Source organism: Ananas comosus, linkage group 13, assembly GCF_001540865.1.
Source record: "Ananas comosus cultivar F153 linkage group 13, ASM154086v1, whole genome shotgun sequence".
Lineage (NCBI taxonomy): Eukaryota > Viridiplantae > Streptophyta > Magnoliopsida > Poales > Bromeliaceae > Ananas > Ananas comosus.
Genome location: NC_033633.1, coordinates 2914234 through 3037993, shown reverse-complemented (window position 1 = coordinate 3037993; position 123760 = coordinate 2914234). Strand labels below are relative to the sequence as shown.

Below are 123760 nucleotides of genomic sequence, written 5' to 3'. Positions count from 1 at the left end.
AAAATTCTTTATACTATCTACAACAAGATCAATATTTCTGATCGAAAATTTTAGTACTATATCACCACTTTTTATAGGATTTTTATTTTTCAGCCGTTAAAAATTATTAATTTTGAATCCTTTCGATTGCTAGGTAAATGATATCGAAAAATCGCAAAAATTATTTTCTAAAAACTTCAAATACGCTAGATCAAGTTTAATTACGGAGCCGATCGTCGATTCGGAAGCTCCATCATCGAAAGCGGCTTAGGAGCACGGAGGCCTCCGTGCTCCTAATAGCATACAAAACCTATTCATATATATATATATATATATATATAATTGAGCTAAAATACTATTAATAATAGCTCTTTTACTATCGAGTTTTTAATTATTAGATAAAAAATTATAAGGTTAGGATGATAGTAATCCCTAGGGCTTAGTGGTGATTCCTTTAGGGTTGAGTGGCTGATTGGTTAAATAATATGATCTAAAAAGTAAAATTGATTAGAGTGCAGATCTAACGGCTAAAAAATCGGCAGTAAAAAAACCCCAATACTATTAATAATATTCTAGCTCAACTCTCTCTCCTCTATATTTGATGTTATTTTTAAATTTATATTTTGAAAATTTAGGTTTAATGTAATTATGCTAGTAAAGACCTGAGTGATGATGCAAATATAAAAATATTTCAATAATAAATTTTAATTTATATTTTTTATTTTTTATATTGTTTTATAAGTCTGATTATCGATTAAATAAAAGTTATACAAAAATAATTTAATATTTATTATATTTATTTAATAAAAATGATTAAAATTGCTATATGCACAACATACGTAAATTTATATAACAGCTTATTAAATAAAGATTTAAGATAAATCTATTAAAATAATATAAATAAAGTAATAAATTTAAAAAATAAAGTAGTAGAAGAAATTTTTTAATAAAATTAATTAATTATATATACACACACTATATTTCTGAAATCCTATTTCAGAAACTTAAATTATGTATTTTTTTTTATACACCGACATTTTATATGATTTAGATCGTATCAATCGGATTAGATTTTATAATGCAATTTATTACATATATTATGAATAAAATTAATTAATTATATAATATAATTAATTAATTAATTTTATAGGGTTTAAGGTTTAGAGTTTTGGGTTTAGGGATTTAAAATTTTAAAATTTAAAATTTAAAAATTAAAAATAAATATTATAAATTTTCAAATTCTATATTGTTTTAAAAATTAAAATTTGAAATTTGAAAAATTTATAATATTTATTTTTAAATTCAAAATTTTTTTAAATCTATAAATAAAAAAATCTTGTATAGCTGCTGCACAGAAGACTTCCTCGCATGGAAAAAATTGAAATGTGGTTCACAATGTTGCTGGTGTGGTGTCTCTAACTAATCATATATATTTTTTTCTAATTCTCACCCCTCTGATCATAATTTTTAGAAAAATATTTTTATTATATTTTTATCTTAAAATGAGTGATATGATTTGCTTGGACATAATAAATAATATGATGTAACTGTCACATATAAGACTTCCTCGTATATAAAAACACCTATCCAATTATAGTTTTTAATTTTGATTGTATTTTTATCTCAAAAGAAAATATAATTGACTGTGAATATAAATAATACGGTGTAGCTGCAATATAAAAAATTTTCTCCTATATAGAAGGTATATGCATTAGACCGTGGCTGACTAACAGCGTGCCTATAGAGTGAAATACACCAAATAATCTAAACTTTTGCAGATTAGAAAAAATTTTTGGGTCTGGTAGGTTGATGTTATCGCTCAAAATTAATTTTTCAAAAATCTATACTAAAGATAAAATTTTTCATAAATATCCTCATTACATACTGTAATATCACTAATACCTCCCTAAATATAATAATACACGTGGCTTTATAAATGTTCACAAATACCATGAATACTTCTCAGTGATTTGTCTACATCCAAAATACTCATCATAGTTATAAAATACTCATTTTATCCGTATCTATTATGTTATTTCTCTCAAAAAAAAATGTTTCTTAAATTTTTTATCTGCTGATATTCAAAACTTTTAAAAAATATTTGTAAATTCTTTAATGATAATTTTCATTGTCACGCCTACATCACATGAATAATTTGAATTTAAAATTTTAAATGGAAAATCTGAGTTTGAATTTAAAAACAAATTTAAGATCTGAATTTAAATTTTAAATTTGAATTCAAAATTGCAAGTTGATTTCAAATTTAAATTTAAATTTGAATTTTTAAATTTTAATTTCAAAATAAAAGTTTGAAATAGAATCTAAAACTTATTCAAAATTTAGATTCAAAAGTTTAATTAAGCGCTACTTCTTAATTTGAATTTGTACTTAAAAATTTAAATTCAAAATTAGAATTTAAATTTAAAATTCAAATTCAAAATTAGAATTTAAATTTAAAAATTTAAATCCGAAATTAATTTAAATTTAAAATTCAAAATCCGAAAGTATATTTGAATTAAAAAAATCTAACTGTAAAATTTGAAACTATTTAGGGGCAAAATTGACCTAGCATTGTCAATTGGTTTCGGTCAACGTAGTGGTCTCAGGCTAAATGAGCGAGTCCAATAGTTAGATGGTTCAACCAAGTCATGTATCATAATTGTACTCGGACCCGACCATATCCAAACCCGAACCTAAACCATATCCCACATGTATACACCCACTTCCTCTGCCCTAGCTCCTCTCTTTCCCTCTCTCTCTCCCCCCTCGCCCACCCCGCTCCACACTCTCTCTCCTCGCCGCGCCCGAATCTATCTCCGGCGAGTCCTCCGCCGCCGCCGGAGACGAATCCTCCGTCACCGGTGACCAATCCTCGTTCGGAGACCCCTCTGACCCATGAAAGGAGATAGCATATAGAGGTAAGTAGCAATTTTTTCCTTTTTTTTTTTTTTTTTTTTTCTCTTTTTGATGATATGATGCGTTGTTCATGTTTTCATTTTACTCTAGCTTTAGGTTGATAGTAGTTAGTGTGAGTTAATTGAGAAAAATGTGTATAAAACATTGATATTGAGAGACTAGGTGGAAAAAGCTTCCTTTTTGTTTAACCTATATCTTTACAGAAACAAAAGCAATGGTGTAATTCATTATATAAGACGTATGATACAAGGTGTTTCAAATTTGTTGAATTGTGCGGTAGTATGAAGTGATAAGCTGCACCTTAGTTGGGGTTTATACCATTTGAAAAGAGGCTGGGAATACCATGAAACATCGATTTTTTTGAGAAGCATGACGAGGTCGACACTGCGGCGGTGCTCAGTAAGTAGCGACCTTTAAGGTTGTCAAAGGCGTCACGAAAGCAATGGTGGCTACCTAAGATCACTACTTGCTCTTTGATAGTATAAAAGACTGCTTTTTTATCATATATACAGGTTTTAGCATGTTCCCACATAGTACACAACTCGTAACAAATACCATTTCTTTTGCCATATATTTTGTTGAAACTGTTAAAAGACCCTTATACCAATTTTGTCAATTTGATATGTGGTCACTAATTGGTGCAATGACACAGTTCATTAGTGCCTAATGAGTTTATCTCCCTAGGGTTGTTTTATAATCTTGAATTCACAACGTATAGATGTTAGCTTCATATATATTTCATTATTTTGTGGAACAAGTAATATCTAGCAGCTGTCATGTTCAAAATGCAAAGCTGAAATTCAAAAGTTTGTGCTACCTAGTTACTAATATGAGATTTCTGGAGGATCAAATGTTGTAATATTGTGTTATGCCTAATAGTATGCTTTTACTGTGCATAATACCATTTTGGCAAACACCATTTTTGCAAATTTGCCTTGATGTTTACTCGTAAGGAACTCCTTTATGCAGCATATGCAATGCAGGCTCTTTAGCTTGAAACCTTCACCAATGAGCCTAAAAGTACGTTAAGAAAACCTCACCTCTAGGTTTGAGGTGAAATCGTCCTCAAATAAGTTTTCTTAATCTTATAACTTGTCATTCTTCTTGAAACCTGCTGGAATGCTCCTTGAAATAATTCTAAAAATTAAACCCCTCTTGAGAAAAGTTACGGTTATTGAGTTACCACATGCACAATACAAGTTAGGAGGTTTGATCTATGAATACATTTTATATTCTGTCTTATTTTTTTATCCTCTCTTTTTTTTTTGGCAAATTTGTAGAATTTGGTATATGAGCATATATATGACTGTGTTCTCTATACTAGCCTTGTAGCTTTATTTTCATATGAGCCTTTTTCTGTGAAAATCTCGTTGTAGCAGAAATAACAAAATTTTCTGGTTGCCTATGTTTCTGGAGAACCTGTTTTGTTTTTCTATTTTTGCTTATAAATAGTTATTAACTTTGTTTTAATTTTTTGGAACAGGATTCTGAGATTTGCATAGCAATGACCAATACAAAAGCTGAAATGAACAGTGCTTTTAGTGATCAAGTATTAGCTGAGAAGCTTTCGAAGCTCAACAGTTCACAACAGAGCATTGAATGTATCCTCTATTTGTGTGGATCTAATGTTAATGGCAATTATTTGTTTTTCATGCTTTAGTAGTTTATAACTATTTGGCTTTCTTTCGTTTATAACTGTATATGAACCAAGTGAAACAAGTTTAATAATCAATATAAATAACACAGTATATAGCTTGTAGTATGTTGTACTCAGTTCACTGCAATTTATATTGTTTTATTCAGCAAGAATAATACCATCTGACTTTCCTCATCTTATATTCAAGCATATTTGGTGCTTTATGTCATTCCTGCTGTTCGGTTTACAAATGTCAGATTGTCTATAGTGTTTTGCTCCAATTATGTAAGTGAACATTGGATAAAGTTGTGCTTCATGAGGGGCATGAATCATGATTTCTGTTGCCAGAACCTCATGTATGTCAAGAAACAGAAGAGTTTTAAGTGTTGTTTTTATTCGGTCGGTTCAAAGAAGGCCTACCAATGTTTCCATAAAAATTTCCCTGCAGCTTCTCACTGAAACTTGAAACAGAACATGCCAACTGGAAGTTAAGCTTCTGGTGCCTAAAAGCTTGTTGCTACTTCCTGCTGCAGACAGTTTGTTTGCGGAACAACTAATTTCTGCTTCTTGAGTAGAGAAACTGCTCCAGAAGCTAGGTTTAACGGGCTATTGCATGTGAAGACAATATGTTATTCTAATAGAGAAAACTACAGATCTTATCTTGTTGCTTGGAAGAAGCAGATACATTCATGTAATTGTTGTCCTATCTAATGAGATTAACTTGATACCTCCAATTGTCTTCTGTATTTAAATATACACGCCAAGAAACAAATGGTGATAGTGCAAATCATAGTTATAATTGAGTCAATTGACAACTTTATGCCTTTTGACCTTAAGAAGTTTACATTTATTTCGAAGGCCATTTTGTTGGAGGAGAAAAGAACACTGACTATATAAGTAGACAAATGGGCAAATTTGTCTCAAAAGATTAAAAAAAAGAAAACCGAACCATACAATCTAGTTTGGCATGGGGGAAGCATCAAGCAATCATTCATGGCAATTATTTCCTTTCTGTTCGTAGAATTGAAACTGAAGCTACGAGCAGTATCTGGGAAAAATATTACCATCTTTATTTGCCCAGAACAATATCTAAGGTACATATGCAATTAAATTGTAACAAAAGCAAATAGTTGTTAGAATTTTGTGATGGCGCCTACAATATATATGACTTTTTGAAGTTCATATATGTCCAGGAAAATGGGGCCACTATCAAAAAATTATTTAAACAAATTACATTGGGAAAATTATATCAAAGCATTCAACTCCAAAGCTCTGAACTTGTCATTTCTTTCCTTACTTAATTTCAATCTACTAGTTGTATTTGATCATTTTTAGTTTCAATCTTTGTTTGTTGATCCTTTTCCTCAATGGTTGGCTCTTTTTTAGAGTCATTAGTATCCCTTTTATCTGTCTCATGCTCCGGATTAATATTCTGTCAGAATGCTGTCTTTTTCAACACTTCTCCCTTGTTTAGTTTTTACATACATAATTGATTACTAATATTAGCCTTTTAATTGCTCCAATAGCTTTGTCTACATTATCTGATGTATCCTCATTGTCAAAGAATGGATCTTTGTCTAGATTCAATCTAGCAATGGCACATATTGATTTTGATGAAAGCAAGGATATCTATGCTGTTTCTTTGTTGCCGTTTGTTGCATTAGATTAGATTGAAGAAGATGTCCTTCTACATTAGAATACGACAGAAGAATCTATTAAATCTGTATCTAGTTGAAATAAAATATTGTTGTAGAAAACTATTTGAAATGATCAACCAATCATCAAAGATACTTTGAAGTAAAAAAGAAAGTATTAAATAATGATGCCACTAGTCTAGGAATTCATAAAATTATGACAAAGAAAGAGTGCAGTTAATCATCACTCAGCTAGAAAAAGAAATTAGTAGTTAGAAACAAAAGGCACATGAAAGGAAAAATAAAGAAAAGAGGAGAAAAGTGGAAACAGAGAACAAATAAGAATGGATTCAGGAAAGGAAAAAAAAGTGAATAGCAAGTTCCTACATTGGAAGAAAAAGATAGATCCTTTGGCTGGACCATCTCGTTTCTTGGGCTTTTGGACATTCTTAATTATCTATCATATAAAATTTCCTCTCTTTGGGGAAGTTTGTTAAAATAAACCACATTATTATAACAAAAGCATCAAAACGCCAGTCTTTATCATGTAGATGTGGTGTAAAGTTTAATTAGAGCTTGTTTTAGTGCATTTTTTTGAAATTCCAAATGTGTAAGGGTTGTCTACATCTTTCTAGAATTTGACTGAACTCTAGTTAGGGTTTGTCTGGATTGCTTAGGGTTTGATCAGTTGATGGTTCTGTTATGTGACTTCTTAACTGCTTGGGTTCTTAATTGAGAAAGAAGATTAATTGGTCATTGCCTTAGGGTTGTGAACCTAAACAAGTGCCTAGGTGATTTAGATAAATACGGGTTTGCTTGCTAAGAAATTTATTTTGCATTTACCACATCTTGATGCTATTCTACATGGCCAACGTTTTAATGGTCTTATTATTCAAATTATTTCTTGCAAATACAGTTATTATTATTATTTCTTCTTTACAATCCATATATATATATATATTCCTTTTTCTTTAAAGCCATGAAATTTGTCTTTCATGTTTGAGGTAACTTGTTATCCATGTTATGCCCTATGTCATGTTGCAAATGTATCTAGGTTTCTAATTTTTTTACATTTTTTTTAGGTGCTTCAAGAGTTAATTCACATCATACTTGTTAGTACTAGCAACTTGTTGAGTCCAAACCACTGATTTAAGCCCAAGTTATTAGTACTAGAGCGCTTAGTCTTTATATACCCACACAATCTTTCTCCCATCCAATATGGGACTATTGTAGCATCACAAAAACTCTCTTAATGTACAAAATGCTTCCTTTATGACTTTTAGTTGTTATATAGAGTGAAGTCACAGTTATGATTCTTTTTTAAGATTTGCAATCGTGAGTATTCATCATTTTGTATTTATTTATTCCTAACAATCTAGTATTGTTTTATTCATTTGAGGCTATATAATAGGCTAGATATGGGTTAAATATTAGGAATAAGTATATCATCATTGTTGAGCTTTTTTCTTTGTAACCTGAGCCAAAGGCTTGGGATCATTAGTTGGAAGCTCTGACTTACCCTTTCAGATTCTTGCCCTTTCTTAGTAGCATGTTTAGTTATTTGCATATATTGCATAAAAGAATGAGTTAGTTGGATTAAAAATATGTATCAACATGATATATTGGCATAAAAGATTTTCTATGGGAGCTAGAGATTCTATTTCCCTCTGAGCGAATGTATTACCTTTTCAATTCTTTTGTCTGATATCACTAGCATTAATATTTCATTGAGATATATAGCCAATGTTGTGTTTTGTTGTTTCTTAATGCTTAATCAGCATTGTCACACTGGTGCATTTCTCATCGGAAGAAAGCCAAACCAGTTGTTGAGACATGGGAGAAACAGTTCAATAGCTCTTCAAAAGAACAAAAAGTATCTTTCCTCTATCTAGCAAACGACATCTTGCAGAACAGTAAACGCAAGGGAAGCGAGTTTGTAAATGAGTTTTGGAAGGTCCTCCCTGGCTCATTGAAACATGTGTACGAGAATGGGGAAGAAAATGGAAAGAAAGTTGTTATGAGATTAGTAAGTTCTTGGCTTTTCCTTTTCTAAAGACATTATTTGATACTGTATGCTGATTTTGCTAATGCTTTTTTGCTTTTGTTTATCAGCTTGTTCTACTTTTTTGTTCTGCAAATGTATGTTGTTCTTATCAACTAATGATTTTATCAATAGACTATTCTGGAAGTATTTATTCTATTATAGTACTTTGTTTTCTTAATGTTACTGGCTTGGCAACAGCTATAACTTTTTTCTAAAGAAGAAAGGACCTGTATTCTGTTTTGTTGGTTGACCTTTGTAAAACAAAGCTATTGGATCTTAACAATTGTCTGATATGATGTTACCGTATTCCTTCTTACAGCTACTACTAGAAGTTATGGATGTTACTGTCCCTCCTTACACCACTGTAAATTGCTTGATGCACGCACATTCACATACTTTTGTGCTTTTTATATGTTCTTTAATTCCATCTTCACATGTATGGAATTTTTAAGTTAGGCTGCATACCTAAATCTTTTTATGAACCTACCAAGCGTCTTCAATAGTGTTTGAGCTATGATTTTCTTATATTAGGATTCCAAACTTCTGATTTCCTAGTATGAATTATCATTTGCAATTTTGATGTTTTTGAAATTTTATTTCATGATTGGTAATGTCATAGAGTCAATAAATGTGGTATAGTGCATTTTTGTGATTAATGATGTTGAGAGAAAGCAGTCCTTTCGAACTTCATGATTGATAACGTCTTATTTTCTTGAATAGTCTTCCTGTATTGTAGCTTCTGGCAAAATCTGTTTGCGCCTAAGGTAGGAAGGATGAAGAATGCTATGTATTTGTATGTTTTTAGGAAGTATTATCCTGATTCGACGACCGTTTATTCTGTTACTTCACGAGCTATTACTGAACATAAAATGTTAGAACTACACTTGTTTTAATGTGTGAAAATCCATACTCCATTTGGTCACTGTGCAGGTAATATAGCTAAAATCTGTTTTGTATGGATGAAAATGCATATGTCATTTGGTCATTGTGCACTTAGTATTACCAACACCTGTTTACGAATTTGTGATTGGTGCACCTAAAACCTTGTGAGAAGTGATAATGCTACTATTGCCTTTACTAGTGTGGCGAGATATTGGAGGAGATTGCTTACCAAGAAGGTAAAATGTATGGATAGTCTCTAACTATCTTGATATTTGGACTCTGTCCCTGAACTTTTTTTCTAGTCCCTGAACTTTCAGATATAGCAGTTCAGTCCCTGATCCTTAAGAACAATCTAAGATCCATTGATTTTTGTTGTCTTCTATGGTATAATAACCATTTAGCGTGTTTGAATTAAAATAAGTCATTGCAAAGTGGTCTTTTTATAAGAAAATTTGGTTTTTTTGGTTAACAGTGAGGGACCGAAGTGCAGTATCTGTGCAAGTTCAGGGACTGAAATATTTAAATGAAAAATACAGGGTCCAAGGCGCGATATCAGGATATTACCGTGAATATCCATATATTTTACCCTAATGGAAATAATCTCTGCTATTCATGACTGATGGAAATTCCCAAATTATTTAGCTTCCTTTTTTCTTTTGGTTCACAGATAGAGATTTGGGAGGAAAGAAGAGTCTTTGGATCTCGTGGGCAAGGCCTTAAAGATGCTGTTCTTGGTGATGCCCCTCCTGCATTAGACAACAATGGGAAGAGCTCAAATCCCATAAAAATAGTTCGGAAAGATGCCAATACAATAAGAATAGTGAGTACCAGAGTGTCATATTGTATATTTTTATCCTTGCTTCTTTTCACTGGCTCAAGCCATTTGTAAGTCAGAGATGAATATTTTTTCACTGCCGTTCTATCTATAAACAGAAACTGGCTGTTGGGGGGATGCCTGAAAAGATAGTGACGGCGTACCAATCTGTACTGGATGAGCATTTCAACGAAGATACTGCCTTAAACAAATGCAAGGATTCTATTCAACTTCTAGGGAAGATGGAGAAAGATGTTAATGATGCTTGTTTTCAGGGTAAGCACTTGTCTTTGACCATTTTGTTCTAGAGGTTGTGTTGATGTCATGGATGAGAAATGCCATTTGGTTATCCAGTAATCTTTGCCGTATTCATCTCCAGAATTTTTTTGTTGACTTATTTTATGTCTTTTGTGCTGGCTTTGGTTTCATAAATCCTACAATTTATGCATATGTGAGATAACAAACAACACATACATTTTGGAGTTGTTGGCCACGAAGAAGTTAGTTATTCGACGATTTGACCCAACCCATTAGCATTAGCAACCTGTTGGGCCCGAACAGCCAGGCCAGACTTCTTAAACCTGGGTTATTGTTAGTAATGTGCTAGTCGCTTATATGGCCCTCAAACTCTGCCACATTATTTGGTGTGGGACTGTATATTGAGGTGTCACAATTAATTAATGTGTATGGAAGTAGAACTCCGAAAAAGAAAGAAATATTGCTTATTAGCACTTAATTCTCTTGAAATTTCTTTTGGCTAATTACACCTATACTGATGAGCAGGATATGTACTACATTTCAATTTGAATGTGATTTTTCACTATCATCACGAAACTTTAAAACTTATTTAGGTATTGCTATCACTGGTTCTGCATGCTCTTTTGTTCCATGCTAGATCTTAAGGCTCCATTTGGTTCGGGTATAAGTAAGAACTGTTTATTCTAGGGATAGGTATAAATTTGGGTACAAGCAGGAACTAGAGTAATTTTTCGTTTGGATGATAATTTAGGAATAGATAGGAATAAAGAAAAAGTGTTTGGATGATTAAAGAGAATAAGAGTAATAATGAGTCGTTATATTTTTAAAATACCAAAAATACCCCTCATCTCAATCTCTATTTTCAAAAAAAACCATTCACCCGCACATACAAAATAAAAAAAGAAAAAAATTAAAAAAAACTCCATCCTCTTCCTCTGCTCTCTCCCTCCTCTCCTCTCCCTACAGCAACTCCTTCGCCTCCACTGCGGCCCACGGCGGGGGCGCCACGCGGAGCTCCGCTGCGAAGATCCCCGTACGACGGCAGAGGGGTGGCTCTCCGGTGGCCATGGCGGAGGGAGGCGAAGGAAAGTTTCGAAACGCGTCCCTCGGCTGGTGCGCCCCATGGAGCTCTGCCGCTCGTCGCGAGAAGATCTCTCTCTCTCTCTCTCTCAAGGGCAAGTTGGAACAAGCTTGTTCCAAGCCCTCGGTGGAAACTGTAGTTCCCACCCATAGCAATTTATGTTTGGGTACAAGAAGGGGGATAAGGGCCTTATCCCCCCTCTTGTACCCAATCCAAACAATGTGTAACAGTCAAGTTGACGTGAGGAGGATTACATGAAGATAGAAGAATTAAACTGCGTATGTTATAAATTTGTTTTGAGATGTGACTTATGAACTCAGCGATGCATTATACCAGATTGACTATTTTTTCATATCCTCAAGTTTTTTGTTTTATTACTCTATGCTTTCTTCCCTGTAGGGCTAATTTTCAGTATATGGTAATGGACTAACGGTCCAGACCTGGTATTTTGTTCTAAATGTTCAGAAATTCCTGCCTCCGAAAGAAATATCTGCCTTGAAGAAATTCCTACCTTCAGAAGAACGTGGAATCATGTTTTGATGCCTATGCTAATTTTGTGTTTTGTTGTACATCTTGCAGAATGTCTTCTAATGCTTTCCATTGGCTTATTTTATATTAGGCAATCAGCAAGGATCACCATTAATTGCTGACGTCCAAGATCAGGAAACCATTCTGAAGCAGTGCATTCAGCAACTTGAGACTGTTGAAGCCACTAGAGCAGCGCTAGTTGATCAGCTAAAAGAAGCTCTTAAAGAACAGGTCACCTTTGTATTTATTAAGCTTGAACATTTAGATTCACCAAATATCATACTGATGTTGCACAAATTGTTTTCTTATAATATGTTTAGGAATCAAAACTGGAACTTGTTCGAACTCAGTTACAAGTAAGAATTTATCCCTTCTGCCGAACTCTTTTCATGTGCCAAAGTTTTCCAGTTTTGCTATCTTGATTTTGCCACTTGAAGCAACTCTATTTCTTTCATGAGTATCCTTTTCTTCTTTTCTGGTCGAATGTAGTGAGTTATAATCTTGGCTCTTTCATTTGGAAGAATGAACATGCTGTGCTAATTTACGTTGTGCTGAATATATGCTTGTCAATGGACAGTGTTCAACTTTTGTGAAAGTGTCCAATATTAACATTCACTACCTATTGATTTATGGGCCCCCCACTATTTTCTGTTTTTCTTACATAGCGTTATTTTTCATGCATTTTGTAAGTTTAAAACATGAATCTACTGTTTGTTTCTGTTTTTCCTACATAGCTTTTTAATACTTTATGACTAGGTCATTGCATTGAACATTGGTTGACCATTATAGCACTACCAAGAAAATTTCTAAGTTGCATCTGGTAGATGGAGTGTTTGAAGTGTTGGAGCAGTTATTTCAGCTTGGGAAGTTAGATTGTGGAAAAAAAAAAAGTTTTAAAGACCTCAAAATTGGTAGGCAACATATGTAACTCTTATTAAAGATACGGTTATGTTGATGGCAATTACCCATGGTGAATTCTAAAATTGTTCGTCCGTATAGGCAGCTGCATATATTGAATTCAATCCACCTGAACTTGCCGTGTGGGCCATACTCTTATAGAGCATAGTTGCTGCATAGTGAGTGCATGTGCTAGCTGCTAAGTACTACGCGTTTTAGACAAGATTTCTTTAGTTTTAGACTTTTAGTTTTATCATTCATTATCTAAGTGCATGTGCTAGCTGCTAAGTACTACGCATTTTAGACAAGATTTCTTTAGTTTTAGACTTTTAGTTTTATCATTCATTATCTATGCATTTGTTTTTGGTGAAATATATGGAGACCCCTTAACTGTAAGCCTTTAAAAAATAGAACCCTGAACTTTATTTTTACACCCTCGACTTTCATTTCTTTCAATTTGACTATTTCAATTGATATGGGGATTTTGTTCTATTACTCGGTGATTCCGTCAAATTTCATGGTTCTTAAGAATCTTAACTACTTTTTAGCTGAAAGAAACAAGAACTTCATTGATAATTAGCAACCAATAGCTAACAAATTTGTTAATTTTAACAAAGTCTCCTATTCAATTGACTAAAATAACTTATATCAGAGCGACCTACAGTTGGGGGGCGGGGGGGTCCCCATACAATCTGTCCTATTTTTGTTTATTATATATTTCTTCTGTTTTAAATTATTCTATTAGTATTATATATTGATTGTGTTTGCACTCTTCAATGGCCTAGGCATTCTGCAGTATCTTGTCTTTGTGCATTAGGCAGTAGCCCAGTTTAATGATATTTTGTTCAGCAGATATCCTTCTTGATCTCCTTTGGTATCGATGCTAACAGAAAGCTTAACGTTTTATGTTTTGATTACTATTTATAATCTTCTATTATAGTTTGTTGACTACTTTATTGTCTCACACAAGTTTAGTATTTTGCTGCATCATTAGCGGCAGTAGCCATGGCATCGAAAATTTCGATACAGAACTTAATCTTTCACGCCTTGAACCAGAGAAGGTGAACTAAGTATTAATGCAGAATAAAGGAGATCTTGTTGGTGGGAGTTATTCCTATACTATATGGATGTAGAAGATAAATATTGAAGCCACAGCAGTTTCTTATCTATATTTGTGCAGGACTCATTGAAGAAGGTTTTTATTACAGTTGAGAAACCTTATCAGGAAGAATTAACCTATATTATGCTGCTTTCAACAAACCAATAAAACATCAATATTTAAGAGATCATTTAGCGTGGTTTCAGTACAGATGTTAGGGATTCAACACTCTGTTGAAAATACAATGGCTTGTGAATTTTTTTCCCCTAATGATTGTATGAATTATCTTATAATCTTAAATGGATAACAAAAGAAAAGATAAAAAAAAGATTGACTAGATGAACAATTGAAGTAGTGCTGCCAGAACACTAATCTCTGGCTCCAGTAGTCAAGTCATGGCCTTTAGCTGTTAATTTCGTGTTGCAACCTTTCAAAGAGATTCAAATAGAAGTTGAGATTGAAGGAGTTTTTGTATTATGACGTGCCAGAGAGAGTGAAGGCCAGTTGAGATTCATGTCGCGGACTGGACCACTTTATTAGGAATCTAGAAATGTGTGCTAATTGTTCCTCCAGAACACTAATCCATGGCACCGGTATTCAAGTCATTCATATAACCATTAATGTTCTGTTATGGCCTTTCAAGAGATTCAGGTACAAGTTGAGATTGAAGGAGCTTTAGTGTTATGACTTATAACCTGTCAAAGAGCGTGAAGGCTAGTGGAGATTCATGTTGCGAGTGGACCACTTTATTAGGAATCTAGAATTGTGTGCTCATTGTTGACATCATAAAAACAAAACTTATAATTTAAGCTCATTAAGACTCGCATAAAAGTTTCTGAAAATATAATTTAATACTAAGGGCTATTGAAGCTAAGAAGGATTTTGCAGCTTGAAATGATGCAACTTTGACACTTCTCTCGCCTTTCGGCATTTCCTCCAATCGTTATTTATAATTGTTCTCAGTTTATGTGTTTTAGACTTGCAATAGTTTGCCATTTTTAATAAGATCATTGGCACTTAGCTCAATTATAGTCCATTTCGAAATTGGCGACCAAACTATTGAGGCCTCTTTTGGTATTTTTGCCATTTTTATTTTATAATAAAAAATTCTATGTGGTTGGATGTGTCAAGTGGTCGACTTTCCTATTCTTGTCATTGTTGTCTAGCTTGTGATTAACCTGGTTGGATGTTGAAAGGCATCGCCTTTGAAAAAACAAAGAAGCGAATAAACAGTCTAAGTTTTTGTATTTTGTTATCAAACAAATCCTATAGGTGTATGAGTGGTGAGCACTCTGCTATCTGTCTATTCACTCATAGAATGTGTTGAAACAAAGAACGAAAGACAGAAGAAAAAGAAAACAGCAATAACAGGCTATTTGGTGTTGTTATCTGTTTTTTTGTCATTTTAAACGAGAATTCCTTGTGATAGAGGGTGCAGGCAGATGGTGGTGTCCTTCCAAGCAATACATTTACAGATTTTATTTGACAATAAAAACTGAAAACTTAGGCTTTACTTTTGGTATCCGACCAGGGCGCACTTGAAGTCAGCGGACGATGACAAGAACTGGGAATACTATTTACCAGCATCTTCAACCACAGAAAAATTTTCATTTGTAAATAGAAAAACAACAATACCTAAGAGAGCCAATGATACCAAAGCGAGGCCGGAAAGTTTTAATTTCAACACCTGACTTCTCATTATTTTTTATCTCGCTACCTCTCTATCACTTTTTCTGACAGAATATACTCTTGATGAAACATTTTATGATCTTTTTGACAGAAGCTGTTTAGTTTCAACACCACCTGATGCAGAGGTAGTAAAATAAGAAATATTGAATGGTTTGGTACTAAATTTAGTAGTTTACATTTCAAAATGAAGGATTAGTTCGAGTACTGTTGTTTATTTTAACAAGTTTATTTGGTTAAATTGAACTTGCGCGTTGTTTTGTTTAAGATCATGACTAATTTCTGACATCTGATTCTGCACCTTTCCTTGCAGGCAGCTCGAGCAGAGACTGACCATACTAGCAAAATGAGGCAAAGACTTGACCCAAGCCAGCCCTCTAATGGTCTTAACCCTAGCCCAGGTATTCTTTCCCGCCCATCAGAAACTGCACTTATACGAGAACAGAACCTACCGTTCTTAACACCTGTCGCCCCTCAACCGCAACCACCGCCTCAACCCATAACTTCTTTCGCAAGCACGTTAACTAGCGCAGAGGAAGAACACAAGAAAGCCGCAGCCGCCGTTGCTGCTAGGCTCGCGGCCTCATCCTCATCAGCACAAGTGCTCTCGTCCATCCTTTCCTCTCTGGCTGCCGAAGAAGCCGCCTCCATGAACAGCTTCTCCGCAAGCCCGCCGCTCTTCCAGGCCGAAAAAAAGCCACGGCTTGAGAAACCTATTTCAGTCTCCGATATGAGCACCGGCCCCTACTTTGGGCCACAGCCACCGGCTCAGACTAACCAAGCATCGTCGTCGGCTTTTCCTCCGCTGCCGCCACCTCCGCTGCCGCCACTGCCGCCACTATCGATGCAGCAATTCGCGAAGACCGGAGGATTAATGGCTGGCTTACTACCTCAGGGCTTTTTGGGTAATTCCTTACCCCCTCCACCTCCGTTGCCTTCACATGTAGGATTAGCAAGGCCGAGCGGCCCCCCACCACCGCCACCGCTCCCACCACCACCTCAGCAACAGCAGCAGCTGCAATCAGCCTCTACTGGGTTTTACCCTCCACCAGGGTTAGGGTTTTACGGGCAAGTTCAGCCGACTCCTCCAGCCCAACGACAGTGATAGTATTTTACTTGTACTGTGGGGTTTTGAGATGGCCCTTTTGACTTGATGTGTATATTTCTTCTTTTAAAAACATGCAATGAATTAGATGCAGATCCGAGCAAAGCAGGATCAACACTGATGAATTGTAGCGTGAATTGGCCGAGGATTGTAGCATAGGCTTAATCATGTATGACTCAGTTGTTTTTGTACTGATGAGGTCATTTGTACTGTGAAATAGATTTACCGCATTGGTTGTAAACTCACCCAATTTAAAATGAGGATTTTTGTTTAGTCGGAGAGTAATCGGAAACCGGCATCGGGGTAGGCACGAAGATTCAGTTCGAAGTTAAATTTCTGTGGTTGGCTGTGTGATTTGCTGCTAAGAAGTTCGCATTCAATGATTAGGGTTACTCCACTGACTTCATTATTCCTGTAGTGGAATTCTAAGCAACACAAGGAATTTTGAGGTTCTGATAGTAAAATCAGGCTAGTTTTCCACTCAGATCAGAGCAAGAGATGAGTTGCAGGAAACACACTGCATAGTGCATATAGTTTCTTACACTGGATTAAATTTATCGTACCGTATCATGCGTTGTGAGACGTGAAGTTTAACTCATTAGTTGTTTGTTTTTGCAATAAAGGTTCTTAGTCGTGGCGGCGGCAGCGGCGCCGGCAGAGGTGACAGTAGAAATTTGTTGTAGGATATGATGGTGTTGGATGGAAGAAGCTGAGGGTGGTGTGGTGGTGATGACAGTAATATATCTTGGTTTTCTTTTCCTTTTAATCTGTTATTAGATCTGACTTGGATAAGTTGAAATTTTCTTGAGCTTTATTTGTTTTGTAATCCATTTTCTACCCCCTTACACATCTGAAGAGTACATTCAACATTCATGATAAAAGATATAACAGCATATCATACAGTTTAGATCATATTTAATAGTTGTATAGCATATCTTAAATGCATTAGTACCAGGAAAGGGATCTTAAATGTCAATACTAGTAGTTTCCACTAGGAAGTATCAAATATCATTAATTGTCTTGAAACCCCTTAACTACTAGCAGATATTCTTGCAAAACAATGTTTAGCATTTTTTTCATCTTTCTAAATAATTCAACTTGCTTGTTACTCCACAAGTTCTCTCATGCATGCAGTAATTAAATTACAAAAGGAAACAAATTTATGTCCACAATCTCTTAGTCCAGAAACTACCAACTAGTTTCTACATCATATACTTTTCACAGGATAAAACTAAGTTAATCAACACTACAAACTGGAAATTAACCAGGGACATCCCTGTCCCCCCCTACCTACTCTCCCACTACACACAAAAAAAACTAACTAAAGAAGCCAAAAAAAGATAAGGCTAAATTACAGAAAACCCCCTATCAAAACATAATTTTTTACTTTCCTTCTTTGTCATTTAAAAACTTATAGTTTGCCCCCCTAAAAAATAAAAAATATTCACTTTGGACCCCGCCGTCAGTGTTTTGTTAGGGTTCTCTCTATATCCCATTATTACATATTTTTTTATACCGAAAATATCCTTCTATAGAAAAAGGAGGGTTGAGGGAGGATAGGAAGAAGGAGAGGGCATTTTGGTCATTTTATTAATATTATTAACACCGTACCCTTCGGTGAACATTTTTTATTTTTTAGGGAGGCAAAATATAGGTTTTTAAATGCCAAAGAGGGAAAGTGAAAAATCGGATTTTGATAGGATGGTTTTCTGTAATTTAGTAACAAATATAAAAGATCTCTACAGGAGAACAAAAGAGAACCCAACAAGAGAGATCTCCTCTTCTCTTCTCCTCTTGTTAAAGATCTCCTTGGCTTATTAATTCTGTGTAGGGTTTGACTTGCTTGGTGGGAGCTTCCTCAAGCTTGCATTTACCTCTATCTGAGGTTTCTTATTTGCTGCAGCATGAAGCACTTTTGGATCAACAGCATTTGTGGCCAAAGGTTGTTGCAACACCCTTCTTGGTTGAAACCTTACTCTATAAATCTCTTCATCAAAGGAGGGAGGTGATGGAAATCCCACAAAGAAATGGAGGAGGAGAATGGAAGATGTTGTGAGGAGGATACTACAAATGGCCTTCATTTTCATGTTGGTTTCTGTTTGGTGAAACCAATAGCCATATGGGGAGTACTGGTTAAAAGATTAGGTGGTGGTGCCCATTTATACACACACATTTATGTGCCTACCCAGTTTCTATATTTTTCTCATGCATGTCACACATGACAATTTTGTGGTCAAACCAGTGCAGTGCACACATGAAGAATTAACACTTCCAAGTATTAAAAACAAAAAGGCAAGTGAGAACATGTGACCTAGAATAGGAGGATTTTCATTCAATCCACAGCACTAATCAACTAAATTAGACTTCAGTATAGGACTGAGGAGTGGCTCATCATGTGATGCTGATTTTTTATTCTATTCTAAGTTCCCTAACTTGGTATCTTCTTTAAAATAAATCCCAGAGTTTCAAGTTTTGAAGGTCCTCATTGATCATATTTCTGTAGAATATACGAATATGCGATCATAGTTTTTAAGTTTTATCTTTCTATTATAGTTTACTTTTTCGAACTCGATAAGTATCTAAAATATGTAAGGATAGAGTATCAGGTGAGAAGTAAGATTGTTATGAAGGGATGTGTATATGATGATTACATGAAGTATGCACAAAAAAAGGAATGAAGTTAAAATTGTAAAGGATAATAAGTTAAAACTTCTTTGTAATTATCCGAAAAGTAAGCAATGTGTATTTATCAATTACACTATTCTCTGAAGCACCCCCACAATCCTTGAGATGTTAATTTATTTTAGTCATGTGATCATACCACAGATTTCGTGTACTAGAGACGAATTAGTGTACTATTACCACTGTAATTTAAATACCTAATATATCAAGATTCAGATCAGCTTAGCTGGAAGAGTTTGCAAATCACAGCATATAATAAAACTGAAAGCAGAAGAAGTACAATGTCCTGGACTACTTTTTCTGTCTGAAATTTCCAGAATTGAAAATGCCATGAATGTGGTGAGAAACCTACAGAATTATATTCCCACATGCAGTTAGGATAAATCAGTAGAATGGATTGTGGCCTACAGATTGGAGCCGCAAAAGCCCAAACTTAAGAGGTATTAAAATTTTCAATATATGCCATTAAATAGATCTACAAAACTTAGTAGTTCTATGCTACAAATTATAAAATTTGATAGCCTTTTAATTATAGAACGAACAATAAATTCCTTAACAACGTTGATTTGCAACTATCTGATGCCTAGGTAACAGGTTTAAAAAATTGTGATGTTTCTTTGTGACCTATCAGGATCTGTTCAACCCTGCTGTATGGTATAATGCAATTGGATGAAGTGTTGACGGGCAGTAAAAAAGTGTTCTACTTTTGGGTCTCAGAATCTTATTCTATATTCTGCTACAGCAGAAGCACTAGGCTTTTTCTGTTTACCAAACACTCTACTAAAAGTGACTGTTACTGAAAGCAAAAGCTAAACGGGGGCATCATAGGCACTTAGAGATTGTAGATCACTTCTAACAATTTACATCTAGATTTAGAGGAACTCCAGATTTGAGTTCTAGATACTCCGGTCTACAGAACGCAATCCACGCAATAGTTTATCTGCAATTAGACCTTCTTTGCTCCCACTGGTCTGACTGGCTATGCCCACCACTCTACTTGCTTTCTTATTAAGATCCCCAAAGCATTTGCCAATTAATCTTGACTGTTACTGAAAGATTCCAGAGAGTAGTGGATAGCATATGGAACATGGAGTTAAGCAACTGGGAGGCTTTTTAATAAGATGCCACATGCCTCAGCTTGTGCATACCTATGTCTAGGGAAATTTCTATGCAATGGCTCCCTAAGATCACTTATGGTCTTTACTTTTGCAATGTTTCTTCACTTGTTCACTCTTTGAGCATGTGGTATCTGATATTAATATGTGGCACAAAATGAGGGATATTTGTCTTGTGACATTCTTTTATGGGGTGAGATGAAAAGGAGTGTGAAAGGAATGCCCAACTAATCTTGATCTGTCTATTTGTCCAGTCTCCAAGGAAATGGAGATAGAGAGGTAATATGAACATTTTTAAAAATAACACTAGAGGGGAATGTTTTTAAACCATGCATAACATTTGGGATGTAAAAGCTCAATTTGCTTCTTCTGTCGAGCCGTTGTATTCTGGAGGGAGCAAGTAGTGGCGGATGCACTTCTTTGTCAGTGGGGTTCATTGACCACAGACAAAGGTGCAAGAAAGTTCATTTAATTGACCCCGCTTGCAAAATTGGTCATTTAGTTGGCCTTTCTTGCATAGTTGATCACACTTTGGGGTCCAAGTTGATTCCAAATTCCAAGTAGAATCTAATAAAATTTTGAGTCCTATTAGACAAAAGAATTATAGCAGGTTCAATGACCTACTAACTCTTAATTATTATTTTTTTTCTTAGCAGTTGTAAAAAGTTAAAAAGATTCTAATAAAAAAAGGTCCTATCCTTTTTTATCCCGTATAATCTTCCTTTTTACACTCTTTCAATCATATTGAATCTAATTAATATATTGATTAATATTTGAAAGGCCAAATCTAATCCTACTTAGGTGTCAGTAAATTTTTTTTTCTTCTAATTTTTAATTAGATGCAAAATATAAGGTATGTGTATGAATTTTTATTTGCTTTTCTTTAATTGTGAATGTATTCTTTTTATCTATGAAATGAATACTAGTTGTTTTATAGTGTTATGGTATATAAAACTTTTTTTTTTTCAATTCCCCCCTTACTTGCAGTCACCACTGTCATTGCTGAATCTTCATCTTCAAACTACATTAAAGGAGGGTTTGGGGGACTAAAGGGTGACATGTGTCCCTCCAAACCCTCCTTTATTCTCTGTCTCTCTCTCCCTCTATATATATATATATATATATATATATATATATATATTGGATATCAAAATTTAAAATTTGAATACTTTCAAATTTCATATTTTAAATTATAAATTTAACTTATAATATTTATTTTTAAATTTTAGACTTCAAAATTTAAAATTTTAAATCTCTAAACTCTATTAAATTAATTAATTAATTTTATTAATAATCCATTATATATAATATAATTAATTAATTTTATTAATAATGCGCATAATAAATCGCGTAATAAAATCTAACCTGATAGATGCAATTTAAATCACGTAAAATATCGCTGTATAAAAAAATTACAGTATTTAAATTTCAAGAGTAAAATTTTAGAAATATAGTGTATTTCTATGTATATATAATTAATTTTATTAAAAAATTTCTTTTACAATTTTATTTTCCTTCTATTTATTGATTTTTAAAAATTATTTTGATAGATTTATCTCAAATTCTTTTCATACAAATCTTTATAAAATAAATTGCTGTATAAATTTACTTTGCACATATACCAATTTTAATGACTTTTATTTGAATAGATTTAACTATTAAATTATTTTTATATAACTTTTATTTAATTAATAATTAGACTTATAAAAATATTAAAAAAATAAAATTTATTATAAAAATATTTTATATCCACAACATCGTGCGGGTATTTCACTAGTGAAAAATTATCATGGAGTGTTGCCACCTAGCTTTAAAGATATCATGGGATTTGCATTCCAGGTTCTGTGATATTACACAATATGAACATCATTATATGAAGAGATTCTTAAAGAAGTGCACATGCCAAGAAGCTCATCTGCTGCATCAAATATATACATGAGTTTTCATGTGACTAGAGTTTTCATAGTAATGACATGAGTGTTGCAATATGAGTTCTACAAAGTTGAGAAGCATACGCTTCGAAATACAGTAATGAAATCCAGTTTCGTGCGCTAGTAGATGTAAAGAAAGCCTTATATTTCTTCAAAAAGGGCGCATCAAACCTCACAATGTCCGACATTTCCTTTCCTTTTTAACTTATTTAAGAGGAACTTGTGCTTTTACGCTGATACTTCTTCGTGAGTGTGTTGTCAGCCAGGAGGCCAATTCATCTGCCGGCCCCCAAGAAGATGAATGTGAAGATGATACACAGATTGGCCTAAGAAAAACGAGATCAAATTAGGGGGTGATAAAATAAATAGGGACAGAACAAAAGATCACAACAGAGAGATGGTTTTGATGCTTACATCCTTTGGGTCCATCGTTGATGATGACCCTAAAGCCATCATCGAGACCTTCCTGCTTTGCAACAAGCTTGGCGACGTAAAGGAGATAGCCAAGAATCTCTACATGCCGTTCTTCTGCCTGTCAACAAGGATATGGATGATACTAAGCGGCTATTTAAGCCCTAGAATAGCTTCTCACTCCAGAAAATACTTCGCTACTCAGGTGAGCTTCTAAGCTTCAAATGCAAAAGCTTCCGCTTCTGCCACAGAGAAATTATATAGCTTTCAATGAATGAAAACTTTTAGTTTTTCTTAAAGCTTTACTCAAATAACACTTCTGTAGAAGTTTCAATCCGGTCAAACAGGCCCTCATCCGTTGTCACTTCATGGTTTACAAAGATGTGGCACACGACCCACCGCCTGATCTTTCTACTTCCAAAGGTAATAATGAGAATGACAAAAACTTAACGAATCTTTAGCAAATAATAGCAAATTACCTTTGATAGTCCAGTCAATCCATCTTTAACTTTTGGGATGATAATAATATGAGTTGGAGCTTGAGGAGAGATATCTCTAAATGCAAGAACCTGCCGTAATGAACGCTCGGCAAAAGTTGACCATTAGCCAGTCACTCAGTACAATGTAAAAGAACTTCATAAAGAATGCTAGGAAGTACTAGTTACGGACCAAGCTTTCAATGAAGATTGTGGAATGAAGAACATCGTAAAGAAACAAATGGGAACTAGACACTTATCCGTTACACTATCCGAAAGAAAAAGTATGAGAAACAGTTCCAGCAGACGGTGATAGTGTTTATGACAATGTAGATTCAGTCGAGAAATTTTATGTTTTGCTTTTCCTTTAAATTTTATGCAATTAAGCAAGTTTGAAATAATTGAAGCCACCTGGTGATGGCCTACTTAATTTGGTTTTTGAGGATTGCTTGCAAATCTATATTTATGACAACAAAAAACAAAAATGTAATAGCAACGCGTAATTTAGTGTCAGTTATGTTTTTCCTTTCATTTCTTTTTCGAATTCAAGCTCTAATTTTGAGAAATTGTCATTTTCCGAGAAATAGGGTGAAACAATCTACCACTATTTTTTTTTTTTTATGTTTTGTTGCCAAAAACACCCAAATAGATGCATATATGGCAACATCGACCATCTGCTGGTGCATTCAAGCTCAAAGAATTTGAGCTATTTATTAAAAAAAACCCCAATAAGTGTAACCAAATGTGGCCTAACTTGCTTGTTATATTAACAAAAAAAACAAACAGAAAAAACATAATTCATGTAAATTAGCCCAACACTTGTAAAAACAAATAAGCCCCTCCAAAGTGCCTTCAATATCCTAGAATACGGACAACCGATAACAGAAAATGAGCAAGATTGTTGCCCATAATTTCAAACTTCGTATGGTCATTCACAAATCAATGATGGCAAGAAAATAACAGTAGATACTGCAGGAGATCATGTTTGAACAGAAAATGCCAACTTCTCCCCACTCAACATTCTCCAACATAACAGTCCACTATACTACTAACCCAATAAAATTATGCAAGAAAGAAGATGAGCGGAAGAATGAACAACTAGGAAATCTAACACAAACAGCTTTAAAGATTTATAAATGCATCAATAAGAACTTGTTTATGTTCATATTCATCAAGTGATACAACTTCAGAGAAAGAATAGACCAAAACTTGGATAGCTTTTCTCACAATGAAAACAGTGAAGTACCTTGTCATCCTCGTAAACCACTTTGGAAGGTATCTCCTTGCTTATAATTTTGTCAAAACTGCAGTGAAAAACACGGCATCAATATCACATTCCAAAGAAAAGAGATTTTAGCAGCATTAGTGCAGAACTAAGGAGAAAGTATGCAGCTGTCCTTCAGCAAACAAAGTTAAAAGACTTTTCCAGCAGGTAAATACAAATTTGATTAATTATTAAATATATAAAAGAAGCTCAAATAAAAATAAGAAAAATTCAAAGATCCCTAAGAAACTAAACAGATGAAGCAAAATTACTATAAAATCAGGTAACACAAACTAACCTCCTATAGGTAACACAAAGTATTGGATCTACAGGAAAAAGTGCTGAGGGATGTGGTGTTTTCACTTTCCACACTTTTTTTTTAAAATATTGCTACCCTGTCAATTGGACTCTAGGTTCTAGAATAATCCTACACTCCTTCAACATAGGATAGATTTTAACCGAAGCTAAGCAACTCCATTAGTTATAGTTGTCCTAATCCCCATTCCAATCGTATGGTTTCGTTAATTAGGGAAAATGATGAGAAGCAGCTGCGAAAGCGAGCACAAGGAGTTCAATATTCAAACTTCCTTCCATCAATAACTCTCCAATGTGAGGTTTGCCACCAAGATTAGCCATAAAGAGTTTGAATCCCTAATTTTTGTTGGGAATCCGGTACTCGCCCCGGTACCGGATCTCGTGAATCCGCAACCCGCTCTGATACCGACTGCTGTGGATCCTGTATCGATTGTTGGGATTCCGCAACGGAAACGTCAAATCGGGTTTTTACCATAAACCCGTCTTCTCAACAAAAGCTGATACAATCATAAAAGAGAAAAATATGCAGGTAAAATAAGATTCATTAAATAAGAGAAGATTATACCCGACTCCTCTTCTCCACAAAGTAGCTACAACCCGAACCCTCTTTCTGAATCTCTTCTACCCTTCTCTCGTCTTCTATAAACCCATAAAGAAGACAATCCTTCACATGCACCCGTGCACTAGGTGCACTCAAAGCATAATTAAATAACTCTCTCTCTCTTTTTCTCTCTCTGGTACGGCAACCTAAGAGACTCTCTCTCTCTCTCCCGTACTTCACATCAAAAACAAACCCACAAAGAGCTATTTATAAGGCTCCACTAAAACGTACCCCAATCCTAATATATTTAGGATTTCTACTCCAATTAATATCTAAATCTATCTTAATCAATCTCTAATAGATTTAAATATTAATCCTAATCTAGTTAGGTTTATCCTCTAATTAATATTTAAATCTTAATTTACTTCAACAGATTTAAATATTAATTCTTATCTAAATAGGATTCAACTACAAATCTAACCAAATCCTAACATTCTCCACCTTGGTTTGATTTGTAATTTTCAACCACTACGTCGAGCTCACCATGCAAACTCCACCTTGAGCTTGTCTCCTCCGCTCGATGTCGCCGCATTCGTCGCTCCGTCTCGAGCAACTGCACATCCGCGAACTTTTGGAACCCAAACCGTTTTCGCTCCCATTCTGACTGTGCTTCCGTTCAGAACGTATAAGTTCCCACGCTTGTTCGCCTCGCACACGATCCGATCTCGTTTTCGGACCCTCATAGCTCCACCTGAAGCTGAAATATCGCAACCCACGCCCCTAACGAGATCAAATTTCGCTTCAATCCAGGAACATGCCGCACACCTGTCAGCGTCCTCACGACCCCATCGTGCATTCGGATTTTCACCGTGCCGACTCCCAAAACTTTGCACGCTGTCCCGTTCCCCATCAGCGCCTTTCCACCTTTGATCGCCTTATAGGTGGCAAAAGACTCCTTCTCCGGGCAAACGTGAAAAGAACACGCCGAATCGAGCATCCACGCATCGTCCGAAATTTTCGCACCTCCGGTCGCAGCATACAGCACATCAGAATCGATCATCTCCGACTCTGCTGTCTGGGCCGTCGCTGATACCGTCTCGTCCTGGTTCACGACTGTTTGCTCCTTCTGTCGCTTTAACTCCTTCAGATCATCCTGAAGTTTTCGACAATTGCGCTTGATATGCCCCTTCCTGTGACAGTAAAAGCATTCTACCTCAAATAGCGGTTTTTTCTGTTGATATCCGATCGCCGATATTCTCGCCTCCTTCTTCGCAGTCACCACCAGTCCTACATCCTGACTTTGCGTGCCGGACTCCTGAGTCATCTTCCGCATCTCGTTCGAGAGAAGCGCCGCCGTGACCGCCTCCACGCTTATGGACTCTTTGCCATAAAGCAACGTGGTCACCAGATGCTCATATATCGTCAGTAGCGAAGATAATAAAATCAGCGCCTTATCTTCATCATCTAGATTGACTCCGATGCTAGTCAACTGGGCCACCACCTTGTTGAACTAGTTCAGATGATCATGTAGGCTCGCCGCTTCCTGCATCCGCAGCGTAAACAATCACTGCTTCAAATATAACCTGTTCGTCAAAGACTTGGTCATATATAGATCTTCTAGTTTCTTCCACAACTTCGCTGGTGTCGTCTCACTGGCTACGTTGTAAAGAACCTCATCTGCTAATAATAGATGAAGCGTACTCAGCGCCTTCCGCTCCATCTTCGTCCATGCCGTATCCGTGACCTCCGCCGGCTTCGCCTCTTTTCCGTTCAACGTTTCATCTAACTCTTGCTGTACGAGGATCGCCCGTACTTTAATTTGCCACAATCCGAAATTGTTCTTGCCGTCGAACTTCTCGATTTCGAATTTCGTGGCCATCTTCGTCGATCTCTCCCTCAGATCGGTAACCTTCGGCTCTGATACCACTTGTTGGGAATCCGGTACTCGCCCCGGTACCGGATCTCGTGAATCCGCAACCCGCTCTGATACCGACTGCTGTGGATCCTGTATCGATTGTTGGGATTCCGCAACGGAAACGTCAAATCGGGTTTTTACCATAAACCCGTCTTCTCAACAAAAGCTGATACAATCATAAAAGAGGAAAATATGCAGGTAAAATAAGATTCATTAAATAAGAGAAGATTATACCCGACTCCTCTTCTCCACAAAGTAGCTACAACCCGAGCCCTCTTTCTGAATCTCTTCTACCCTTCTCTCATCTTCTATAAACCCATAAAGAAGACAATCCTTCACATGCACCCGTGCACTAGGTGCACTCAAAGCATAATTAAATAACTCTCTCTCTCTGGTACGGCAACCCAAGAGACTCTCTCTCTCTCTCCCGTACTTCACATCAAAAGCAAACCTACAAAGAGCTATTTATAAGGCTCCACTAAAACGTACCCCAATCCTAATATATTTAGGATTTCTACTCCAATTAATATCTAAATTTATCTTAATCAATCTCTAATAGATTTAAATATTAATCCTAATCTAGTTAGGTTTATCCTCTAATTAATATTTAAATCTTAATTTACTTCAACAGATTTAAATATTAATTCTTATCTAAATAGGATTCAACTACAAATCTAACCAAATCCTAACAATTTTTCCAATTCAAATTGACAACTTTCCAATCTTCTCACTCAAGCAAACACTAAATAAAATTCAATGATATTTGTCGTCTAAGAAAACGATTATTGAATAAATGGACAGAAATTCAAAACGATGATAATCGTACAATTGAGACTATGCCAAACAGAAAAGTGTAGTGTATTAAGTGAAAGCATCCATAGTAAAGTGAGATCAAGCCTTATTTTCACTTCCTACTACGGAAAGTGGGGCAATTTGACATGTTATAGGGATAACACATGAAATTAAACCCTAACCCTGATAAGTGAAAAGTACGTGTAGATTTGAATCGCCTCATATTTTTCTTTTTGTGAATCGCAAGTTCTCTTCTCCTCCAAACACGATCACAAGCCTTAATTTTCGCTTCCTACTACGTAAAGAGCGGCAATTTGACATCTATAATTATAGGGATACACACGGAACTAACCCTAACCTTAATAAGTAAAAAGTACACGGAGATTCCAATCGCCTCATAGTTTTTTTTTTTGTTTTTTGAGGATCGCGAGTTCTCTTCTTCTCTCCCAAAACCACCAAGAGCGCATTCCAAACACGATCGATCGAAAGAACACGAAAGCAGATCAAACAATCAAGTCCCCTAAAAGTAGAGAGAGGGAGAGGGAGAGAGAGAGAGAGAGGGAGAGAGGGGGAGGTCTCACATGGTGGGAGCGTCGGAGGGGGCGGCGGCGAGAGCGGCTTCCACCTCGGAGGAGGAGGAAGACGACGACGACGACGACGCCGCCATGGGAGGGCGGAGATGAGAGCTTAGCACGGCGATGCGACCGCCGCTCGCGTTTATTACCGACTCCGCCCCACCACCCGCGATGCTCATGCTCGGGCGCACCCCCCACCCGGCGCACCCACTTACTTAAAAGGGCCCGTTTGATTCATTTTCGCTTTTGCGGTCCAAAGTTATATTCATTTCAAAATATCGAAATTGACTTCGCTGAGCATGGGTGTCACCAAGCTGAATACGAGCGAGTTAGGGTCGGAATACGAGCTGGCTTATTAAAATATCGAGCCGAAAAAATTCGGCTCGTGTTTGGCTCGTTTATTAACAAGTCGAATACAATCCGAATACGAGCTCGCTTATTTTGGAACCGTATGTATATTTTGGAATAACGACATAACATATGAGAAAAATATTAAAAGGAAAAAAAAAAAATACAAGTAAATAAAATATTTTCGTAGTTTTGAGGTATATATAGGTAATTATTTCAAACAAAAATATAATTAGCTATGCATAATTTTCAAATTCTTGTCCATTTCCCAATACTTGTATATTTTGGTTGTCAAAATTTTCGATTCTCAGAAGTCAACTTTACACATGAGCTGGTCAGTAAAGTATGCCAAAGTCCTTGAACGCCAGCTTAATTCACAAATTAAAAAACTAACTGCACAATCTTACAATTTTAATCAACCCTGTAATCCCTGTTTCTACCAAAAGGTTTCTTCCAATTTTGGTAAATTATTGCGAGTCGCATCCAAAACTAAATGACTCAAATTTCCTTGAATCATAACTATGCATACAAAATATGCGAGAGAGATCCGACTTTCGGAGAGTTTCCATAGAAATCATAAAATGAACATCCTATGGAATTAACACATGCAAAGTGTTGATGAAACTCAGATGACATGCTTTTATTGTCGGCGCAATAGAATTCTCTCTGCAACTTTTGCAAGATCTACAGTAAGAAAGCCACACAATAATATACAAAATTTTACATAAGCACGGTCAGAAGGAGGCCGAACTTGTCCTTCGGAGTCGATATCTCGGCTCTGGAGGTGGTTCGGAGTACAGTACCTTGTCCAACTCCTGCACACAAAAAAAAAAAAAGAAGAGGGAAAGATGGATTACTCCCTTTAATCTTAATATGAACTACATACAGTTGATATTCTTTACAGAACAGATAACTGCAGATGTGTAGCACAACATTAAACATCAAAAGTTTCTTATTAAGAGACTGCATACAAGCAGTGTATAATCCTGTGAATATTCTCGCATAATATGACAAAATAAGTGTAAACATGTCAGAAGAGTATATAATCTTCGTGGTATCTGCAGAATCACAAGTTTCAAAGAAATTTATTACCTTAGCGGCAAGATAAGCAACTTTCATAACTTAGTAGGTGCTACAATCGCTTAATGCAATGATTATTAGATGCAAGAATCGCTACTAATCAGATCCACACTAATTTTGAATTCTGTTGGTTACGGTGAATCACGCTCGATGCTCATTTTCTTTCATTTGCCATTCAAAACTAACAGCAGGTGGTGCTCATCAGTATTGACTGTTTCGTAGTTTTGTTTCATTTCGTCATTAGTTTAGTAATCTCGACTTCCATATTTACAGAAAAAAGACTGCCACTAGTAATAGTGTCCGATTTCTCGGAGCACAGGTTTCAAAAATCAAAACTATATATGTCGGCCAACCGGACCTCAACAGTTTGGAGAAAGAAATAGGAGACCCAGCAACAAAAGATTAGCAATATACACTGCAATAGGGTGAGACCAAGAACTGGAGAGATCACTAAGACATCTAAGAACGTTGTCTAATGAATTCAAAAAAAGTTGATACTCGGCCGCCACAATCTCTTAAAATAATACCCAGTAAAAGAATACACAGCCTTTTTTAGGAACCAAAGTGCTATGGAAAGAAACATCGAGACATTATAAGGTGGCAGCATTTTCGGAAGACAAATTACTGAGAGGAAGTTTGAGGACAAGCATTTAAAGCCTCGTCCAAGCTGGGAAATTCTTCGTGGAATTTTTAGAGTCCTGATGGATTGATTTGATTCGCAACCACAGGTTAAATACGCTATTTCCTGTAAAATTGCTATACAAGTTTCACTTTTATAACATATATCTATAGAGGGCCACTTCTATGAGTCAAAAAAATTTCCACCAAACAAACACATGACCTCTAAATTAATAAAAGCTAGCTATTCAAACAGAAATGAGAAAAAGAAGCTTCTGGGGCCGAAAAAGGGACGGAAATCTAACATACTGGATAGAAAGAGGATGCAAATTCGCTCAGAACCTAAGATATGGGATTGGTTTTTAAACCTGTATATATATTGGGATATAAAACTTGGATCATTCTTGAAAGCCGGTAAAAAGTTTCAGATCCAATTTGAAATCACTCTGATGGAGATGCGTAAAGTCACGTATTTAGTGCTAATGTCATCTTCTCCATCCATTTCGACAAAGAGTTTTAATGTAAGGACTGACGATGCAATGACTTACGGAGATTATGGAGCCAATTGCAACAAATAAGATGTTCAAGACACAAATGGAACTGCAATAATAGGTTGATGACAACTAGTTCATTTTAGCAGACTAATAGATAAATTCCTGCAATGAACATAACAAATTAATTCTAATAAGATCAGTTAAATATCTGATGGCAACTTTAATCTATGAGTAGGATCATCTAACACGGATAGAACTTTAGCATAGCAAACTCTTCAGTTATAAGTAAATTATTTAATGAAAAATTAGAGAAGAAAGAAGCCAACGTAGTTCTTATCCAGCTCGAAGAAAAAAGAAAAAAAATACTTCAATTTGATTTCTCAAGAGAAAATAATTTCTCACATGACTACTTTGAAACTTACTCAGAACAGAACACAGAAATACGTAAGCGAGCTTCTAGTCATAGTGGATCATACAAGAAACAATGTTGATAATCCTATGTCAACTAAACTACCAACACAAACAAGGCGGAACAAAGGCAGTGAGACTGTGCGCTAGATTAAGGCAAATAGTTCTCAAAAAAAAAAAAGATATATTTGTATTCATGTTTGAGGAATGCACTTACCGAAACTTTAGCTGCTTCGAAGCAAATTAAAAAGGAAGCCTCCGAACAATAAACTTTTCCTTGTTAATGACGAATCATCATACATAGGCTGGAAAAAATCTGCCCACTACCAGTACTAGAGGTTTCCAGCCAAAACGGTCACATCTGACCAATGTGAGCGCATTTGAATGAAATTTTTTGCCTTTATGAGCCAAATTAAATGCTCACAAAGATGCAACATATACTAGTCTAAATGACTGTTATCTCATAGATGGAAGCTACTGGCAAGACTCGATCGTATCACTTAATGAAGTTTGAGCTATCATTCAGGTGGATTGAAGTGCTGGAAATTACAAATTTCCGCACCTAATTTCGCAACGTCCTGCATAATTTACCCCTTGCATAAGTTAGAAAAAAAAAAGGGGAAGATACAGGCCTAGATTGCTTGGCTAAACAATCATGACATACAAGTAGCTCGACAAAGCTAAGTACAGTATTCACTTCGTCCCACAAACATCACAAATTCACAATATGCTATCAACATAGTGTTTAAAAAAGGAAATTATATTGTCTATCAACTAAAAAGCTTACTCTATGGTGTAAATACAATATGTTACAAATAATAACCTACGATTAAGAAAGACAAAAGAACGACAGAAACAAGAAACATCCTAATTGATAATAAGGAAAGGTCAACTTCAACAAATCCAAATAGCGACATCTAAAATACATCTACCTTCTGTTTCTTCAACCTCTCATTCTCTTCCTCCAATCGAGAAACCTTGTTTTCAAGCTCATTTGTGTAGGCCTGCCATCACAACATGGCATGAAATTAAACCAACAGCCGTGAAGGAAAACACCTACAACTATGTGCTCATTTTACAAGCTTGTCGTGAGCATAAACTTCTCAGTAACATCAAACTATCAAAGAACCTCGATGACGACGATAAGGAGGACCAAGTCTCAAAGCGCTTGCAGCCGAGCAAAAGCAAACAGAAAGCAGCACTAGACATATACATATATGCATACACGCATGCGTGCACGCGCATGCGAGCAGGCACGCGAGAACATGCATACACTAAACACATGGCGACACACGCACATGCACGTAAACACACACAAAATCAGAAAGAGGAAGAGTTCCACCTGCTTCCTGGCTCTCGAACGTGCAGCTGACTCCCGGTTCTTTATCATCCTCTTTTGTCTCCGCTCAACCAACTTATCTTCTACATCCTCCGAAGGAGCTGCCGCCCGCTTGCGGCCAGGCATCTGAGAATCAGAAAGCGCTCCCATCATCTGCGATGAGATACTCATCTGCCCCCCCTCAGAGTAACTGGCATTCAAAACAGGATAACCCCCCATCACACCCTGCTGATACCAATGGCCCCCTTGCGTGAAATCCTGCTGCCCGGCCATCGGATCGGCGCTTCCCCCTTGACCGACATTTGCAATCAGTTCATTAGTCACCACACCGGCCTTTACTAAGAAATCCTCGAGGGTCATCTCTCCGAGGGTCGTCTGCCTCTCCCGGCGTCCTTTATGCCCCTCCTCGCTCCCCTTCTTCCCGCCTTGTTGGATGTCCCTCCATACTTCGTCCACTGTCTTCTTGCTTAGCCCCTGCGGCATAGTTATGCTCCCCTGGCGGAGCAGGCCGGGGCCCAATGGGTGTTCACTGGTGGAACTCTCATCCATTGCTGGTAGAGATTGGTTCATTTCTATCGGAAGTACACTCTTTAGGAGCTCATCAAGGTTCATACTGTGAAGAGGTTCACCCAAGTGACTCTCGACCTCATTTAGTGTAAGATTATAGAGCGAACCTTGTCGAGCCAAGCTCTCAATCTGGGATGGGCCCCCGCCACCCCCGCCACCGCCACCTTGCAACGCCATAAATTGTTGTGCTTACTGTTGATCGCTTAGAAGCTTATCCAAGTGTTAAATCTCACATTCAGAATGATGTTAAAGCCGAATAGAGCTGATCTTTACTTTCCTCAGTTTAGTATTGAAATAGCCATAGATGCCTTCTTAAATTGAAAACTCCCATCTGCAAAACAAAAGGCACAACATAGAAAGAAGTAAATAATGGATCAAACACAATGATCAAGAAAAAATTAGTGTGAAAGGTTTCATCTTTCCTGCACAAGAAGGACTCAAGATGTTCCTAAAGAAGAAGATATCAACATTTCCAATACCTAAAGAAATTCCAAATCCATCGAGAATTTGATACAAAAAAAAATCTCAAACTGGGACAAAGGGGAAAAAAAAACATTTTGCAATGAATAACAGGGAAAATAACAAGACCCATCAATCAAAATGTAGCCTTTGCCCCTCCCATAAAAAGATTTTAGCAAATAAGAACTTTCTCTTGATGGAAAAACAAACCAGATGCTAAATTGCTAACCCAGCATTTTGCATCGAAAAATAGGAAAAATACCACGACCCATCAATCAAAATGTGATCTTCGACACTCCCAGGGAAGGGTTTTAACAAAGAAGAACATTTACATCCAAATTTCTCTCCCCAAACTCCTTAACCAAAAAAAACCAGATGCTAAAGCTACAAAGAACAAATTAAAACAAACACAGAATTTTATGCCAAAAATTAGGGAACTAACAGGACCTATCAATCAAAATGCGATCTTTTCGCCTCCCAGAAAAGGGTTTTAGCAAATAAGTACTTTTACACCCAAATTTCCACCCCCAAACTCAACAAAAAAGAAAGAAAAAAAAAACATCCAGATGCTATATTGCTATAAAGAACAAATTAAAACTGATGCAGTATACCAAAAAAAAAGGGAAAATAACAGGACCCATCATCAAAATGTGATCTTTGCCCCTCCCAAAGAAGGGTTTCAGCAAATAAGAGCCTTTACATCCAAATTTCTCCCCCCAAACTCCTTAACCAGGAAAAACCCAGATACTAAATTGCTCCAAAGAACAAATTAAAACTAACCCAGCATTTTACACCAAAAATGTAGAGAAAACAACAGGACCTATCAACCAAAATGCGATCTTTGCCCCTCCCAAAAAAGTTTTTTTAGCAAATAAGAACCTTTACAACCAAATTTCTTACCCAAACTCCATAATAAAAAAAACACAGATGCTCAATTGCTCCAAAGAACAAATTAAAACAAGCCCAGCATTTTATACCGAAAGATAGAGAAATCGATCGATCAAAATCCGATCTTTGCCCCTCCCAACAAAGGGTTTTAGCAAATAAGAACCTTTACACCAACATTTCCTTCCTCAATCTCAACCCAAAAAACCCAGATGCTAAATTGCTACAAACAGCAAATCGAAACTATACCCCCTTGGCATTAACACTTACAAAGAGATGGATTGGGGCTTTTGAACCCCTGCGCTTCGCAATCCATTGCCTCGATCATACGAGCAAGAGAGAGAGAGAGAGAGAGAGAGAGAGAGAGAGAGAGGGGCCCCGCGAAGTGGGTTGAGTAATCCCTCCCGGGAGAAGCACGAGAAAGCAACTAACCCTTTTTTTTAAGAATAAAAAATCCACTTTTAATGGTTAGTTGCACGATTAGTCCTAAACCTTTTTCTCTTTTGTATTTGAAAAAACTTCAAATACCACCCCTGTAGTTTTACACTTTCTTACTTTACTACTCTGTAATTTAAATTGTATCAATTTAGTGCCATATGATTTTATTTTTATCTTTTTATTATCAATTTTATTATTTTTTTTCATTAAATCGGTGACAAAATTAAAACTGAAAGGTACTAAAGTGAATATTCGATAACCCTAGGTGGGTATCTAAAGTTTATTGTATATAGTTTAACGAAATATTAACGGAGAAGCTAACGAAAAGATAAAAATGAAACTACATGACACTAAATATACTTTAAACTACAGGGTACCAAAGTCAGAAAGGGGTGGTATTTGAAGTTTACCCCTTTTTTTTTATTTTGAGGGCAATTGCTTATATATCCCTAAAAAATTCTCCATTTTTTTATTTATCCCTCTTGAAAGGTCACTATTAAAAATACTATTTTAAGATTCGAAAGTCTTTCAAATATATCCGAGAGTTAAATTCTATTAACAAACTGTTAGGAACCGTCATTGTGTCTATAAAATTATCATTTTGTCCTTTCAAATATGCTTTTTTGTTGTCACCAATTTTTTTTATTTGCTCTTATAAGTTAGGGGCAAAAAAAATGTTTTGACCTTTTGCCCTTTCAAATATATTCTTTACTGTCATCATTTTCTTTTATTTGCTCTTAAATTAGAGACAAAATAGATATTTTTATTATTTTTTAACTATAATAGAAATTTAACTCATATTTAACCTGAGATAATTTAACGGACACTAACAACAGAGATATTTTTAAATAACAAAAAAATATATATAAAAATATTTGAAATAAAAAATATGAATAAATAAGGTATTTCAAAGATTTTGAGACATATGTAGACAATTATCTCTTTTATTTTTCATTCTCAATTTTCTTATAATTAGAGGTAAAAACGTATGAAACTTAGTTGGACTATAAAATATTTAAATATGGCTATCTAATTTTCAAAATTTTAATTTTACGATCCGATTTTTCATTTTGTTTGATTTGATGCAATAGATGACACTTTGACTTTAAATTTAAGCTAATTACTTATTTTAATTAATTTATAGTTGTGAGAATTGTATAAAATATAGTAAGTAAATCTGTAAAGATGAACGATATATTTAAATTTTATAGTCAAAGTATCGTTGACTGATTTAAATTAAATAAATTAAAAAGTTAGATAGTAAAATTAAAATTTTTAAAAATTAGATACTCACATTCAAATAGTTGATAGTTTAAATTAGTTTCATAGTTTCTATCTTAATTTTATTCTCAATTGTAATTATTCATTTTAATTTAATCATAGTTAAGAATTATTGTTAATTCCAATAAAACTGTCCTTTCAGCATTAACTAATATTTGCTACATTATTATGAGTCCGGCTACTTTACTTTTATGAGTACAAGTATTTTTTGTATTCGTAAATTTTCGGTCGTTAGATCTACTTTTTTGATCATTTTTATCTGTTATATCATATTATTCAACCAACCACCCACTCAACCCTAACGGATCACTATTATTTTAATCGGAGACCGCTATCATCCTAACCATACATCTTTCATCCAATGATCGAAAACTTATGAGTGTAAAGGGGCTCATACTCATAAGAATATAGTAGCCCTAGTCCATTATTATCAGGCGCAAGATAATTTTTTTAGGCTAAATTATACTTTTGGTTCTAAAACTCTGAGACTCACGATATTTTGGTGCTTAAATTTTAATTTGCTATAATTTATAACTCAAACTTAGTAAATTATCATAATCAAATTTCACAATCTTATATAGATGACTAAATATTAATTAGAATTTTAAAAATTCTAATTAAAAATTATAATAAATTAAATTTTAAAAATTAAAGTGTCATAAATCTCACCTTTGAGGATCACAAGTGTAATTTAGCCTTTTTATTAAAATTAATAATTTTAATAAATACTAGGAAAAAAAAAATAGGGACTAATTAAAACCAAAAAGTCTAATTAAAATTAGGGACTAGAATGAAAGTCTCATTTAGGAAAGTACTATAAGAAATGAAAAAGTACTAAAAATAAAAAGAAAACTTGAATGGCTTATTAAAGCACTCTATTTTTAGGTTCAACTAACTATTTATCATTATTATTATTATAAAATATATAAATAAATATAAATAGGTACATAATATGTACTTTTAAACCAATTTATTTTGGTGATTGTGGGCAATAAAATATGGCCTGTATTTGTAATGATTTATTTTTAAAAAAAATTAATATTATTTACAAACAATTTTAATATTTGTACTTTAATTCTTTTGTTTTATTATTAAAAAAAAATACTACATAAAACAGAAAACAATTATTGATTGTATCCCTTTCAATTATAATCTAACAAAAGTAGTAATAATAAATAAATAATTAGTTTGTTGATTTTATAAAGTTCACCTTGCTCGTTTGTGGTTTAGCATATTTTTCACTCTCTCACCTGTTGTTTTTTTTTAAAAAAAAATTTACTTTATCATCCTAGTTCATATAGAATTTATTGGTGAAAAAAATTTGAACCTCGGAGGTGCAAATTGAAACTTTTTAAATCAGTGGGTAGCAAAATGAAAGAAGCTAAACTATAAGGGGCAATTTGAAGTTTGCCCTATATTATATGCATCTTTTTGCTATGTGTTTCTGTTTAATAAAGCAAATTATTAGGCTTATTCTACTACTTAGTCAATGTATTAATAAGACCTGTTTCTAAATATTTTCTTGATATATGCTATGTTTATTTAGAGTGAGGCTACTATGCTATCCGAAGCATAGAGCCTTCCGTGCTTTCAGTTCGTTTTCGATATTGCGACTTTTGAATCGTTGATCGGCTTAAACTTGATCTAGAGTATTTGGAGTACCTAGAAAATAAATTTTATTATTTTTCGATATCATTTGTCTAGTAATCGAATGGGCTCAAAATCAACAAATTTCAATGGCCGTAGTGAGCCGTTTGCAAGTTTAACGGTGTAGAAATATTCAAATCATGTGAAATTTTGATAGAAAATTCTTTATACTATATAAAACAAGATCAATATCTTTGATTTAAAATTTTAATGTCATATTATTATATTTTGTAAGATTTTTATTTTCAGTTGTTGATTTTGAACCCCTTCGTTCACTAGGCAAATGATATCGTAAAATCATAAAATTTATTTTCTAGGTATTTCAAATACTCTAGATCAAGTTTAACGGAGCCGATTGACGATTCGAAAGTCGCAACATCGAAAACGAGCTGGAAGCACGGAAGGCTCCGTGCTTCCGATAGCATAGTAGCCTCACTCTGTTTATTTATGGTAATATTTTTTAGAAAAAACTTTAAATACCCCTCTACTTTAATGCTTTCAAACGTTACTACTTTGAAGCTTAAATTATATCCCTTTAACATCATCTGGTTTTATTTTTCTTTTTTCATTAATCCGTCTATTAATTTTTCCTTTAAAGCACATTAAAAAAAAAAAAAAACTTCGAACACCCATTTTGTGGTTTACCGATTTTTTATTTTAGTATCATATGATTTTAACTTTACCATTAGTTTAACAGAAAAGTTAACATAGGGGGTAACAAAATGATAAAAACAAAACTAGCTATGTGATATACTTTAAACCACATATTACTAAATTATTCTTTTGGTCCCCAAATTATAAAGTGCATAACACTTAGTCCTCAAATTTTAATTTGCAATAATTTTTAGTTTGAACTTCGTAAATTGTTATAATTAAATCTTACAGCATTTTTAGTTGGCTAAATATTAATTTCTCGCTATGGTAGAACTGTAGAAGTGATACAGCAGTATTGTGATTAATGACAAAATAATAATTAAGATGCCATATCGATTCTACGTAAGTAAAATATTAATTTTTAGTCAAACTAAATTAGGCTGTCAGAATTGATTACAATAATTTGCAAAGTTCAAGTCAAAGAATTATTATTGATTTAAAAATCGAGTCAAATCTGCCTGATCATTTCGTTTGACTATAATCCAGTCTATAAAGCGGTTAAGTTCAAATCTTTAAACTGGCTAAGTCAAAAAATCACTTTAAATTGTTTAAAAACTAATGATTCAACCATCAAACTAGTAAACTTGAATATTTTTAATCAAACCGGCCAAACTTTTTTGATCAGGTTATATTAAAATCTAACTGACTTAAATCAATTACCTGATTTTAATTTCTATTAGTGCAGATTAGTCTTATAAAAGGTGAAACGTAAAAACTTATATCTATTTAACTTGGTCAAAAAATCAGTATTTTATAATTAAATATAAAATTAAAATAATAATGAATACATATTTCTATATAATATAATTAAAAATAATAATTAAATATTTATGACATTAATATTTTCGAATCACTATTTAATCCAAACTTTCAAGCATTAAAAATTATACTAAATTAAAATTTGAGAATCAAAATATCACGCACAAATATAGAATTTCATATGCATAGAATAATTACACCATTAATCAACAGCTATTATTAATTTGAGGCATCTAATTTAAGCACAAAACAGTTTTGTTGGTTATTAATGATGATGAAATAAATAAATAATTTTGAGTCATGTAATTTGGACGGTTTAGAAGCACTAATCACAAATGTGGGTGTGATTTTGACCACAACACTTCCATTTTCTTTTTTTTCTTTTTTTTTAAATTGAGAATTTTCCTTTTAATCCCCATATTTTTCTCATTGTTCTTTTTGTTAGCTTTATGCGGACGTGCGCATGCACTTTTTGTCACCATCCATCGCACAAGCGCAATTTACAAAGCGCACCCAAAAACTCCCCCATCCCCTCCATTATATTATCCCGCGTTGCTTCTACCCCCTCCCCTTCCCCATTCCCTCTCACGTTCCCCTCAATTTCCACGAAACCCTAGCTTTGAACCCCTTCTCCTGCTTCATTGCTTCCTCCGCCGCGCACCCAGGAGCCCGATCCCACTCTTCCTGCTCAATTTGATCCGAAAATGGCGGTTTCGGCGTTTCGATCGACCTCGAAGAGAGGATCCAACGCTTCTCCTTCTCGCAGCGCGTTTTCTCCCTCAAAGGAGCCAGTTTTAGCCGATTCGAGGGAGAGGATCCCTCCCCGGAGGTCCCGGAGCGTCAGCGCGGCGCCGAGAAGGTGCCCCGACTCGTCCCCGACCCCGCCCGCCGTGTCGGAGTACTCGAACACCCGGAACAATCCCCTTTTCGGGTGCCCGAGCTCCTCCTCGTCGTCGTCGCCGGAGTCGGAGAGCAGGGTGGGGACTGCTAATGGGGGAATTGAAGCTTCTAGCAGTAGCAGTAGAAGGGGGAGGCCAGTGTCGAAAGAGGAATCGGGGAATCGGAGAATTCGCTCGGTTTCGAGAGGACATTATGGGTATTCTGAGGTGCTGATCATGTTTTAGTTTCAAATTTTCAATTTTTGGTTCATTGGTTATGTATTAGTTGGTAGTTTTATATTCATTTTAGCCGAATTATTAAATTTAGCAGAGTGGGGTAGAACATGGGTACAGGTCATCTTCAAGTGTAAGAGACAAAGAGATTGATCAAAAGGCCAATAATGGATTTAGTTTATCGGAGCCGAACAGGAAATTGGAGACATGGACTAGTCGGCATCTGGTATCCGATTCGTCGGATGCATCTAGTGTAAGCTTGTTGCAGATCATTAATGGTTGTATTGAATTGGATGCATATAGTGTTTTTTTATGATTTTTTGTTTTTGAGCTCTTTAGTCGTGCACGCGAGGTCGGCATTGGGAGGATGGGGTGTCTACAAGTTGTTCGTCAGAAGAAGCAACAAACAGAAATGTGTGTCAGTGGGTTCTTGTGTGAATTCTCTTTCAGATTCTTTTATGATGTACAAGATGTCGGATTGCCGGTGCTTTTATTTTACTTGGTAACTATGTTTGTTCTTTCAGAATGGCCATTACTTTCATGATGCTGAATCAGGAGATATATATGAAATTATCCGACCAGAAGTACCGCATGCTATTTCTGAGATTAGAGACGACTTTGAAAATGTAAGCTGAAGTCACTTTACTGAGAAGCCATTCTATCTATTCTTCCTTTCCATTTGTTCCGTAAATGGAAATAAGTTTAACCAAAGTGGTAGAGATGACCTTAGCTATGACACGATGACAAAAAATTTAAACGAAAAAGGAAAGCAAAGAAAACTAAGGAAGTGTACATTTTTTATTGTGTTTTATTCTGCTTTTGACTTAGATTGTATGTATGTACTCTTGCCATATCAAAAAAAATATATATATATATATATATATCCTCCTTGTTGTAAGATCTCCTTGAATGTATAAATATACTCTTAAGTGTGATTTATACCTTTTGGTCATATTTATTGGTGGCCCTAATGAAATCGCCATACGTAATTAACAGGGAAGACTATCTTGCATGAAGTTTTGTACTTTCATTTGCTCTAGTTAGAGAAGAAGCATATTTGTGCCAATTCCCATGCACAAAGTTTGAGTGCTTAATAAATCCGGGTTGTGTCGAAAACAAAGCATATCATGCCACACGTATTAACTCTTGTTTGGACGTCGTAATGAGTTATCCAAAGATAACTTACTTGATGTTGGGACTTTCTTGTGTGATTAGAAGGAAGGAGTTTGATTTTTGTTCTTTAAAAGATCTTGCCATTCACAATTTGGCAGGATAGCATATTTCACATACAAGGTGATTTATCTTATTCTAAAAAAATGACTTGAAGTTGAATATGATATTCCATTTAGACAGTAATCTCACTTTTCATCTATTAAATGCTACAAACAACATGAGAAAATCAAATAGTTATGACGAACAAGAAGTTTTTGCATCCAAACAGGGCAAAAACGTTTTCAGGGTCGTACATAGTGTCTTTTAAATGAATATCAGTGTTTTACCAGCAAAACATATTAAAATATCTTTTTTTTCCTCTTGTTTTAAGCTCATAAAAGTGTTGGTCTGTGTTGTGTTCTGAGTAGGCAATCCAGAGAACAAGTCCTGCGACAACAGCTGCCAAAAATATCATTGATATACCTCTTGAATTGAACCATGGAGAAATTGAGCTAGTCTCCAACATCAGAAGGGAGTATGCTACAAAGCTTGAACAGGTTTTCACATTTTGTTTTCTATCTTAAGTAATGGCATGTCCTGACGTTTTCGTGAGCCTGCTAGCTAATAAACATTTGGCCCATTGAATATTCAGACTCAGGAACGTGCGCGGAAATTGAGGGCTGATCTGGCTGTTGAAGAGCAGAGAGAGCAGGAACTTAGTAGAATACTGAAGGACATTCTACCGGTTCAGAAAAGTTCTGAGACATGTAGAGGTCGGCCAAAAAGAAAGGTACCTTGTTTCTGCTTGCTGTTCACATGGCTTACATTTCTCTGTGGCTAAAATGCATGGGTAGCCCCTGAACACTCTATGAATTATGATTTGTTCATTGATCTTTCACTTAGACATATTATTCCCTACATTTACTCAGTTTCTTGCTATACCAACCCCAGCCAGATACATTTAGTGTTTAGGATCTCTAATATCTCTTAGGATCTCAGTATATGAGCTGATGGACTTGATAGACTCTGCACGCAAAATAAGCCCAAGGATGGTAATTCTGACTCTTATTTAAATTCTAAGACTACTCAGCTCAAGCGAAATATCATGGACCAAATTGCATGTTTGCAGTGACTACCCACGCAAACATGCAATTGATTTTCTTTTGTTTTCTTTAAAAATGTGGCAATTGATTTTTTTTTTTCTGGGTATTACTTCCTTTGAATGATCTATGGTTGCAGGCAAGTGTAGAACGAGTTAAGATGTCTAGGCGCTTGGCAGAGGAAGCGATGAATTATTTCGAGGAATGTGTTTCAATTTCGACTTTTGATAGTTCTGACCTCTCGTCTTTAGAGGATCCACAACCGTGTTCAGTTGATGGCATCCAACCTATGGGCAACAGTAGATTCTTCCACAGTGAAGGCTCTACTATTTCGGCATCCCACTTCCCCGGCAATCAACCTAATCCGCATGAGGTAATCGTCTTCACAATGTGCAGCTATTCTGAGTTATCTAAGATATATGTGCATTTTAGAACGTACTTTCTACTTTTAGGTTCCAATGATTCTGTCTCCAAAGTGACATCGCCTGAATTTAAAATGTACGAAGAGTAGTAGTTGTTACCATGAGAATTGTTTCCGAACAAAATTTTTCTTTACAGTATATGATTTATTAGACATTGTGTTGTTTTGAAGAGCCCAAAATAGTTAAATTGTAAGTTCGAGTCAAGTTGAGTTACTTTAGGTCTGTAATGCGTCTATATATTTTGTGTTTGTGATATTAGGATCTAAGCTTTGAAGATCTAGGTGTTCTGTCATATTGGTTTATGGGAAAACCTTGCTCCGTATATTTCTTTTTTGAATTTAAGACTCTGAATGCCTCAGAGTTCCTGTATAAGTTATGTACGGTAATCATAAACAAGGGAACAAGTTAATGGAGAGTTGATGCATGCAACAACTTAATAGGTAGTTTTCCTATTGATGTTTTGGGCATTTCTTCCTCCCCTTTCCTTTTTATTTGCCTATTTCTTCCTCCCCCAACTATTCATGTTTACTATATTTTCTTCTATTTTGTGTTTTCATTCCTTTTCTCCTTTATTCACCTGTTTTAATACAGGAAACAATATTTTCAGCAGTAATTTTCAGAATATTGTGATTTCCCTCAATTTCTCTTCCCTGCTGAAATGAATGCTATGAATTCTATCATATTTTATGAACATTGATAGTTTCATTTTAAGAGCATTTGTTATATATGTAGATTTTGTGAAATTTATCCTCTTCAAGCGTGATATGTTTTTTCTCATTAGGATTCTGACAATCAAACACAGTGCTCAATTACGGTCACGGACTTGGATACACCACGAAGCGGAAAGTCTCGCTTCTCGTTCTCGCATCAATCAGATCAAGATTTCGAAGTTCATGACATAAGAAACTATATAAAGAAGTTCGAGAAAGACATCAGCAAAGAACACAAAGAGAATGTTAAAGTAAGATCAAGCTACAATTCAGATGATTATGTTTCTACAAACTCGGCGGAAAGCTTGCTGTCTGACGTAGTGATCCTGAAGAACAGAATAGAATCTGGAGGTCTACTTCTTTGCAATATTAGAATTTTCTGACCATATTTATACAATGTGATGTTTATACATAGCAACTCTTTGTCGCTCAAATTTTCGTGGAGTCTGAATATTTTCATGGTGCGATTTTAAGTGAATTCTGAACCATAGATATGAAAACTTACAAGAAATGCTTTGCTCATGTACTTAAATAGATAATAGTTTTTCTTTTTGTTTATGTAATATACTTTTCTGCTTCTCTTACTTGTCGAATCTAATTATCTCTAGTGATATCATAGAAATCTTTGATTACAGATCTACCTTTTGTCTGTCACTCTTATTACTAAACAATCAGTTGTGGTTTTTGTTCTGCTTACGGCAGAACTTAGTTATCTAATTGGTTAATTTGTATGGTTGTTGGGAGACCAAGTTACATTGGGTACCAGTGTTCTCCAGTTTACTGTTGTAATTGTGATGCGACACACAGGTTATGTATCTTATATTACTAATTAGGGAAAACTTAAAATACCCCCTTATGGTTTCACTTTTTCTCACTTTAGTATCCTGTGGTTTAAAGTGTATCAAGTTAGTACCCTGTGGTTTCGCACTTTCTCACTTTAGTACCCTGTGGTTTAAAGTATATCAAGTTAGTACCCTGTGGTTTAATATTTCATTAAGAGAAAAATAAAACCACGGGGTACTAACTTGATACAAAAATAAAACCACAGGGTACTAACTTGATACAAAAATAAAACCACAGAGTACTAACTTGATACACTTTAAACTACAGGGTACTAAAGTGAGAAAGTGCGAAACTACAGGGTACTAACTTGATACACTTTAAACCACAGGGTACTAAAATGAAAAAGTGCGTAACTACAAGAGTTTTTTTAAAGTTTTGCTTACTAATTAAGCACGGAAAGACACAACTTGTTTATCTTGAAACTTTTGCCAGAAGCTTTCATTTCTGTCCGTGTTTATGTGTTTTGCTTGGTGATTAGAAATTTTGTACCTTGGACTTTTAATGTAAGTTCATTAATGCATAAAGGTTCAATGTTTTGATTTTTTTTTTTTTTTTTTTTGAAGAAAGATTGCAGGCTACCTGCTTCGTTTATTTCTAAAAAGAAATAAACTTACCTGAAAATATGAATCAACTAGGATTCGAATTTAGGATCTCGGGTACCAATCACCAAACTCTTTGCTATTTGTGCTTGCTATTTGTGCTAAGGACGATCGGTAATGTTTTGACTTAATTTCATGGTTTTTATGTATTTGGCTAGGTTTATGTGTAAAGTTGGACTAATATTTCCCTGCTACAATTTGTGTCATTTTTGGGGATCAGACTTCTTGTTTTATTAGGAAGGTTGGAAACAAGAAGGTGCTTCTTGTTTACTGTTCTCATAAAATGCTATGGTTGCATTTCCCAGAAACTAAGTTGGTGGTAAATTTTGATCCTTTCCTCTGAATCACTGATCTATTGCTGATATAACTTAAATCATCATGAACAATGTGAGTAATACCGATCATATCTAGCGTAGTTGGCTAACGACTTAATGGTTGGTATTCGAGGCTCTAAGTTCAAAATGTAGTTGCTTCACATTTCTCGTTGATTTTTTTTTTTTTTTAAAGGAAGAAAGAAATGAGTAGCTTGCTACCTCTCTCTGAGACCAAAAAAAAAAAAATGTTGGTAATTAAACAAGCCCTAAAATCCGTCACTTATTTGTTTTCCTTTTTTTTCCTATGCTATTTGTTGTGCTTCTGCAGAGTTATTGACAAAACAGAGAAAATCACCAGGATATTCCTCCTTTCCTCAATCTTTGTGGATTCTTGCAGGGAATATGTGAACTTATGCTCTGAAATGAAAATTGCACAGGTCTGACTACATTCACAATTCATGCATAGGATATTGGTTTGATGTGCAATTTCTTGGAAACTTGCAAGAAACCACTCTGAAGCATGGATGAGTTGGTTTGGATGGAATTAGAAGGGTTTGAAAAGATGGATGGTTTCTGAGATCTAATTCTGTAATCTGATGACCTAAAAGAGGAATTGGTGGAAATTTATAACAAGAGGCAAAAGTAGATGAGAAAGGGAGATTTAACTAACCTAAACATACCCATCCCCTTCTTGCTTCCTTCCTAAGTAAACATGTTAGATTGGCAAATTATGCAGATGAGCATGCACAACTTCTACAGCAGGAAACATTCTTCTTCAGGTTCCAGTTCTCTTTGCATGTCATGTAATGAAATTTAGGAGTGTTGATCAGGGGCTGTAAAAATGTAAGCAATTTTATTTCTGGCATCACTGAGGATATTAATCTTAAACCTGAAGAATTAATTTCTATAATTAATTCTATAGACTTTGTACAATTGGATTTGTTCAGTTTGCTGAGCTTCGGATAAAGAAACTCAAATTAATCTTTTATTGAAAGTTTGTTCGGACTCTGCTTAAGGACGGAGATTTAAGCTGCTTAGAAATTTGAAATCGAACAATCACCAAACTGTGATTAGCAAGTTGCTAGATACTAATTATTTATATCAATTGAGAGGGTTTTAAGATAATACAAAGATTAGTCATTAATTAATGGCCACCTCATCCTTGTTTGACCAATGATGTTGGAGCTTGAGACAAAGATATGATACCAGAAAATGCTTCAAAATCCTTCCGGCTTGCTTTGTCTGCCAGCCCATGCTGTTTCTTGTGTATCCCAGAAAGATTTGAAATAGTCTTATTATTACTTATTTGTTCAGCAACAAATAGTAAAAACTTAGAAGCTTTTTTTTTTCATTTGAAAAATTGTTTGAACAAGTTATCATTCACCACTTAGCTCAGATGCAGTGCGAGATAATCGCTTATATATCAAATTATATAAAATTAGTGTTTAAAAATTGAATTGAAATAGCAAGGAATGCTGAGCAATTCCCAAATGTCTTATTCCAAGAAACGAAAAAAAAGGAAAAGAAATAATCTTAATGTGGGTGTAGTTATTACTTTGGAAAGAGTCATTTGAGATACTTTTAGGATCTTATCATTGTTATCTAGTTCATAACATTGCATGTTTATTTTCTAAAAAAAAAAAAAACAAGCATTCCATATGTATTCAGTCTCTATTTTGTATTTTTTTTTCTTTCTTCAGCTTTTATATCATTTTTTTAGCTTTGAATCAAATAAGATAAAAATGTACAACATCATAATTTAAAATAAATACAATAAATATAATGTACTGTAGTTTGTGAACTTTAACATATATTGCATTATAATACAGTCGATAAACAATTCATGAATTTTATCTAATTAATTAATCAGTCGATCAATAGTTCTCCAAAAGAACATAGAGTTTTATTTATCATTCATGCTGCTTTAAAATTTCGACCACGTTAATAACAAAACAAATAAATAAGAGACAAAAGTAAAAAGCTAATACCAAAACCATCCTCACCACCTCTCTTTCCCTCTCCTCTCCCAACTCATGGAACAGTGGTTTAATTATTTTGTTAACTGGATACTGCATTCTATACTTGAGTATTTAGAGAGAGAGAGAGAGAGAGCAATACAACAGTGAACACATACACACACATAGAGAGAGAGAGAGAGAGAGAGAGAGAGAGAGAGAGATGCAGGAGCCAGTTGAGGGTGATTGGGAGCATGGCTAAGGCTTTTAGGCCAAGTGTTTGAGGCTCCTCTCTCTCTCTCTCTCTCTCTCTCTCTCTCATACACACACACACACACACACACAAACCCCCATGCATTCACCCTAACCTTGACCCACCCATTTGGATTTGGACCCATCTCATCTGACACTATACACACCTCTCTAACCCTGGTTTAAACTAAGTTGAAAGAGAAAACCCCTGCTCCACTGCAGTTACATGCAAATCTATTCTCTGGACCTGGTCCACCATGTCAGCTGTGGACCCCCTAAGTTGATTCATTCTCCATCCATCTCATCTCTTAACTTAGCTCCGCTTAAAAATAGGTTTAAGTCGTAATTATCCTTACAGCTGAAGTATAGGTCTTTGATTTGAATTGGATAAGATTTTTTGGGTGCGGTCTCCACTCAATTTGAGATCATCTTATTAACCATTTGCACTATTTTAACGTGCATGCTTATTATTTTATAGCTGATGAAATTTGATAGTCTTATCCTGTGTAGACTATTTTCAATAAATTTTTGGCAGTTCAAATCTTGTCTAGTGTAGATTTAACGAGTATGTGACTTGTTGATATTAGAAAAAAAAAAAAGAAAGTAAATTTATAATCTAACTAACTGCTACTCAATAAATCACATATTTTGTTAAAAAAATTAAGAGCCTATTTTAATCTTATTATAAAGTATATTGCTATTTAATGAGGTGCTATCTGAAAAGTACTATAAGAAAAAACCAAATATTTAAATTCTTTACAGCAAATTCAAAACATCAAAATTGAAACTTCTGCTTCTAAATTATTAGTTTTTCTATTTTACCTTTCTATAACAGTAGAAGCTCCAAAGTTGTGTTTTAAAAATGCTCTACTCGAAATAACTTCAGACACTACTAAAAATTAGAGCAATAGTACTTGTACACCTATTGAGTAAGTATAAGATTTTGCGTCCCATCCTTCTAAAGACTTGCACTCTCTCACTAAAAATTCGAAAGAATTTTTTAAACTCTAGAAAAAAAAAGGTGTAATATATATATATATATATATATATATATATAGTATTTTTTTAGAAAAAAAAAAACAACAGCAAACAAAGAGATCTAGAAAGATATACACCTGAGCTCATAGACCAGGGTCTAGGGAACAACAACTCCCCCTAGTTAAAACCAGCTATACAAAACCACTCGTTAGCCCACCACTTAAGCACACCCTTAATTAACTAACCATGGTTAATTTCAGTAACCACTCACCCTCACTCAAGGTTAAAACCTCAACAGCCCCCCCTATTCTTCTGCACCCTTTTACTCTCTCTCTCTCTCTCTCTCTCTCTCTCTCTCTCTATATACCCCTTCCTCCTTTTCCTCTATAAAATCCTCCTCCCCTTTTGGTGAACCACTGTACATGTTAGGCAACCCAATAGTGGAAAAATGACTAAGTAAACAAAAAAAAAAAAGAAAAAGAAAAAAAGAGAAGGGCCCTCACCCTTTCTAGTAGGAGATTCTCTACAAAACCCACCACCTCTCTCTCCACTTCTTGTGCATCTTTTAACACACACACACACACACACACACAAATGAGCAAATCTCTCCTCTCTCCTCCCCCTTCTTCTCCCTCCTCCTCTTCTTCATCCTCTAACTCCTCTTCTACACAATCCACCACCTACATTGTTCTCAACAAGCCCAAGAACAAGCCCAAGCGCCTCAAGAGATCCCCTCCTAACCAAGATAAGCCCCTCTCCCCCACCACCACCACCACCACCACCAATGGCAATGCCAAGAGGAGCTCCATCTATAGAGGAGTCACAAGGTAAATTTTATTATCAATTGTAATCGCCACAAACACTCCTGTCTCATTTCCTATCAGATCGATCTTCTGGGTACCGGAGCCAATTCTGAACCCCTTCGTTTCGTTTCGGCGAACCGCCGATCTTTCTCGGCATTTTGTGATGTTACCTCTCAATCAATGCATGTGCATGTTTCCAGGCATAGGTGGACAGGGAGATATGAGGCTCATCTTTGGGACAAGCATTGTTGGAACCCAATCCAAAACAAGAAAGGGAGACAAGGTAATCCAATCCAATCCAATTCAATTCAATCCAATTCAATTTCATTTCATTTTAAGTCTAAATCAGCCCAAAATTAACCCTGTGGTTAATCCTCTCATCTCCTTCTTTTTTTTTTTTTCTTAATTAAACAAGATTGATTTGCTCTAACATTCTGTTTTTATTTCCTTTTTCTTTTTTCTTTTTTTTTGTTAATCTGCCTTGGGATTTGCTTGGATCCACTGATGCTTCATGTCCCTCATTAGTTTATTTGGGTGAGTCACAAAAGAGTACTCCACTAATTTTTTTTAACATCTTTCTTTTTTTTTTCCCTATTTTCTAATAATTTAGTGATCATTTCAATTTATATATTTATGTGCATATATAAATGATCTTGATCTTGTTTTTTCTCATTGATTTTTTTAAAAAAAATAAAATTAATGACTAATAATAATGATGTGCAGGAGCTTATGATAGTGAAGAGGCTGCAGCACACACCTATGATCTTGCAGCACTTAAATACTGGGGCCCAGAAACCATACTTAATTTCCCAGTAATGTTTTTTCCTTTTTTTTTTTTAAACCTAATCATGATTGTCACATATATTTTCCTCAAGATTCGTGCAAGTTTATATATATATATTAGTATAATATATATATATATATATATATATATATATATATATATATACATTATTTGATTTAATTAAAAATATTTTGATAAAATTTGTAGCTGGAGACATATAGAAAAGAGGTTGAGGAGATGCAGAGCATGTCCAAGGAAGAGTACTTGGTTTCTCTGAGGAGGAGGAGCAGTGGCTTCTCCAGAGGTGTCTCTAAGTACAGAGGAGTTGCCAGGTTAATTTAAATTACCAATTTATTTATTTATTTTGTATCAGTATTATTATTATTATTATTATTATTATTATTCGTCGGTAAAAACATATCGAATTTACTGGAACTATGAATCATTTCGAATATCGGTTATCCAATCTTTTAAAATTTTAATTTGCCTGATTTGAGTCAATCATTCAATAGTATTTTGATTTTAAAAATTAATTCAAAATAGTAGTCGATAGTTCAGATAAACTTACGATATTTTATCTTAGTACTATTAGTAAAAGCTCTTTTTGATCTATATATTTATATATATATATTAACTTTAATATAGTTTGAGATGATTAAATGAAAACTTTGAATTACTTGTACATGGTATCTGATTTTGAGCACTTTATTTCGGAATATAAAAAAAAAAATCTAATTTTTGATAAAATGGTTATGATTAGATGTTGGTTTATGATAAAAATTCGATACGTAAATAACCAGGAATTGAAAGTGCAAAACATGCACAAAATTTATGAACTAAATAATGTGAATTATATTATTTAGATGAGTTTTATGTAGGCCTTAATAATAATTTATTATTGAGCTTGGTCTAAATCTACACCGTTGATTTTGGTAGGCATCACCACAATGGACGGTGGGAAGCGAGGATTGGCCGAGTATTTGGCAACAAATATCTCTACTTGGGAACATTTAGTAAATAATTCCTTTTCCTTATTAATTTTAATTTTTCACCCCTTTTTTTTTGCATCTTACTACATAAATTAAAAGTGAGGGGGTTTTTTGCAAAGTGGCTCCTCACAAAGTGGGTTTTTGGAATGGTCAAAAATAGCCTCTTTTTTTGCGCAAACTGGATCTTTTATGCATTGGTAAAAAATAAAAATAATAATAATAATAATAACCCCTTAAAACAAAATCTCAAAAACCATAATTATATAATTTTTAATAAAAAATTCTTTGAGTTTTTTTTTTTTCTTTTTTTTTTTTGGCTGGGTTCTCATGCATGCATTGATTTGAATTGGTCGTTCATGAATTAAAAAAAAAAACCAATTAAGAAGTAATTTTTTAAAAAATTTTATATTTATATATAATATATATAATTTTTTTACGTTACAAAATGTTGTAGTAATTAATTAATTAGGGTTTGGCACGTGATGTACACGTGGATGGTGTTTTAACATGAAGTGGCTCCCACGTGGACTCGCGCCCTTTATTTTCTCCGCCAAGTGTGCGCCTATCACGTGCCTCGGAGCAGTTTTTTTAAAAAAAAAACTTTTATTATTTACCAAATAAATTATTTTTCCAAAAAAAAAATTCATACCTTTTACTTTTTCTTTCATTATTTTTGTAAATTTATTGAGAACCATTTCATGCATGAGAGATATTTCATTAGCAAATAGCATGATTTTATTACTGCAAAGTTCCTAGAATATTTGAAGGTTATCAAAAAGCTCTACATAATAATAACTATGAATTAATCAAATAGTTTAGGTGTTTTATATGTTATCTACTCCAAATAAGCTACTCACGCTTATTTTTATGATCAAATTTCATATATCAATGTTGAGTTTTTTATAGTATTCTAAAGGATTAAACTTTAAATACCATCCTATACCACCATGTGGTTTCGCACTTTCTTACTTTAATATTCTGTAGTTTAAAATATATCAAGTTAGTAATCGTCAACTTCTCTGTTAATATTTTGTTAAATTATATACAAAAAACTCCAGATATCTCATCTAGATTTATCGAATATTCACTTTAGTGTCCTTTAGTTTTAATTTTGTTATTGATTTAATGAAAAAAACTTTAGTGAAATGAATAACAAAAAGAGAAAAATAAAATCATAGGGTATTAAATTGATACATTTTAAATCATATGGTACTAAAGTAAGAAAGTGCGAAACTACGGGGTGGTATTTTTTCATTTGAAGGTGAAATTTGAAACTCGTGATTATGATCTGCATGCAGGTACGCAAGAGGAGGCGGCACAGGCATATGATCTTGCTGCTCTGGAATACAGAGGGCCGAATGCCGTGACAAACTTTGACATCAGCTGCTACGTAAAGTCGGCGCCGCAGCCCGTATCGGAGGCCCGACAAGCGGCCCAGCCAGTGCCGCCGCAAGAGCATTTGAAAGCCCCGCCGCCGCTGCCGCCGCTGTTCGAAGAGCCCGAGCCCGGCCCGACGGTCGACGACCACTTGGCGGCAGCTGGCGACGTCGCCGACATGCCGTGGAGCCTCTGCCTGGACCACGGCGGGTTCGACATGTACCACCACCACCACTCGATCTGCGGCGACGAGTCCGTCGCCGGCCGGTCGAACGACCTGCACGACTTTCTGAGCTGCGTGGCCTTCGAGGACGACATCGAGTGCCTGTTCGAGGGCTGTGAGGCCGACGAAGGCAATGCAGGCACCGACGGTAGTAGCAGAGACGGCGGAAGTGCAGGAACGAGTAATGCGGTCGCGGTCACGGAAGAAGAAGAAGTTGGTTTGGTGGGCGAAAAAGATGCTCTGAAGGGTGAAGACGAAATGGCTTCTCAAGTGAAAGCAGTTTCCTACCCTCCTGCAATTAGTATATGCTCATAAAAGTTTTTCTCTTTCTCTCTCTCTCTCTCTCTCTTTGATGTTTCTGGGTCTGCTTTGTTTGAGGAAGTTTTGGTGAGGCTCTGTTTTGACTTTAAAGGTTAGTAGTAGTAGTAGTAGTAGTAGTAGTTGTTGTTGTTGTTAATGTTATGTGTCTCAGGATCAGGAAAAAAAAAAGAGGAAAAAAAAAAAAAAAAGGAGCTAACTAGCTAGGTTAAATTTTTCCTTAGTTTTATCTTTTTGAGTTTGAAGGGCTAACTGTTCAAAAAGAATTAAATCTATGCTAATCTCTTTTTGTGGTCTCCCTTTCTCTATTTAAGATTCCTAATAAATGTGCTTAGATGTTCTTTACTATTTTATTTAATTCATTAAAATTAGAGGTTTTTTACTCTGTTTGCGATCATGGATTTTTTTTTTTAATACAATCATAAAATAAAAGTATTTTAAGTCTATTTTTTTTTTTATGTGATTTAGAAAAAGATGCTGCTTTATGTCTGACTAAATTTGATGTTTATTGAAATTGAAATTACGTGAGCTCTTTGGAATGAGATTTATTGGATTTACTAAAACGTTAGCTTATTTCACAATATACATGTTAGGCCTTTTTGGTATCAAGGGGTTATCTACCTCTCTTCGGCTAAAAGTTAAAAAATAAATATAAATATATAGAGAAAGAGTTAAACTAGAATACCAATCAATAATAAATGGGCTATATTGTTACTGATTTATTTTTTATGATACAGTTTTTGAATCGATGATCAACACTATTAAATATAATCTAGACTATTTAAAGTAAAATTTATTTTGACATTAGCGACTTAATAATTAAATGATTGTAATACTTGATACGAAATATTTTCTCACTTAACGATGTAAAAAAATTCAAATCAATTAATTTTTTATTAAAATATTCTTTAGAGTACTCAAATTAAGAATTACACTCTTGATCTTAATTACAAAAAATCCTATCATCAGAACGATATTTATTTCCAACCATTCACTTTCGTACCCACCTGATGCATAAAAAAATAATTTCAAAAAAATCATGAAATTTAATGTTTTTGTTTAACGGTGCCAATCGTAGATTCGAAGGCTTCATTATCGAAAACAAATAGATAACAACAGAGCTCTATATTATAACTCAAACTCAATATATTCTTCACGGTACCTCAGAAATTATATGGTATCTGAATTGTTGCAATTTATAGATGGGCTTTTTTTACAAATAGCCCCCTGACAAAATTTTATTTTAAAATTAACCCTATCAAAAATTTATTTGCAAAAATAACACTGCCCCTACCACGCAAGCACCACATTAGCGCCACGCGGGTGGGACTGGGACCAGGTGTTTAAGTTGAACACGGTGAATGGTTCACCGTGTCCAATACAAATATCCCCACTTAGCCAAAAAAGTTAGTTGTATTGGACACGGTGAATCATTCACCGTGTCCAATACAACTACCTAGGACTTAGCTATTTTTTGGCTAAGGCTGTATTAGTATTGGACACGGTGAATGGTTCACCGTGTCCAATACAACTAACTCGACTTAGCCATTTTTTGATTAAGTGGGAATATTTGTATTGAACACGGTGAACCATTCACCGTGTTCAAACACGGTGAATGGTTCACCGTGTTCAAACACGGTGAATGGTTCACCGTGTTCAACTTAAACTCTTGCCCCGCCCGCGTAGCGCTGACGTGACGCTTGCGTGGCAGGGGTAGGACCATTTTTGCAAATAAATTTTTGACAGGCCCAATTTTTTTAAAAAAATTTATTAGGGGGCTATTTGCAAAAAAAGCCCTTTATAGATGGTTTATAGACTTTCTGACCTTCGCAAAGCTCAGATTCCATCCTGCGACAGTGAAGCTTTGAAAGCATAAAGAAAATAGAATTGTGTAAGCATGGAATATTTATTTATTTATTTATGTTATTTATTTATAATAAGAAGTTAATAAGTAGTTGAGACCAAGGAAAGCACCAAACTGAACAACAAGAAGTGAATAATGCATGCAGAGAAAAATTGCTTCCATTATGTGTGATTAAAACAATCAAGATAATGCCGAGGAAACATGATACTCCTACAAAATACCCATAAAATAATAATAATCTTATTAATAATAGTATTTATTTCCTGCACTCAATAAAGTTGGTGGTCATATAATCACAACGAAATGTAAAATCAATTTCAGTTCCGAATCAACTTTTTTAGATCTGAAGTATTTTAAGACAGCAGAATTGTTAACAGTTCTCTATTAGTATGTACTGAAGAATCCTCTCCTCCAAAATTCGCAATGAAGTGTGCCGAGAACATTTACGATAAGAATCTGACGGCTTTTTGCAAACCTTATTTCAGAGTCCCTAAATAGGGTGGACTAACAAGCGAGGTGGACCTGGTAAAACCTTTCACAATGCAAACAGCGAGAGACAAAACAAACTATTTATGTGGGCATTCATCGATGTCTAAGCCTGGCACAAATCGAACATAAATTGATTGATTCATGAATGGAACAAGGATAGCGAGCAAGGAGCAGAAAAATATACAATGAAGAACAGTAAACAGAACTGTACGCAGAACAACGATTAAAATTTTTCTGAAAGAGCTACCTACTTAACATTCTGTACGCCGGCATGTCTCGTACGCACGAAATGCCTTCCAATGAAAGTTCTTGCTCCAGTTGCATTCTTGTGGACTTGAGAACCTCCTGAATGAAGGGGAAAAAATAAGGGGGGGGGAAAGCAGCAGCGAAATGAATGGGGAGAAGCCAAGTTCAATAAACTCGCAAACAAGAAACATGAAGCAGGGAATATAATTCACATTGAATTCCATGTAAGTTGCTCGTTTCGCAAGCCACTGCCTATCCAGCATCTGAAAGGCTACACAATAGAGGTTATCGAACGCCAGATCATCACCTCCAAGTAGTTCAACAAAGCGAGCTCCAGCTTTAGAAGTTAACTTTCCTTTTTTAAAAGAAAATTGCAACATAAATTAGTTATAATGATCTCGCTTCTCTCCCTGTGAAAGTTTGTGTTGCTCGCTAAATTGCTACCTGACTGAAGATCTAACATTTGTATCAGCATATAAGATATATTAATTCCACCTGCGGCAAACGGGTATTCCCATTCAGATCTAACACCATCTTCCTTGTGTAGTAGTCTATGGAAAGAGTCCTGGAAAGAAAAAAGACCAGCTCAGGTTAATGATCTATTATATCTTGCTTATTGAGGGAATTGAAAGGTTAGAAATTATCGACAATAGAAAGGAAATAACTGGGTAGTGTTTGGCGAAGTAGATTAGGTTCTCCAATGATATAAACCCGCCACCCCTGAAAAATCAACGAAATATGGAAGTCATATCATGGTACACGTGGAACTGACAAAATATTGGTTATCAAAAGGGCACAGTTAGCAAGGAAGACAATAGTGAAATACCTAAAATCTGTAGATGGGTCAGAACCTTGCCAGCCCATCTCCTTCCACAGTTCTGACTTAAGAGGAGGGAGTTCACGGTTAGGATAAGCCAACATCCAAAGCTGTTTCAGGGCATCCTGGAATGCAAAAATATCAGCCCCATAGGCTTTAATTGCATTATAAATCATCTTGCTTAGTTTTAAACCACTAAACTAAAAAAATGAATCATACATAGATAATGTGACAATGCAAACAATCAGCGGCACTCGATGAATAAAGGACTTTGTAATTAGGTCCAGAATAAGGGAGTACCTGATGATCAACAGAAGAGCCATCAAATGGGACCTCCACTCTCTGCCTTAGGTGTCTTAATCTTTCTTCCTAGAAGGTGAAAAGTTGAAAAGTAAAAAAAGAAAAAACAGTTCTAACAGCCATTTAACAACAGAAGTAATGGGAGATACTGACATTGAAACAAAAGATAATATTTAGTTATCTGTATATACATGTGTTAAGGTATCCCTAAAATATTTTTTAGTTACGAAATCATTCTCTCATACCATATGATGAACAATAACAATTGTCAAAGCTTGCACCTCTTTTGTACTCCAAAGAATGAAAGGGCCTTTATGATGGTGATACTAGGTAGCTTTTTACATATGGGTAAAAACAAAACCCCGTGCAAATATCACATTTTCTGGTGAAATTCCTAATGTTTCAAAAGAACGCTTTTGAGTTCTTCCGCTGATAAAGGAAGCCCAAGAATCTCTCACTCCCTAAGTTCTACCGCCGTGATGTAAGCAAAGGATGCAGTATAGAGGAAATGCAGATGCCTAAATGGTTTGATGGGGGAAAGCAATCAAGGTGAGTAATGAAGGTTATAGAAGACATAACTAAGAGACATAAGATAATAGTCTAATAGATGAGTGTGTTATACTATTACAAATGAGGACACAGATGTTAATCATTGAATGTCAAGGCATGTACTATATTATATAGAATGTAAGAGTGCGTGGAAAAACACAAGTTCTGTGTAGCATATCAGTCATGAAATTACTACGCTAAAAGAGAGCCTCATAATAAAGAACTACCAGCTGCTATTCTTCTATAGCAAATATAAATAGATACAAGAGGTGGTGTCATGAGATAGTGGTATAACCAAAATCTTGCCATTTGGTTGCATAAATACAGTCGGAAATGAGAAAACTATCTTTCTCCAAGCATTGTCCAAAGAAACTATGAGAAATATAGATTTCCAAAGCAATTTTCACATGGCATATGTAGTCCCAGTTCTTCTGGCCATTACTTAATCAAAATTGCGATTCACCAAACAGAGTAAGAAGAGCGAAATAGACCATAAATAGAGAATAATATATCAAGTGTCACAACTTTCTAACCAATACAATAAGACATATGTACAAGTAAATGTAGACAGTTTCCAAAAGAAGACTTAAAAGAGAGAGGCTTGACCTTGTCCAAACAGAAATTCTACATAAACGTTGTTTCTGTGGCCAGTCACACATACAAAAGAGGATTGCAATCAAAATAAAGTGTTCAATAATAACAGCTACCTGTAACGGACTAAGATATATCGAAAATTTCTTATCACTCTGTGCTTGTTGGTTTGCGGAAGAGCGAGAGAAAAGTTTTCCTATAAATGTCCCAAAACTACTGACAAAATTTGCTGCAAAGAAAAGAAGGTGATTAATATAGTTGCAAACTCTAAACAGCATAAAAGCTTGCATTAGTAAGAAATTGTTCTTGTAGAAGCTTAATTACGTAGTGAACAAGAAAGAACCAGCGAATAAATTTAGTCCTTAGAACATAGATAAATGGTTGTAACAACTGAACACAAAAAAAATATCACATTATTGGCCAGAATAATGCCTTGGCACCAGTATACGCAAATTTCAGAAGCAACTCACATTAAAGTGGAATATCAACCTCTGTAGGAAATTATAAGGAAGCTCTCAAATAAAAAATATCTATTCCTATTAATAGTATATAATACATAAATATCAAATAAGTACTTTGGAGAATCGAAGTTGCAATTGAACCAAAAATGTTCGAGCCATGTCGATCCTCTAAGTCATATTTTTGTTCACATTCACAAATAGGCATGTTACATCTTCAGGACTTCGAAAGACCAAACATTGACTTGAAACAACTCGTAAGGAAAAAAGAAAATCATGACAATCACCTATTCTTCTAGCTGATTGAGCGAAAAAATGTGATATAAGATTCGCCCAGTGAAGGCACTCCCACCTCTTGCTTTCCCAGAAATCTGAACATCTTTTAGGATCATGTATCTGTAAAAGAAATACAGCAAAGACAACATAACAACAATGAAAATTTGCACGCTAGAAAGAAATTACTATCATTCGTTGAAGGTCAGTATCTTAAACCTTTGACTGTTTTCTGGCAGTATCATTCCCAAGAAGAGGTTCACTTTGAGCATCTGAGATAGATGTCTCCATTTGCTCTTCTTTTCCTTTGTCAGCGTCACTGTTATTAGGCCTTCTTTTGATAGCTCTAGCAGCCATGGTCAGATCTACTGGACTTCAGTATCCATTCCTGTAGCAGAGTAATAAGCAATATAAGCCACCAAAATCAAGTGACTTCCATACACTAAGATCCACAGCCAACAGCCATGTACAGATCAAATATCCTGATAGCAATCATTTTCTCAAAAAGGGATTGATCTTGAACTGAGTTCTCATATTTCTGGGGAAACGACAGACTCAAAGGCACATTATTCCAAAGTGCTATAATATGTACTTGGACCTAGTCATCTACGGAACCTAATAAAAGTAAGTTCCGGTTTATACAGCAAGGATTAAACTGCCATGGCTCGGGGGCATGCCTTTGTTTGCCTTGCACGGTACGGCACAGGCACGTTTCCGTGCCGACACAAGCATGCCGATTAATATGTGTGACCTCCTAATGACACGCTTTGGTACTGACTTATTTTATTTTTTTTCATCCCAATAAATTCTTATAATATTATTTTGAAAGGTTTAATCAAATAATTAAGAATATTTGCTATATATAGCTTACTATACTCACCAATTAACATACTGATAAATTTTTTTACATATAAACTATACCTTATAGAGAACAGAAATTGAAATACTATAATAAAAGAGTCCGGCTACTATACTCTTATAAGTACGATCGCCTTCGTACTCATAAGTCGTTTTCGATGATAGAGCTTCTGAATCGACGATCCATACCGTTAAACATTTTCTAGAGCATTTAAAACTTCTAGAAATCAAATGTTATAATTTTTCGACATCATTTACCTTACGATCAAAAGCTCACAAAATTGACAATTTTTGTGAGCTGACAATTTTTAACGGCCAGTATGGAATACTTGCTAGTTTAACGGTACAAAAGAATCCGAATAGGTTAAATTTTTGATAGAAAATTCTATTCACTACCTAGATAAAGATCAATAACTCCAATCTTAAATTGAAGGATCCGATCATCCATTTTTAAGACGTCTTTCGATTTTGACCATTCATTTTATGCCCACTTGATGGACTTTATTATGATTTCGAAAAATTACGAAATTTATTTTCTATCAGTTTCAAATACTGTAGATCATATTTAACGGAGTAGATCGTCGATTCGGAAGCTCCATCATCGAAAACAACTTATGAGTACGAAGGGCCTAATACTCATAAGAGTATAGTAGCCCTACTTATAATAAAATTCACAGGAACAATAATCATATAAATTTACATATTTACAGAGAGATGACTGCTTAATTCCACATAGATCATCGCGGTGGGTCATAAAAATTTGTTAAATCTATCCATAAAAATTTAGCAATAAATTATATAACATATAAATGAAATAAATTTAAGTATCAATTAATTTAATTTAGCTTTTAATTTTATCATTATTTTCAATCTTATAACTCTAAAAATAGAATTTTATATTAGATGTGTCTCGAAATTTGATTATCAAGTTCGATTTTGTGCCCCGATTCGCCGAAAGCTTCGTGGTGCCACAAAATTTGGAAAAACTATTTGTGAAGAAAAAATTGATGTCTATGATGGAAGCAAAGGGCTCGGGCCACCCGCAGTATGGAGCAAAGTCCCCCGCAGGGTGGGGAGTGCAAAAAAAGAAGAAAAAAAACAGAAAAGAAAAAAGAACAACCGACACAATACTGTGCCGCGATATCCGCTAGGGTATACCGCTGTCTCGCACGATACCCCAGCGGGAATCGCAGCACGGGGTGTCTTGCGAGACCCCACTGTACCATGCCGTACAGCACGAGGCGACACTTTAATCCTTGTTATACAACCACAATCCCTTGCAGCATTTTGCATCCCAAAACAATAAAATATTTGTACAAATGCAATACAACAGTTGCTGCACTGAATCTGTGCAAAAGGAAAACTACAAGAATACAATGTATCAATAGATTCCACTACACAGAAGAGCACATATGTAGCATCCTTTATTACTCTTAATAAAGCAAGAATTAAAGTGCCGCGTCACGGGGCTATGTAGAGAACTTGTATGGCACCGTGTATGGCATGGTGTGTGCCGATTACAAAAAAAAAAATTGTGCCGACATACTATGATATGAAATATTTATTTTTTTTTAACACAAATAAATTCTAATTGATTATTGTATATCTTTACCAAATCCTTTGCACTTTATTAAGATAACTACTTGATAATTTTCAAGAAAAGAAGATGTCAAGCCATGCCATCGGCACGGAGGGTCGTAAAGTGCCGACATTTTGTCGGCACGGTACAGTACAGTACAACACGATGGGCATGACTTGTGTGGATAGGCACTTAAAACCATGCACTATAGTACCTCTCAACTAGGCTATCTCTCTTTGTATCACTCTTGCTTATAAAATTATAATCAAAGCCTCCAAAAGGGGGGGGAAGAAGAGATTCCGACTATGAACTCCCAGTGGTCCTTGTAAAGCGCTTACGAATCCCTACAGAATTGACTCTCAAAGTTTCACACAAAATACGACTAATCTAGCTTTTGGAATTCGCATTTGAACAACCATCTGAAGTTAAGCTGGATTTGAACTAAGCATAAAGATGCCATCATTATTATCAATAGAATATATTCACTTACGCATACATCTCTGCCGATCGACATTTGAGTGAAGTTGTTTACAAATACTTGAGAATTTGATATGAGAAAATTCCAACATAACTGACTCCTACCCATCACCATCAAGTTCGACACCAACATTTTTGACAGAAATTTCCATCTATTCTAAGACTAGTCCTTCTAAAGTTAACTAAATAGTACCAATTTCAAACATTCAAGAATAAGGACAAAAAAAAGAGTGAAAATGTAGAGGAAGCCCTCAATTATTGGCCACGTTCAAAAAGACCCCTCAATGAGTTTTCTTTTAATTGACACCCCTTCAACTCTTGATTCTTTAAGTTTAGGTTACTTTCCTCAGTAAAATCGGGGATTTGGTCAAATTAACAAGAATTCTATCATATGGAATAACAGATGATAATAACGGAGCCATTGAACAAATCCCTATTTCAATTCAGGAGAATAATTTAAAACAAAACAATTAAAAATTAATGGGGTGCCAATCTTTTTCAAAAAACAAATGGAGGATCTGATATCAAAATTGACTGCAGTTTAGGGGTTCTCCTTGCATTATTTTTCAAAAGTCAAAAACAAAAAAGTGATGTTTTTTACTAGAACTTTTTTAAAAAAATAATCTTTAAAAAATTTCTAATTGGTCAAATGACCCTTCAAAAATTTTATTTTGCCAATTAGATTCTCTTCTTGCCAACTCAGTGCCATACGGAAAAAAATGAAAAAGGTGGTAAATCATTCACCATTTTTGAAATTCAGTGAATCATTTTTCATTTTCATATTTTTATCTGGTTGTTAGGATTCTACATAGGAAATAGAAAGAATCAGTAAGGTAAATTTTTTTCCAAAGGACAAAAAAGGTAAATGATTCACCGTCTTTTAAATTTTATTAATAGAGTTATTTGGTAAATAAAATTATGATAGAATTATTTTGCAAATTAAAAATTTTTTTAAGGGTTTATTTGAAAAAAGAAAAAAAAATCTTACAACAAGAACTTCCCAAGCAACTCTTCCTCATGATTCCTAAATCGAAACAACAATATCTCCAAATCAGCTTCTAAATCCACGAACTCGAATCCTCCATATCCGATCGCGAATGAAGCACATAGCTTATCCAGTAAAAAAAGATTCTCCTAATTTACCATTTAATTCACGCTCAACAACTAAGATCAAACGCCCAAGTGGTAAAAATTTCATGAAGAATTTACGCCAGAGCCCTAAATTTCTCAAACATTCAACCCTAATCCCCAAAGCAACTCGATCAAATTGGAATCAAATCCAACCACCAAAAAAAAAAAAAACAAAAAAAAACAATTCGCAGCAAAACCCCCTATTTGTACAATAAAAGAATCATGAAATTGCTCGGGAATTGACAAAAATCTTCGATAAAACTCTTGAAATTAGAAGATTCAAAGAGAAGATTTGTGAGAGGAGAGAGAGAGAGATGAAACCCGAAGAAGAGATTCGAAGCTTCAGATGCTGCGGCGTTGAGTGGAGGGTCTCGGATCCAAACACTTCGAGCGCTCGTTTTTTGGGTCGCAAACTATTAAGAGCACGTCACGAATCACGACGCTTTTTTTTTATTTTTTAGGGTTAATTGCACAGAGCTCCCTTTACAAAGGAACAAATAGCAAACTTATCCCTATAAAGTTTAATTTTTAATTCTTATCCCTATAAAAGTCCAGTAAAATTCATATTTATTCCTTTGAATTTGGATTGTTGCTGTTAGACCGTTGTTTATTTTTTAATAACAAATAAATAAAAAATTATTTTGCACTTATAATACAAATATATTCCTTCAAAAGTCCAATTGTTAGAATTATACAAAAATGTTCTCCCGAAAAGTATTTTATCCAATAATATAAAAGGGATAAAAAGTTTTATCTATCTCGTTTACTAACCAGGGTTAAGTATTTTAATTATGATTAACTATATTTTTTTAGCGGATCCTAACAATAGGAAAATATTGAAAACGTTAGAACTTTTATAAAGATAAAAATAAAAAGCTGAAGTTTGTAGGGATATATCTGCTATTTAATTATTTACAGAGAGTTGTATGCAATTAAATTTTTTTTTAAGATAAAATGTACAATTTTCCTTGCAATTAACCCTTTTTTAAGGTAAATTGTACAATTGGCCCTCAAACTATGAGATACTGATATTTTTGTCCTTAAATTTTAACCTGTTATCATTTTTGGTTCGAACTTTTAAAATTATTATAATCAAACTCAATATTCTAATTTAATTAACTAAATATTGATGTATTACTGACTAGAAATTATATGGTAATATTGCGATTGGAATGCATAAATAATTAATTAAGATAATTACATTAGTTTTATATAAATAATGTGTCAATACTATATAACTAAATTAACTTGTGCGACATAATTATAAGCCGGGTAATAGTTTTTTGTCCTCAAACTTTAGTTTATTTTATTTAATTTTTAAACATTATAATTATATCTTAAATGAAATAAGAAATTGCATAAAGATGTACTTCCCTGTTTTTAAGTAAAACATTAAAAATTATATTGTAATTAAATTAATGACACGTAGACAACATGTACTTTTAATAAAAAAAATAATTTAACACTATTTTTTATATTATATAACACACTTCCAACAATCTCCAAAGAAACTTTACTAGGAATTATAAAGATATATACTTTTGTAATTTTCCATAAAATTATAAAAAAATATATCAATTAATTTATTATAAAAAACGAGATATTATATGCAGAAATAAACATAATATTTTTCTACCACTTATACCAGATAGGGCAACAAGTGGGACCCTCCATTATATAACACACATTCTATTTGAAAGGGTAAGAGTATTAAGATAAACTCTGTTGAATATGACATCGAATACGACATATCCGAATATAAATATCAAAATTTAGCACTCCACACATATTTGTATCCAAATTCGCATAAAAAATAAAGAAAAAATATGAATACGAATATGATTGCTTAAAAAATCTGATTGTATTCGACTATTTTCATCCCTAAGAAATAAGAGAGATGATAATATCTATTATAGGAGGACAAAGTGATTTACGATATTCTTCATTTATTTTACCAAAAAAATTATATTAAAATTGCCTTTATATTTGTTAAAATATTATATTTTATTAAATAAAATATAAGTATACGAAGTTTGAACACGAGTCTGAATCTTTAATTGCACTATGTGCTTTATTCAAGTTAATTTTAGTTCATATTTATATATTAGCTTTTTTTTTTTAAAGAGAAAGGTAAGAATGATACTCACTTCATTTTATTTCTTGTAGAAATAAACTTAGTTAGAAATGTGAATCAATTAGGATTCGAACTTAGGACCCCAAATACCAACCACCAAGCCCTCTGCCACTTGTGCTGGAAACAATCGGTAACATATTAGCATATAATATTATTCGAATAATATTTAAATACAAATTCGACTCATATCTGAATCCGAATCCGTTTTTAGCATATACGAATGCGGATATGGTTTTGGCAAAAACCCAACCGAATTTATCCGTTTTCACCACTATTTATTTGAGTCACTTCATAATTCTTGCACCCTTCCAATGATTTGGTCGGGCCTTAATTTGTGGTCCAATAGGAAATAAAATTGGTCTAAATTAAATATATGGACCATGGTATTTATAAAAACATAGTTTGAAGGATTAAAGGCCCATTATTTGTTCCGTAAAAAACCGATGTTTAAAATGAAGTGTGCATTTATGGTTAAAAACTATTTCACCCTCTACTTTCGATGAAACAAATACATCCCAACCGGAAGTGTGAGATAGGTCTCGTATCTGCCCAGTGGTTTTAGGCTCTGTGTGATTGTGTCGACAAGAATGTCAGCGTCTAAACAGGAAGAGTTTGTAACATCCTAATATTTGAGCCCATATTTTAGACCTAATGAGTTATTAATGTTGGTGGGCTTGATCGTTACAGATAATTTCTCTGAAGACCCTTTTATAACTCATAGGTTGGACGTCAACTTAGCCCAACATATCTCTGAAGCGAAAGAGTGCTCATTGCGAGTCAACTTTTGCTTCTAATTTTAGCTGCAATCGCCTCGCATAGAGCTTTCGCTATGCAAGGGAATTGGTGGCCCAGAACAGCCCATCGATCCATGTTGCGCTGGGCTTTTAGATTGACATAGCACGGCCATACAGCTTGCTGAACAGGACAGATTTATCTGATACTAAACGGATATGATTCCGGAAATGGGTATAAGGAACGAAAACTCGACAAATTTGAATTTGGATATGAATTCTGTCCCTACCTGACCCAAATCCGAACTAGACCGGAACCCAAATTAATTTTAGAGAGAGAGAGAGAGAGAGAGAGAGAGAGAGGCTACTATACTCATATGAGTAGAGAATCCTTTGTACTTATAAAAATATTTATTTTTTATAATGGAACTTTTGAATTGACGATACATACCGTTAAATATGATCTAGCGCATTTAAAACTTTTAGAAAATAAATTTCGTAATTTTTTAAAATTATATATAAAGTCCATCAAGGGGGCATAAAATGAATAGTCAAAATTGAACGATCTCATAAGAATAGATGTATCAGATTTATCAAAATTGAACGATCTCATAAGAATAGATGTACGGATTCTTCAATTTAAGATCAAAGTCATTGATCTTTTATTTAGATAGTGAATAAAATTTTCTATCAAAAACTCAATCAATTCCTATTTTTTTATACCGTTAAATTAGCAAATATTTCATATCGGCCATTAAAAATTGTCAATTTTAAGATCTTTTGATCGTAAGATAAATAATGTCAAACAATTATAAAATTTTACTTTTAGAAGTTTAAATATGTTAAATCATATTTAACGGTATAGATCGTCGATTTAAAAGCTTTATCATTGAAAATGACTTATGAGTACGAATATCATCAATTCGGAAGCTTTATCATTCAGAAGCTTTGTTTTTAAAAGTATTAAGTCATTGGTGCTTGTAGGGTTCCGGCCCTTTGATTAAGGGATGTGCGGTTAGGATGATAATAGTATTTTAGGGTTGAGTGGATGGTTGGTTTAATAGTATGATCTAATAGATGAAAATAGTCAATGATGTAAATCTATCGGCGAAATAACAAGCACTAAGTGTTTGGTGCTTTTAAAAGCACCATAGCCCGACTCTACAGAAGTATATAATACCCAAATTAATTTTATATTATATATAGAGAGAGATGAATGTTTGACATTATATTTATACTTGTATTTTAAAATTTTAGATTTTAATATAATATATTTTGAATATAGTAAAGAGAAATACTTATTTTGGTTTTCGGCTTTGAAATTTTAGTCAAGTTCGGATTTTGGATATGAATTTTCAAAATCCGTCGTGTTCGAATTTAGATCCAAATTTTGGATTCGAATTTCAAATTTGAATTCGATTTTTAAAAAAACCTACCCTTGTGGGATCAACCCATGCAACCTTTTTACACCTCAACTTATAACTGCACTATGATATACTAGAATTTACTAAACAAGCAAGGCTGCAGTATCTACTGTTTTTGGATTTCAGTAAACTTTTTTAAACTAATTTAGCTGACGTTTCGTATGTATAAAATGTATTCCTATATAGACAGTGGATTTATTTATATAATTCGGACTTTTGCTGTAATTCGAAGCGTGACAAGCCCTTTGCGCGACCGTCCGACCCATTTTATACCCCTACGGGTACACATTATTATTAAATAAATTTGTATTTAATGTGTCCAACAAATTGAGCACGACCCACTACCGTATTCAATGTGTCAACAAATTGTTACGGTTTATGTCGCCGCAACTACGTTCACTCTTTTAGCTTCAGAGATTTATTATTCTCATCACTTTGTGTCGTACACGTACATCTACATCTGTTTAGAGAAAAATATCACCTAGACCTGGCTCGCCACGTCATGTTTAGACCATAAAATTTATTTATTAACTTTCTTAATTTCATCCATTTCGAATATATAACACACTACAAAGTCAAATAAAGAAAGTTGATGACAATGTGGAAAAATGAAAATTAAACAATCAAATAATTGGGTGGTTCATGGCGGATGTGGTGCACCTGGCCCAGGCTCAAGGCAAACTATTAGGGCTTATTTGGTTCATCCATTTTGGGTATGGAATGGGAATCGGTTTGATCAAATCCGGTTAATTTTGTTTGGTTCGCATGAATCGGTTTGGGATTCCTATTCCGGACTGGAATGGGAATGGCCTATTAGCCTTCAACTTGATTCCGGTCTTCTAGTCCGGATTGAAATTTCATTCCGGAAGCCCACTAAATTCTCGAAGCCTATGTGATCATCTCACCCTCCTTCTCTTCACCCCTTTCTCATCAAAAAAAAAAAAAAACCTATCCTCTCTCAAAACCCTATTCCTAACCCACATCAATAAAAGTTTTTAAAAATAAATTTGATATTTTTTTTTGGAAAACTTATTAGAGAATAATATTATATTTTTCATAAATTTTAAATAATATAAATTTGTATTTGAGAGTAAAATTAGTATTATAGTATCCTATAATTTTTTTAGTTTATACGAACCAAACAATGAAATATGAATAACACATTCTAATTCCCAACCCACAAATAAACAAAACGTTTTGGGGGAGTGGGCCATTCCAATTACCATTCCAATTTATTCCCATTCCATTATCCATTCTAATTCCACCCTTGAACAAAACAAGCCCTTAATTGATGGCGGGTCCTACACTAGTGAAATATCTTAAATATAGTATAGTCAAATTTTATTTTTTGAGATAAACATCATGAGGTAGTGATGGTGAATTTATATGCTTTGTTTATCATTTTTGAAGTCCGTGCAATGGACGGTCAGTATTTTTTTTTACGAACAATTGTCTATATACTCCCGAAAAGTTTCCGGTTTTCTTATTTACAAGGCTAATATTGAAAATACCCTTCTTATATTCCAAGTCTTTCTAATATACCTCTGGAGTTAAGTTCCGTTAGTGAGCTGCCGTTATCTCTTAAAAATTACCATTTTGCCCATTCCAATATACCCTTCTACCGTAACTAACTTTTCTTATATACCCTTCATATAGCAAATACTTTTCTTATTTGCCCTTCAAATATTAATTAATTAATTAACACAGTCGGGAGCGAGCAGATGAACGGATGAGATCGATCACAGCTAAACCAACCTTGGTGGCTGAGGCATAGTTAGTTAAATTCGGATTTGGCAAAATTCGGTAACGGATATAATTCGGATAAAATTCGTCTTTTAATTTTTAAATTCGTTGAAAAATACGGTAATAAAAAACGGATTCGGTAGTTATTCGGATACGTGATTTATATGGGTATTATACGTTCACCACTTAAAAATTCGGGATCAAAATATAATTTTTATAAATTCGGTATTATACTATATATATTATTATAATATTTAATATATAAATTAAATATATAAATTATTATATACTAATAATATATAAGAGTTTATATATTATAAAATATTAATAATAATTATAAATTTATAAATAAAATATTATATATAATATTTCTAAATATAATAAATAAATATAATATGTATATATCTTTTAAATAAAATTATATATATAAATATATAATATATAATATATATATATATATATATATATATATATTATATATATAGTTTATATATATATAGAGGAGGTCCACGGTGAGGCCTTCCTCGCTCGTTCGTCCACGAGGCCGAAACTATGGGCCTCTGACCGGGCACGACCCAAGGGCGAGGGCGCGTCGCGGTCGGGCGTCCGCGAAGGCGAGAGCGCGCCACGCTCCGGCGTCCGCAAGGGCGTGGGCGTGGTGCGGTCGGGCGTGGTGGGGGAGGGGTGCTGGTTGCGGGCGACCCACAGGACCATGATCTTGCAGGCGGCGTCAGTGCTCTCGTGCATGAGGCTGGTGACCACGGCCTTGGGCCGGCCAAGGCGGCGGCGGAGGAGCCGGTGCCGGCCAAGGCGGCGGCGGAGGTGGAGGACGACGAGAGCGGCGAGAGGGGTGGTGGTCTGGGAGGTGGTGGTGATCTGGGAGGAGATGAGGCGAGGTGGAAGCGGAGGAGCCGGTGATCACGTTGGGAAAGAAAGAGGATAACTTAAGGAATTAACATAATAAGATAAGGGTAAAATAGATATTTTATATAGATTTTAACTCTAGTATATATTTAAATCATGTTTAACTCGAATTAAGCTAACAGGGAATAACTGCGGGAGTATTTTGGAATAACGGTGGACCATATGAGGGGCATTTTAGAATGAAAAAAAAAGTAGGGTAGATCGGATATTTTTAGACGCATGAGGGGTACATAGGCAATTATCCCTTTTTTTTGAGTTTTTTTTTTCTTTTTTCAAAGAAAAGAACAAACAAATAGATCACAATAAAAAAAAAAAGATTAAATTACAGAAAATTTTTCTATCAAATATCAATATCCGTTGTTTCACTTTTCTTCTATATCATTCAAAAACCTACACTTTGTCTTTTTAAAAATAAAAAATATTTACGGGTGAATGTACTATGACAAAATAATCAAATTGTCCTTTATCCTCTTCGTCTCCTTTTCCATCCGAAGCTTCTCCGCCGTAACCGCAGCCTCTCCTCCTCCGTTCTTTGCGCCTCCCTCGACCCTAACTCCGACTTCATTTCCTCCACCTACTCCCCGGTTCCTCCAGCACCCTCGTTGCTCCTTATTTTGGTGACTATAGGAAGAAGATCGGGGTGGGTGTGGACGGAAAGGTGGGCGAGTGTGAGGGTGAGGCAGCTGAGGAGGGCAAGGGCATGCGTGTGGGTATGGACAGAAAGGTGAGCGAGGGCGAGGCGGCGGCCGACGGCATATGTGTGGTCATGGATGAAAGTTTCAGGAGTATTTTAAGTATAAAAATTAAGATATAAACGAAATCTTAACGAAATGCTGACGACGAAAATCGAAATAAATATTTTTTGTTTTTTAAAAGGATAAAATGTAGATTTGTAAATAGCAGAATAAAAAAAATAAAAAACAGATATTGATAAAATTTTTTTTTTTTCTAATTTAGCCTACAAATAAATGGTACTAGCTGGGTATATATACATATTAGGCGGCTTATAGGTCACAGAACATGTGACGTGGCAGTATATTATCCTGGCATTGCATCGAGCCAATCAACGCCGTCCATCTCAATTTATCTTAATTAATGAATGGCTAATCCAAGAAGAAAATACTTATCATGAGAGTGACATATCAAGAGCAAAAAGATGAGAAGTACAGGGAGAGGGTCTATTTCAGTTCCCATTTCTATACATGAGTAAAATATTATACTTTGTATATTCTTTTTCTGTGCATTAAATGAATCTGTCGTTCATCAGCAAACTTTAAATAATATAAATGAATCCTGCGATTGACGAGTAGATTGACGAGTAGATCATGCTCTATATATATATAGGTAAACTAGTCCAAGAAGAAAATACTTATCATGAGAGTGACTAATCAAGAGCAAAAATGTGAGAAGCACAGGAATGACAATGGAGCGAGATGAGGAAGAGGGTCTGTTTCAGTCCCCATTGCCATAAATGTGTGAAATTATATTTTTTGGCTATGTTTGGTTCGAATATAAGTAAGAACTGTTTATTTCAAACATAGGTACAAGCTCAGATATAAGTAAAAACTAAACTAATTTTGCATTTAAATGAAAATTGGGTCCTTCTTAGAAATACAGTAAATAGTGTTTGGATGATTAGACTAAAATAAGAAGAATAAGAGTTATAATTTTAAATTAAAATTATTTTATCTAATAAATTAACATCTGAATATTACTTAAAAATTATTTAATAAATTAATAAATTTATTAGTTATGAATATTGTATAAGATAATAAAATTATAGTAATGAATTAATTAATTATAAAAAATAATTTAAATTTTAATTAGTTAGTAAATTATTTTAGCGAGGTAACTAGAAAGAAAATAATTAGAATAATAGAAACATTAATGGTTGATCAATATAAATACTAGTATATAAATAAATATATTAAATTATTAATAATTAATTAATTAATAATAAATTAATTAATTATTTTATTATTTAAGTAATAAATAATGATTTAAATATATTAATTAATTAGATTAATTAATAATTTAATATTATAATTAGACTTTAATTAGCCTTATTTTCATATGGGAACAAGCATATTCCAGAAAAATGAGTGGAATAGCAGTTGCAGTATTATTCCATCTTATTTCAAAAATTCGAGAACTATTATTCTCGAATACTAAACATGACGTAAATGAGAGAACAAGGACTTATTTCTTTTCTTGTTTCCGAATCAAACACTGTCTCCATATTCTATTTGTTTGTACAGAATAAATCTGTCGTTTCTTAGCAGATTTTGAATAGTGTAAATGAATCTTACCATTTACGAGCAGATCATGCTTATATCGATTATAGGCAAACTAGCATCGCATGAAATTTTCCATCCCATGAAAAACTCACAAGTTTTTTAAAAAATATTTGTAATCAATTCATTAGTGATTTAGAATTTAGGATTTAAAGTCTGCCACGACAAGCGAATTGAATGGTGCGTATACTGCACACGTCAGACGTCACGTGGCTTCTGCTGCGCCTAATTATTTGGATTTGGAATTGAAAAATGCACATCCTATATATTCTAAATAAAATAAAAGAAAAACTTAAAAAAAAATTCATGTGGTTTCATAATTTTTCATTTTAGTATTCTATAGTTTAAAGTTTATCAAGTTAGTATCCTGTGATTTTTCACTTTATTACTTTAATACCCTGTGGTTTAAAGTTTATCAAGTTAGTACCTTGTGGTTTTGCATTTTATCACTTTAGTACCCTGTGATTTCACACTTTATCACTTTAGTATCCTGTGATTTAAAAAACCACAGGGTACTAACTTGATACAAAATTAAAACCACAGAGTACTAAAGTGATAAAGTGCAAAACCACAGGTACTAACTTGATACACTTTAAACCACAGGGTACTAAAGTGATAAAGTGAGAAACCACATGATACTAACTTGATACATATTAAAATATAGGGTACTAAAGTGAAAAAAATTGAAACCACAAGAAAGGCTTTTAAAGTTTTTCCTAAAATAAAATAAAATGAAAATAAAAAAATAAAAAAATTTGTGGTCTCTTCTCGGTAAAGACTCTTCGTACAGCAGAGCATCATCGCTGACCATTTGGTGGGAAGTTTCATCACAGCATGTGTGTTTATTAATATTGAAAAAAATTAAATTGAACATTAACTTAGGCTTGGATTGCTATACTTTCATGAATATAAATTATTTTATTCATAAATTTTCGACCGTTAGATAAAGAGATGTATGGTTAGGATAATAATGATCCTTATCGAATGAAAATTATTAAAGGAATAGATCTAATAGTCAAAACTTATGAGTACAAAATTGTCTATATTTATAAAAGTATAGTAACCACAATCCCGATGACTCTTTGTCCTTTTTTGGACCAATTAGTAACCATAATCCCGATGACTCTTTGTCCTCTTCTGTTAGAGAATTTTTTCTTTTTTTGTCTTATGTATCAATTCCGCACAATAATCTTACTTGTGTTAGTGTTCATGACCCACACTGGTGGGTCACTTCACTCCCTTTCGAGAGTGATGAACTTCGAAAATAATTTGTTCTGTCGGTTTTCACATGTTAATAATAATAGAGGAAGGTGCAGATGGCTTGGCTGGAACTGCATTGACGGGTCGGTCTATCTGAACATGTTTAGGATTGACCAAACCATATTACGAAGTGACTCCAGTGACTTTTAAATAGTGTTAGATTATGATTTATTGGTTCAAGCATCACATTGTAAATATTTAATTATTATTTTTAATTTTATTATATATATATATATATTATTTTAATATCATATTTAATTATAAAATAATAATTTTTAGACTAAATTTAGTAGATATAAATTTTCAAGTTTTACATTTTATAAAACTAATCCGTGCTAACAGAAAATAAAATCAGTTAAATTAATTTTAAGCCGTTGGATTTTAATATTACTTGATAAAAAATCTGGCTAGTTTGATTAAAATCGAACCAGTTAACTGGTTTGATTGTTGAATCGTTGGCTCGAATAGGTTGAAACGATTTTTTGACTTATCCAATTCATAGAATCGAATTGAATTGCTTTATAGGTAGGATAATGGTTGGATCGGTTGAATCGGTTGGTTCGATCTGATTTTCAAATCAATTGTTTTTACTATGAAAGCAATTTAGCAGCTGAATTTTTTTTAAAAAAATATATTTTTAATTGTTATATATGGCAAGGTTACTGTACTATTAGAAACACAACAGTCTTTGTGTTCCTAACTTTCTAATAATCCATTCAATTATGATTAGTGGTCTCTTCTCCGTAACGACCCTTCGTACAGCAGAGCACCATCGTTGACCATTAGATAGGAAATTTCATCCCATGTTACTTAATTCGCGAATTATTCGTGAATTATTGAAAATTCGAATTAAACGATCCATTTACAAAATTTTTTCAAAGATAGAAAATTATTCGTGAATTTTTGGACCAACCGAATAATTCGCGAATTATTTCCGAATTATTAAAAATATGAATAAAAAATATATAATTTTTATATTTAAATATAGATTATTTTATATTTTATATTTTATACCGAATCCATTTTTTACGCCGAATTTTTCAACGAATTTAAAAATTAGAAACCGAATTTTATGCGTATTATACTTGTACCGAATTTTTGCCGAATCCGAATTAACTAACTATGGTTTCATCCCAGCACAGCACGTGTGTTCATTAATATTTAAAAAAATCAAATTGAGCTTGGACTTAGGCTAAGGTTACTATACTTTTATGAATATAAATTTTTTTACTCATAAATTTTCGACCGCTAGATGAAGAGATATACAGTTAGGATGATATTGGTCCATAACGGATGGAAATTATCAAATGAATAGATCTAACAGTCGAAACTTATCAGTACAAAGTGGTCTATATTTATAAAAGTATAGTAGCCATAATCCCGATGACTCTTTGCCCTCTTCTGGACCAATTAGAAACTATAATCCCGATGACTCTTTGTCCTCTTCTGTTAGAGGATTTTTTTCCTTCTTTGTCTTCTGTATCTATTCCGCACAATAATCTTACTTGTGTTAGTGTTCGTGACCCGCACTGGTGGGTCACTTCACTCCCTTTCGAGAAGGATGAACTCCGAAAATAATGCGTTTTGTCGGTTTTCACACGTTAATAATAATAATAGAGGAAGGTGCAGATGGCTTGGCTGGAACTGTATTGACGGGTCGGTCTACCTGAACATGTTTAGGACCGATCAAACCATATTACGAAGTGACTCGAGTGACTTATAAATATTGTTAGATTATGATTTATTGGTTCAAGCATCACATTATAAATATTTAATTANTATTATTTTAAACTTTATTATATATATATATATATATATATATATATATATTTGTTGAGCCAATTAGACGCGGACAGATGGTACACCCGTATTCCCTTCAAGAGCATCAATCTTGCTGTACACCAGGAGCACCGGAAGAGAAACCATTGCGCCAATTAAAGGAGGTTACAGTAACCGCAAGCAATTGCGAGCAGTTCCGATCGGCTGAAAGTGGGCTGAAAGTGGTTTGGAGAATTAGGAGTAGTGGCCGATCATGCACAGATAATAACTGATCACAAAGGGCGATCTATAAATAGGTCAATAACGCCTAAAAATGGGTTTTTTTCCTGCGAACAAAAGACCGCCCTTATTTCCTCACAATTTTCTGTATTTTCTAGTAGTAGTCTACTTGTAATTTTCTCTTTCCCGTATTTACTGTTCTTCCTAGGAGTAGTTTAAGTAGATTGACTTAGTCTGCATGCCATCCGGCACACTCGACCCCTGTACTTCTCATCAGTGAATATAGAGACATTCGGCTCTTCAAGCTGATCGATCCCTATGTTCTTTAGCCATTCGGCTCATCAGCCGCCGTACATTCGGCTCATTCGGCCGAACCGAATTTACTGTAGAGTTTTCGAACCCGGCTGATCCGATCCCTCATCAGCCGAATCGCTTGATCGATCGAATGGCGCAAACTTCGAGGGTCAGTATCATAAGCCGTTTCCATCCCGACACGCTCTACGAGGAGGACCTTTGACCCGGTCGAGGATCGGAGATTTTCGGCCCGAACAATATTATTTTAATATCATATATAATTATAAAATAATAATTTTTAGACTAAATTTAGTAGATATAAATTTTTAAGTTTTACTTTTTTTAAAACTAATCCATACTAACAGAAATAAAATTAGCTAAATTAATTTTAAGTCGTTGGATTTTAATATTACTTGATAAAAAATCTGGCTAGTTTGATGCGTAGAGGCGGTTTAAACCAACTCTATAAAATAATAAAAATAAAGGCGGTTTAAACCGTCTCTATGATACGACATTAATAGGGGCAGTTTAAACCGCCTCTACGTTATTAGGAAATAAAAATAACATTATAAAAAAATAAATAAATAACTATATTGATGTGGTTCAAACCGCCCCTACCGGACCGCATCTGTCATTCCCCGGCGGTCGGTCAAACCGTCTCTACGTCTGTAGAGACGCTGTCTACGCCGGCGGTTTAGAGACGGTCGCTGGAACCGCCTCTACAATTCTTGGAGGCGGTTTAGACCGCCTCTACAAGCGTGTTTTCTTGTTCACCCTAACCCTCTATAACGACTCAACTCTGTTATATATAACAATTTTTGGTCTTTGGATTAAGATACGTATTCATAAATTTTCTGTCGTTGGATGAAAGGATGTGCGGTTAGAATGATAGTGGTCTCCAATTAGGATAATAGTAGTCCTCGAGAATTGAGTGGGTGGTTAATTGAATAGTATGATTTAACGGATGGAAATAGTCCAAAGGGTAGATTTATCTGCTGAAAATTTATGACTAGATAGTGCGTACGTAGTCAATACTATGCAATTATACTTTTTTNTGAATAGTATGATTTAACGGATGGAAATAGTCCAAAGGGTAGATTTATCTGCTGAAAATTTATGACTAGATAGTGCGTACGTAGTCAATACTATGAATCTATACTATTTATTATAATATTACTGTGAATTTCTATATATCGTTATTTCGTGGAATAGTGAGATTATCGTAAATGATAAAAGTTTGATTTTTTCTTTTTTATTTTTAAAGAGTTTTCCATCGCCACTTGATGCAGTTAAAAGTACGTATAGCTTTTCAAAAAAATATTTTATTAAATTTTGACTAGTAATCTTATAATAAATAGTATAGATTGTAAACTCGAATGATCTAGTGATCATGATTGTAGCGTTAACCAAAAAATCAAAGCCGTAATTAATTTAGAGTTTGAACAATTAAATTTGTGCATGGATGTGAACCCCTACACTCACAGATTGAAAAGAGGGGTCTTGGACTAAAACACCACGCATGTTACCTGAAAATGTTAATTCCATTATTGAAATCCAAGAACAGTTATAATAGCAGAGACAGCTAAATAATATCTCCCAGGGTCACAAACACAATCATCACAGTACAAGAGTTTTCCTTCATCCAAGAAGCCATCATTATTGTAACAAGAGTTGCAGTGAAGATGGTGCAGGTATGCAGATAATAACTAACGACGTTTTAAAGTATCGACAAAACTAATCCCGATGCTTGTAAAAATATCGAGCAACGAATCATTAAGTAAACTTGTCGAGATAAATGTACCGACTCTTTAATATAGCGTCGAACACTATAACAAAATTAGGTTATAGCGATACATTTTTGAAAATTTTTGTGTAAATATTTTATTTATGTCAAAATTTTTAAAAAATTCTACTAAAACCTAAATATAAAATTCAATCCAACCAAAAATAAAATATTACTCTACTCAACCCACTCCACCCAGTCCATTCGTCCCGATTACAAACAGAAAAGAAAAAAAAAAAGAAAAATAGATCCCATCTTTCTTTCTTCCCTCACTCAATCTGTTGAAACCCTAGACGAAGAGCCCCCCGCTCTCCTCCTCCTCTGTGCCGCAGCCAACGAGGTAGGGTTCCGACGGTTGCTAAATACTTAAATAAGTGTTGGTAAATTAGCAGTATTTTTTTAAAATTATACCGACACTCTTAAAGTGTCACTATATACCTAGCGATCCCACATATAGCAACACTTTTAAAAAGTGTCTGTAATTTAGTCAGCAGCACATTTTTTTACTTGTACCCATATTTAAAAATGTTGCTATATAGCGTTTTTGTTGTAGTGGAAAAATTTTTATCAGTATTTCATAAAAATATGTTTATTGGCGACGCTTAATTACGGTGTTGGCGTATGTCAAATATTGAAGACGCTACAGAATAAAGTGTCGTCTGAAACATATTTTGTTCAAGAGATTATTTTATTATTTTTTCTATTACCTCTTAAATTAGTGCAAGTAGTATTATTATTCACCTGATATCCATCATGCACCTAAATTCATCTTTTTGTTATAATAGTGAATCAGTGATAAGCTACTCTTAACCCGGAGTTCCGGAGTTCAAATTGCTCCTTAGCGTGAGTCTGACTTTTCATTTGAATTTGGACTCTAATCACCGGCTTGATTCGATCATGTTTAATAAATCTGATCTATTTATGAATACTAATAAAAAGAAAGGAAAAAAAAAAAGGTTGATGCTTTGGGCACTGTATATGTGTCTCCTGTATCGCAGCTAATTTGTTGGCTCTCCGATGTAAATCAATCTGTGTGGCCAGACTTACATACCATCACATCAGCAGCTTTTCACTATTGAACCTTTTCAATAGTGAAAACTCAATTATCATAAAATAAATGATTCGACAAGGTTAATTTCATAGCTAAGGTCTTATTTGGCTACTAAAGATGGTGTTTTAGATTACACTAATTTAACTGACTCGTCCAATTTGATCTTAAATATATGAGCAAATCATACAACTGGCCATTGTTTTCTTTTTTCTTTTTCTTTTTTTTTGAGAGATAGATAGCACGCTACCCGCTTCGTTTATTTCATTTAGAAATAAACTTAACTGGAAATGTGAATCAATTAAAATTCGAACTTGGGTTTCCGGTACTCACTACCAAACCCTTTGCCACTTGCTCTAGAAACATTCGGTAAAATTAGCCATTGTTAATCGGTGATTACCAACCATGAACCAAATTATATATGAACCTAGTGTGGAAATGCGGTAGCTAAATGCATTCATTAAAGACCACTATTAAAAGTGTTGCAATTTCTTTCTTTCTTTTGAGTTGGCTACTCAACTTTTTAAAAATTTGATTTTGTTATCCAAACTTTCAAGTCATTTGATTTGAACCAGTTAATTAATGACATCTTGACTTTAAAATTTTTTATTATTTATCTTTATAGATTTAGTTAATGCATTTCATACAATTCTCACAACCGTAAATTTACTATAGTAATCAATAAACCTAAATTTTAAATCAAAATATCATTGACTAATTCAAATCAAACAAATTGAAAATGCTGGATAAAAAAATCAAAATTTGAAAAGATTGGACAACCGACTCAAAATGATTCATAGTTCAGATAAATCCTGTACGCTTTCACCTTCATAATATAAATTTACCAACAAATCACCTTAGCATTTCTTAATTAGATTCTCAAGAGGAACAATGAAAAGTGGATTAAGTATAGTTTTGTCTCAAATGGGAACCGGTGATGTGACAAGTGCCTTTTTATTATGATGCCTTTTATATATGACTAGTTAGATGTTAGTTAATAAACAGTTATATTATATTTTTAAAAAAATTTATTTCATTTAAATAGGATATAAATATTTTTAAATTAATTAGCACTAGATCCGAGAATTTGTGTAGTTAACTTCTTCAGACGACACGCATAATATCTATACCTATACATTAATCTTCATGACTAAATCCTATATATACCCACCTCCTTAATTTGGAAAAGAGTAGGGACTACTCTTTTTTTTCTCATTTAATTATTGTCTTATAGAAATAATTTTAATCATCTATTTGCATGACATGCGACTTCTTTTGAATAAAGTTAAATAGTTTTGTTGAAATGATTAAATTTTTTTTCATTATAGTTTTATTTTTTAAAATTATTTGTTTATAATGTAGACTATATTTACTATTGTTTGTACTAAATTGATATTTTATTTTTTACAAATTTTCATTTTAACAGAGTATTTATCCGCCGTAACGAGCGGGTCACTACACTAGTTAAATATTAAAAGTAAGAGATGCGAGTAAAATGGTGGGGTTTAAAATTAACCAAAGTGGAAGCAAAGGACAAAGCAGTGGAGTTATAAAATTCAAGGGTAAAAGTTACCAAACTGCTCCCCTAGTTTCATTTTATTTCTTAATCTTTCGAAGTTAGATACTTGATGTTCTAAAATTTTAAAAAATTTTACTTTAGTCCTTTTATGCATTACTATTTAGAGAGTAAATTATTGCTTAATCTTGTGTATCAGTATATTCGTAGCTTTTTGACCCTTTTATCATATCTTATATATTTTACATTTNTTAATCTTGTGTATCAGTATATTCGTAGCTTTTTGACCCTTTTATCATATCTTATATATTTTACATTCCATCATTCGATGACTTAGATATATATTTTTTATTTAAAATAGATCATTTAATTGAAAGTATCATACAATGGATTAAAAATTGATGGATTTATGGCGTTTCAACTTTTACTATGATAAGCAATAAAATAAAATATTTAAAGTTTTAACTTTTACAATTATTTTTTTCTAAATTTTATTTATACTTTATAAAGCTCTATCTTTAAACAGAATTGCTAAATAGATAACAGGTTTCGTTATCGGTCGAAAATGAATTACTCTATTTTTTAATTCTGATACATGCGGGTGATAGTGTGAAACGCGAATTTGGACCAATTAAATTGGATTAAAAAAGTCCAAGTAAAAAAAATAAAGGGTTAGAGTTACATAATTAGAGAAAGAAGCCAATTAGATTTCAAATTCTCCAAATTTGGTAAAACTAAAGGTCTCTTTTGTGTCACATTCAATTAATGGAATATAATAATGGGGAAAAAAAAAACTAATTAAGTGTCGGTTTAGGATAAGAAACATCCCAATCACAGGCCTAATTTCATACAAAATAATCCACTAAAGCAGTAAAGCATATGATGAGGACATTAATAAGCAAATAAGCATACAACAAAGCGCTTGTTTAATATCGATAGTCACCTAATGCTATAAGCCAAAATAGAGTAGGATAAAAGTAAACAGAAAGGTGCTTTTTCATATTTCAGTAGGATCGCAGAAAATATATTATTATCGATTCACCGGAAGATACATAATATGATATTTCTTATGATTCTCTTTTACTAACTGTACCTAGCACAACTAGCGAAAAATTTATCGGTTGGTATCTATGATTCCAAGCTCGAAGTTTAGTCGCTTCTGAACTAACCTAACTAGTTCGATCAGTTCAATCGTGACCCACCATCAAAATTATTTGATTCAAACCATAAATTCAGATTGGCTTTTAATTCTACTTTTTCATATTTTAGTAGGATCGTAGAAGATATATTATTATCAATTCACCGGAAGATGCGTAATATGATATTTCTTATGATTCTTTTTTACTAACCATACCTAGCACAGCTAGCGAAAAATTTGTTGGTTGGTATCTATGATTTCAAGTTCGAAGTTTAGTCGCTTCTGATTTAACTCAACTAGTTCGATCAGTTCAATCGTGACCCGCCATCAAAATTATTTGATTCAAATCATAAATTCAGATTGGCTTTTAATTCTACTTTCTCATATTTCAATAGAATAGCAGAAAATATATTATTATCAATTCACCGGAAGATGCGTAATATGATATTTTGTATTTCGTATGATTCTTTTTGACTAATCATACCTAGCACAGCTAGCGAAAAATTTGTTGATTGGTATCTATGATTCCAAGTTCGAAGTTTAGTCGCTTCTGAATTAACCTAACTAGTTCGATCAGTTCAATCGAGACCCGCCATCAAAATTATTTGATTCAAACCACAAAACCAGATTGGCTTTTGATTCTGCTTAGACCAAGTTGAAAATTTTTATCCTCTAACTTTGGTCTAAAGAATGATAGTATAGTATTTTATAACCAAACAGGCTACTAAGATTATGAGATTTCTATACAATATAATTAAATTTAATTATTAATAAATTATTGTACTAATGATGATATTACTAGTTGAACCTAGCTAGTGGTTTAACCACTAACCCAATGAGTTAACTTAGACACATACCTATGAATGGACCCTAACTAGGAATGTCAAAATGTATGAATATCCGAGGTTTTATCTCTACATGATCAGAATCCAAACTCGAATCTGAATCAACCTAAAACTGTATTTATTATATAATATGTAGAAATTTAAATTTATGCTTTAAAAATTTAGATCTGAGCTCGAGTTCAATTTCGGGATGTCATTTTTTTGTTAGTTATGGATGTTTAGAATCAAAGATTTCGGATTTAAGTTTGGGTTTTGATTTTGGTAGTCGAGTTTGGATTAGAATTTTCGAAGATTTGCCCCCAAACTGATTCTTTGACATCCCTAACTCTGACAAAACAGTGATCAATCATTGACTAGATTCTAAATACATGTTTAACTAAAGGCTAAAATATAAAAAAAAAAATTCTGTAAATACCTATGTTTTCACTTTTTTTTTTCTGCCTTTTAAAAACTTGTATTTCTCAAAATTTTAGAAATAATTTTAGAAGGTTACGGCGATAATGTAGAGGGTGAAATGATCAAATAATTCTTTCATATTTTATAAGAAAAAAAAAGTTTTTTACTGTTTTCTGTCATTTTAAAAAATATTTTTAATATAAATTAGAAGAAAGAAAAAACGACGATGAAATTCTCAAGAAGAGAATGCATCAATTTAAAATTGTAAGAAATAATATATAGATATTTAAAAGTCAAAAAAAAATTAATAAAATTAATATTTATAAAACAAATTTCTTTACTTTAGCCATAAGTAAAAGAAGAATCCAACTTTGCTATCAAAGAATTAAAATAGGCTTGAAAATGACTTATTTGTGGGTTCCAACTAGGAAGGGAATTTATTAGACAATAGAATTAGATAGAAGAGCAATTTACTTTTTAACCCTTGTCATCATAGCACCCAAAAAAGGTGCTTCTCTTATTAATTACATGGTACCTTTATGTGTGCAAAATTACACAAGGACACCTTTAAGATTGAAATTTGCATGTATATCCTTTGAAATAAATGCTAACATTATTTTTATATCATTTATTTTTTAATTTATTGAATAACATGGTATTCTAGTTAATTCTGCCCTTTCATCATTACTCAAAGCCCCAAAGTTTTTTTTTTTTTGTTTATCCCCTCTTTAATATCCAACTCTCTATTTTACCTATTTTATATAACTTTTTTTTATCAGTGATATGGATAGATATGTTGACAGCAAAAGTTCATGGGGTTTACTTAAGCTGTATCATTTTTTGAAATAAAAAATCTAACTTTTAAAATTCTGTACTAATTAATTAATCTTATAGTGTTTTGAAATAGAGACCTAATTTTTGAAAGTTTCAATTTTATTATTTAACTTTTGAATATTGGAAAGATTTTTGAGAGAGCAATAATATTCTATAAAAATTTTGCAAGTACTCAAAGAGTAGATAGTGAAATCAAAACACTAAATATTCATATTTTAGATATTACTGCAAAAATATTACAATCTTCAATAATAAAATTAAAACTTTTTTAGTTTATGTACCTACCCTATCATAAGATAAGTTATAGTTCAGATGTGTTCTATACAGTTTTATCTATACGAAAATAAAAGAATAATGCTACTCATACTATGGATAGCTGCAAAACTTATATCCATAATTTTTTTTGTACCATATTAGCTCACTTGTCTTTTTTTTTTCTTTTTTTTTCCAATTAAAACCTCACAATTATTGGATTAAAGGTGTAAAATGTATGTTCCTTGGAAGGGCTCTACAGGTAGCATTTTCCAAAACAAAAACCTTTTTTTTTTTTTTTTTTTTTTTTTTTGCATTGAACACCATGTTGAGAGAGCAGGGGCCCAAATTGAGCTGGGAGAAGTTGGGGGACTTATTTGTAAATGACCTTTTAAAAGTCACAAGTTTTACTGTTTAATTTGGTCAAAGTAAGTTGTTGCTTAGAGGATGACACTGTTTGCTAAATTATCACCTTTTTTCAGTAAAATAAAAATCCTAATAAATTGAATCTTTATTTTGAGTGCTCGGAATTTTTGCTGATCAAAAGCTTCGAGTCATATGACTCATATTTTATCTTTTGGATGGTTTATGCAAATATAGTGAATTATAAATATATTTTTATACAAGAATTTAATTTTTAAATATTGTTTCTATAAAAATTCTAATATTTTTAAGTATATTCTTCTGATTTGTTACCGTTAGAGAACAGTTTATATTTTAACAATTAATAAGTAAAAAATATCAATTTATCATCACAAATATGTACCTAAAAAAGTCACAATAGTGTAATATAAGAGGGATAAAAATATCAAGTTATCTCATAAAATAATTAGAATTAAGTATTTAACATATGATTGAATATATCTTTATAACAGATTCTAACGACAACAACATATTTGAAAATATTAAAACTTTTATAGAAATAATATATGAAAGTTGAACTTTATAAAAATATATTTATAATTTATTATATTTACAGATATCCGTATGCAATTAATCCTTATCCTTTTATGCTCCACTTTGTTGCGACTTAAAGTAGAAGTTAAAGACGCAGGCGTAATAGAATTTGAGTCCCACCTCTTTAATTAAGGGAGATTTATTTCCAGATATCTATGATAACAATTGAATTTTAAATTCTTTTGGGGGACTTTTAAAGGCAAATAACTGGCTTGTAATCAATTTTATTATAATCACTTTTGTTGAATAACGCCTACCTCTAATTATATTTTAAGAAAAGAGTCAATGAGATAAAAGGGGCTGTTAATAACAATCATCAATAATCACTAGGCTAATCCGATGGTTGTCACTTCGATCTACAAATAAAAAATGCGACGATTTGATCGCTTTAGTACACTTTTAACAAAATAAGACGTTAGAATCACCGATATCTTGTCTTAATTCGAAAAAAAAGTGAAATAGTGCTATCTTTGTATCTAAAAGTGAATATAAATTTTATATTTTCTTCGTCCAAGAGCTAACCTTTTTACACTGATCTTATATATCAATCTTTTTTATTAATATTAAGAGTTCGGAAAAAAATATTTGAACTTTTGAATGAGAGGATATAAGATTTACATCCAATCTTTAAAAAGATAAAAATGAAACCACAAAACACTAAACTGATACATATTAAACTATAGAAATAATATTTATAGTTTTTCTTAAAAAAGAAAGAAAGAAAGAAAGAAAGAAAGATTGAGACACCAATGGCCAATTTGTTGATCATTTAAGCAGCTTTTCAGAAATTAAGCTTTTTGTTGTACGATGATGCATTGTGTAGAATCATTTCAACCTAAAGGCACTTTTTAAATGTGAGGCCAAACAACTTTACTCACAAGCGTTACAAGGATATGCAAAGAACAAATATTATATAATTTTTAGTTAAAAATTGACAAAATTCATCAGATTAATGGACTATTTTAAAATAAAACAACTATCTAGTTTTTAAAAATTTAATCTTTTAATTAGTTTAATTTGCATACTTTGACTTGAAAAATTAGATTAATTATCTTTTTAATAAATTTATCTTTGTGAGAATTATAGAAAGTGCACTAATTAAATCAGTAAATAAAACTATGCATTTAAATACTGAAGTTAAAATATTGTCAACCGACTCAAATGAAACAAATGGAAAAATTTGATTGTAAAATAAGAATTTTAAAAATTTAAATAGTCAAATTAAAATAATTCATATTTTAAATAAATTTTGTATATTTTTTTTCTAATTTTTACTCTTTTTAATTCGTACTTATGTTCAAGAGGAGGAATTCTACACTGTCACACTTGCACCACGTCATCAATAACAAGCCAATCACATTCCTTCTTTTCAAATAAAAGTACAATAAAAATACTTTTTTACAATCATGATGGGACATATATTTTTAAAAAAATTAATTTGATTGGTTTGTTACGCCACGTCACTAATATATCCGTTGCATTCTAGAATTTTTCGTTCAAGAGACCTTCTCAAACCTTCTTTTTTAAAAAAAAAAAAAAAAAATTGGGCTCCCTGAGTGCCAGCTATACATGTTCTACACCCGGTTCACGCATAACGTGGTACACGAATATCAACGCAGAGGGTTGCAATTCCGTGCGCCGGGCGCAGCAGAACCCGCACAGTTCAAACCAATGAACGCCGTGCTCCCGCGCCCCTCAACAGTGGCCTCTCATCTCCCCCGCCCACTCCCCTTCCTCCACGTGTACACGTTAATACACCAGTTAGAAGTTTTTATTTATTTATTTAATAATAAAAATTTGGAAATTTTGTACTCCCATTGACACGTCAATTTCTGGGGAAACCCAATCCCACCTCTGTTTGTTGAAACCCCATTTTGCCCCTTGGGTTTTCCCTGCGGTGGTAGGTACTGCAAGGTCATTTCCGTCATTTAACATCCCTGCTCCTCCATACAAAACCCCATCACGCCTCTTTTACTCGCATCCCTCACACCCCTCACAAGAGAGAGGGTTAGAGAGAGAGAGAGAGAGAGAGAGGGTGAGAGAGAGAGATCGGGGGGCGATGGAGAGCGATTTGAGGGAGAAGCTCCTGAGGGAGGAGGAGGGGTTGGATCGTCCGGCGCCGGAGGGGCCGGCCCCGGCGCCGGAGGCGAAGGAGGAGGAGGAGGAGGTGGCGGAGGGGGAGGAGGAGGAGGGGATCAAGAGGAAGCTGGTGGAGGAGAACAAGAAGCTGTGGGTGGTGGCGGGGCCGTCGATCTGCACGAGGTTCTCGACGTTCGGGGTGACGGTGATCACCCAGGCGTTCATCGGCCACATCGGCGCCACCGAGCTCGCCGCGTACGCCCTCGTCTCCACCGTGCTCATGCGCTTCGCCAACGGGATCCTGGTACGCCTCCGATCGCCTCAAATCTCCTCCGATCCTTCCCATCCTTCGATCGATCGTTCCCCTCCGCGCACTACTAGCGATCGATCGATCGATCCATCCCTAGTCCCCTTCGTCTTCCTCTCCTTCTCTCTTGCCTCGTCCCAAACCCGATCGACCCTCGGAGGAGCGATTCTGAGTGAAAAGTGTGCTCACGTAGCCCCTGCAATATTCCTATTTCACGATTTAGTCCTTAGGCTTTTAAAACTTACTGCCTGACCAAAAAAGACTACGGATTAATGAAACGTATAAGTAAAAAAAAAAGGGCCTAAATCGCAAATTGTGAACATACGGTGTCGGTTCGTGCATTTCACCGGAGAATATACGAGGGCTCTCTAGAATAGTTATCACTTACCAGCCATTTTTATATTTTATTAGGAAATTTATTTATAAGGGCACCGTCGAAAGCGTTAACTCAGCTAATTTTTTTTTTTCTGTAATAAATAAATAAATGAATAAACGGTTTGGATGAGTAGAAGTCGTCGACGTGTTTAGTTTCCATATCCCAACGCATAAAGAAGTCGGCGACGACTCTACTTTCCAACGCGAGAGTCGCGAGAGCTTTTGAACTACTTTGGTGCAAATTTTCATTGCGTGGACCGGTCGTACCACGTGGTCCGTCGACCGGTCTGGTACTTATGCAACACGTAGTCGTTATTAGCGATTGTCCTATTTCTCTTACATTATCTTTTCCAACAACTGTAGCCACGTGTTGGGTTTTCATTGGCCCGGTCTAATAAGTGAGCAAGGGAAAATTGCACGACACGATGGAGTTATTAAAATATTAATTGTGTGACACGGTGCAGTAGTTAGAGTATGCAATAACTTTAACTAAGTGGTTATCTACATGATAAGATCCAAATTTATTAGTTACCCTAAAAACGGTATTTTTGTCTTTCTCTTATATGATTGGAGTCTCACGGAGATGTATTTTTTGTTCTCGTTTTCATGGGTCGGTTGCAAACTTTTTTTGAAAAAAAAAATAAAAATAGAAAAATTAGTTACTGCACTAAACAATACAGTTTTGATTAAACCTAGGGCTATATGTCTCATGTCTTCAATTACGTAAAATTAAGTGAAAAAACAAATTACGAAATACGCAACTAAATATGCTTGACTAAAATATTCCAACAAATTTATATGTGCGTATATAATTTACTCTTTGCTATGGGAAAGTTATCGTTGGTATTTTGAAGTTTAAAATGGTGATTAAATTACTCTGTTCATATTTATATTCTATTTTTTTTAAAACTTATAAATGATTAAAATATAAAAATTAATTTAATATCTTGTTCAACTTACAAATGATACATAAATACTCACATGGCAAGAAAAGAATTATTTATTTAATATAAATTTATTAAAAGTAATTGTATTTTATTTTTTGAACTAAATTTATTTCTAAATGAAATAAAACGAAGCGGGTAGTGTGCTACATATCTCTCTCTCAAAAAAAAAAAAAAANCATTGCGTTTCGTGTGGTGAGAAAGTATGATGAAAAATATCATGTTTAGTATATCGCAATGAATTGGCTACGATATATTTTTTATGTGCTTGTCGAAAAACGTAGAAGTATATTTTTACATATTTTTATTTTAAGTTTATTTTATCTCAAAGTGCTACAGTTTTAATACCAAAGTAGGTCTAAATATAAAAAAATCGCTCAAATTTGTATTTTAAAAAAAATTATTTTTAGTAATTTAAATTTTCTAAAAGATGTAGCTGTTTTCACAAAAAATGTGTAGCTCTGTTTGTTATCACATTATTTTAATGTGTTCTTTTCTTCTCTTTTTGGCTGGGTGGGTCATAACGGTGACTCGTGAGTGCCAGCTATAACGGTGGGTACGGGGCAATGGTCGCTGCTCCGGAAAAATAAATGCCTAGAAACTAGGGTTTCATGTACCGCGTCAGTGCGATATAGCCAGGGGTTGGACCCGTGATTACGTGAATGATGATTGCAGCCTGTGGACTATGGAGTAAGGAAGCCAAGCTTTCATAATCTTTTTATTCTTTGGCCTCTACTCTCTACCACTATTCCCATATAGGCGGCTTTTTGTTTCATAGCTAGTGGGGTCGTTGTTGTTGTTTTAGAGCATATATATATATATATATATATATATATATATATATAGAATTGAGCTAGAATATTATCAAACGAATTTTTTTTGCCATCTATCTGTTTTCAATAATGGAGCCTGCAAATTGGCGATCGGCACAATTGAACATGATCTATACCACTTGAAATGTTTAGAAATTAAATTTCATACATTTTCGATATTATTCTCTTACCCATCGAATGGACACAAAAATGAACGGCTGAAAATAAATATTCTTTAAAAAATAATGATAGGAGTCTTGTAGTCAAGATCAAGAGTATAGATCTTATTTTAAATAGTTTAAAAAATTTTCTAACAAAAATTCAATTGATTTTGATATCTTTACACCGTTAAACGAGAAAACACCTCATATCGACCATTAAAATTACAAATTTTGAAACCCTTTGATCATTAGGCAAATGATGTCGAAAAGATTTCAAATTTGATTTCTAAACACTTCAAGTGGTATAGATCATGTTCAACGGTGCCGATCGTCAATTTGGAGGCTCTATCATAGAAAACAAATGGGTGGCAACGGAGCCCGCTATCGATAGTATTCTAGCTCAACTCTCTCTCTCTCTCTATATATACATATATATATATATATATATATATATATACACACACACTTATGAATTGATAATTGGAAATTTTCTGACCCGCCACGTAGCGGCGGGCGCAAGGGAGCGGGCGGAACGGGCGGGGACAACTTTAAATAACAATATTTAATTCTATATGTCGGCCCACAATCCATCAATATAAAAGAGATTCGATTTAAAATTTTAATTTAAATTTAATAAATTTGATTTAAAATTTTATTTTTTGTATGTGATAAGAACATACAAAATAAGAAAGTTAGAAAAAGAAAAAAAGCAAGAGGAGAGAGAGAGAAGAGGAGTGGGTTCACAGGAAAAAAAAAAGTCAAAAAAAAAGCCTGCTCCGCGCCGGCTCAAGCTCGCGTGCTATCCGCGCCCGCTCTCCTCCGTCCCCGCCCGCCCGCTCACGTCCGCCCTTCATGTGGCGGGTCAGGGAACTTCCGATTTCCAATTCATAAGTATAGAATTAGAAGTTTCCTAACCCGCCACGTGGCGGGTGGACGCGAGGGGCGCAAGGGGTCGGGCGCGAGCGAGCGGAGGAAGCGTGGGCGGCGCCGCAGGTGCGGCAGTGGCGCAGGGGGTGGGTGGGTGCTCGGGCAGTGGCGCGTCGCGTGCGCGGGCGCGGACTCGATCTCGCGCGGGCTTTTTTTTTTCGCTTTTTTTTTTTTTTTTCTATGGACCCACTCCTATCTTTCTCTTTTTTGATTTTTTTTTCCTATTCTAGCTCTTCTTATTTTAGAGTATTATGACCACATACCAAAAAATAAATTTTAATTTTAATTTAAAATGAAAATGAAAATGAAAATTATTATTAATGATTTTTGAATATATTGCTTAACTTTGTATATTTAGTTAGTATATTTTATATAATTATTATAATTAAATGTATTTAAAAAAAATTAATTATAGTGTTTTTTATGAAAATAGATTATTTATATCTAAATAATTATAAAATTAAAATTAATATTTAATACATATAATCTAAAATATTTAAAAATTAGGCATAAATAATTATATATTTTAAAGTTTAATTATAATTAAAATACAAATTTATGAGTTTACAATCTGAATCCAAACGGAATGTTAAGATCACTATTATTGTTTGTAATCAAAATTTGCATATCTGATACAATTGATCGTATGTGAAAATGTCTCTAAAATTTTCTTATTTAATTAACTAAAATATATTGTTACTTACTTTATAAAAAATATATTTAATTATTTATAAAGAAGATAAATGAACCCGTTGCATAGTATGGATTTTTTAACTAGTAAATATTTATTTATGAAAAAGAAAAAAAATGCTGTAACTTATTTTCATCCTTGTATGTCCTAACATAGAATCTATGTATGGCTAATTTATTGCCTGTTACACAATTTATGGGTCGGTTTTTAACATACTGGTAACAAAAACAGAGGTAGTAGCCCTGGCACTTCCCTTCGAATAGATGTAAGTTCTCCGTTTTTATTCGAAATATAATACATCTATAGTGTGCAGAGGTGAGCAGGTTTATTTTTGATTTGTCTTTTGCTTTAGATTGCGGTCAGAATTTTCTTTTATATACTAATCACATCAACGTTAGCATTATATATAGGGTTAGTTGCATACATGTTCCCGCAAACATAGTAAATTGCAAATATATTTTTGTGAAGTTCAATTTTTTTAAGTTATCTTTGCAAAGATTCTAATGTTTACAGATATATTACGCTGGTATGTTACCGTTAGAAAATTGTTTATATTTTTAATTTTGTCATTACAAATATGATTCTTTAAAAGTTATAACAAAATAATATAAAAGGGGTAAAAATGTCAAAAATTAATTCGGATAAAGTATTTAACTTATGGTTAATTAAATATTTCTAACAAATTTTAACGGCAAGAATAAATCTAAAAATATTAAGATTTTTACAGCAATAATTTATAAAAAGTAAATTTTACAGAGATGTATTTGTAATTTATTATATTTGCGGGGACATGTATGCAATTAGCTCATATATATATATATATATATATATATATTAAAAAAGTGCCCTTTAAAATTTATCTATAGATGATCAAATGTTCTTGTTGATTTTAATTTTATCCTTTTTTTCTCTAGGGTTTACTGGTGACATTGAATTTAAAAAAATATTTTGTATATTAATTGATAAATTTGAAAATTTTTAATAGCAGTAGGGAACATATAAGCAACAGCGCCTATTAAAAAGAATGAACAAAGGGAAAGTGGGGACTACGCTATACATTTTCAACTAAGTTTGAAACTTTATTCTGAAAAAAGAATAAACAAATATCATGCTCTTCAAAATAAAGAATAATATGTTATATTAAAAAAATATAAATATAATTCACAAAGCGATAGTTTCGTTAAAGAGTGTCCTCGTCCTCGTGTCTAGTTTAAAAGAGTCCTTACAAGTAAGTTTGGTGTTTGGTGGCGAGCAAAAGTAGTAGTTGGGAGAAATAAGGGAGAAATAATAAAAATAATAAAATTAATAATAATAAAAGTAGTAGTTGGGAGAGAACACGTGACGAGTCTCTCTCCAATGTCCCGACTCGTCAAATTTGTTTTTTTGTTCCCTGCATCTGGTGCAACCGTACCTGTGGAGAAAGTGACNTTTTTTTTTTTTTTTTTTTTTTTTTTTTTAAGATATAGGTAGTACGCTACCCGCTTTGTTTATTTTATTTAGAAATAAATTTACCAAAAAATGTAAATCAATTAGAATTCGAATTTAGGTCTCTGGTACCAACCACCAAGTCTCTTATCACTTGCTTTAGAGATGGTCCTTATCACTTGTTCTAGAGATGGTCGTAAAGTGACTTTTTTTCCCACCTATCTATAACAGTATTTTCTTAGTTTTCTGATGTGTAACAACGAGGTATCATAAATATTTAAACTATAAACTATTATAAATCATTTTAATCCGACCATTTAATCTTTCAAATTTTGAATTGTACTTTAACTTCGAAAAGTGAATATTTTTTTATCATTCTTTATAAAAATCGTGTAGTTATCATCACATTTTAGATTGCTGATTCTTGGCTTATTTTAAATTTTGGTGAAAGATGGTAGCATCTTTAATTTCCGATGGGGTGGAGTCCATTATTTGCATTTGAAATGAGATTTTTAGAAAATATAAACCCGCCAATTAATGAGAATTTCCAATCCTATGTGAAAATTATAGAATTTTTTATCAATGCTTCATTCTTAATAAAAAGAACATTCCAAGAAAGTGTCAATGGTATAGCCCAATAATTATTATTAAAAATAATACGAAATAATCATTGTTTTCTAAAAATTTAAGCTACAAAGGAAACAACCATTGTTCTCTCAAAATTTAAACTACTAAAGAATGGTGTTTATAAAATTTATGTTCAATATTTTTTTTATGTCTGGATCGAAATTTTTTTTTAAAGATCTAAGAAGTGGGCTTAATTAATTAATGGGAGGAAATTAAACAATACTAGAAGTTTGGCCATAAAGTAGACTTGAATTAAATAAAAAATGTTATTAAATAACATGTAATAACTGTTGTTTTTCAAAGCAGTAAGTTACTAGAGAGTGATATTTATATATTTTGTATTCAATATATTATTTGCTTATCTTAATAATATTAATGTTTGATATTCGTGTTGTGATTAGGAGAGATGAATCTTGACTTTGTGGGATATGATTTGTTTTGGAAAGATGTGTTTGTGGCTACGAGTATGATGATTGTTCGGATTTGTGGGGCGTACTCTGAAAATTCCAACTTAATTCTTTCACAATAATAGGATGGAGTTATTATAGCTTAAGTTTTAAGAAATAGTGTACGGGAGGGGGTTCGAGTAGGAGTTATGGCAAACGGTGCACAACCGTGGGGGTGCACCGGGTGTAGTACATAATCTCTCGTATAGTTTGGGTGCGTTATGTGGGTGAGGTTCTCGCGGACTCCTTCAGTTAGAAGGCAACAAAAGCATTAATGAGCCTGTGGCAGGATGGTAGTAGTAGTGGACCATAAATACACTGCAGGTAGAACCCTTTACCTCTGAATATTCCAAGATTAATGGTTAGTATGAGAAAGAAAAAAGAGAAATGCTACCTTTACATTCAGTATATTGGTGTACATCTTTCACTTCATTCATCTCAAAATTTATATACATCTTACTAGCGATAGATAATAATATTTTGGACGAGTGGGGTGTAAGATGTACATCCTATAAATGAGTTTACAGATAACGTTGGTTAAGAAAAAATCTTTACTTTTTGTAATAGGTTAGTGGTGTAGAGATTTTTGGATAACAATGCTTTAGGTCCAGATGATATTTTACTCTACCTCTAGATATTCTAGGAATAGTGCTTAGTAAGGAAAAGAAGAGAGAAAAATGCTACCTTTAGTCCCAGTATATTGGTGTAGATCTTGCACTCCCATTCTAGAATTTATATACTTTTTGCTAGTTTTTTGATGAATGGGGTATAAGATATACATCCTATAAATGAGTCTAGAGGTATCATAGCTCTTTTAGTAATAGATTTGTAGCATAGAGGTATTTTGTAGAGCATATATAACACTTTGGGTCCTAATGATATTGTCTTCTAGCTCTGAAAATTTCAAGAATAATGCTTAGGAAGAAAAAGAAAAGAGAAGAAAAAAAAAGCTATATACCTATATATTGGTGTATATCTTATACTTCATTCATCCTAAAATTTATAAATCCTTCACTAGTGGATAGATATCAGTCTATGGATGAGTGAGGTGTATGAATCTACACTACAAATGGGTGTACAAGTAGCATTGCTCAAGGCAAAAAAATCTTTGATCTTTATTTAGTAATAGTTATGCGGCATAGAGGTATTTTTGAAAGGATAATGCTTTAGGTCCTGTCGATATTGTCCTCTACCTCTAAATATTCCAAGAATAATGCCTAGTAAGAAAAAGAATAGAGAAAAATGCTATCTTTATATTCTATATATTGGTGTACATTTTACGCTCCATTCATCCTAGAATTTATAAACTATTTACTAGTGTGTAGATAGTAGTCTTTGGAGGAATGGGGTGTAAGATTTACACTCTATAAATAGATGTACAGATAGCATTGCTCAAGAAAAAAAATCTTTACTTTTAGCAATAGGTATGCGGCATAAAGATACTTTGAGGATAATGTTTTGGGTCCTGCCGATATTGTCCTCTACCTTTGAATATTCGAAGAATAACGCTTAGCAAGAAAAAAAAGAAAAAAAAATGCTATCTTTATCCCCTATATATTGGTGTATATTTTACACTCCAATCATCCTAAAATTTATAAACCCTTTATTAATGAGCAGATAGTGATTTTTGGATGAGTGGGGTGTATGATATACATCCTACAAATAGGTGTTCATATAGCATTGTTTAAGAAAAAAAGTTTGTCCCTATGTGGCATAGAGGTATTTTAGAAAGGATAATTCTTTGGGTTCTAGTGATATTGTCTTTATATATTGTTGATGTATTGGCATCTGTGATGTAGAGGATTTTGATTGGTTTATGCACGTATTTTAAAGTGTCATATAAAATTGTCAACACATTAATAATATATAAGGGCAACATTATAACAAATCTGTAGCAATCCCTATTGAAAAGGGAAATGCTTTTGGTTCGTCAAAATGTTTTCTTTATATGTTATTAATGTGTTGTTAATTTAGTGTGACATTTTTAGAGTACGTGTATCAACCAATCAAATCTCTCTATATTATAGTGCCAACACGTCAACAATATATAAATACAATATTACGAGAAATTTGTAGCAGCACTTTAGAAAATAAATAGTTAGATGTTTTTTTCCTCTTATTTTATCCAATTCAAGAATAGAGCAATGGCCATATAGCTTAGTAGTTATAACTGAGATTTTGAGTACTTATGAGTTCGGATTCTAAAGGGGAAGGCTTCGAGGAGTGAGGGAGGGGGATTATCGGGTGTGAGAGCCCTAAAATAAAGATTAAAGGAGGAGAAAAACAAAATCTTAGAAGGACCCAAATAACACTAGGGGTTGAGCACTCAAACAATTGTTGACAAGAGGGGCAAGTTGTTTAATGCTCGCCTATAAAACCAGGGACTAAGCCAGAATTTAGGCTCGAAGAGATAAAAAATATATAATATATTTATTTTAAAAGAAATTTATAAAACAAGTTATAACAGAAGTTGGATTTATAAAAAATAAGCTTTGTATGAAAAAAAAATTCACTTTGGCCCCTAAAATTTGTAACATTTTAATTTTTGCTATACTATAATTAGAAAATTTAATGCAATTTTTAGTATGATGTTGGACCTCTCAATAGTGCAGTCTAAAACAATGTTGGAGTAAAGAAGTTTGGTTGTAGTGCCACCATTTCTTTGCACATCTAGGATTTAAAAGATTCCACCTTGCAATTGGGTGAACATCACATCGATTATATACAACTTCGTTTTGAATTTGTCCTCCGGGGCGCAAAATGTGAGTTAAATCAAAAAGCTTTCACAAAGTCAATTTGTCTTAATACACGTGATAGTGATTCAAACTTGTCTTATTATTATTATTTTTTTCTTGTGGTTAGATTTTTCTTGTGGTTAGATTCTGTGACAAGAACAAGATTGAGGTAAGTTGGCCACAAATTTCCAAAAATACAAGCGTATCAACTACAAATATCATTCAATAGATCCTCTTCGTTTTCGTAATTTAAAAATTACCTTTTTAAACTTTTTGACAAGCTTTGGTGGAAATGCTATAAACTTTTGTTTGAGTAATTGAGTAAAGTAGCGAACTAACTTAAACTGACGGTGAAGATATGTTTAGAAATTACTTAATCATGCTGCAGTTGGGTTGATTTGGATGGTTGGTTTCTTTTCCCTGGTCCCCTCTTTGCTGATGAAGTCTTTTGAGTGACAACTCTTCCTATTGAAAAAGTGCTTTAATAACAACCGTAGTCATCCTTTATAGGTTGACTACATAGAGAGGTGGACTCTTTCAATTCCAGATGAATGAATGTGATTAAAAGAAAAATGTTGGTTACCACATCCGAGGATCCTATTGAAATTGATATGCTATGGCTTGAATAAATTTTATTAAATTTGGATGTCACATCAATTGTGACCTTCTGGATTTGTATGCTTCTTGAATCCAGAATGGAATTTGGTTGTAAAGCTATAACTTGGTTCCTTGGTCGACCAAGCCCTCCATTTCCTTCAAATATTAGATGACCTGGCATGAATTGAGAATTAAATTTAATTCTAGTAATTTTTGTTGTGGAGCTGCTTGCTAAGGAAATATTTGTGAATTTGGTGAGCTGCCACAATTTATTGACAGATGATAGCTTTTGACATGGCTAATATAATTGACTTTATCCAATCAGTGATAACTACTCATTTCTTGATTCCTTAAATTATTATTTTACATCCGTATCATCATCTAGGATTAGTTCTTCACAATGGTGCTTCAAAGTCCTAGATGTTGATGGTTTTCCTATAATTTGGTTAAACATTGATGGTTTTCCTATAATTTGGTTAAAACACCTCCCAGCTTTTGCCATTAGATTACTTGTGACAGATATGAAAGGTTGAGCAAGATGAAAAGAGTTAATCTAATGAAATTGAGTACCATGCATATATATATATATATATATATATATATATAGAGCTAGGCTACTATACTATCTATAGTACCGAGTTCCGGTACTATAGTATTGATTTTCGATCTTAGGGCGTTCAAATCAACGATCCATACCGTTAAAACTGATCTAGGGTATTTAAAGTTTCTAGAAATAAAATTTTATATTTTTTCGACATAGTTTATTTTATGATCAAACTATTTCAAAATTGTCAATTTTCAACGGCTATTATGACGAGTTTGGAGTTTAACGGTGTAGAAGAATCTAAATTTCTTCAAATTTTGATAGAAAATACTTTAAACTATATAGATTAAGGTTAACATTCTTGATCTTGAATTTAAAAGTCCTATGCTCAAATTTTAAAGATTATTCAATTTCCACCGTCCATTTTGATATAATTTATTTACTAAGTAAACGATATCGAAAAAAACTAAAATTTTATTCCTAAGAAATTCATATACCCTAGATCATATTTAACGGTGTGGATCGTTGATTTGAACGCCCTAAGATCGAAAACAAACACTATAGTACCGGAGCTCGGTACTATAGATAGTATAGTAGCCTAGCTCTATATATATATATATATATATATATATATGTAATTTTCTTATAAGTTATCTAATATAACCCATTTACTCCATATACAATTTTCTATGAACTCGTATATTATTCATAAACTGGACATGAGTGTGATAATCAATCTATACAAAATCTGCTGCATAGATTGCAAGTTGTGACGATGACATATAATAAAACCTAAATTTGCCATGAATTTGTCTACAGTTAACTTTATCAGTTTGATTTATACATTTTAATCTCTATATCCTCTCCTTTTTTAGTTGGGCATGGCAAGTGCACTTGAAACTCTATGCGGGCAATCATACGGTGCGAAGCAATATCACATGCTAGGGATCTACCTTCAGCGATCTTGGTTAATCTTGCTAACATGTGCCATAATACTTCTCCCCATCTTTGTCCTTACCACACCGCTCCTAAAACTGCTTGGCCAGGAAGAATCCATCGCAATAATGGCAGGCACAATCTCTCTGTGGTACATCCCTGTGATGTTCTCCTATGTGTGGGCCTTCACCCTTCAAATGTACCTCCAAGCACAAAGCAAGAATATTATTATCACATACTTGGCCGTTGTTACTCTCGCTGTGCACATTTTCTTCTCATGGTTGTTGACTATAAAGCTTGGGTTGGGTCTAAGGGGAGTGATGAGCTCGATGATATTGGCAATGTGGATCCCGGTATTAGGTCAGCTAGCATTTGTGTTCTTCGGCGGGTGCCCTGAGACATGGACTGGTTTTTCCTGTCTTGCTTTCAAGGATCTCGGGGCAATTATCAGGCTCTCTGTTTCTTCGGGTGTCATGCTCTGGTATCTGCCTTCTGTTATCAAATGCTTCCTCACATATCTATTCTAGAAATAGGAGTTATTCTTACTCAGCTATTGTCGCACATCAAATGATGTGAAGATAATGCCTCGGGCATATAAGAAGTAAGCATATTATTATTGGTAGCTTAGACTTAAGCTTATTGAGCTATACTGTTCAAGCCAAACTAGTTGCGAATCCTATGGGCTAAGTGGATTGTGCGTGTCATAGTTTTCATTTGTAATTACTATATCAGGTTCGGGTTGATACTAATTGAAGAGCTTTTGTTTTTCCTTTGTTTCCCTTCTTCAGTTTGGAGCTGTGGTACAATACCATATTGGTTCTTCTGACTGGGTACATGAAGAATGCAGAGGTTGCAATTGATGCTCTTTCCATCTGGTATTTTCACACTCATTCCATCTCTTTACATCTAAGCTCATCATGTCCTATGATAAGCAAATTCATTGAGAATAACTAACTTGCTGTCAATTGTGTAGCCTTAACATCAACGGGTGGGAGATGATGATTTCCATTGGCTTGTTGGCAGCAGCAGGGTACTTTTCGCTCCATATTCTGATATTTTTTATATCAAGTTATTCTTTTTTTTATTGCCCTTTAGTGTGTATATATATATATATATATTTTGAGAGTGGAAACTACAACACATGAAGTCTGGTCATACATTTAGGGCAACTCCAACTGTTTCTACTATTTTGTTTTCTGTTAAAGGTTTTTCTTCCTTTCTCTTCTTTTACATTAGGGTGCGTGTGGCGAATGAACTTGGAGCTGGGAGTGCGAAACGGGCAAAGTTCGCCATAGTCAACGTGGTTATCACGTCATTTTCTATTGGATCTGTGCTCTTTGTATTGTTCCTGTTGTTCCGGGGCCGGCTTGCATACATATTTACCGAGAATCCGGCAGTGGCCAAAGCAGTTGCTGAACTCTCTCCCTTGTTGGCTTTCTCGATTCTGCTGAACAGTGTTCAACCTGTGCTATCAGGTTAGTTCTAGTATGAAGTTTTTGAACTATCAAGTTGCTTCTTTTTAGTTCTCTAGGCAGTTAGTATATTATTTAACACAGCAGCCTCTCAAACTGTATTCATATTGTTGGGGAAAATAGTACTAAAAATCTGATTGTGATTAATTATCTGACTAATTTTATGATAAAGATAAAATCAAACTTACAAATAAATGCTAAAATCAAGATAAATGATTTGATTGGTCCGGAAGCGTGTATAGTGCTGTAACAAGGCGTATTCCTGTTCTTCGTGCGGGATTTATGGAGAACACTATTCTAAGGTATGACCGGAATTCCTCTTAGGAGCACGAACGCGGAAGAGGTTGACGGAGAAATTTCAACTTCCGGCGTTAAAAAAAAAAACAATCGAAGTAAAAGAAAATAGGAGGTGAAATAAACTTAAAACAAATTTTCTTTTAATCCTTTATTTTTGTTTTTCTTCTCTACCTATACATTACTGTGTAAACAGCATGCATTATAAATAGAAGTGGGAGTTGAACGTTGCTCCACAACGTTCGACTCACATCGCTCTTAACGAGCGCCTATTAAAATGGATGTGTCCGCTCTTTGAGCGGGCATTTCCACTCATATAGGAAATAAAATAATAAAAATATTAATTAATTAAAATAAAAAATGATAATAAATAAGTTAATAAATTAATAATAATAATAATAATAATAAAGGAAGTAATTATGAAATTTTGGATTTTTCACCAACAATATTCATGTTCTGAATTAAAAACATGAACATGTTTTAGGTTCCCCTCTTAAACCAAGAGTTGACAAATCTCAAAGATATTTATAGGTTGGCATCTCCATCATCAAGTGTTCCCTTAGGAACAGCAGTGTTGCATCTATTTTGTTAAAGAACTTAGGGCATTGTATTTGTCCAGTTATTCAAAATCACTAGATTTATATTCGCCACATACTTTCCTAGCCTAAGTTGGCGTTAATTCTCAAAACAGCTTGTTTCCGCAAGAAACAGCAGCCAGGGCATTTGGCAAGCAAAAGTAGAGCCTTCTGGCTTGATAAAAAAAATATGAAAAAAGTGCTTTTAGACCCCTAAAAAAGATAGTATGATTTCAAGAAAAGACTCCAAAAGAGGAAGATCTGACCTAAAGCTGCTTCTGGCTTCAGCATAAGATGCTAGAGGTTTCAATGGAAGAGCTAATTAGGTTTTCTTGAATATCTCTGCTCGAACAAACGCTTCTTTCTGAGTAAATTAGATATAATAATTAAATTCTCCGTCAGCCTTAGCAGAAACTCTGATAACTCTCTGAAAGTCTAACCACTAAAGGAGAGCGATTATGAGAATCTTGTTGAAGTCACAACAGATTGTTTTCAAGTTGTGTTAAAAATTGATAGAATAAATAACAAAGCTGTCTAATTTCCATTTTATTTCAACATGTGCAGGGGTTGCTGTTGGCGCAGGGTGGCAGAGTGTGGTAGCTTATGTAAACATAACATGCTACTACCTAGTAGGAATCCCTCTTGGAACCATGCTTGGTTATGGCCTCCACTTCCATGTTCAGGTGAGAAAAATTACCTGAAAATGTAACTTTGCCTCCAACATGTTTTTAATAATATTTATTAAATATATATTTTCGTGTCATTTCTTATTAGATTGATCTTTTTCGTTAAACTTGTTGTGGGGACAAGTCTAAAACTCTTTTTGTTCGGAGAGTTCCTGTGTTCAGTCCCCAGCAAGCATATTAATGGATTGCATTCCCAAAATCTAGCCTGTTAAATCTTTGTCTCTTACCTCGCATGTCAATCCCACGTGCCTTTCCTATCCTTTCAAACGCACATGAGCATGCGAATTAAGTATTTTCCTTGACTGTTCTTGTCAGATCGATCTTTTTAAGTAACATTATTACTGTCCCTTGTTCCAAGAAAATATATTTGCATTTCTTATCGGAGTTCATTTCATAAAAAATTAACAAGAAATTCCGATAGGAATAAAATACGTTGCATTTTCAACTTTTACCTGGTAGTGAGAGCTGAATTTTTCCTTTTTCTTCTTCTTACCCTCCCTGTTGATTGCTTTGCAGGGGATTTGGATCGGAATGCTGCTTGGAACACTTGTCCAAACTTTTGTGCTTTTGTTCATCACAATGAGAACCGACTGGGAGAAGCAGGTATATTTTCATTCGCAGTACCACACATCTCTCTCTCTCTCTCTCTCTCTCTCTCTCTCTCTCATTTCTATGCCGAATTCCACTATTGGTCCCAAACCTTTACCCCTTTTAACTTTAGTTCGCCAGCAAGTCGGGCTCTGTAACAACTGCTAGTTATTATTTGAATTGAATTTAGTCCACTCCGTCAGAAACCCCATAACTAGAGCTGCCATGTGTTCGGCATTTATTGGTGCTGGCACATGGTACGCGATGATCATCTATCGGTTTTGACATGATGATTTTTTGTTCGAGTTAACAAGTATCTTTTCAAGCGGAAAGCTTGATTGAAAAGTGAAAACCACGGTAAAAATTGGGAATCAGCAAGTGCATTTACCCCTTTTTTCGACTCAGAGATCTGTACAAGCAACTCCTACACCTGCTATGCAAGGAAAAAAAAAAACTCAATACTGTTGGTGAGTTTCGCTTACTACTGTACATTTACAGAAGCTGACTTTGCGAACGGCTTGTGCAGGTGGTTATCGCCAAAGAGCGCTTGAACAAGTGGTACTTAAATCAATCTAAGGAATCGAATGGAAGGAACGGAACTCCTTAAGATACATTCTTTGATACTCTTTACTGAAGCAGCTAATATATCTACATGTATAGGAGCTTTCCACATTCATCTAGTCTTCTTCAACCAATTTAAACTTTTAAATCTCCCCTTCTTGGTGATAATGACACTTCCTCCAATCTAAATGAGCTTTTACTTAATAAGCCCTCTCTCTCTCTCTCTCTCTCCATTTTCTCTTAAGTAGAAGAAAGAATGTTTTGGCTTACGGCTTCGGAGGTATCTGCTTTGTATGTAATTCACCTCAACCCATCTTTTGCTGGATGGAACTATGAAGAGCATTGGAGGTTGTTTTGAGCACGCTATGTCATTGCGTCGCTTCACGCTATGTCATTGCATCGCTTCGCGAGATTTTGATTGAATTAGGTGTATGTTTGTGGTCTCATTTGAGCTTTTTCTTTTCCCATTTTTTGGGGCCATATTTGTTCTGAGAGTGTTCTTCTGGTTGCCGTGATGAGTGGATGCAATGTTGTAATGCCAAAACAATAGTTTCAAGGGTATAAAAGTCATATGATCTTCTCTCTCTCTATCTCTCTCTCTCTCTCCTTTTTATGTTTTGTTTGTGAAAGGTTGGAAGAGAAGAAAAATAGCTGGTTACTGATTATTTGTGCTATTTGGAAGCTAAATTATGCTCTTGGAGGTAAAGAAAATATTTGGCTGCGAGCCTGCGACAACATTGTCTTCTAGAATTTTCTAAGAAACAACGTTGTCTATTAGAATTTTCTAAGAAAAAAAAGAAGGGTAAACTTCAAATACTACCTATGTGGTTTTGCACTTTCTCACTTTAGTACCTTGTGGTTTAAAGTGTTTCAAGTTAGTGTCCTGTGATTTTATTTTTATTTTTTTCTCAATTTTTAAAGCTATTGATTGAACGAAAAAAAATAATAGAATCGATAATAAAAAAATAAAAATGAATCTACAGGATATTAAATTGATATATTTTAAACTACAGTATACTAAAGTGAGAAAGTGTGAAACCACAGAGATGATATTTGAAGTTTTTCTAAAAAAGAAATCCTAAGGCTTTGTTTGGTATCGTGTTTTATTTTATTTTTTTTTTAAAATTTTGTATATCAAATGGGTAGAAGTGAATAGTTGATTGTTTGCAATTTTTTCATCGAAACAGTTTACTTGATAACAAAAAATAAAAACTGAAAAATAATTTTTTCATTGTAAATTATTTTAAATAAATTATTATCTATCACCTGACTAAGATGCATATAACAATATTATAACAAAAAAGAACAGGTTCTCCTTAAGTATATAATTTTTTTTATAATTAATGTTAAAAAAAAATTTGAAAAAAATGGTAATAGCACCAATGGGGGTCTAAATCTATAACCCTTGTTGGCTATAATCTATAATAAAACTCTCCATACTAAGGGCGTGTTTGGTTCGCTTCTTTTTCACCCTGGAATCGGAATCGGAATGGATAAATTCGTTTGTGGGTGTTTGGTACGCGGTTGTTCCATTTCGATTCCGATTCCCGAGTGGAATGGGAATCTTCCAATCATCTCTTTTTTCAATCCGGCCTAGGAGGCCGGATTGAAAGGTGAATCCGGACGGAATGGATATTTATTCGGATTAAATTTATTTTTTAACTTTTTTAATTAAAATATGAGTTAAAATTTTAAAATTAAATATATAATTTTAAATTTTAATTTAAACTTAAATTAAAAATTAAAATTTAATCAAGTATTTTGAATCTAACTTATGAATTTGAATTTAAATTAAATTTTAATTTATATAAAATGTTATTCAAATTTTATTTCAAACTTAAATTAAATTTATGTATTCAAATTAAAATTTAAATTGTAATTTTAAATTTGAATTTGAATAAATCAAAATTTAGTTTCATATTTTAAATTATCCACTCAACTTCAAAGTTTAATTTTTTTTAAAAAAAATAGATTTAAAATTTTGACATTATTTCAAAATTTTGATGTAAATTTTTAATATTTAATTTTTAATTTGAATTTAAATTAATATATTATAAAGATAATGTTAGTATATTAATTTGATTACGTTTTTTATATCCACCTGAACCAAACACCGACAATGGGAATGATTTATTCCGATTCCGATTCAGGTGATGAACCAAACAGAATTAGGTAATGAGTCATTCCGATTCCGATTCCAGCTTATTTTGATTCCGATTCCAATTTCGATTCCGACTTCGAACCAAACGCGCCCTAAGTTTATTCAAGGCCTTTCGAATTTTAGTAATTTAAAAAATAACCGATAGACAAAAAGTTGGTTGTAAATGTAGCATTAGTGCACTACCAAAAGAAATAACAAAGTTAAAATGTATCTTACTCCCCGAACTTTAGCTTATTTCAAATTGAGACATGAATTTTTTTTGGATTAATTTCATACATGTCCGTCCAAATATAGTGAATTATAAATATATTCTTATAAAGTTTAACTTTCATATGTTATCCCTGCAACAGTTCTGATATTTTCAAGTATGTCCCTGCCGTTAGAATCCGTTAGAAAAAATTAGTTAACCATAGGTAAAATACTTAACCCTAATTAGTTAATGAGATGAATTGATATTTTTATTCCTCTTCAATTAAAACAAGTGGTATTTTTGGAGGGATATATTTGTGATGATACAAATGACATTTCACTTATAAAATGAATAGTACTTTAACAGTAACAAACCATAGGACATATTTTGAAAATATTGGGATTTTTGTAGAGATAACATATAAAAATTGAACTTTATATAAATATATTTGAAATTTATTATATTTACAGGGACTTATATGAAATTAACCCCTTTTTTTTTACTTGGTTTACACATCTATACTTACTCAAAGTCTCATTTAAGCTTTTCTTCTTGGTAATTTTTGAAATTCTATTAAAATCTAAAAGCTAATAAAATGCAAAATCAAGAAAAGCACATTTGCAGCTTCACATTGATCAGCATCCTTTAATTATAATAAATAAAAGGAAAATTTTCAAATACTACCCCTGTGATTTCATACTGTCTCACTTTAGTACCATATAGTTTGAAGTGTATCAATTTAGTGTCATGTAGTTTTATTTTTATTTTTTTATTATCGATTTCAGTAATTTTTTTCGTTAAATTAGTGACGAAGTTAAAACTAAATGTTACTAAAGTGAATATTCAATAAACCTAGGTGGGGTATCTGAAATTTTTTATATATAATTTAATAAAATATTAACGGAAAAGCTGATAAAAAGATAAAAATAAAACCACAGGACACTAACTTGATACACTTTAAACCATAGGGTACGAAAGTGAGAAAATGCGAAACCACAAGGGTGGTATTTGAAGTTTACTCTAAATAAAAACAAAGCAAAAACAAAGCTGATAAAATAGTAAACTACAAGTTAGATAACTGAATAATATTAAAATATATTAAAATTTGGGTTAACTTTATACAGCTCCCTGTAAGCATATCGAATAGCAAATATATTCCTACAGAGTTTAATTTTTCATATTTATTCTCGCAAAAGTATAATGATATTCATATTTGCTCTTCTGGTTTGTTACTATTATAGCACTGTTTATTTTTTAACAGAAGTTAAGTAAATGACATTTTTACCATCACAAATATATCCCTCCAAAAGCTTTAACTATTAGAATTATACAGAAATGTCCTCCCAAAAATTTTCAACGGACATATTTTTTCTTTCTATGATCACAAATAATATAAAAAAGATAAAAAAGTCAATTTATCTTATTCACTAACCATGGTTAGATATTTTACCTATGGTTAATTATGTTTTTTTAACGGATTCTAACAGCAAGACTATATCTGAAAATATTAGGACTTTTGCAGGAACAAATATAAAAAGTTAAACATTATAGGGATATATTTGTTATTCGATATTCTTACGGGGAGCTATATAAAATTAACTTAAAATTTAAACAAAAAGTTCATCATACAAAGTCAACGACCCTTTGTTCCTTTAAAATTATACTCATTTACCGGCTTATCAAGAGAAAATTCAAATAAAATAATAAATTCTAAAATTGCTAAGGAGGTGATTTAAATTAAACTTTCAGTAAGCAGAGAAAGTGTAAATCAAATGACTTGTAGAAAAAAGTTTAGGAGTCAATTTCAAAACAGGCTAAAGTTTAGGACTTGTCTTTACATTTTAAACAAAATAAAATTCAATCGCTCGCTTAAACTCTATTCTTCTTCTTCAATTATGTTTCGTAAGGATTCAAATGATATAAATTTATATTTTTATCCTATCAAAATTTTAAGTTGATACATTTAATTTACCGCCGGTAGGTTTCGTCGTTATCTTATCTATTTCTTATAATTTATATGAAAAAAGCTTTTCAATATAATAGAAATATATTAAAATATTATTTTTTTTTATCAACAAGTAAAAGAAAAAATTTTATCATTTTACCCTCTCCGTTAACGCCGCGATTCTTTGAAAATATTTCTAAAATCTTAGAGGTCCAAAATATTAATTTTTAAAAGTCAGGAAGAAAAAATAAAAAAATAGGTATTCATAGAAGGATTTTTTGTATTTTAAGCTAATAACTAAAACAGTATAGAAATTAATATGCAAAATTTTATGAAACATTTAACAGGGTAATTTGGTCATTTCACCTTGTCCTTTAATGCCGTGATTCTTTGAAAATATTTTTAAAATTTTAAAAGGTAAAAATATAAATTTTTGAAAGTCAAAACAAAAAAAATAGAAAAAAAAAAGATATTTATCGGTTTTAATTAATACGCAATTTTTTCACTTTGTAGGTATACATATGCAATTAACCCAAAATAAATAAATAAATAAATAAATAAATAAATAAAAATCTCGTTCGCTTAAACCCTACTCCGAGCATCCTCCTCTTCTCCCCCAACACCATCGCGTAGTAGAGATGCTCCCCTTTTTCCCCTCGCTCCCCAACCATGGCGGCAACGACCCACCTCTCCAACAGGTCAATTTCTCTCTATTTCCCCTCTAGTTTTGGATCAGATCCTCTTCTGTGTTGCAAAGTTGTGATCTTTGTTGCTGTTGTTTTTGTTGTTGTTGTTGTTGTTGTTGTTGTTGTGGAAGCAGGGGATGATGATTCCGCACTTGCCCAATAGCCCAAACCCCCAATTCCCAGCTCCAATGATGGGGAATTTGAGTAACCCAAACGCCCATCTGAGCAATTTGGGTGGGAACGCCATGGGCATGCCCAATCAGCAGCAAATCTTTCAGAATAGCCCTAACATGCCGCCGATGGCGCAGAATAATCAGATGGGTATTGGTGTTCTCCCCCCAAATGGGAGCTTTGGGTTGAACCAAGTCATGGCTCTGCAGCTTCTGGGGCAAGCTGCTGGTTTGCAGCAGAGCTTGCCGCAGTTTCAGAATCAGTTGCAAAATCTAAACTTTCTCTCGTCGGTGCAGTTGGGCGGCCAATTTTTGGCGAATAATCTTGCTCAGAGCATGAACCAATTCGCGGCCGGTGCGAACGGGCAGTTGGGTGTGAACATCCCGGTGCTTTTTAGTGGCACAACCGCCCCGAATTCGGGCTCTTTTGGTAATTCTAATGGTATGAGTCCCAATTTTGGGGATGCGGTGGCATGTGTCGACGCTGTGAATCATGAGGTGAATAATGGGCAGTTAGCTTCCAATCATGAGATGGGTAGTAGAAATCACAACTTTCGTGGAATTGCTCCAAACTCTGGGTTCGGCAGCAACCCCAATATGGCTATGTCCAGTTCGAATGCGAACTTTCGTAATGCAGCGTCTAACGGTGTGAACTGCCATGCGATGGGTCAGGGTGTTAAACACGGAACACCTATGGCTGCGACGAAATTTCGACCGCCTTTCTCCCGCAGCCTATCGCAAAGTGATGGTAATAATATGGTAGGTGCATTTTATTTGTTTTTAATCAGCTATGTTCATATTCTCGTCTCATTTATACATGTTTCATACCACGGTTGTTTGCATAGGGATTATCATATATGTATATTTTTTGTGTTGGAAATGCAGAGGTTTCTTTTTTGAGTAGATATGACAGTTTACATTGCAAGGGATCTTTTGGGTGCTTCGTGGTGAAGTAGACGTTTTGTTTTGTCACATTTTATGATTTTGATGTTACGTATCATAATTTTTTATTCAACTATGCACTATGGTATTGATCTGTTCTATGGTAAATACTATGGTTCTTATTTTAAGTATCTCAACAAGTTTCTTCCTTTGATATGCTAGTCCATACAAATAAACAGTCGCTATCGTACACACTTAAATTTTAGCATCGTGCAATCAGTTTTTTTGCTGTTTTTGCAATAATATGGAATGTGACCACCATTATAAAAGTTTTGTAAGCCTATGCAGCAGTGATTTGTAAAGTTACGAGTTTAGGCAGTGAAACTTGTCTACTCCCTTCGCTTGGATGACCGTGCTTCTAATATTCAGTAGGGAAATAATCCATAGAATTACTTCCAACAATATTAACTATTATTATGACTCAACACTCAAGCTTACTGGAAGTTGATCTCAAACTTGACTAAGAACTCTTTTTAAGTGGTGAGAGAGAATTTTTATGGTGGCAAAGCAGGTGGAAAATTTGAGAGGTATGCTTTGGCTTCATCTGCTAATTTTGTTTTCATTGTATTGTGAAAGGGAAATTAATTTTGGAAGATTTTGAACTCTTTTGAGTTTTTAAAAATACTAGTAATTGGCTAACTTCGATTAGCATGCTGACTGGCTCTAGTGCTCACTCCTAAGCTTGTACCCAAACCAACATTGTGGAACCAAACCACAAAAGATTGTTTTTAATTATCTGTTCCGTACAAGCCTACTAGGCTATGCTAGCAAATGTCCTAGAAGTAATCTCTCTATCTCTCTCTCTTTTCATTCAGCTCTTAATTTTTTTTGGATTCCAATTACAGGTCAACTGTGGTGAAGCTAATGGTTCTGGAGTCTCAAATTTAAGAAATGAATATTCTACAAGAAAAAACTTCAGAACAAATCCAAAAGGACATGAAATAGGAGGGATATCAAATGTTAGGCATGTTTATCTCTTGCTCATCTTTCACGCTTTTAGGCTTTTACTTTATTTCACTTTGCGACCACGACCTTGAAGTTCAAGTTTATATTTGCAGGACTCAAAAACCTCAATTTCATCATGCGACCAATGGGAAGTGGAACGCAAAGCCATATAATAGAACTGGTGGAAGAGGTCATCTTTTTGAATATATAATTTATTTGAATACACATTGAAATTAGAGGGTAATACTTGAGAGTTTCAGTTCATGATCACCTATAACCTTTCTATATTCTTATTGGAGTTCTTGGATGCGTGCTCCTGTAATATTGTGTAAAAAGCCTAAATTGATAGAAAAAAAATAGCATGCAGTGTTTTAAATAGTGGCCGCTACGCTACCGCTACGACATAACGTTTAGAGCGGGATTTAGTGGAGTGGGTATAAAGCAACACCTGAGCAGGCGCTATTAGGCGGTGTTGAAGCAGGTGCTATGGGCTCAAAAGCTTGAAAATTGCAAACTGGTTAAAATGTCTTATCTGATCAGGTTTTGAAGGTAAATAGATGATTAAAAACTTGTAAATGGACTATAGATTTTCTAGCTTTTTGCCTTTTTGGTTTGCTAAATCATAATATTTTGAAGTTAGCCTTCTAGATATTGATATTAAATATGTATAGGCTTGCAAAACTAGAAAAAGATAATGATTGGTTGTTTTTTCCTTCAAAATCATTAGTATTTTCTATAAGAAATATAGGCATATTAAGTAACTTTTTGTGAAATTCGCTATGGGTTGTTAGTGCCCACTATGGCGCCTGCTATCTGCTTTCCGCTATGAGGCACTCGAAATGCTATATATTCGTTATTTGCTATTTACAACCTTGATAGAGTGCATTGATCAAAGTTGTCCATTCTACCTTTATTGCTTGCTTAATATGAAATGACTGAGCTGTTGGGCTTGTGGTTACGGTAGTCAACAAAGATGCTGATTTGACAAATATTAGTAATGTTTTTGAGCATAAATAGCGGACTATAATTACCCACATAGTATAGCAAAAACAGTTGTTTGTTTCACATAGTGCATGAACAATATGCTGTATCTTTCTATGCAATTATAAATTTGGCCCTTTCTAAACTCAGATGTCGTATAATCTCAGTGTAGAGATTAAGTACTACCAACTGGATGACTAGAAATTTAGTCTATATCTCGTTTGAGTTCCTTTTTATTGAATAAAAGGCGGTTAATGAAATTGTTAAGCAATCTTAGTTTTTGTATCTATTTGTCAAATATCTAGTTCCTGCAGACATGATACACTTCATTTAGAGCCTGTTTAGTATGGTTAAAGTGTAATTTAGTTAGAAGATAAGTTTTAGTGATTTTGACCACTCTCTATGTGTTTGTTTGCCTGTAGTTGTTGCCTCCCTTTTTGTTTTGACAAATACATACAAATAAAGCTCTTCTTATTGTATTGATAAAAGGACAATAGCAAACAGTTATTGTCTGGGAATATTAATACATGTGCATCGAGCATGCCCTTATTTTCAACCACAATTAACAGAAATTTCCATATTGTAACCTCAACTGACAAGATCAGAAGACATAGAATGTTTTATTCTTCAGTTTTCAAGAATGTTATGGTTTTTAAATGTCACATTTCTATTGTTTATTGTTGTCTAAGACATTTGAGAAGCACATCTGTTGAACTAATGTTATATTTGTTTCTAGCTAAATGCAAATATGCATTGGCTTTTGTTTTCTTAACGTTGTGGTTATTTTGTCTTTTATTTTGTTTCTAGCTCTTCGCTTAAATGTAATATAGAAAGGGAAATCCAGCATATTGTTTATTATTGTTGATTAGCTGAATGATCTGACTGAATCAGTTGTAGATGTTACTCATTCTCTATTTGACATAATGGATATTAATTTTTGGCTTTCTATTGTTTCATATGACTTTAATCAGGTCATAACAATGGGAGAGAAGGAAAATCTAACTTTCCAAGTGGCGGCAGTTCAGCTTCTACAGAGCGACGAAGGTATTGATTTATTGCATTTGATGGAAAAAGGCCCTAAACATGCATGTTGATTCAACAAGGGAAAGAGTCATCATCGTGCTTTGGTTCTAAGAGTGACTTGAATTTATTCACAATATTAAGGATATTCGACCCACCGATCTTCATAGATCAAACTAGTTATATATCTAGCTAAATAGCAATAAAATCTTTCCGGATCTTAATAGTCCACTTTTCCTTTATGAATTTTCATCGAGCGCCCGCCCTCTGTATAATGAACCATCTGCTTGATATTATATGTTGTGTGACAAATCTCTGAGTTCATATCTGCTTTTATACTTATGCTAGCAGTTGGTGGCATTGTTTTCATGAGTACTGTTTTGGGCCTTATGCAGTAAGTAGAGCCATAGTTGTTGGACCATTTAGTGATAACTAGTGCGGCATGGACATTATCTTTTGTGATTGTTACCTATGAGTTTAACTTTGTCCAACTGCAATGTCTTCATGATCTTTCTTTTTTCAGAATAATTTATTTGACCTACAAGGTGATCTATCATAGCTGAAGAATCCAAAAAGACAGTGTTATGGACCGCACCCATCCAGTGCTTTAGTAGTAAACGAGCTGTTTTCTTATGATAAATTCAATTTTCTCTTTTCAGTTTTGGGAACAAAAAGAAAAAAGAGGAAGAAGCAAATGTCAACATTTATTGAATTGGCTGTCCGAGGATAATGTTTCTCAGTTATTTTCTGGGAGCTAGTAAATTATAAATCATTTACATTACACATGAAATTATGCAGCAAGTTCGTTTAGTTTAATATTAGCGCGTGAACCTTGCATGCTAGTGCAGTTATCTGAAGTATTAACATCTCTGTCTTCTTGAAGGTTTGTTCCTATTATCTATAGCGAACATGAAATCAAACAGTGGATTGAAGCACGCAAGAAGAACTTTCCGACTTGTGCCAACATTGAGAAAAAGGTCAATCATCAGTTCTTGTAATATATTTGTGGCCCATTCAATAATTTCTGAATAACTTCATGATGCAGAAGTTGGCTTTGAATGGGACAAATGGTGAGGATGCCGAAGAGAATACCAAATTATGTCGTCAGGTAAACCGATTGGTTTGGTTTTTCTCGTGTGTGTGTGTGTGTATTCATAGCATGTGGAATTATTTATTTACACATACATTTGTGTGGGATCCAAATTTTTTTGTGTCCTGAAACTTTCTTAAAAAAATACACCTTGTATTTACATAGGCACCCATTTTTATTTTTTTAATCTTTTATATATATATATATATTTTTTTTGTGATAGTAAATCCACTTCTCTCCTTGATTTGGATGATTTTCCCATCTCAAGATATATATATATATATATTGAGTCTGGCTACTATACTATTGGTAGCACGGAGGGCTCTGTGCTACTAAGTTGTTTTCGATGATGCCGCTTCCAAATCGACGATCGGCTCCGTTAGACTTGATCTACACTATTGAAAGTATTTGGAAAACTAAATTTCAGATTTTTTGGACATCATTTGACCAGTGATCAAAAGATCTCAAAATTGACAATTTTAATGGCCGATGTGGTGTGTTTGTGAGTTTAACGGTGACAAACAATCCAAATGCGATGAAAATTTTATAGAAAATTCTTTTCACTATTTAGAGTAAGATCAGTATATCTGATCTTGAATTTAAATCTTTTATCATCATTTTTTATGAGATTTTTATTTTCAACCGTTCAATTTTAGACTACTTGTTTGATAGGTAAATGATATCGAAAAATTATGAAATTTAGTTTCTAAATACTTTTAATAGTGTAGATCAAGTCTAACGGAGCCGATCGTCGATTTGGAAGCCGCATCATCGAAAACAACTTGGTAGCACGGAGCCCTCCGTGCTACCGATGGTATAGTAGTCTAGTTCTATAGGTATATAGAGCAGGGAGGCCGTATGTGAATATTAAGATTTTGTTTTGGAGTTATATATGTAAATATATAATTTTTGCATGGACATGTATGCAAAAGCCCCTTAAAAGCACTGTAATTTCTCGAGTCATCTTCCATTACTATTCTTTTTAAGTGACTCGCTGTAATTGTTTACAGCAACTCAAAGAAGTTTTAGTCAAGCAGGCGGAATTGGGCTTCGAAGCTCCTGAGATTCCACCTGGATATCTTTCCGAACCTGAGGGTCAGCTCAATGGAAAACCGAACGAGAGGAAAACTCTGAATAGGTCCGATGGAAGCTTGAACAGATACAATAACAAGAGGGGCAAATATAATCAACGAGATAGGCGCGGTAAAAAGCCGAAACTAAAGAAAGAACCTACAACACCAGCTCCAGTTGCGAGAGAACCAACCCTTTTGCGGAAGCTTCTAAACACCGAAATCAAAGGAGACAAAAGCCGGCTTTTGCAAGCATTCAGATTCGTGCTTCTGAATTCCTTCTTCGAGAGCTGGCCCGAGAAGCCATTGGAGTTTCCATCCATCACAGTACAAGATACTATATACGCAAGTACAGCCGTTTTAGGAGCAAACCCATCTCCGAACGATATGGGTGTTTCTAATTTTCGCAAAACCGATGATCAAAAAGACTTGCATGTAGTTGTAGAACAAAATGAAGGTGGTGATTATAGTACCAATGATACTGACATGTACTGTGATTTTGCGGGTAAGGAGAATTTAAAAGATTCGAATGTAGTTGATGAAGCTGAGAGTAGTTCAGGTGAGGATGAGAGTGATAGTGTTAGTGATGATACTGAGCAGTTAGAGGACTCAGAGGAAGGAGAAATCACCGAGTAAAAGAGATTTTGCATCCAATCTATTTTTCCCTGTGTATGTGTTATCTGTGATTTGAGACTACAGATTATGATTCCACTTGAATTCTAACTATTGTTGTTGAATGCATTGAGAGAGGAGGAAGCTGTCTTTTCTGTTATGATTGGGCTTATTTGATTAGAAATTTTTTGCCCACTTGGTTAGCTCAGGGTTTGGAAACCTGCTTCTTTTCTAGAGCTTCTGCAGAAGTGCTTTTGTGACTTTTTGAGTTGGAACTTATTGGTGCATCTTACGACTTGAGCTGTATAAAGAAACTATAATTATTTTCGTGGTTCAAATTGGAGTTCTTTTATTCCTTTGGTGGTTAAGATTTAAGAAGTGTTTTACCGTCTAAGTACTCAACTATTCATAAATCAAAATCCATTAAACAAACAATTCCAAATAATTTCTTTCTTAGAACCCTAAGCCACGGTTTCATCCTCGACGGAGGATAGAGAGAGAGAGAGAGAGAGAGAGAGAGAGTGGGGGAGAGGATGGTGGAGACGAAGAGCATTCCGATCCTCCTCCTGGGCTGCGGCGGCGTCGGCCGCCACCTCCTCCGCCACATCCTCTCGTGCCGATCACTCCACTCCCAAATGGTAATGGCGCTACAACCCCACTTCCCCTCCCCCTTTTCCATTCCACTGTGATCATCATCCCATTCTCCACCGTCCTAGGGTTTGGTCCTGCGAGTCGTCGGCGTCGCCGATAGCCGCTCCCTGCTGGCCGTGAGCGACGCCGCGGCGGCGGCGGCGGCGGCGACGGCGTCCATGGACGACGCCTTCTTGGCCGAGCTGTGCCGCTCAAAGTCCTCCGGATCGCCTCTCTCCTCCCTTGTTCGTCTAGGTAGGTGTTTGTTCTATTAAGGCCGCTGTTTGGATGTTGTTGGATGCCGAAATAAGATATCCAATGATAATATATTTGGTGTGAAGATTTTCTTGTGTGATCGGAAGCTAGGAGCTTGATGTTTGCTCTTTGAAAGGTTTTGACATCTATGGTTTAGTAAGATAGTGTATTTCACCTGCAAGGTGAACTTATCTTAGGATATATTGCACATTTTGGTCCTCACACTATGAGGTGGGTGACATTTTGATTCTCAAACTTTAATTTGTTTTAATTTCTAACTCGAACTTTTAGAATTGTTGCAATCAAGTCCTAAAATCTAATTTAGTTGACTAAATATTGATATATCGCTAGCGTAGAAATGATATAGCAGTGTTGTGATTGATATGAACCTTTAATAATTAAGATGCTACTTTACTTTTACATCTACGATGTGTCAATATTTAATCAACTAAATTAGGTTGGGGACTTGATTGCAACAATCTGAAAGTTCAAACCAGAAATCGCAACTAATTAAAGTTTGCGGACTAAAATGTCACCCGCCTCATAGTTTGAGGACCAAATGTGCAATTTACCTCTTTTCTTATTTCGAAAAAAATGACTTGAAGGCCGAATATCTTATCCATTCTATATATTTGATCCAGCTCATCTACTAAATACTGCATGCTTCTTGAGTAAATTGAAGGGATATATGCTGATGAATAAGATATTCATCCATCCAAACAGGGCCATTTTCACTGTGGTTTATTGCATTTTCACTTTGCTGCTTGTGAGTCAAAAAGTTGCACTAAACTATCCCTTGGTTTTGTTTTTGCTTCACTGTAAAGACCTATCATTAAAGAGGGTACCACTGTATGCTTTGTATGCTTTTTTTTAAAAAATTACTTTACTATCTATTGACGGTAAGTTTTTTTGGTGAAACAAAAATAAAAAACACAGGATAACTAAGTGCAGCTTTTTGAAGCACATGATGACAAAGTGAAAATGCACTAAAAGACATGGGGAGCAAATTGAAGGTTGCCGTTAAATGTATCATCTTTTAAATCCTTAGGCCTGTTTGTATTTCCCTTGTATTTATATATGACATTTTTTTTATTGAATAAACTTGTAGTATGCATAGCATATTCGCGAGTGAAGTCATCTTCTCGGGATAAGATAAGTTGTCTTGAATCTATTCTACCTAATCATAGATGCCAAGACATTCTAAGGAACCGGATAATCTTGATAATGCATAGCTATCATTGTATAACTTGTTCTGAGGCCCAAGCAAAGCCTCTAAGTCAAAGTAGTTTTTGTGCAATGAAAATGATTAGCTAATGTCTGGAATGACATTTTCTTTGCCTGTTTCTTGAGGCGTCAGAATTCTGAATAAATGAAGCTAGTTTAGCAGAGTTGCAATCACAATGAGGATCGATTGCGTCTATAGGACAGAACATGCATATAACAGTAGAACAGAGCACTGAGGCAGGCATTTGAGGGATAGACTATTATATTAGTTAGCCAACAATTCTAATTCTATATGAATCCTTGCTCTTAGGAAATCCTAATAAAAATGACCGCTCTGAAAAATGCTAGAAATATATCAGACTGTATAAGTATCGTGGTTACCATGAAGTTTCTGAACCTGACTGCAGTTTAGCTTTTCTGTGCGGCTTTTCTTCTTCAATAATTATTACTTGGTTTTGTAATCAGATGAAAATTTAATGCTGGAAATCGGTTAAAAGGATATTGTATTGTTGGTATATGATTTTAACCCTCACAGGAGTTTGTTAACTTGATTCCAGGAGGGTGCCAACTATTTACGGATTCTGAAGCCAAGGGAAAGATCATTGATGTTGCTCGCCTTCTCAGCACATCCACGGGTTTGTAGAGAATCCAAACTCCTATCATTTTTATGGCTGCCGAAATCAGGAATGGGCTGCTAGCTAAGCTTTAAACATATGTGATTGATTATGGAGATGATAGTTGAGTCTGCTGATATTTTCAAATATCAGCATTTTTAAGTGTTTTGCATTTGCTAACAATGTCTCACCCCTCTCTTTCTTCCTCTAACAGGTTTGGCAGTAGTTGATTGTTCTGCCAGTTCAGAGATCGTTGATACACTAAAAGAGGTTATGAGTCTTGGTTGTTGTGTTGTACTAGCGAACAAGAAGCCACTTACATGTGCAATTGTAATGCTGTCTCTAACTCAACTCTTTTATAACCTCTTATTATTATATATCGCGTGCAAGAATATTTCTTGTAAACTTATAATCGGAATGCATACCTTATCACCTTATATGCTGCTGGTGATGTTCCTAAGAGCTGATTTTTTGCCATACAGGAAGATTTTGAAAAGCTAGTCTTTCATTTCCGGCGCATTCGGTTCGAATCAACTGTATGTACATATTGTTCAGCAATGTTGTTCATTTCCTTATGATAAGTCATAATTTTAACATGGTTTCCTAGGAAGTTATGCAAATGTTAGTCGTTTTTCGTCTCTTCTCTCTTATATCTTTTATCTTGTTGTTTGAGTATCAAACATTGTGATTTTTGGTTAATTCCAAGTCAGGCAGTAGCCGTGGCTCCTGTATTTCAAGCCAAAATTTTAAGATGAAATAGAATGACAAAACTTCGACAAAGGGTAGAATTTGTCAATAGATCTTATTTCTTGGTTACGGAGGTCTCTTAATTGATTTCTGGTTGATGCCTTATTTTGAGTGATTGCTAATTTCAGCGAATTTAACCTTTCCTTAATGAGTATACCTACATCCGCTGCTTAGAATGCTGTGGTTTTGTATGATATGAGAAATTTACAATTTGACAAGTAATAAATTTGCAATTTCAAATTAATGGGAAAGAGAGTTTTACCTCCATGATTAGCGTTTAGTTATCTTTTTCCTTTTTAACACTTCAGTTATTGTTGTCTTTTCTTTCTGATGATATAGTATTCCATCAATGAATGTCTATTCTGCAAAGTTTCTTACATTAAAATCCTTTCTCTTCCAGGTCGGAGCCGGTCTTCCAGTAATAGCTTCTGTAACCCGTATTATTGCATCAGGAGACCCCATTAGTCGTATTATGGGGAGTTTGAGTGGTATGTAATGTAGAAACTACAGTTGCAACAAAGACTTTCACTAGTTGATTTCTAATATTTGCTTCGCTGATCAATGGTCATAGGTACACTTGGTTATGTCATGAGCGAATTAGAGGATGGAAAGCCATTCAGCCAAGTTGTTAAAGCAGCTAAATCTCTTGGATTTACAGAACCAGGTCTTATATTATTGTTGCTAATCTACTCATTAGAATTACTGTTTCAAATGTTGGTAGAGTTTTTATTGATGGGTGAATTTAAAACTTAATAGAAATATGTAATATTATTCTGTGAAAGTCTATGATGCCACTCTGCATCTTTGTAGCATTAAATTGTTTATCTGCATTATTGTTTTGCTTGATTTCTCACCTTCACATTTCTTTCCTCTTGTTTTAATGCGAAGTTTAATTATGCAAGATTTTATCCCATGTCTTCAGACACCTTATATGACTGCATCACGTTGCTGATCGCAAGTTCCGTTTGTTACTTGACAGCAATGTACCTTTACTGAATAATCATAAGCCGCTGATCTAGTACGGTTAGGTCATTGTGGCATAGAGTGCTTTGATGACTTGGGTGTTTCCTTTTCAATCAGTAATAAAGTTTTGGGGTTGTAGGATAGCTGCTCTTTCTTTGGTATTGAATTTCTTTTTCCTTGCACAAATAGGGGTTTGACATGGATTACAGTGAGACCCATTAGAATTTAAAACAAATCCTAATAGGGACAAAGTGCTCTTTTTCCCTTTTTTCCCCCCTTCTTGTGTAGCAAAATGCACTTTGAGATTTTAGGACTACTTTTCCATTTTTGCAGATCCACGCGATGACCTCAGTGGGATGGATGTTGCTAGAAAGGTTTGCAAACTCATCATTGTCAACATCTTGTATTATCTGTAAATATATATCATCATTTTTACTTCTCCTGAGAATTCTAAATGTGTTCTCTTGCTGAATGTAATTGTGATGCACAAAAAACAATTTTTTTTTAGTTACTTTCTGTGTCTACTAATCCAACTTAATTCTAGCATAATGAATTTCATGTTTTTATATGCTGTATGGATTATTTGTCTTTAGTAGCCTAGGTGTATTTCACTCAAGGTTGGTCAAAAGCCTTTTAATTGCCAGGAAGCATGGCCATAGTTTTTTACCGCAACACGAGTAGCTTTTGCAAACATTGGTGATTTAAACAATAGATCTCATGGTTTGCTTTGGAACAGGGATTAATCCTTGCTAGACTTCTTGGTTGGAAGATGAGCCTGAATGATATAAAGGTCTATGCTCTAAGCCTTTTCCTAGTTTCATTTTTTTTAAAAAATTTTTGTGATTCCATGGAAATAAATATAACTTTAGTTTCCTTTCTTTATGCACCCTGAGTTTCACGGATCAACTCAGCTTTGTAAATGATGGCTATAAGAACGGCAATATTACCTATTATTTTATCTCAAGTGTTCTAATTTCAGTATCGTTTGTTTTTCAGGTCGAGAGTTTGTACCCTAGTGAATTTGGACCAGGTTCAATGACCACAGAGGTCTTTCTAGGAAGTGCCATTTCACAGCTTGATAAAAGTATCGAGGAACGTGTTACAGCTGCCTCTTCAAAAGGAAATGTTCTTCGCTATGTTTGCGTTATTGAGAACTCAAGGTATTTTTTTATTATATTTGACCATAAGTTGTAATAGGAAAGTAGCATGGATCATTCTACTACAATCGTCCTTGTCGTCAGATATAATACCTGACAATTAGTTCTGTTCCTAGGATGGTGTTTTATCCCATCTTTTTTGTTGTTTTCGCTATTTACTTCGGAAAACTTTATTATGTGAAACTTGATTTCGTTATCTGTTGCTCTAACGGTTCTTTTTCCAGGTGTCAGGTAGGTCTCCAAGAGATTCCGAAAGATTCTCCACTGGGGAGATTAAGAGGAAGTGACAATGTGGTATGCCCTTAACCTTTTTGTGTTGGTTCTTTCTTGGCAAAGTTTCACCAATGCTCACATAAACTCTAAAAGTTCAAAATATCACAAGCACCCTTGTTTCCTTGTATTGGTGGTAGGTAGTACGGTTACGGGGATGCAGTACGCTAATCTCTACGTATTAGACCTTTGCACACTATTTTCGGTTCACCACTTTTGGCTATCCAGATCGGGAACGCACCACAATTTGGAATGTGATATCCGGATTGTGGTTCCAGGTTGTTTTGGGGGACCAATACTGGCATTTCATTATGTAACTTTCACATTTTGAATATTAAGCTAGCAGGAAATGTTTGCTGCAATCTTAAATCTTGCCCCCTTAGTGATTTTTTTTTTCCCCATTCTGTGCTGCCGTATATATTGGTTTTTGAACATTGATAACCCTAATAATTTAGTCAGTGGTCCGCCGAGCTAAAAATGCCTAATTACGCTGCATTTGTAATCATACTGGCAGGTGGAGATATGCAGTCACTGTTACGCCAACTCGCCTCTGGTGATTCAGGGTGCAGGAGCCGGTAATGACACTACTGCTGCGGGAGTCCTTGCAGATATAATCGACCTGCAAGATCTTTTCAAGTAAAATCTTCCGACTCGCAAGGATATGTAGGGCAGCAGATGCAACAAAAAGCAATGGACGGTGGCAATCGCATAGTTGGTTAGGTTATCGGATAGTGGGTCTCAGGTGTCGGATGTTACCTTTGACATCTGGAGCGCCGATGAGAGAGGCGAAGAGATCAATCAAGGATTTCTCGGAAAAGAGACTTGCGGAGGATTGCTTTATTTTGATATCGAGATTACTTGCGCAGTTCCAGCATTAAGTTACAGGTTTTCTAGTTCTGATCAGAAGTTTGGACAAGTGTTTTCACTAAAATGTTGCAAATGTTGAGTAAAGTTCAGAAATCCACTTCATGTTTTCGTCATGTGTGGCACCTCAATATCCTTTTTTAAGGATATGTTACAGCTATCCTTTTTTAAGGACTTGTTCTTATATAGAAAACTAAATAAATGGCTGTGCTACACTTGTCTAAGCACATGATTGTAAAGTGCAATAGAGCCGACCATAGAGTGGCTTTTTGAAATTTTTGCTAATTATTTTTATTTATCTTTTCATTTTTTTAAGGAGACTTTGTTTTTAGGAGATAAAGTTTGGGCTTCTGCATCCATAGCTTAATGATTAATGATTAAATACCCTAAAGCACAAGATGTTGTGTAATGATTCAACTCGCTAGTAATAATAATTTATTGGGACTAAACCATCGATCCAAGCTTAGTTATTATTATTAGGGTTCTTGAATTTTATATAACTAATCATAATCTATTTCTCTTCAGTTATGAGAGCACTGGGGAGTATTAAAGACTCTTTCATTGAGATCCTGATGTCCTTGTCGAAATCTGATCACTTACATAGATCAACATACTGAGCGGTGAGATTCTAGAGGTGGATGTTCTCGTCGTGCCCAAATCTGATCACGTAGATAGATCAAAATTATTAGGTGAAATGGTGGCTTCTATCAAACCCATGGTGTAGCATTTTATCCGACATAATATTTAAGTTTTACACATCTAATTGGTATTCGGCTCTGACATCAAATATAACGATCGGGCCAACTTGCAATAATAACTAATTGGGCTTGAACCATCGGTTCAAAGTACTTTTAAGTTTAGTTATTATTATTACGGTTTCTATTCCTTATTTCCTTATATACTTAATCATAATGTTTTTTCCATCTAATGTGAGATTATCTTTGGGGCGTTACGAGTTGTTGTGACTTCCAAATTTTCATACGTCGAAGTATGCATTGTGATTTATACACATGAAAGTTAACTAATGCGATTGCTAGAAAATCTATGTGGTTTAGCGGAAGAACGGAGCAATGGATTATGGGTATTCTTAAAAAGCACCTAATCATTTTATATTAAGCATATTATAGTTTAATATTGATTACAACTAATAGATCATTTCCTCACTGACATCCTCGCTGCGGTGCCTCGCCCTACTCCGCCGCCTTGCCCTAGCGCACTTCTCTGTCCGTACCCAGACACACACCCTCGCTCTCCTCCGCCGCTTCACCCTCGCCTTGCATTCACCCATCTCTCCGCCCATACCCACCACGATTTCCTTCCTACAATCGTCAAAAAAGAGGAACGATGAGGGTGCTGGAGGAGCAGGAGAGCAGGTGGGGAAAATGGAGTCGGAGCTTGGGTGAGGGAGGCGCAGGCGAGGGTGCAGGATGAGCAGGATTGGAGAGGAGACGAAGAAGATAATGACAAGTTGGTCATTTTGTCACACCATACCCTTCTGTGAATATTGTTTATTTTTCAAGGGAGAAAATATATAGGTTTTTAAATAACAGGAAAAAAAAGTGAAAAAGCGGGTATTAACAGAAAGGTTTTCTGTAATTTAGTCTAGTATTTTACTACAGATTTCTAAACTGACCTTGCAATAAGATGTTTACACTTACAAGCAACTTCAAATTAAAAAAAAAAAAAAAAGCAAGTTCGTATTGATGTTCAGATCTACAAAAGTTAACTAAAATTTCTTTCTCCAAAGTAGGAACTTTTTAACCCCAACATTGCCCCAATCAAATTAGCCATGTACTTGTACATGTTTTTACATTTTAGAATCATATATGAGAAACCAAACATTTTAAGGTGGTTACACGAAGATCCACATTTGCAGAGACAAATATGCAAATCTATAACTCTGTAGATATTAATTTATAATAGAAAAACAATAGATAGTACCGCACCGTGACGTTGTGATTATAAACACATCAAATAATTATTGGAGAAAAATAGGGCCTTTATTCCAACTAAGTTTATTTTTCAAATTTTTGATTGGTTATAGAATGAGAAATGCTATGAGCATTAAAACGCTTATCAACTACATTGGAGTTTGTTAAAACATCAAATCAGAAACCTCTTTATCATTTCATTTTTTTTTCCTTTTCCCTTTGATGTTGCTATTTTTTATTAAAATGGTACATTTTTCTCTTTCATGCAAATGTATGCTTTGGGTCCTTTAGAATATTATCTTTTTAAATCATTAATGTGCCGACAAATATACAGGACATTCATGTTATGTATGTTAATAAAAATAACCACAATTTAGGGCATTTTATTGTTATTCTGAAAAGATTTTTGATAGGTCAGGGATTTGAACTTCTGATTTTATATTTTGCAACAAAAAAGGGTTCCAAGCCTCTGCCTTCATAATATATATAAACTAGCAACTAACCCGTGCAATGCACGGATTTTAATTTTATCTTTTAAATTACATCTTTTATATAATATATAATATTAATTTTTAGATATTAAGGTTTTTTAATATCTTTTTATGACAACTTTTATATAATATATATTAATTTTTTGCATATTAAGCTTTTATTAGAAAAATTATTGAATCAAATTAAAATAATACTATCATGATATACTAATAGAATGTAAGTAAATAATTTAAAATAAAAAGATTTTAAAATGAAGAAGTAAAAAGGTTCAAATCCATTAGAAATTTAACATAATTATTATTTATATATAATTAATCTTATTTCAAATTCTT

General features: G+C 33.9%; 9 protein-coding genes across 18 annotated transcripts; 6 read left to right on the top strand and 3 right to left on the bottom strand.

The window, feature by feature from the left end:
- LOC109719352 (UPF0400 protein C337.03-like) lies at positions 2718 to 16832 on the top strand. The gene is made up of 8 exons (XM_020245964.1): positions 2718 to 2897; positions 4379 to 4496; positions 7944 to 8191; positions 9759 to 9911; positions 10025 to 10181; positions 11864 to 12003; positions 12093 to 12128; positions 15768 to 16832. The coding sequence occupies exons 2-8, from the start codon at positions 4400 to 4402 to the stop codon at positions 16557 to 16559; spliced, it is 1623 nt and encodes a 540-aa protein (XP_020101553.1). The 5' UTR covers positions 2718 to 2897; positions 4379 to 4399; the 3' UTR covers positions 16560 to 16832.
- Positions 22226 to 28805, bottom strand: LOC109719769 (14 kDa zinc-binding protein-like). Its single transcript, XM_020246579.1, has 5 exons — positions 28583 to 28805; positions 24421 to 24478; positions 23178 to 23267; positions 22702 to 22819; positions 22226 to 22613 (listed from the first exon to the last, which is right to left on the bottom strand). Exons 1-5 carry the CDS (start codon positions 28753 to 28755, stop codon positions 22546 to 22548), a joined length of 507 nt encoding a protein of 168 aa, XP_020102168.1. The 5' UTR covers positions 28756 to 28805; the 3' UTR covers positions 22226 to 22545.
- On the bottom strand, positions 29411 to 35196 carry LOC109719033 (ABSCISIC ACID-INSENSITIVE 5-like protein 2). 3 transcript variants are annotated; one of them, XR_002218593.1, is made up of 5 exons: positions 35045 to 35196; positions 32867 to 33761; positions 32457 to 32528; positions 31742 to 32102; positions 29411 to 29739 (listed from the first exon to the last, which is right to left on the bottom strand). XR_002218593.1 is itself a non-coding variant. In XM_020245524.1 (4 exons), the coding sequence occupies exons 2-4, from the start codon at positions 33605 to 33607 to the stop codon at positions 29659 to 29661; spliced, it is 894 nt and encodes a 297-aa protein (XP_020101113.1). In that variant the 5' UTR covers positions 33608 to 33761; positions 35045 to 35194; the 3' UTR covers positions 29411 to 29658. The 3 variants fall into 3 exon arrangements, 2 of the variants coding, with proteins under 2 accessions (XP_020101113.1, XP_020101114.1); XM_020245524.1 differs by lacking the exon at positions 31742 to 32102 and having other exon boundaries at positions 35045 to 35194; XM_020245525.1 differs by lacking the exons at positions 31742 to 32102; positions 35045 to 35196 and adding an exon at positions 34867 to 35004.
- Positions 40089 to 44633, top strand: LOC109719825 (vitellogenin-2-like). Of its 3 annotated transcripts, none has more exons than XM_020246644.1 (8): positions 40089 to 40659; positions 40760 to 40918; positions 41005 to 41079; positions 41190 to 41291; positions 42246 to 42374; positions 42470 to 42607; positions 43057 to 43290; positions 44142 to 44633. In XM_020246644.1, the coding sequence occupies exons 1-8, from the start codon at positions 40258 to 40260 to the stop codon at positions 44430 to 44432; spliced, it is 1530 nt and encodes a 509-aa protein (XP_020102233.1). In that variant the 5' UTR covers positions 40089 to 40257; the 3' UTR covers positions 44433 to 44633. The 3 variants fall into 3 exon arrangements, with proteins under 3 accessions (XP_020102233.1, XP_020102231.1, XP_020102232.1); XM_020246642.1 differs by having other exon boundaries at positions 40091 to 40659; positions 44121 to 44633; XM_020246643.1 differs by having other exon boundaries at positions 40092 to 40659; positions 40763 to 40918; positions 44121 to 44633.
- LOC109719370 (AP2-like ethylene-responsive transcription factor At1g79700) lies at positions 49462 to 53780 on the top strand. 2 transcript variants are annotated; one of them, XM_020245993.1, is made up of 7 exons: positions 49464 to 49817; positions 49994 to 50076; positions 50319 to 50327; positions 50517 to 50605; positions 50785 to 50909; positions 51514 to 51590; positions 52865 to 53780. In XM_020245993.1, the coding sequence occupies exons 1-7, from the start codon at positions 49585 to 49587 to the stop codon at positions 53479 to 53481; spliced, it is 1233 nt and encodes a 410-aa protein (XP_020101582.1). In that variant the 5' UTR covers positions 49464 to 49584; the 3' UTR covers positions 53482 to 53780. The 2 variants fall into 2 exon arrangements, with proteins under 2 accessions (XP_020101583.1, XP_020101582.1); XM_020245994.1 differs by lacking the exon at positions 50319 to 50327 and having other exon boundaries at positions 49462 to 49817.
- Positions 54352 to 63575, bottom strand: LOC109719371 (ELMO domain-containing protein C-like). Of its 5 annotated transcripts, XM_020245999.1 has the most exons (12): positions 63438 to 63574; positions 59291 to 59459; positions 59086 to 59194; positions 58457 to 58569; positions 57201 to 57269; positions 56910 to 57025; positions 56749 to 56803; positions 56528 to 56648; positions 56296 to 56438; positions 56089 to 56182; positions 55310 to 55346; positions 54352 to 54491 (listed from the first exon to the last, which is right to left on the bottom strand). In XM_020245999.1, the coding sequence occupies exons 2-11, from the start codon at positions 59426 to 59428 to the stop codon at positions 55321 to 55323; spliced, it is 984 nt and encodes a 327-aa protein (XP_020101588.1). In that variant the 5' UTR covers positions 59429 to 59459; positions 63438 to 63574; the 3' UTR covers positions 54352 to 54491; positions 55310 to 55320. The 5 variants fall into 5 exon arrangements, with proteins under 5 accessions (XP_020101588.1, XP_020101587.1, XP_020101589.1 ...); XM_020245998.1 differs by lacking the exon at positions 54352 to 54491 and having other exon boundaries at positions 55214 to 55346; XM_020246000.1 differs by lacking the exons at positions 54352 to 54491; positions 55310 to 55346 and adding an exon at positions 55573 to 55880 and having other exon boundaries at positions 56579 to 56648; positions 63438 to 63575.
- LOC109719498 (protein DETOXIFICATION 21-like) lies at positions 86694 to 103059 on the top strand. Its single transcript, XM_020246225.1, has 8 exons — positions 86694 to 87070; positions 98233 to 98774; positions 99082 to 99168; positions 99267 to 99323; positions 99530 to 99768; positions 101199 to 101317; positions 101837 to 101923; positions 102435 to 103059. The coding sequence occupies exons 1-8, from the start codon at positions 86747 to 86749 to the stop codon at positions 102513 to 102515; spliced, it is 1536 nt and encodes a 511-aa protein (XP_020101814.1). The 5' UTR covers positions 86694 to 86746; the 3' UTR covers positions 102516 to 103059.
- On the top strand, positions 107332 to 114465 carry LOC109719177. Its single transcript, XM_020245719.1, has 8 exons — positions 107332 to 107463; positions 107586 to 108380; positions 109409 to 109527; positions 109622 to 109698; positions 111461 to 111533; positions 112393 to 112486; positions 112555 to 112617; positions 113610 to 114465. Exons 1-8 carry the CDS (start codon positions 107404 to 107406, stop codon positions 114303 to 114305), a joined length of 1977 nt encoding a protein of 658 aa, XP_020101308.1. The 5' UTR covers positions 107332 to 107403; the 3' UTR covers positions 114306 to 114465.
- LOC109719178 (bifunctional aspartokinase/homoserine dehydrogenase 1) lies at positions 114685 to 121320 on the top strand. The gene is made up of 12 exons (XM_020245720.1): positions 114685 to 114919; positions 114998 to 115166; positions 116948 to 117025; positions 117219 to 117334; positions 117487 to 117540; positions 118152 to 118239; positions 118323 to 118415; positions 119048 to 119088; positions 119451 to 119504; positions 119711 to 119874; positions 120096 to 120165; positions 120656 to 121320. Exons 1-12 carry the CDS (start codon positions 114815 to 114817, stop codon positions 120779 to 120781), a joined length of 1158 nt encoding a protein of 385 aa, XP_020101309.1. The 5' UTR covers positions 114685 to 114814; the 3' UTR covers positions 120782 to 121320.

Coding starts and splice junctions, on each gene's coding strand:
- LOC109719352 (XM_020245964.1), top strand. CDS start 4,400: ATGACCAATACAAAAGCTGAAATGAACAGTGCTTTTAGTGATCAAGTA. Junction 9,912..10,024: donor ATGCCAATACAATAAGAATA/GTGAGTACCAGA, acceptor ATCTATAAACAG/AAACTGGCTGTTGGGGGGAT. Junction 12,004..12,092: donor AAGAAGCTCTTAAAGAACAG/GTCACCTTTGTA, acceptor TAATATGTTTAG/GAATCAAAACTGGAACTTGT.
- LOC109719769 (XM_020246579.1), bottom strand. CDS start 28,755: ATGAGCATCGCGGGTGGTGGGGCGGAGTCGGTAATAAACGCGAGCGGC. Junction 24,479..28,582: donor CCCTCCGACGCTCCCACCAT/GTGAGACCTCCC, acceptor TTTTCACTGCAG/TTTTGACAAAATTATAAGCA. Junction 22,820..23,177: donor GATTGACTGGACTATCAAAG/GTAATTTGCTAT, acceptor CCTTGTTGACAG/GCAGAAGAACGGCATGTAGA.
- LOC109719033 (XM_020245524.1), bottom strand. CDS start 33,607: ATGGCGTTGCAAGGTGGCGGTGGCGGGGGTGGCGGGGGCCCATCCCAG. Junction 32,529..32,866: donor GTTCGAGAGCCAGGAAGCAG/GTGGAACTCTTC, acceptor TTGTGATGGCAG/GCCTACACAAATGAGCTTGA. Junction 29,740..32,456: donor AGAGGTTGAAGAAACAGAAG/GTAGATGTATTT, acceptor TTTTGTGTGCAG/GAGTTGGACAAGGTACTGTA.
- LOC109719825 (XM_020246642.1), top strand. CDS start 40,258: ATGGCGGTTTCGGCGTTTCGATCGACCTCGAAGAGAGGATCCAACGCT. Junction 40,919..41,004: donor ATTCGTCGGATGCATCTAGT/GTAAGCTTGTTG, acceptor TGAGCTCTTTAG/TCGTGCACGCGAGGTCGGCA. Junction 42,608..43,056: donor GAGGTCGGCCAAAAAGAAAG/GTACCTTGTTTC, acceptor CTATGGTTGCAG/GCAAGTGTAGAACGAGTTAA.
- LOC109719370 (XM_020245993.1), top strand. CDS start 49,585: ATGAGCAAATCTCTCCTCTCTCCTCCCCCTTCTTCTCCCTCCTCCTCT. Junction 50,606..50,784: donor AAACCATACTTAATTTCCCA/GTAATGTTTTTT, acceptor TAAAATTTGTAG/CTGGAGACATATAGAAAAGA. Junction 50,910..51,513: donor AAGTACAGAGGAGTTGCCAG/GTTAATTTAAAT, acceptor TGATTTTGGTAG/GCATCACCACAATGGACGGT.
- LOC109719371 (XM_020245995.1), bottom strand. CDS start 59,428: ATGGCTGCTAGAGCTATCAAAAGAAGGCCTAATAACAGTGACGCTGAC. Junction 57,270..58,456: donor TATATCTTAGTCCGTTACAG/GTAGCTGTTATT, acceptor TTCACCTTCTAG/GAAGAAAGATTAAGACACCT. Junction 56,183..56,295: donor CAACTTACATGGAATTCAAT/GTGAATTATATT, acceptor CCCTTCATTCAG/GAGGTTCTCAAGTCCACAAG.
- LOC109719498 (XM_020246225.1), top strand. CDS start 86,747: ATGGAGAGCGATTTGAGGGAGAAGCTCCTGAGGGAGGAGGAGGGGTTG. Junction 87,071..98,232: donor GCTTCGCCAACGGGATCCTG/GTACGCCTCCGA, acceptor CTCCTTTTTTAG/TTGGGCATGGCAAGTGCACT. Junction 99,769..101,198: donor TGTTCAACCTGTGCTATCAG/GTTAGTTCTAGT, acceptor CAACATGTGCAG/GGGTTGCTGTTGGCGCAGGG.
- LOC109719177 (XM_020245719.1), top strand. CDS start 107,404: ATGCTCCCCTTTTTCCCCTCGCTCCCCAACCATGGCGGCAACGACCCA. Junction 107,464..107,585: donor ACGACCCACCTCTCCAACAG/GTCAATTTCTCT, acceptor TTGTGGAAGCAG/GGGATGATGATTCCGCACTT. Junction 112,487..112,554: donor GTGCCAACATTGAGAAAAAG/GTCAATCATCAG, acceptor TTCATGATGCAG/AAGTTGGCTTTGAATGGGAC.
- LOC109719178 (XM_020245720.1), top strand. CDS start 114,815: ATGGTGGAGACGAAGAGCATTCCGATCCTCCTCCTGGGCTGCGGCGGC. Junction 118,240..118,322: donor TATTATGGGGAGTTTGAGTG/GTATGTAATGTA, acceptor CAATGGTCATAG/GTACACTTGGTTATGTCATG. Junction 119,875..120,095: donor TGCGTTATTGAGAACTCAAG/GTATTTTTTTAT, acceptor TTCTTTTTCCAG/GTGTCAGGTAGGTCTCCAAG.